Raw genomic sequence first — 144,179 nt, 5'->3', positions numbered from 1 at the left:
AATAGAACCCAAATACTAGAGAGTAAGCGGATCCTACCTAGGAGAAGCACTAGTTTGAGACTATCCCCTTCTAGTATCACAACACTTAGAGTTTGTGTACTTAGGAGAAGGAGGATTAGAATCAGTAATCTAGGCTAAGTAAAGCAGTAAATAAAGAAGAGTTTAGGTGGGTTTGAGAAGAGAATTAGGCTGCCATAAGGGCAGCCCCTAACCGCTAATCACCTAAACAATCTACATTGTGAATATGAACAAGAACACAAGTAGAGAGGGGAAATCGGATTCTCTTCTATTAGATAATATTGTGATATTTTTTTTTTACAAAATGAGAGATTACAATGCTTAATATAGGAGAACAAATGTATATGGCCGTTTGAGATAAATGAGAGGTGAGAGTGACATATAGCCGTTGGTGCACAAGTGGGTGTATGGTGAAAGGGACAGCTCCTTCCCTTGGTTGTCTCATTCTTCACCAACCAAGGTCTCACATGCTTCCTTCCTTCCCTTCTTTTCCCTTTGTGAGACATTTAACTTCTTCTTGGGCCTCTTCTTCTTATAAGGCCTTTACTTCACAATTCTTCTCACATTGCTCTTATGGCCTTGCTGACCACTCTCATTGTTCTCACGGCCCACATGGCCTTATTGGCCACTCTTATTGTGCTCACGGCCTTACTGGCCGCTCCCACACCACTCATGGCCTTATCGGCCACACTTCTTGTACTAGCAGCCTTACCGGCCACTCTCTTCTTCCTTGTGCAGCTCGGCCTCACCGGCCTCACTCTCTCTTCTCCTTCATATATACTAATAGTACGGACGGGCCTGTACGGACGGGCCTGTACGGACGGGCCTGTACGGACGGGCCTGTACGGACGGGCCTGTACGGACGGGCCTGTACGGAGGGCCTTCTCTTCAATGTGTTCACGGCCTAACTGGCCGCTCACCGGACATGGGTCCGTTCACGGACACGGTACATGGTACCGGACACGGTACATGGTCGCTCACGGACACGGACATGGCCTTACCGGCCTTTACATGGCCTTTCCGGCCTTTCTTCTCTTCTTCCAAGGCTCGGCCTTACCGGCCTCTCCTCTCTCCTCCTTGGTACATTCTAATACTCCCCCGCACGCTTGATCGGTGGGACACCATGGGGACCAAAGATCAAGGGTGGACTAGTGTCATCTACCTCATTAAAAACCTCAACAAAGAAAACCTCTTGGGATAAAACTTTGTTAAGGGAAAAAGAGTATAGACTCCACTATCCATGATGTCCCTTGACCTTGGTTTGCAAAGAACTAGCTCCCTTCTCTTCATGATTTGAACCGCTCCTACTCCTTAGCCCACCTTGCCTTTAGCACATTCCTTATGATCTCCATCCTTGCGCCTTTAGAATTTCTTTGAGGCTCTCATAGTCTCCTTTACCCCTTAAACAAGTGATAAAGAAGAAAAGAATAAGTGTTTGCTATGAGGAATATCAAAGAAAATTTCTAAACGTGTGACAATTTAAGAGAACATATTAAAGACTAAAGACTAGTAATGAGGCTAAGGTAATGAATTTATGAATTAAAATAGAGAAGAGTTTAGAGCACAGCCTTTATGGTGTTTTGATGGATAGGAGGGAGAGAGTTGATCACTGTTGCGGTTTGGAATTCCTCCTTGAGACCGCTCCTCTAACCATGGTTTTAAACCCGGTCAGTTTTATTTGTCAGACTGACACATGCCCACTGAATCGGACATAACTTTCGAACGGCTGCTCGGATTGGTATGATTCCACTTCCACTGGCAAGATGACTCTGTGGTCTCGAACTTTAATGAAGAACGCGGAAGCCGAATCGCAGTGGAAGGGTTTCGTCCGAGTCGATCTTTGAGACGCTTCGGCTGAGCTTTAAGTAAAGACTTTTGCTTGTGGCCGAGCAGAATCTGTGAGGTACGGTCTGAAGTCACTTGATCTCCCCCGTAACCTTTACTTGATGATGGGCTGAAACCTCATCACCTCAGTTGAAGCCTTGTGCATCACCGTTCTTGTGCACATCCAATCAACAGTTGAAACCTTGTGCATCACCTTTCCTAAAGACCATTGTGCACATCCGATCAACGACCTGGCACTAACACACATGCTCTTGGACTGATTCATCACCTTCCACCAGCTTAACAAAGACTTGGTGGCCCTTGGTTCTAACTCCAGGCATTGTGCTGCGCTCTTACATGGCTATCTTGTAGCCTTCAACCTCGCCACTTCTTCTCCTTGAGATAGTGAGCGAGCTCCACACAATCTTCAATGCTGAAACTGAAACCAAAAATCAATGGAACAGATTCTAAACAAGAGATTGTTAGAGATTAGAGTATAGAGAATATTACTGAAATTAAATAGAGAATTTAGAGAATTAATAAGAGTATATATGGAGAATAGAAAGTGAGAGTATAAGGGAGAGTATTGGCGGTAGTATAAGATGAATGGAGAGTAGAATAGAGAATCTGCTCAAGAGTTCTTATGGACAGAGTTTAACTCTGTTTTCTTGAGTTGAAAGAAGCTTTGACAGCCAAGAACAACCAAGAAGACAATCTCTTTTGGTGCTTTAATGGCTGAAACACATGGACCTTATGGAAAATTAGTTTCTCCAAAGGTTTAGGACACTTCTCATGGTAGAATCACTTAAACAGGTGTTCTCCAAGAGTCTAATGCCTTCAAGGATCACGAAATAGCATATAGAAGATGCTTTCCATGTTCAAAAATTCAAATAAAAGAAGAAACACCTTTGGAACAACCTTTTGTCCATTGGTTAAAAGAATGCATCTTGGACCAACTTGAATCTATTTGACCAAGCGGGCCATACATGCTAAAAACAAGAACTCTCTCTTCCTCAAACTCGAACCTGGACACACCATATGACCAGAAACAAAGCTTTCTCAACCTTGAGATGAAGAAGAAGTGATTTAGTAATTAAACTTTAAAGGAAATTTAACAAAAGCAAAATTAAACCTTTAAAGGAAAATTAACTAAATCTTAAGAGAACTAAATCCTAGGAATTTCGTGGCTCATACAAGCACACAAAAACGTGAATCCTTACCAAGAACAAAACCGATTTGCTCCTTGGTTCATCACCACCTCATTTAAACCCAAGCTTTCACCAAATCGGTAAGCCTAAAGATGAGGTTTTAAAATCGATTTCTTTCACACACTTGGTCTACAAATTCTAACAAGACAAGAGACCAAGCTTACTCAACAATGAGCTGCTAGAGAATCGATTTAACAACAAAAGCAAAATTAAAGCTTTAAAGAACTAAGCTAAGCGAATTAACACCTAAGCTAGGATTAAAACTTTAACTAAGCTAACTCCTAAGAAAACGACATTGAGAATGAGTTTGAATCACCAAGAACAGAACCTGCTCTGATACCATGTTGGGATTTATGAGACAAAGCTCACAAGAGAGGGTAGACAAACACTTGGTGAATGAATCCCCCTTTACCCACAACAAACTAACCCATTCTCAAGGGGGAGGAGAGAACATCAACTTGTGATGAACTCCCCATAAACTAGCTAAATAGAACCCAAATACTAGAGAGTAAGCGGATCCTACCTAGGAGAAGCACTAGTTTGAGACTATCCCCTTCTAGTATCACAACACTTAGAGTTTGTGTACTTAGGAGAAGGAGGATTAGAATCAGTAATCTAGGCTAAGTAAAGCAGTAAATAAAGAAGAGTTTAGGTGGGTTTGAGAAGAGAATTAGGCTGCCATAAGGGCAGCCCCTAACCGCTAATCACCTAAACAATCTACATTGTGAATATGAACAAGAACACAAGTAGAGAGGGGAAATCGGATTCTCTTCTATTAGATAATATTGTGATATTTTTTTTTTACAAAATGAGAGATTACAATGCTTAATATAGGAGAACAAATGTATATGGCCGTTTGAGATAAATGAGAGGTGAGAGTGACATATAGCCGTTGGTGCACAAGTGGGTGTATGGTGAAAGGGACAGCTCCTTCCCTTGGTTGTCTCATTCTTCACCAACCAAGGTCTCACATGCTTCCTTCCTTCCCTTCTTTTCCCTTTGTGAGACATTTAACTTCTTCTTGGGCCTCTTCTTCTTATAAGGCCTTTACTTCACAATTCTTCTCACATTGCTCTTATGGCCTTGCTGACCACTCTCATTGTTCTCACGGCCCACATGGCCTTATTGGCCACTCTTATTGTGCTCACGGCCTTACTGGCCGCTCCCACACCACTCATGGCCTTATCGGCCACACTTCTTGTACTAGCAGCCTTACCGGCCACTCTCTTCTTCCTTGTGCAGCTCGGCCTCACCGGCCTCACTCTCTCTTCTCCTTCATATATACTAATAGTACGGACGGGCCTGTACGGACGGGCCTGTACGGACGGGCCTGTACGGACGGGCCTGTACGGACGGGCCTGTACGGAGGGCCTTCTCTTCAATGTGTTCACGGCCTAACTGGCCGCTCACCGGACATGGGTCCGTTCACGGACACGGTACATGGTACCGGACACGGTACATGGTCGCTCACGGACACGGACATGGCCTTACCGGCCTTTACATGGCCTTTCCGGCCTTTCTTCTCTTCTTCCAAGGCTCGGCCTTACCGGCCTCTCCTCTCTCCTCCTTGGTACATTCTAATACAAAATGGGTATAAACACTCCAAATTCAACCCGAACTCTTATAATTAGTCAAATGCATTGGATTGCTACATATTTTGACCCTATAAACAGTAACAAATCTGTTTACTGCTTCGAATCAATGTTTTCTCGGTTTTAGCCTGTTTCGGGACAAAATGGGTATAAGTGTTGTCTAAACATTCCAAATTCAACCCGAACTCTTATAATTAGTCAAATGGATTGGATCGTTACATATATTGACCCTATAAACAGTAACAAAACTGTTTACTGCTTCGAATCAATGTTTTCTCGGTTTAAGCATGTTTTTTCGGCTTAAGCTTGTTTTGGGATAAAAGAGGTTAAGTGTTGCCTAAACACTTCAAATTCATCCCAAACTCTTACAGTTATTCAAATGCATTCAATTGTCACACATTCTGACCCTAGAAACAGTAACAAAGCTGTTTACTGCTTCGAATCAATGTTTTCTCTGTTTTAGCCTGTTTCGGGACAAAATGGGTATAATTGTTGTCTAAACACTTCAAATTCATCCCAAACTCTTACAATTAGTCAAATGCATTGGATTGTCACACATTCTAACCATAGAAACAGTAACAAAGCTGTTTACTACTTCAAATCAATGTTTTCTCGGTTATAGCTTGTTTCAGGACATAATGGGTATAATTGTTGTCTAAACACTTCAAATTCAACCCGAACTCTTATAATTAGTCAATTGCATTGGATTATTATACATTCCGACCCTAGAAACAGTAACAAAGCTGTTTACTGCTTTGAATCAATGTTTTCTCAGTTTTAGCCTGTTTTCGGACAAAATGGGTATAAGTGTTGTCTAAACACTCCAAATTCAACCCGAACTCTTATAATTAGTCAAATGCATTGGATTGCTACATATTTTGACCCTATAAACAGTAAAAAATCTGTTTACTGCTTTGAATCAATCTTTTCTCGGTTTTAGCCTGTTTCGGGACAAAATGGGTATAAGTGTTGTCTAAACACTCCAAATTCAACCCGAACTCTTATAATTAGTCAAATGCATTGGATTGGTACATATTTTGACCCTATAAACAGTAACAAATCTGTTTACTGCTTTGAATCAATGTTTTCTCGGTTTTAGCCTATTTCGGGACAAAATGGGTATAAGTGTTGTCTAAACATTCCAAATTCAACCCGAACTCTTATAATTTGTCAAATGGATTGGATCTTTACATATATTGACCCTATAAACAGTAACAAAACTGTTTACTACTTCGAATCAATGTTTTCTCGGTTTTAGCATGTTTTCTCGGCTTAAGCCTTTTTTGGGATAAAAGAGGTTTAAGTGTTGCCTAAACACTTCAAATTCATCCCAAACTCTTACAGTTATTCAAATGCATTCAATTCTCACACATTCTGACCCTAGAAACAGTAACAAATCTGTTTACTGCTTCGAATCAATGTTTTCTCTGTTTTAGCCTGTTTCGGGACAAAATGGGTATAATTGTTGTCTAAACACTTCAAATTCATCCCAAGCTCTTACAATTAGTCAAATGCATTGGATTGTCACACATTCTGACCATAGAAACAGTAACAAAGCTGTTTACTACTTCAAATCAATGTTTTCTCGGTTATAGCTTGTTTCAGGACATAATGGGTATAATTGTTGTCTAAACACTTCAAATTCAACCCGAACTCTTATAATTAGTCAATTGCATTGGATTATTATACATTCCGACCCTAGAAACAGTAACAAAGCTGTTTACTGCTTTGAATCAATGTTTTCTCAGTTTTAGCCTGTTTTGGGACAAAATGGGTATAAGTGTTGTCTAAACACTCCAAATTCAACCCGAACTCTTATAATTAGTCAAATGCATTGGACTGTTACAAATATTGACCCTATAAACAGTAACAAAACTGTTTACTGCTTCGAATCAATGTTTTCTCGGTTTTAGCCTGTTTTCCCGGCTTAAGTTTGTTTTGGGATAAAAGAGGTTTAAGTGTTGTCTAAACACTTAAAATTCATCCCAAACTCTTACAATTATTCAAATGCATTCGATTGTCACACATTCTGATCCTAGAAACAGTAACAAAGCTGTTTACTGCTTCGAATCAATGTTTCTCTGTTTTAGCCTGTTTTCTCGAATTAAGCGTGTTTTGGGATAAAACAGGTTTAAGTGTTGTCTAAACACTCCTAATTCATCCAAAACTCTTACAATTAGTGAAGAGCATTGGATTGTCACACATTCTGACCCTAGAAGCAGTAGCAAAGCTGTTTACTGCTTTGAATCAATGTTTCCTTGGTTTTAGCATGTTTCGGGACAAAATGGGTATAAGTGTTGTCTAAACACTTCAAATTCAACCCGAACTCTTATAATTAGTCAATTGCGTTGGATTATTATACATTCCGACCCTAGAAACAGTAACAAAGCTGTTTACTGCTTTGAATCAATGTTTTCTCAGTTTTAGCCTGTTTTCGGACAAAATGGGTATAAGTGTTGTCTAAACACTCCAAATTCAACCCGAACTCTTATAATTAGTCAAATGCATTGGATTGCTATATATTTTGACCCTATAAACAGTAACAAATCTGTTTACTGCTTTGAATCAATCTTTTCTGGGTTTTAGCCTGTTTCGGGACAAAATGGGTATAAACACTCCAAATTCAACCCGAACTCTTATAATTAGTCAAATGCATTGGATTGCTACATATTTTGACCCTATAAACAGTAACAAATCTGTTTACTGCTTCGAATCAATGTTTTCTCGGTTTTAGCCTGTTTCGGGACAAAATGGGTATAAGTGTTGTCTAAACATTCCAAATTCAACCCGAACTCTTATAATTAGTCAAATGGATTGGATCGTTACATATATTGACCCTATAAACAGTAACAAAACTGTTTACTGCTTCGAATCAATGTTTTCTCGGTTTAAGCATGTTTTTTCGGCTTAAGCTTGTTTTGGGATAAAAGAGGTTAAGTGTTGCCTAAACACTTCAAATTCATCCCAAACTCTTACAGTTATTCAAATGCATTCAATTGTCACACATTCTGACCCTAGAAACAGTAACAAAGCTGTTTACTGCTTCGAATCAATGTTTTCTCTGTTTTAGCCTGTTTCGGGACAAAATGGGTATAATTGTTGTCTAAACACTTCAAATTCATCCCAAACTCTTACAATTAGTCAAATGCATTGGATTGTCACACATTCTAACCATAGAAACAGTAACAAAGCTGTTTACTACTTCAAATCAATGTTTTCTCGGTTATAGCTTGTTTCAGGACATAATGGGTATAATTGTTGTCTAAACACTTCAAATTCAACCCGAACTCTTATAATTAGTCAATTGCATTGGATTATTATACATTCCGACCCTAGAAACAGTAACAAAGCTGTTTACTGCTTTGAATCAATGTTTTCTCAGTTTTAGCCTGTTTTGGGACAAAATGGGTATAAGTGTTGTCTAAACACTCCAAATTCAACCCGAACTCTTATAATTAGTCAAATGCATTGGACTGTTACAAATATTGACCCTATAAACAGTAACAAAACTGTTTACTGCTTCGAATCAATGTTTTCTCGGTTTTAGCCTGTTTTCCCGGCTTAAGTTTGTTTTGGGATAAAAGAGGTTTAAGTGTTGTCTAAACACTTAAAATTCATCCCAAACTCTTACAATTATTCAAATGCATTCGATTGTCACACATTCTGATCCTAGAAACAGTAACAAAGCTGTTTACTGCTTCGAATCAATGTTTCTCTGTTTTAGCCTATTTTCTCGAATTAAGCGTGTTTTGGGATAAAACAGGTTTAAGTGTTGTCTAAACACTCCTAATTCATCCAAAACTCTTACAATTAGTGAAGAGCATTGGATTGTCACACATTCTGACCCTAGAAGCAGTAGCAAAGCTGTTTACTGCTTTGAATCAATGTTTCCTTGGTTTTAGCATGTTTCGGGACAAAATGGGTATAAGTGTTGTCTAAACACTTCAAATTCAACCTGAACTCTTATAATTAGTCAATTGCATTGGATTATTATACATTCCGACCCTAGAAACAGTAACAAAGCTGTTTACTGCTTTGAATCAATGGTTTCTCAGTTTTAGCCTGTTTTGGGACAAAATGGGTATAAGTGTTGTCTAAACACTCCAAATTCAACCCGAACTCTTATAATTAGTCAAATGCATTGGACTGTTACATATATTGACCCTATAAACAGTAACAAAACTGTTTACTGCTTCGAATCAATGTTTTCTCGGTTTTAGCCTGTTTTCCCGGCTTAAGTTTGTTTTGGGATAAAAGAGGTTTAAGTGTTGTCTAAAAACTTAAAATTCATCCCAAACTCTTACAATTATTCAAATGCATTCGATTGTCACACATTCTGACCCTAGAAACAGTAACAAAGCTGTTTACTGCTTCGAATCAATGTTTTCTCTGTTTTAGCCTGTTTTCTCGGTTTAAGCGTGTTTTGGGATAAAACAGGTTTAAGTGTTGTCTAAACACTCCTAATTCATCCAAAACTCTTACAATTAGTGAAGAGCATTGGATTGTCACACATTCTGACCCTAGAAGCAGTAGCAAAGCTGTTTACTGCTTTGAATCAATGTTTCCTTGGTTTTAGCATGTTTCGGGACAAAATGGGTATAAGTGTTGTCTAAACACTTCAAATTCAACCTGAACTCTTATAATTAGTCAATTGCATTGGATTATTATACATTCCGACCCTAGAAACAGTAACAAAGCTGTTTACTGCTTTGAATCAATGTTTTCTCAGTTTTAGCCTGTTTTGGGACAAAATGGGTATAAGTGTTGTCTAAACACTCCAAATTCAACCCGAACTCTTATAATTAGTCAAATGCATTGGATTGCTACATATTTTGACCCTATAAACAGTAAAAAATCTGTTTACTGCTTTGAATCAATCTTTTCTCGGTTTTAGCCTGTTTCGGGACAAAATGGGTATAAGTGTTGTCTAAACACTCCAAATTCAACCCGAACTCTTATAATTAGTCAAATGCATTGGATTGGTACATATTTTGACCCTATAAACAGTAACAAATCTGTTTACTGCTTTGAATCAATGTTTTCTCGGTTTTAGCCTGTTTCGGGACAAAATGGGTATAAGTGTTGTCTAAACATTCCAAATTCAACCCGAACTCTTATAATTAGTCAAATGGATTGGATCTTTACATATATTGACCCTATAAACAGTAACAAAACTGTTTACTGCTTCGAATCAATGTTTTCTCGGTTTTAGCATGTTTTCTCGGCTTAAGCCTTTTTTGGGATAAAAGAGGTTTAAGTGTTGCCTAAACACTTCAAATTCATCCCAAACTCTTACAGTTATTCAAATGCATTCAATTCTCACACATTCTGACCCTAGAAACAGTAACAAAGCTGTTTACTGCTTCGAATCAATGTTTTCTCTGTTTTAGCCTGTTTCGGGACAAAATGGGTATAATTGTTGTCTAAACACTTCAAATTCATCCCAAGCTCTTACAATTAGTCAAATGCATTGGATTGTCACACATTCTGACCATAGAAACAGTAACAAAGCTGTTTACTACTTCAAATCAATGTTTTCTCGGTTATAGCTTGTTTCAGGACATAATGGGTATAATTGTTGTCTAAACACTTCAAATTCAACCCAAACTCTTATAATTAGTCAATTGCATTGGATTATTATACATTCCGACCCTAGAAACAGTAACAAAGCTGTTTACTGCTTTGAATCAATGTTTTCTCAGTTTTAGCCTGTTTCGGGACAAAATGGGTATAAGTGTTGTCTAAACACTCCAAATTCAACCCGAACTCTTATAATTAGTCAAATGCATTGGACTGTTACAAATATTGACCCTATAAACAGTAACAAAACTGTTTACTGCTTCGAATCAATGTTTTCTAGGTTTTAGCCTGTTTTCCCGGCTTAAGTTTGTTTTGGGATAAAAGAGGTTTAAGTGTTGTCTAAACACTTAAAATTCATCCCAAACTCTTACAATTATTCAAATGCATTCGATTGTCACACATTCTGATCCTAGAAACAGTAACAAAGCTGTTTACTGCTTCGAATCAATGTTTCTCTGTTTTAGCCTGTTTTCTCGAATTAAGCGTGTTTTGGGATAAAACAGGTTTAAGTGTTGTCTAAACACTCCTAATTCATCCAAAACTCTTACAATTTGTGAAGAGCATTGGATTGTCACACATTCTGACCCTAGAAGCAGTAGCAAAGCTGTTTACTGCTTTGAATCAATGTTTCCTTGGTTTTAGCATGTTTCGGGACAAAATGGATATAAGTGTTGTCTAAACACTTCAAATTCAACCCGAACTCTTATAATTAGTCAATTGCGTTGGATTATTATACATTCCGACCCTAGAAACAGTAACAAAGCTGTTTACTGCTTTGAATCAATGTTTTCTCAGTTTTAGCCTGTTTTCGGACAAAATGGGTATAAGTGTTGTCTAAACACTCCAAATTCAACCCGAACTCTTATAATTAGTCAAATGCATTGGATTGCTATATATTTTGACCCTATAAACAGTAACAAATCTGTTTACTGCTTTGAATCAATCTTTTCTGGGTTTTAGCCTGTTTCGGGACAAAATGGGTATAAGTGTTGTCTAAACACTCCAAATTCAACCCGAACTCTTATAATTAGTCAAATGCATTGGATTGCTACATATTTTGACCCTATAAACAGTAACAAATCTGTTTACTGCTTCGAATCAATGTTTTCTCGGTTTTAGCCTGTTTCGGGACAAAATGGGTATAAGTGTTGTCTAAACATTCCAAATTCAACCCGAACTCTTATAATTAGTCAAATGGATTGGATCGTTACATATATTGACCCTATAAACAGTAACAAAACTGTTTACTGCTTCGAATCAATGTTTTCTCGGTTTTAGCATGTTTTTTCGGCTTAAGCTTGTTTTGGGATAAAAGAGGTTAAGTGTTGCCTAAACACTTCAAATTCATCCCAAACTCTTACAGTTATTCAAATGCATTCAATTGTCACACATTCCGACCCTAGAAACAGTAACAAAGCTGTTTACTGCTTCGAATCAATGTTTTCTCTGTTTTAGCCTGTTTCGGGACAAAATGGGTATAATTGTTGTCTAAACACTTCAAATTTATCCCAAACTCTTACAATTAGTCAAATGCATTGGATTGTCACACATTCTAACCATAGAAACAGTAACAAAGCTGTTTACTACTTCAAATCAATGTTTTCTCGGTTATAGCTTGTTTCAGGACATAATGGGTATAATTGTTGTCTAAACACTTCAAATTCAACCCGAACTCTTATAATTAGTCAATTGCATTGGATTATTATACATTCCGACCCTAGAAACAGTAACAAAGCTGTTTACTGCTTTGAATCAATGTTTTCTCAGTTTTAGCCTGTTTTGGGACAAAATGGGTATAAGTGTTGTCTAAACACTCCAAATTCAACCCGAACTCTTATAATTAGTCAAATGCATTGGACTGTTACAAATATTGACCCTATAAACAGTAACAAAACTGTATACTGCTTCGAATCAATGTTTTCTCGGTTTTAGCCTGTTTTCCCGGCTTAAGTTTGTTTTGGGATAAAAGAGGTTTAAGTGTTGTCTAAACACTTAAAATTCATCCCAAACTCTTACAATTATTCAAATGCATTCGATTGTCACACATTCTGATCCTAGAAACAGTAACAAAGCTGTTTACTGCTTCGAATCAATGTTTCTCTGTTTTAGCCTGTTTTCTCGAATTAAGCGTGTTTTGGGATAAAACAGGTTTAAGTGTTGTCTAAACACTCCTAATTCATCCAAAACTCTTACAATTAGTGAAGAGCATTGGATTGTCACACATTCTGACCCTAGAAGCAGTAGCAAAGCTGTTTACTGCTTTGAATCAATGTTTCCTTGGTTTTAGCATGTTTCGGGACAAAATGGGTATAAGTGTTGTCTAAACACTTCAAATTCAACCCGAACTCTTATAATTAGTCAATTGCGTTGGATTATTATACATTCCGACCCTAGAAACAGTAACAAAGCTGTTTACTGCTTTGAATCAATGTTTTCTCAGTTTTAGCGTGTTTTCGGACAAAATGGGTATAAGTGTTGTCTAAACACTCCAAATTCAACCCGAACTCTTATAATTAGTCAAATGCATTGGATTGCTATATATTTTGACCCTATAAACAGTAACAAATCTGTTTACTGCTTTGAATCAATCTTTTCTGGGTTTTAGCCTGTTTCGGGACAAAATGGGTATAAGTGTTGTCTAAACACTCCAAATTCAACCCGAACTCTTATAATTAGTCAAATGCATTGGATTGCTACATATTTTGACCCTATAAACAGTAACAAATCTGTTTACTGCTTCGAATCAATGTTTTCTCGGTTTTAGCATGTTTTCTCGGCTTAAGCCTTTTTTGGGATAAAAGAGGTTTAAGTGTTGCCTAAACACTTCAAATTCATCCCAAACTCTTACAGTTATTCAAATGCATTCAATTCTCACACATTCTGACCCTAGAAACAGTAACAAAGCTGTTTACTGCTTCGAATCAATGTTTTCTCTGTTTTAGCCTGTTTCGGGACAAAATGGGTATAATTGTTGTCTAAACACTTCAAATTCATCCCAAGCTCTTACAATTAGTCAAATGCATTGGATTGTCACACATTCTGACCATAGAAACAGTAACAAAGCTGTTTACTACTTCAAATCAATGTTTTCTCGGTTATAGCTTGTTTCAGGACATAATGGGTATAATTGTTGTCTAAACACTTCAAATTCAACCCGAACTCTTATAATTAGTCAATTGCATTGGATTATTATACATTCCGACCCTAGAAACAGTAACAAAGCTGTTTACTGCTTTGAATCAATGTTTTCTCAGTTTTAGCCTGTTTTGGGACAAAATGGGTATAAGTGTTGTCTAAACACTCCAAATTCAACCCGAACTCTTATAATTAGTCAAATGCATTGGACTGTTACAAATATTGACCCTATAAACAGTAACAAAACTGTTTACTGCTTCGAATCAATGTTTTCTCGGTTTTAGCCTGTTTTCCCGGCTTAAGTTTGTTTTGGGATAAAAGAGGTTTAAGTGTTGTCTAAACACTTAAAATTCATCCCAAACTCTTACAATTATTCAAATGCATTCGATTGTCACACATTCTGATCCTAGAAACAGTAACAAAGCTGTTTACTGCTTCGAATCAATGTTTCTCTGTTTTAGCCTATTTTCTCGAATTAAGCGTGTTTTGGGATAAAACAGGTTTAAGTGTTGTCTAAACACTCCTAATTCATCCAAAACTCTTACAATTAGTGAAGAGCATTGGATTGTCACACATTCTGACCCTAGAAGCAGTAGCAAAGCTGTTTACTGCTTTGAATCAATGTTTCCTTGGTTTTAGCATGTTTCGGGACAAAATGGGTATAAGTGTTGTCTAAACACTTCAAATTCAACCTGAACTCTTATAATTAGTCAATTGCATTGGATTATTATACATTCCGACCCTAGAAACAGTAACAAAGCTGTTTACTGCTTTGAATCAATGGTTTCTCAGTTTTAGCCTGTTTTGGGACAAAATGGGTATAAGTGTTGTCTAAACACTCCAAATTCAACCCGAACTCTTATAATTAGTCAAATGCATTGGACTGTTACATATATTGACCCTATAAACAGTAACAAAACTGTTTACTGCTTCGAATCAATGTTTTCTCGGTTTTAGCCTGTTTTCCCGGCTTAAGTTTGTTTTGGGATAAAAGAGGTTTAAGTGTTGTCTAAACACTTAAAATTCATCCCAAACTCTTACAATTATTCAAATGCATTCGATTGTCACACATTCTGACCCTAGAAACAGTAACAAAGCTGTTTACTGCTTCGAATCAATGTTTTCTCTGTTTTAGCCTGTTTTCTCGGTTTAAGCGTGTTTTGGGATAAAACAGGTTTAAGTGTTGTCTAAACACTCCTAATTCATCCAAAACTCTTACAATTAGTGAAGAGCATTGGATTGTCACACATTCTGACCCTAGAAGCAGTAGCAAAGCTGTTTACTGCTTTGAATCAATGTTTCCTTGGTTTTAGCATGTTTCGGGACAAAATGGGTATAAGTGTTGTCTAAACACTTCAAATTCAACCTGAACTCTTATAATTAGTCAATTGCATTGGATTATTATACATTCCGACCCTAGAAACAGTAACAAAGCTGTTTACTGCTTTGAATCAATGTTTTCTCAGTTTTAGCCTGTTTTGGGACAAAATGGGTATAAGTGTTGTCTAAACACTCCAAATTCAACCCGAACTCTTATAATTAGTCAAATGCATTGGATTGCTACATATTTTGACCCTATAAACAGTAAAAAATCTGTTTACTGCTTTGAATCAATCTTTTCTCGGTTTTAGCCTGTTTCGGGACAAAATGGGTATAAGTGTTGTCTAAACACTCCAAATTCAACCCGAACTCTTATAATTAGTCAAATGCATTGGATTGGTACATATTTTGACCCTATAAACAGTAACAAATCTGTTTACTGCTTTGAATCAATGTTTTCTCGGTTTTAGCCTGTTTCGGGACAAAATGGGTATAAGTGTTGTCTAAACATTCCAAATTCAACCCGAACTCTTATAATTAGTCAAATGGATTGGATCTTTACATATATTGACCCTATAAACAGTAACAAAACTGTTTACTGCTTCGAATCAATGTTTTCTCGGTTTTAGCATGTTTTCTCGGCTTAAGCCTTTTTTGGGATAAAAGAGGTTTAAGTGTTGCCTAAACACTTCAAATTCATCCCAAACTCTTACAGTTATTCAAATGCATTCAATTCTCACACATTCTGACCCTAGAAACAGTAACAAAGCTGTTTACTGCTTCGAATCAATGTTTTCTCTGTTTTAGCCTGTTTCGGGACAAAATGGGTATAATTGTTGTCTAAACACTTCAAATTCATCCCAAGCTCTTACAATTAGTCAAATGCATTGGATTGTCACACATTCTGACCATAGAAACAGTAACAACGCTGTTTACTACTTCAAATCAATGTTTTCTCGGTTATAGCTTGTTTCAGGACATAATGGGTATAATTGTTGTCTAAACACTTCAAATTCAACCCAAACTCTTATAATTAGTCAATTGCATTGGATTATTATACATTCCGACCCTAGAAACAGTAACAAAGCTGTTTACTGCTTTGAATCAATGTTTTCTCAGTTTTAGCCTGTTTCGGGACAAAATGGGTATAAGTGTTGTCTAAACACTCCAAATTCAACCCGAACTCTTATAATTAGTCAAATGCATTGGACTGTTACAAATATTGACCCTATAAACAGTAACAAAACTGTTTACTGCTTCGAATCAATGTTTTCTAGGTTTTAGCCTGTTTTCCCGGCTTAAGTTTGTTTTGGGATAAAAGAGGTTTAAGTGTTGTCTAAACACTTAAAATTCATCCCAAACTCTTACAATTATTCAAATGCATTCGATTGTCACACATTCTGATCCTAGAAACAGTAACAAAGCTGTTTACTGCTTCGAATCAATGTTTCTCTGTTTTAGCCTGTTTTCTCGAATTAAGCGTGTTTTGGGATAAAACAGGTTTAAGTGTTGTCTAAACACTCCTAATTCATCCAAAACTCTTACAATTTGTGAAGAGCATTGGATTGTCACACATTCTGACCCTAGAAGCAGTAGCAAAGCTGTTTACTGCTTTGAATCAATGTTTCCTTGGTTTTAGCATGTTTCGGGACAAAATGGATATAAGTGTTGTCTAAACACTTCAAATTCAACCCGAACTCTTATAATTAGTCAATTGCGTTGGATTATTATACATTCCGACCCTAGAAACAGTAACAAAGCTGTTTACTGCTTTGAATCAATGTTTTCTCAGTTTTAGCCTGTTTTCGGACAAAATGGGTATAAGTGTTGTCTAAACACTCCAAATTCAACCCGAACTCTTATAATTAGTCAAATGCATTGGATTGCTATATATTTTGACCCTATAAACAGTAACAAATCTGTTTACTGCTTTGAATCAATCTTTTCTGGGTTTTAGCCTGTTTCGGGACAAAATGGGTATAAGTGTTGTCTAAACACTCCAAATTCAACCCGAACTCTTATAATTAGTCAAATGCATTGGATTGCTACATATTTTGACCCTATAAACAGTAACAAATCTGTTTACTGCTTCGAATCAATGTTTTCTCGGTTTTAGCCTGTTTCGGGACAAAATGGGTATAAGTGTTGTCTAAACATTCCAAATTCAACCCGAACTCTTATAATTAGTCAAATGGATTGGATCGTTACATATATTGACCCTATAAACAGTAACAAAACTGTTTACTGCTTCGAATCAATGTTTTCTCGGTTTTAGCATGTTTTTTCGGCTTAAGCTTGTTTTGGGATAAAAGAGGTTAAGTGTTGCCTAAACACTTCAAATTCATCCCAAACTCTTACAGTTATTCAAATGCATTCAATTGTCACACATTCCGACCCTAGAAACAGTAACAAAGCTGTTTACTGCTTCGAATCAATGTTTTCTCTGTTTTAGCCTGTTTCGGGACAAAATGGGTATAATTGTTGTCTAAACACTTCAAATTTATCCCAAACTCTTACAATTAGTCAAATGCATTGGATTGTCACACATTCTAACCATAGAAACAGTAACAAAGCTGTTTACTACTTCAAATCAATGTTTTCTCGGTTATAGCTTGTTTCAGGACATAATGGGTATAATTGTTGTCTAAACACTTCAAATTCAACCCGAACTCTTATAATTAGTCAATTGCATTGGATTATTATACATTCCGACCCTAGAAACAGTAACAAAGCTGTTTACTGCTTTGAATCAATGTTTTCTCAGTTTTAGCCTGTTTTGGGACAAAATGGGTATAAGTGTTGTCTAAACACTCCAAATTCAACCCGAACTCTTATAATTAGTCAAATGCATTGGACTGTTACAAATATTGACCCTATAAACAGTAACAAAACTGTATACTGCTTCGAATCAATGTTTTCTCGGTTTTAGCCTGTTTTCCCGGCTTAAGTTTGTTTTGGGATAAAAGAGGTTTAAGTGTTGTCTAAACACTTAAAATTCATCCCAAACTCTTACAATTATTCAAATGCATTCGATTGTCACACATTCTGATCCTAGAAACAGTAACAAAGCTGTTTACTGCTTCGAATCAATGTTTCTCTGTTTTAGCCTGTTTTCTCGAATTAAGCGTGTTTTGGGATAAAACAGGTTTAAGTGTTGTCTAAACACTCCTAATTCATCCAAAACTCTTACAATTAGTGAAGAGCATTGGATTGTCACACATTCTGACCCTAGAAGCAGTAGCAAAGCTGTTTACTGCTTTGAATCAATGTTTCCTTGGTTTTAGCATGTTTCGGGACAAAATGGGTATAAGTGTTGTCTAAACACTTCAAATTCAACCCGAACTCTTATAATTAGTCAATTGCGTTGGATTATTATACATTCCGACCCTAGAAACAGTAACAAAGCTGTTTACTGCTTTGAATCAATGTTTTCTCAGTTTTAGCGTGTTTTCGGACAAAATGGGTATAAGTGTTGTCTAAACACTCCAAATTCAACCCGAACTCTTATAATTAGTCAAATGCATTGGATTGCTATATATTTTGACCCTATAAACAGTAACAAATCTGTTTACTGCTTTGAATCAATCTTTTCTGGGTTTTAGCCTGTTTCGGGACAAAATGGGTATAAGTGTTGTCTAAACACTCCAAATTCAACCCGAACTCTTATAATTAGTCAAATGCATTGGATTGCTACATATTTTGACCCTATAAACAGTAACAAATCTGTTTACTGCTTCGAATCAATGTTTTCTCGGTTTTAGCATGTTTTCTCGGCTTAAGCCTTTTTTGGGATAAAAGAGGTTTAAGTGTTGCCTAAACACTTCAAATTCATCCCAAACTCTTACAGTTATTCAAATGCATTCAATTCTCACACATTCTGACCCTAGAAACAGTAACAAAGCTGTTTACTGCTTCGAATCAATGTTTTCTCTGTTTTAGCCTGTTTCGGGACAAAATGGGTATAATTGTTGTCTAAACACTTCAAATTCATCCCAAGCTCTTACAATTAGTCAAATGCATTGGATTGTCACACATTCTGACCATAGAAACAGTAACAAAGCTGTTTACTACTTCAAATCAATGTTTTCTCGGTTATAGCTTGTTTCAGGACATAATGGGTATAATTGTTGTCTAAACACTTCAAATTCAACCCGAACTCTTATAATTAGTCAATTGCATTGGATTATTATACATTCCGACCCTAGAAACAGTAACAAAGCTGTTTACTGCTTTGAATCAATGTTTTCTCAGTTTTAGCCTGTTTCGGGACAAAATGGGTATAAGTGTTGTCTAAACACTCCAAATTCAACCCGAACTCTTATAATTAGTCAAATGCATTGGACTGTTACAAATATTGACCCTATAAACAGTAACAAAACTGTTTACTGCTTCGAATCAATGTTTTCTCGGTTTTAGCCTGTTTTCCCGGCTTAAGTTTGTTTTGGGATAAAAGAGGTTTAAGTGTTGTCTAAACACTTAAAATTCATCCCAAACTCTTACAATTATTCAAATGCATTCGATTGTCACACATTCTGATCCTAGAAACAGTAACAAAGCTGTTTACTGCTTCGAATCAATGTTTCTCTGTTTTAGCCTGTTTTCTCGAATTAAGCGTGTTTTGGGATAAAACAGGTTTAAGTGTTGTCTAAACACTCCTAATTCATCCAAAACTCTTACAATTAGTGAAGAGCATTGGATTGTCACACATTCTGACCCTAGAAGCAGTAGCAAAGCTGTTTACTGCTTTGAATCAATGTTTCCTTGGTTTTAGCATGTTTCGGGACAAAATGGGTATAAGTGTTGTCTAAACACTTCAAATTCAACCCGAACTCTTATAATTAGTCAATTGCGTTGGATTATTATACATTCCGACCCTAGAAACAGTAACAAAGCTGTTTACTGCTTTGAATTGTAAGTTTGAGAGTAGAGTAATCAAGAGATTATGGAAGAGAGTGAAATCGTGTAAAGAGTGAGGAGAGTGAACGATTGAGAGAGAGAGTGTTGGAGAAAGAGAATAAACTCTTTTCTTACTTCTATTAGTATGATACTTACAAACTATTTAAAGACATATACAAATAGGATATTCTCTTAGGATCCTATGCACACTAATATGAGGAGAAAGCGACATCTCCTTATTCTAACATGTGATCTCCTCTTCTCTCTTACAACTTGCTCCAACGGCTACAAAGGAAGGATCGAGATGAATGGCGACCGTTGGAGGATCTCTTTGGTGGATTGGGCTCATGAAGACTTCTATTTGAGGATGGCCCGTTGGTTGGTCGTACGGACGTCCGTACGGTCGTACGGACAAGTGTGTGTGCCGGTTCATACTCCCCCTCAAGCTTGACTTGGGGAACTAGTCAAGCTTGACAACATAGGCACCCACCTCATTAAAAAAACCTTAGTATAGAAAAACCTCTTGGGAAAACTATACTTAAGGGAAAAAGAGTGTAGGCGCCAAAACAAAGCAAGTCATGGCCGAGTGAGGTTTAGGAGGCCAAGCTTAGGATGGATGTATTCACACACTTGGGGGCTCGCAGCTTTAGTCAGGACGTCTGCAAGTTGTTCTTTGCTTTCGGTATGGCAAGGTAAGACAACTCCAAGCTTGATTTGTTCTCGGACCTTATGGCAATCCACTTCAATGTGCTTGGTCCGCTCATGGAACACTGAATTGGTTGCTATATGAATGGCTGCTTCGTTATCACAGTGCATGGTGATCGGCTTTGTTGATTCTATTCCAAGATCCTTGAGTAACATCTTCAGCCACATTAGCTCCGTCGTTAGCTTCCTCATAGCTCTATACTCGGATTCGGCACTTGAGAGTGAGACGACCTTTTGCTTCTTGCTCTTCCATGTGACCAGGTTCCCTCCAAGGAACGTGCAATAGCCTGTGGTTGAGCGTCGGTCCCCACGATCTCCGGCATAGTCAGCGTCGCAGTAGCCTACCAACTCAGTGCTCTTGTTGCGTCCCATCCATATGCCTTGGCCGGGTGAGCCCTTGATGTACTTGAGGATCCGTGTCAGCATGTTCCAATGGTGCACGGTGGGGTTCTTCATATGCTGGCTTACCTGGTTCACGGCAAAGCAAATGTCAGGCCGTGTGATAGTCAAATAAATGAGCTTACCGACTAGCCGCCGGTAGAGGCTAACGTCCTCGAATGGAGCGGTGTCAAGCTCCCCCTGTCCTCCATCCTTGTAATTCTCTTCTAGGGGCGTTGTTACTGCCTTAGCTCCTAGTTTTCCTGTTTCACTCAATAAGTCTAGTGCATACTTTCTTTGAGACAACAATAACCCTTCATTTGATCTATAAACTTCTATCCCAAGAAAGTATTTCAACTCTCCAAGATCTTTAATATCAAAAACTGATTTCAAGAATGTTTTAGAGTCTTGAATACCTACCGAGTCACTTCCAGTGATGATGATATCATCAACATACACTAGAATGACTACTATACCTTTGGCGCTTGGTAAGGTGAACAAGGTGTGGTCAGCTTCGGATTTGCGAAAGCCTTTGTCAAGGAGTGTGGTGCTAAGCTTGTGATACCAAGCCCTTGGTGACTGCTTCAAGCCATAGATAGCTTTGTTGAGTTTCAAGACCTTTCCCGGACCAATAGTATCCTCCAAACCCGGTGGTGGTCGCATATACACTTCATCCTCCAGTTCTCCTTGCAAGAAGGCGTTCTTCACGTCCATTTGCCAAAGCTCCCAGTCGAGGTTGGTGGCGAGAGAGAGTACAACTCGAACCGTGTGAAGCTTAGCCACCGGAGCAAACGTATCAAGATAGTCCTCCCCATACGTTTGCGTGAACCCTCGTGCGACTAGGCGGGCTTTGTGGCGTTCAATCTCCCCATTGCTCTTATATTTGATTGTGAAGATATACCGAGAGGTGACAGCCTTCTTGCCCTTGGGTAAGTCAGCCTCGTCCCATGTATGATTTTGCACCATGGCCGTATTCTCGGCATCCACTGCATCTCTCCATACTTTGTGCTGCTTAGCCTCATCATAGGTCTTGGGGATCCAATCCTCATCAATATGGCCAAGAAACACTTGATGCTCTATCGGAAAATGAGCCAAGGTGCACACGGCCTGAATCGGATGAGCAACGGCCATGTTGTTGTAGTACACACGGGTGTTCTTCCAATGACTAGGAGGATACCTAATACGTTGGCTGCGCCGAAGAGGAACTATAGCCCCAGCTTCGGAGTTGGCTCGTCCTGGAGTAATGATCTCCTCAAGCTGTTCAGCCGTCTCCTCGGTTGTTTCGGCCGTGTTGTCCGCGAGTGACTCGGGTGCTTCCTCATGCTGCTCAGTATGGTCATCGGCATGTGTAGCAGGCTCAGGCTCAGTAAATGGCTCAGGTTGCTCTGGTGATGCTGGTCTGGCTGACTCGGTAGTGATCCGATCGTTTTCAAGACCTAGTCGCTCAAGGATTACTCGGAGGTTGCGCGTCCGATCAGATGGTGAATCAGAGAGGTTACGGAGCTCATCCCAATTCTTCTCATCGTAAAAACCTTGTGTCTCCATGAACTTGACATCACGAGATACTAGAACCCTCCTTGTTGTAGGTTCATAGCACTTATACCCCTTTTGTGTGGTAGAGTAGCCAAGAAACATAGCCTTTGTACTCTTTGCATCAAGCTTGTCTCTTAGCTCACCTGGTCGCAACACATAGCACACACAACCAAACACTCGTAAGTGATCAAATGTAGGTTTGTCATTCGTTAATACCTCAAATGGAGACACATCCTTTAGGATCTTTGTTGGTGTGCGGTTAATAAGATAACAAGCGGCTAGCACAGCATCTCCCCAAAACCTCTTTGGAACCCTTGTGTGAAACATCATAGACCTTGCTACTTCCATGAGATGCCTATTCTTTCTCTCAGCCACTCCATTTTGTTGTGGTGTGTAAGGACAGCTAGTTTGATGAAGAATTCCATGTTTGGCTAGATATTGCTTAAAGGCATGGCTTGTGTACTCTCCACCATTATCTGATCTCAAAATTTTAATCTTGGCATGAAAGTGGTTAGTGACATAATTTTGAAAATTAGTAAAGGCCTCAAGGACTCTATCCTTAGAGGGAAGTAAAGTTATCCAAGTATATTTTGATTTTTCATCAATAAAAGTCACAAAATACTTTTGATTATCTCTAGATAAGCAAGGAGATGTCCAAACATCAGAATGAATTAAATCAAAACATTTTTCATAAATAGTAATAGATTTAGGAAAAACAGCCTTGCAATGTTTACCAAGAATACAAGCCTCACACTCATCATTTTGAAAAGAAACATTAGGAAATATTAAAGATAAAGCTCTTGTGTGAGGGTGTCCTAGCCTAGCATGTAAAATAGAATCACTAGGTTTCATAATAACCGAATTAAAACAAGATGCATTAGAAGATAAGTTCAAGTCCTCAAGCACATAGAGGTCATCCTTGGATCCTCCTTGACCAAGAACCTTACTTGTCTCAATATCCTGAAAATGAACATTGTTAGGACCAAATATAGCATAACAATTTAAATCAGTAGTGGCTCTCTTAACTGATAGCAAGTTAGAAGTAAAGTTTGGCATATAAAATGCCTTAGTCTCCTTATCAAATAGTTTCAAGTTTCCAATGCCTTTAACTGGTACTTTCTCACCATTTGCTATTATCACATTACCATTAGCAGGTTTAATATCACTAATTAGCCTAGAATCACTAATCATGTGATGGGATGCACCAGAATCAACTATGAGGGGTTTAATTTTGTTTGAGGCAAGAAACGCCTTACCGGTGGCCTCTTTGATGGCTTTGATGAGCGCATCAAGGTCGGACCGCCTTACCAGCTCGGACGATGCTGCAGCAAGAGCAGTTCCACTGGTCACTTGTTGAGGTTGCTCAGAGATTGATGACTCCCCCATGGCTACTGCTTGATGAGCTCTCGGTGGTCCTCCGCGGTTTGGTCGTCCACCTCGGATGGTACCCGGCGGTGGTGCTAGATGAGGGTGTAGAATCCAGCAGCGGCTCTTGAAGTGACCAAGCTTCTTACAATGCTCACAAAATGGCGGGTTGTTCTTGTCCTCCGGCTTGTAGTAGCCCTTGTTTGCTGATGCCGTCTCAGCTTTGTTAGCGGTCACAAGTTCTCCCTTGCCGCCAAACAATCCCATGGAGCCATGCTCCTTTTGAATTTGGTTACAGACATCATCAAGGCTAGGGAGCTTGTCCGACCGTAGAATATGCTTGATAAGGTCATTGTAGGAGGGGTTCAAGGTCAAGAGAAGGCCGAACACCTTATCTTGTTCACGCCTCTCATTCAGAATGGCCGGATCTATAGTCGCCGGCCGGAGCATCTCTAGTTCAGCCCAAAGGGACCTAAACTTCCCAAAGTGCTTGGTGAACTCCATGTCTTCTTGGTTGAGGTTGTTGATGGCCCTCTTAATCTCAAAAATTCGGTTTACATTTGTAACATTCCCAAAAACATTCTTGAGAGTGTCCCACAAGTCTTTTGCTGTCTCGCAATAAGAGTAAGCTTCAAGTATAGGTGCATCTAGGGAGTTTTGAATGATAGCTAGGACTCCCTGATCTTCTTGAAACCACTTGTTCTTCTCATCGACAAGATCCTTGCCGTCTTTGGTGGTCTCGCCACTAGGAGCTTCGCTCGTCTCAACATGGGACCAAAGTCCTCGGCCGCATAGGGCTGTCTTTGTGGTTCTAGCCCACAGTAAGTAATTCTCTCCCTTGAGAGTAACTGGAACAATGAGAGTTTTGGTAGTTTCCATGGAAAAAGATGAAGAGACCGTTGGTTAAAGCTATTGTCCAACGGTTAAAGAAAGAAGATTCAAGAACAAGAAATTTCAAGAACAAGAAAGAGAATGCGGAAGGGAGTGATGGAGATTTGAGGCAAGAACAGAATCAAATCTGCTCTGATACCATGTAAGTTTGAGAGTAGAGTAATCAAGAGATTATGGAAGAGAGTGAAATCGTGTAAAGAGTGAGGAGAGTGAACGATTGAGAGAGAGAGTGTTGGAGAAAGAGAATAAACTCTTTTCTTACTTCTATTAGTATGATACTTACAAACTATTTAAAGACATATACAAATAGGATATTCTCTTAGGATCCTATGCACACTAATATGAGGAGAAAGCGACATCTCCTTATTCTAACATGTGATCTCCTCTTCTCTCTTACAACTTGCTCCAACGGCTACAAAGGAAGGATCGAGATGAATGGCGACCGTTGGAGGATCTCTTTGGTGGATTGGGCTCATGAAGACTTCTATTTGAGGATGGCCCGTTGGTTGGTCGTACGGACGTCCGTACGGTCGTACGGACAAGTGTGTGTGCCGGTTCATATGAATCAATGTTTTCTCAGTTTTAGCCTGTTTTGGGACAAAATGGGTATAAGTGTCGTCTAAACACTCCAAATTCAACCCGAACTCTTATAATTAGTCAAATGCATTGGATTGCTACATATTTTGATCCTATAAACAGTAAAAAATCTGTTTACTGCTTTGAATCAATCTTTTCTCGGTTTTAGCCTGTTTCGGGACAAAATGGGTATAAGTGTTGTCTAAACACTCCAAATTCAACCCGAACTCTTATAATTAGTCAAATGCATTGGATTGGTACATATTTTGACCCTATAAACAGTAACAAATCTGTTTACTGCTTTGAATCAATGTTTTCTCGGTTTTAGCCTGTTTCGGGACAAAATAGGTATAAGTGTTGTCTAAACATTCCAAATTCAACCCGAACTCTTATAATTAGTCAAATGGATTGGATCTTTACATATATTGACCCTATAAACAGTAACAAAACTGTTTACTGCTTCGAATCAATGTTTTCTCGGTTTTAGCATGTTTTCTCGGCTTAAGCCTTTTTTGGGATAAAAGAGGTTTAAGTGTTGCCTAAACACTTCAAATTCATCCCAAACTCTTACAGTTATTCAAATGCATTCAATTCTCACACATTCTGACCCTAGAAACAGTAACAAAGCTGTTTACTGCTTCGAATCAATGTTTTCTCTGTTTTAGCCTGTTTCGGGACAAAATGGGTATAATTGTTGTCTAAACACTTCAAATTCATCCCAAGCTCTTACAATTAGTCAAATGCATTGGATTGTCACACATTCTGACCATAGAAACAGTAACAAAGCTGTTTACTACTTCAAATCAATGTTTTCTCGGTTATAGCTTGTTTCAGGACATAATGGGTATAATTGTTGTCTAAACACTTCAAATTCAACCCGAACTCTTATAATTAGTCAATTGCATTGGATTATTATACATTCCGACCCTAGAAACAGTAACAAAGCTGTTTACTGCTTTGAATCAATGTTTTCTCAGTTTTAGCCTGTTTCGGGACAAAATGGGTATAAGTGTTGTCTAAACACTCCAAATTCAACCCGAACTCTTCTAATTAGTCAAATGCATTGGACTGTTACAAATATTGACCCTATAAACAGTAACAAAACTGTTTACTGCTTCGAATCAATGTTTTCTCGGTTTTAGCCTGTTTTCCCGGCTTAAGTTTGTTTTGGGATAAAAGAGGTTTAAGTGTTGTCTAAACACTTAAAATTCATCCCAAACTCTTACAATTATTCAAATGCATTCGATTGTCACACATTCTGATCCTAGAAACAGTAACAAAGCTGTTTACTGCTTCGAATCAATGTTTCTCTGTTTTAGCCTGTTTTCTCGAATTAAGCGTGTTTTGGGATAAAACAGGTTTAAGTGTTGTCTAAACACTCCTAATTCATCCAAAACTCTTACAATTAGTGAAGAGCATTGGATTGTCACACATTCTGACCCTAGAAGCAGTAGCAAACCTGTTTACTGCTTTGAATCAATGTTTCCTTGGTTTTAGCATGTTTCGGGACAAAATGGGTATAAGTGTTGTCTAAACACTTCAAATTCAACCCGAACTCTTATAATTAGTCAATTGCGTTGGATTATTATACATTCCGACCCTAGAAACAGTAACAAAGCTGTTTACTGCTTTGAATCAATGTTTTCTCAGTTTTAGCCTGTTTTCGGACAAAATGGGTATAAGTGTTGTCTAAACACTCCAAATTCAACCCGAACTCTTATAATTAGTCAAATGCATTGGATTGCTATATATTTTGACCCTATAAACAGTAACAAATCTGTTTACTGCTTTGAATCAATCTTTTCTGGGTTTTAGCCTGTTTCGGGACAAAATGGGTATAAGTGTTGTCTAAACACTCCAAATTCAACCCGAACTCTTATAATTAGTCAAATGCATTGGATTGCTACATATTTTGACCCTATAAACAGTAACAAATCTGTTTACTGCTTCGAATCAATGTTTTCTCGGTTTTAGCCTGTTTCGGGACAAAATGGGTATAAGTGTTGTCTAAACATTCCAAATTCAACCCGAACTCTTATAATTAGTCAAATGGATTGGATCGTTACATATATTGACCCTATAAACAGTAACAAATCTGTTTACTGCTTCGAATCAATGTTTTCTCGGTTTTAGCATGTTTTCTCGGCTTAAGCCTTTTTTGGGATAAAAGAGGTTTAAGTGTTGCCTAAACACTTCAAATTCATCCCAAACTCTTACAGTTATTCAAATGCATTCAATTCTCACACATTCTGACCCTAGAAACAGTAACAAAGCTGTTTACTGCTTCGAATCAATGTTTTCTCTGTTTTAGCCTGTTTCGGGACAAAATGGGTATAATTGTTGTCTAAACACTTCAAATTCATCCCAAGCTCTTACAATTAGTCAAATGCATTGGATTGTCACACATTCTGACCATAGAAACAGTAACAAAGCTGTTTACTACTTCAAATCAATGTTTTCTCGGTTATAGCTTGTTTCAGGACATAATGGGTATAATTGTTGTCTAAACACTTCAAATTCAACCCGAACTCTTATAATTAGTCAATTGCATTGGATTATTATACATTCCGACCCTAGAAACAGTAACAAAGCTGTTTACTGCTTTGAATCAATGTTTTCTCAGTTTTAGCCTGTTTCGGGACAAAATGGGTATAAGTGTTGTCTAAACACTCCAAATTCAACCCGAACTCTTATAATTAGTCAAATGCATTGGACTGTTACAAATATTGACCCTATAAACAGTAACAAAACTGTTTACTGCTTCGAATCAATGTTTTCTCGGTTTTAGCCTGTTTTCCCGGCTTAAGTTTGTTTTGGGATAAAAGAGGTTTAAGTGTTGTCTAAACACTTAAAATTCATCCCAAACTCTTACAATTATTCAAATGCATTCGATTGTCACACATTCTGATCCTAGAAACAGTAACAAAGCTGTTTACTGCTTCGAATCAATGTTTCTCTGTTTTAGCCTGTTTTCTCGAATTAAGCGTGTTTTGGGATAAAACAGGTTTAAGTGTTGTCTAAACACTCCTAATTCATCCAAAACTCTTACAATTAGTGAAGAGCATTGGATTGTCACACATTCTGACCCTAGAAGCAGTAGCAAAGCTGTTTACTGCTTTGAATCAATGTTTCCTTGGTTTTAGCATGTTTCGGGACAAAATGGGTATAAGTGTTGTCTAAACACTTCAAATTCAACCCGAACTCTTATAATTAGTCAATTGCGTTGGATTATTATACATTCCGACCCTAGAAACAGTAACAAAGCTGTTTACTGCTTTGAATCAATGTTTTCTCAGTTTTAGCCTGTTTTCGGACAAAATGGGTATAAGTGTTGTCTAAACACTCCAAATTCAACCCGAACTCTTATAATTAGTCAAATGCATTGGATTGCTATATATTTTGACCCTATAAACAGTAACAAATCTGTTTACTGCTTTGAATCAATCTTTTCTGGGTTTTAGCCTGTTTCGGGACAAAATGGGTATAAGTGTTGTCTAAACACTCCAAATTCAACCCGAACTCTTATAATTAGTCAAATGCATTGGATTGCTACATATTTTGACCCTATAAACAGTAACAAATCTGTTTACTGCTTCGAATCAATGTTTTCTCGGTTTTAGCCTGTTTCGGGACAAAATGGGTATAAGTGTTGTCTAAACATTCCAAATTCAACCCGAACTCTTATAATTAGTCAAATGGATTGGATCGTTACATATATTGACCCTATAAACAGTAACAAAACTGTTTACTGCTTCGAATCAATGTTTTCTCGGTTTTAGCATGTTTTTTCGGCTTAAGCTTGTTTTGGGATAAAAGAGGTTAAGTGTTGCCTAAACACTTCAAATTCATCCCAAACTCTTACAGTTATTCAAATGCATTCAACTGTCACACATTCTGACCCTAGAAACAGTAAAAAAGCTGTTTACTGCTTCGAATCAATGTTTTCTCTGTTTTAGCCTGTTTCGGGACAAAATGGGTATAATTGTTGTCTAAACACTTCAAATTCATCCTAAACTCTTACAATTAGTCAAATGCATTGGATTGTCACACATTCTAACCATAGAAACAGTAACAAAGCTGTTTACTACTTCAAATCAATGTTTTCTCGGTTATAGCTTGTTTCAGGACATAATGGGTATAATTGTTGTCTAAAAACACTTCAAATTCAACCTGAACTCTTATAATTAGTCAATTGCATTGGATTATTATACATTCCGACCCTAGAAACAGTAACAAAGCTGTTTACTGCTTTGAATCAATGTTTTCTCAGTTTTAGCCTGTTTTGGGACAAAATGGGTATAAGTGTTGTCTAAACACTCCAAATTCAACCCGAACTCTTATAATTAGTCAAATGCATTGGACTGTTACAAATATTGACCCTATAAACAGTAACAAAACTGTTTACTGCTTCGAATCAATGTTTTCTCGGTTTTAGCCTGTTTCGGGACAAAATGGGTATAAGTGTTGTCTAAACACTCCAAATTCAACCCGAACTCTTATAATTAGTCAAATGCATTAGATTGGTACATATTTTGACCCTATAAACAGTAACAAATCTGTTTACTGCTTTGAATCAATGTTTTCTCGGTTTTAGCCTGTTTCGGGACAAAATGGGTATAAGTGTTGTCTAAACATTCCAAATTCAACCCGAACTCTTATAATTTGTCAAATGGATTGGATCTTTACATATATTGACCCTATAAACAGTAACAAAACTGTTTACTGCTTCGAATCAATGTTTTCTCGGTTTTAGCATGTTTTCTCGGCTTAAGCTTGTTTTGGGATAAAAGAGGTTTAAGTGTTGCCTAAACACTTCAAATTCATCCCAAACTCTTACAGTTATTCAAATGCATTCAATTCTCACACATTCTGACCCTAGAAACAGTAACAAAGCTGTTTACTGCTTCGAATCAATGTTTTCTCTGTTTTAGCCTGTTTCGGGACAAAATGGGTATAATTGTTGTCTAAACACTTCAAATTCATCCCAAGCTCTTACAATTAGTCAAATGCATTGGATTGTCACACATTCTGACCATAGAAACAGTAACAAAGCTGTTTACTACTTCAAATCAATGTTTTCTCGGTTATAGCTTGTTTCAGGACATAATGGGTATAATTGTTGTCTAAACACTTCAAATTCAACCCGAACTCTTATAATTAGTCAATTGCATTGGATTATTATACATTCCGACCCTAGAAACAGTAACAAAGCTGTTTCTGCTTTGAATCAATGTTTTCTCAGTTTTAGCCTGTTTTGGGACAAAATGGGTATAAGTGTTGTCTAAACACTCCAAATTCAACCCGAACTCTTATACTTAGTCAAATGCATTGGACTGTTACAAATATTGACCCTATAAACAGTAACAAAACTGTTTACTGCTTCGAATCAATGTTTTCTCGGTTTTAGCCTGTTTTCCCGGCTTAAGTTTGTTTTGGGATAAAAGAGGTTTAAGTGTTGTCTAAACACTTAAAATTCATCCCAAACTCTTACAATTATTCAAATGCATTCGATTGTCACACATTCTGATCCTAGAAACAGTAACAAAGCTGTTTACTGCTTCGAATCAATGTTTCTCTGTTTTAGCCTGTTTTCTCGAATTAAGCGTGTTTTGGGATAAAACAGGTTTAAGTGTTGTCTAAACACTCCTAATTCATCCAAAACTCTTACAATTAGTGAAGAGCATTGGATTGTCACACATTCTGACCCTAGAAGCAGTAGCAAAGCTGTTTACTGCTTTGAATCAATGTTTCCTTGGTTTTAGCATGTTTCGGGACAAAATGGGTATAAGTGTTGTCTAAACACTTCAAATTCAACCCGAACTCTTATAATTAGTCAATTGCGTTGGATTATTATACATTCCGACCCTAGAAACAGTAACAAAGCTGTTTACTGCTTTGAATCAATGTTTTCTCAGTTTTAGCCTGTTTTCGGACAAAATGGGTATAAGTGTTGTCTAAACACTCCAAATTCAACCCGAACTCTTATAATTAGTCAAATGCATTGGATTGCTACATATTTTGACCCTATAAACAGTAAAAAATCTGTTTACTGCTTTGAATCAATCTTTTCTCGGTTTTAGCCTGTTTCGGGACAAAATGGGTATAAGTGTTGTCTAAACACTCCAAATTCAACCCGAACTCTTATAATTAGTCAAATGCATTGGATTGGTACATATTTTGACCCTATAAACAGTAACAAATCTGTTTACTGCTTTGAATCAATGTTTTCTCGGTTTTAGCCTATTTCGGGACACAATGGGTATAAGTGTTGTCTAAACACTCCAAATTCAACCCGAACTCTTATAATTAGTCAAATGCATTGGATTGCTACATATTTTGACCCTATAAACAGTAACAAATCTGTTTACTGCTTCGAATCAATGTTTTCTCGGTTTTAGCCTGTTTCGGGACAAAATGGGTATAAGTGTTGTCTAAACATTCCAAATTCAACCCGAACTCTTATAATTAGTCAAATGGATTGGATCGTTACATATATTGACCCTATAAACAGTAACAAAACTGTTTACTGCTTCGAATCAATGTTTTCTCGGTTTTAGCATGTTTTTTCGGCTTAAGCTTGTTTTGGGATAAAAGAGGTTAAGTGTTGCCTAAACACTTCAAATTCATCCCAAACTCTTACAGTTATTCAAATGCATTCAATTGTCACACATTCCGACCCAAGAAACAGTAACAAAGCTGTTTACTGCTTCGAATCAATGTTTTCTCTGTTTTAGCCTGTTTCGGGACAAAATGGGTGTAATTGTTGTCTAAACACTTCAAATTTATCCCAAGCTCTTACAATTAGTCAAATGCATTGGATTGTCACACATTCTAACCATAGAAACAGTAACAAAGCTGTTTACTACTTCAAATCAATGTTTTCTCGGTTATAGCTTGTTTCAGGACATAATGGGTATAATTGTTGTCTAAACACTTCAAATTCAACCCGAACTCTTATAATTAGTCAATTGCATTGGATTATTATACATTCCGACCCTAGAAACAGTAACAAAGCTGTTTACTGCTTTGAATCAATGTTTTCTCAGTTTTAGCCTGTTTTGGGACAAAATGGGTATAAGTGTTGTCTAAACACTCCAAATTCAACCCGAACTCTTATAATTAGTCAAATGCATTGGACTGTTACAAATATTGACCCTATAAACAGTAACAAAACTGTATACTGCTTCGAATCAATGTTTTCTCGGTTTTAGCCTGTTTTCCCGGCTTAAGTTTGTTTTGGGATAAAAGAGGTTTAAGTGTTGTCTAAACACTTAAAATTCATCCCAAACTCTTACAATTATTCAAATGCATTCGATTGTCACACATTCTGATCCTAGAAACAGTAACAAAGCTGTTTACTGCTTCGAATCAATGTTTCTCTGTTTTAGCCTGTTTTCTCGAATTAAGCGTGTTTTGGGATAAAACAGGTTTAAGTGTTGTCTAAACACTCCTAATTCATCCAAAACTCTTACAATTAGTGAAGAGCATTGGATTGTCACACATTCTGACCCTAGAAGCAGTAGCAAAGCTGTTTACTGCTTTGAATCAATGTTTCCTTGGTTTTAGCATGTTTCGGGACAAAATGGGTATAAGTGTTGTCTAAACACTTCAAATTCAACCCGAACTCTTATAATTAGTCAATTGCGTTGGATTATTATACATTCCGACCCTAGAAACAGTAACAAAGCTGTTTACTGCTTTGAATCAATGTTTTCTCAGTTTTAGCGTGTTTTCGGACAAAATGGGTATAAGTGTTGTCTAAACACTCCAAATTCAACCCGAACTCTTATAATTAGTCAAATGCATTGGATTGCTATATATTTTGACCCTATAAACAGTAACAAATCTGTTTACTGCTTTGAATCAATCTTTTCTGGGTTTTAGCCTGTTTCGGGACAAAATGGGTATAAGTGTTGTCTAAACACTCCAAATTCAACCCGAACTCTTATAATTAGTCAAATGCATTGGATTGCTACATATTTTGACCCTATAAACAGTAACAAATCTGTTTACTGCTTCGAATCAATGTTTTCTCGGTTTTAGCATGTTTTCTCGGCTTAAGCCTTTTTTGGGATAAAAGAGGTTTAAGTGTTGCCTAAACACTTCAAATTCATCCCAAACTCTTACAGTTATTCAAATGCATTCAATTCTCACACATTCTGACCCTAGAAACAGTAACAAAGCTGTTTACTGCTTCGAATCAATGTTTTCTCTGTTTTAGCCTGTTTCGGGACAAAATGGGTATAATTGTTGTCTAAACACTTCAAATTCATCCCAAGCTCTTACAATTAGTCAAATGCATTGGATTGTCACACATTCTGACCATAGAAACAGTAACAAAGCTGTTTACTACTTCAAATCAATGTTTTCTCGGTTATAGCTTGTTTCAGGACATAATGGGTATAATTGTTGTCTAAACACTTCAAATTCAACCCGAACTCTTATAATTAGTCAATTGCATTGGATTATTATACATTCCGACCCTAGAAACAGTAACAAAGCTGTTTACTGCTTTGAATCAATGTTTTCTCAGTTTTAGCCTGTTTCGGGACAAAATGGGTATAAGTGTTGTCTAAACACTCCAAATTCAACCCGAACTCTTATAATTAGTCAAATGCATTGGACTGTTACAAATATTGACCCTATAAACAGTAACAAAACTGTTTACTGCTTCGAATCAATGTTTTCTCGGTTTTAGCCTGTTTTCCCGGCTTAAGTTTGTTTTGGGATAAAAGAGGTTTAAGTGTTGTCTAAACACTTAAAATTCATCCCAAACTCTTACAATTATTCAAATGCATTCGATTGTCACACATTCTGATCCTAGAAACAGTAACAAAGCTGTTTACTGCTTCGAATCAATGTTTCTCTGTTTTAGCCTGTTTTCTCGAATTAAGCGTGTTTTGGGATAAAACAGGTTTAAGTGTTGTCTAAACACTCCTAATTCATCCAAAACTCTTACAATTAGTGAAGAGCATTGGATTGTCACACATTCTGACCCTAGAAGCAGTAGCAAAGCTGTTTACTGCTTTGAATCAATGTTTCCTTGGTTTTAGCATGTTTCGGGACAAAATGGGTATAAGTGTTGTCTAAACACTTCAAATTCAACCCGAACTCTTATAATTAGTCAATTGCGTTGGATTATTATACATTCCGACCCTAGAAACAGTAACAAAGCTGTTTACTGCTTTGAATCAATGTTTTCTCAGTTTTAGCCTGTTTTGGGACAAAATGGGTATAAGTGTCGTCTAAACACTCCAAATTCAACCCGAACTCTTATAATTAGTCAAATGCATTGGATTGCTACATATTTTGATCCTATAAACAGTAAAAAATCTGTTTACTGCTTTGAATCAATCTTTTCTCGGTTTTAGCCTGTTTCGGGACAAAATGGGTATAAGTGTTGTCTAAACACTCCAAATTCAACCCGAACTCTTATAATTAGTCAAATGCATTGGATTGGTACATATTTTGACCCTATAAACAGTAACAAATCTGTTTACTGCTTTGAATCAATGTTTTCTCGGTTTTAGCCTGTTTCGGGACAAAATAGGTATAAGTGTTGTCTAAACATTCCAAATTCAACCCGAACTCTTATAATTAGTCAAATGGATTGGATCTTTACATATATTGACCCTATAAACAGTAACAAAACTGTTTACTGCTTCGAATCAATGTTTTCTCGGTTTTAGCATGTTTTCTCGGCTTAAGCCTTTTTTGGGATAAAAGAGGTTTAAGTGTTGCCTAAACACTTCAAATTCATCCCAAACTCTTACAGTTATTCAAATGCATTCAATTCTCACACATTCTGACCCTAGAAACAGTAACAAAGCTGTTTACTGCTTCGAATCAATGTTTTCTCTGTTTTAGCCTGTTTCGGGACAAAATGGGTATAATTGTTGTCTAAACACTTCAAATTCATCCCAAGCTCTTACAATTAGTCAAATGCATTGGATTGTCACACATTCTGACCATAGAAACAGTAACAAAGCTGTTTACTACTTCAAATCAATGTTTTCTCGGTTATAGCTTGTTTCAGGACATAATGGGTATAATTGTTGTCTAAACACTTCAAATTCAACCCGAACTCTTATAATTAGTCAATTGCATTGGATTATTATACATTCCGACCCTAGAAACAGTAACAAAGCTGTTTACTGCTTTGAATCAATGTTTTCTCAGTTTTAGCCTGTTTCGGGACAAAATGGGTATAAGTGTTGTCTAAACACTCCAAATTCAACCCGAACTCTTCTAATTAGTCAAATGCATTGGACTGTTACAAATATTGACCCTATAAACAGTAACAAAACTGTTTACTGCTTCGAATCAATGTTTTCTCGGTTTTAGCCTGTTTTCCCGGCTTAAGTTTGTTTTGGGATAAAAGAGGTTTAAGTGTTGTCTAAACACTTAAAATTCATCCCAAACTCTTACAATTATTCAAATGCATTCGATTGTCACACATTCTGATCCTAGAAACAGTAACAAAGCTGTTTACTGCTTCGAATCAATGTTTCTCTGTTTTAGCCTGTTTTCTCGAATTAAGCGTGTTTTGGGATAAAACAGGTTTAAGTGTTGTCTAAACACTCCTAATTCATCCAAAACTCTTACAATTAGTGAAGAGCATTGGATTGTCACACATTCTGACCCTAGAAGCAGTAGCAAAGCTGTTTACTGCTTTGAATCAATGTTTCCTTGGTTTTAGCATGTTTCGGGACAAAATGGGTATAAGTGTTGTCTAAACACTTCAAATTCAACCCGAACTCTTATAATTAGTCAATTGCGTTGGATTATTATACATTCCGACCCTAGAAACAGTAACAAAGCTGTTTACTGCTTTGAATCAATGTTTTCTCAGTTTTAGCCTGTTTTCGGACAAAATGGGTATAAGTGTTGTCTAAACACTCCAAATTCAACCCGAACTCTTATAATTAGTCAAATGCATTGGATTGCTATATATTTTGACCCTATAAACAGTAACAAATCTGTTTACTGCTTTGAATCAATCTTTTCTGGGTTTTAGCCTGTTTCGGGACAAAATGGGTATAAGTGTTGTCTAAACACTCCAAATTCAACCCGAACTCTTATAATTAGTCAAATGCATTGGATTGCTACATATTTTGACCCTATAAACAGTAACAAATCTGTTTACTGCTTCGAATCAATGTTTTCTCGGTTTTAGCCTGTTTCGGGACAAAATGGGTATAAGTGTTGTCTAAACATTCCAAATTCAACCCGAACTCTTATAATTAGTCAAATGGATTGGATCGTTACATATATTGACCCTATAAACAGTAACAAAACTGTTTACTGCTTCGAATCAATGTTTTCTCGGTTTTAGCATGTTTTTTCGGCTTAAGCTTGTTTTGGGATAAAAGAGGTTAAGTGTTGCCTAAACACTTCAAATTCATCCCAAACTCTTACAGTTATTCAAATGCATTCAACTGTCACACATTCTGACCCTAGAAACAGTAAAAAAGCTGTTTACTGCTTCGAATCAATGTTTTCTCTGTTTTAGCCTGTTTCGGGACAAAATGGGTATAATTGTTGTCTAAACACTTCAAATTCATCCTAAACTCTTACAATTAGTCAAATGCATTGGATTGTCACACATTCTAACCATAGAAACAGTAACAAAGCTGTTTACTACTTCAAATCAATGTTTTCTCGGTTATAGCTTGTTTCAGGACATAATGGGTATAATTGTTGTCTAAAAACACTTCAAATTCAACCTGAACTCTTATAATTAGTCAATTGCATTGGATTATTATACATTCCGACCCTAGAAACAGTAACAAAGCTGTTTACTGCTTTGAATCAATGTTTTCTCAGTTTTAGCCTGTTTTGGGACAAAATGGGTATAAGTGTCGTCTAAACACTCCAAATTCAACCCGAACTCTTATAATTAGTCAAATGCATTGGATTGCTACATATTTTGATCCTATAAACAGTAAAAAATCTGTTTACTGCTTTGAATCAATCTTTTCTCGGTTTTAGCCTGTTTCGGGACAAAATGGGTATAAGTGTTGTCTAAACACTCCAAATTCAACCCGAACTCTTATAATTAGTCAAATGCATTGGATTGGTACATATTTTGACCCTATAAACAGTAACAAATCTGTTTACTGCTTTGAATCAATGTTTTCTCGGTTTTAGCCTGTTTCGGGACAAAATAGGTATAAGTGTTGTCTAAACATTCCAAATTCAACCCGAACTCTTATAATTAGTCAAATGGATTGGATCTTTACATATATTGACCCTATAAACAGTAACAAAACTGTTTACTGCTTCGAATCAATGTTTTCTCGGTTTTAGCATGTTTTCTCGGCTTAAGCCTTTTTTGGGATAAAAGAGGTTTAAGTGTTGCCTAAACACTTCAAATTCATCCCAAACTCTTACAGTTATTCAAATGCATTCAATTCTCACACATTCTGACCCTAGAAACAGTAACAAAGCTGTTTACTGCTTCGAATCAATGTTTTCTCTGTTTTAGCCTGTTTCGGGACAAAATGGGTATAATTGTTGTCTAAACACTTCAAATTCATCCCAAGCTCTTACAATTAGTCAAATGCATTGGATTGTCACACATTCTGACCATAGAAACAGTAACAAAGCTGTTTACTACTTCAAATCAATGTTTTCTCGGTTATAGCTTGTTTCAGGACATAATGGGTATAATTGTTGTCTAAACACTTCAAATTCAACCCGAACTCTTATAATTAGTCAATTGCATTGGATTATTATACATTCCGACCCTAGAAACAGTAACAAAGCTGTTTACTGCTTTGAATCAATGTTTTCTCAGTTTTAGCCTGTTTCGGGACAAAATGGGTATAAGTGTTGTCTAAACACTCCAAATTCAACCCGAACTCTTCTAATTAGTCAAATGCATTGGACTGTTACAAATATTGACCCTATAAACAGTAACAAAACTGTTTACTGCTTCGAATCAATGTTTTCTCGGTTTTAGCCTGTTTTCCCGGCTTAAGTTTGTTTTGGGATAAAAGAGGTTTAAGTGTTGTCTAAACACTTAAAATTCATCCCAAACTCTTACAATTATTCAAATGCATTCGATTGTCACACATTCTGATCCTAGAAACAGTAACAAAGCTGTTTACTGCTTCGAATCAATGTTTCTCTGTTTTAGCCTGTTTTCTCGAATTAAGCGTGTTTTGGGATAAAACAGGTTTAAGTGTTGTCTAAACACTCCTAATTCATCCAAAACTCTTACAATTAGTGAAGAGCATTGGATTGTCACACATTCTGACCCTAGAAGCAGTAGCAAAGCTGTTTACTGCTTTGAATCAATGTTTCCTTGGTTTTAGCATGTTTCGGGACAAAATGGGTATAAGTGTTGTCTAAACACTTCAAATTCAACCCGAACTCTTATAATTAGTCAATTGCGTTGGATTATTATACATTCCGACCCTAGAAACAGTAACAAAGCTGTTTACTGCTTTGAATCAATGTTTTCTCAGTTTTAGCCTGTTTTCGGACAAAATGGGTATAAGTGTTGTCTAAACACTCCAAATTCAACCCGAACTCTTATAATTAGTCAAATGCATTGGATTGCTATATATTTTGACCCTATAAACAGTAACAAATCTGTTTACTGCTTTGAATCAATCTTTTCTGGGTTTTAGCCTGTTTCGGGACAAAATGGGTATAAGTGTTGTCTAAACACTCCAAATTCAACCCGAACTCTTATAATTAGTCAAATGCATTGGATTGCTACATATTTTGACCCTATAAACAGTAACAAATCTGTTTACTGCTTCGAATCAATGTTTTCTCGGTTTTAGCATGTTTTTTCGGCTTAAGCTTGTTTTGGGATAAAAGAGGTTAAGTGTTGCCTAAACACTTCAAATTCATCCCAAACTCTTACAGTTATTCAAATGCATTCAACTGTCACACATTCTGACCCTAGAAACAGTAAAAAAGCTGTTTACTGCTTCGAATCAATGTTTTCTCTGTTTTAGCCTGTTTCGGGACAAAATGGGTATAATTGTTGTCTAAACACTTCAAATTCATCCCAAACTCTTACAATTAGTCAAATGCATTGGATTGTCACACATTCTAACCATAGAAACAGTAACAAAGCTGTTTACTACTTCAAATCAATGTTTTCTCGGTTATAGCTTGTTTCAGGACATAATGGGTATAATTGTTGTCTAAAAACACTTCAAATTCAACCCGAACTCTTATAATTAGTCAATTGCATTGGATTATTATACATTCCGACCCTAGAAACAGTAACAAAGCTGTTTACTGCTTTGAATCAATGTTTTCTCAGTTTTAGCCTGTTTTGGGACAAAATGGGTATAAGTGTTGTCTAAACACTCCAAATTCAACCCGAACTCTTATAATTAGTCAAATGCATTGGATTGCTACATATTTTGACCCTATAAACAGTAAAAAATCTGTTTACTGCTTCGAATCAATCTTTTCTCGGTTTTAGCCTGTTTCGGGACAAAATGGGTATAAGTGTTGTCTAAACACTCCAAATTCAACCCGAACTCTTATAATTAGTCAAATGCATTGGATTGGTACATATTTTGACCCTATAAACAGTAACAAATCTGTTTACTGCTTTGAATCAATGTTTTCTCGGTTTTAGCCTGTTTCGGGACAAAATGGGTATAAGTGTTGTCTAAACATTCCAAATTCAACCCGAACTCTTATAATTTGTCAATTGGATTGGATCTTTACATATATTGACCCTATAAACAGTAACAAAACTGTTTACTGCTTCGAATCAATGTTTTCTCGGTTTTAGCATGTTTTCTCGGCTTAAGCCTTTTTTGGGATAAAAGAGGTTTAAGTGTTGCCTAAACACTTCAAATTCATCCCAAACTCTTACAGTTATTCAAATGCATTCAATTCTCACACATTCTGACCCTAGAAACAGTAACAAAGCTGTTTACTGCTTCGAATCAATGTTTTCTCTGTTTTAGCCTGTTTCAGGACAAAATGGGTATAATTGTTGTCTAAACACTTCAAATTCATCCCAAGCTCTTACAATTAGTCAAATGCATTGGATTGTCACACATTCTGACCATAGAAACAGTAACAAAGCTGTTTACTACTTCAAATCAATGTTTTCTCGGTTATAGCTTGTTTCAGGACATAATGGGTATAATTGTTGTCTAAACACTTCAAATTCAACCCGAACTCTTATAATTAGTCAATTGCATTGGATTATTATACATTCCGACCCTAGAAACAGTAACAAAGCTGTTTACTGCTTTGAATCAATGTTTTCTCAGTTTTAGCCTGTTTTGGGACAAAATGGGTATAAGTGTTGTCTAAACACTCCAAATTCAACCCGAACTCTTATAATTAGTCAAATGCATTGGACTGTTACAAATATTGACCCTATAAACAGTAACAAAACTGTTTACTGCTTCGAATCAATGTTTTCTCGGTTTTAGCCTGTTTTCCCGGCTTAAGTTTGTTTTGGGATAAAAGAGGTTTAAGTGTTGTCTAAACACTTAAAATTCATCCCAAACTCTTACAATTATTCAAATGCATTCGATTGTCACACATTCTGATCCTAGAAACAGTAACAAAGCTGTTTACTGCTTCGAATCAATGTTTCTCTGTTTTAGCCTGTTTTCTCGAATTAAGCGTGTTTTGGGATAAAACAGGTTTAAGTGTTGTCTAAACACTCCTAATTCATCCAAAACTCTTACAATTAGTGAAGAGCATTGGATTGTCACACATTCTGACCCTAGAAGCAGTAGCAAAGCTGTTTACTGCTTTGAATCAATGTTTCCTTGGTTTTAGCATGTTTCGGGACAAAATGGGTATAAGTGTTGTCTAAACACTTCAAATTCAACCCGAACTCTTATAATTAGTCAATTGCGTTGGATTATTATACATTCCGACCCTAGAAACAGTAACAAAGCTGTTTACTGCTTTGAATCAATGTTTTCTCAGTTTTAGCCTGTTTTCGGACAAAATGGGTATAAGTGTTGTCTAAACACTCCAAATTCAACCCGAACTCTTATAATTAGTCAAAATGCATTGGATTGCTATATATTTTGACCCTATAAACAGTAACAAATCTGTTTACTGCTTTGAATCAATCTTTTCTGGGTTTTAGCCTGTTTCGGGACAAAATGGGTATAAACACTCCAAATTCAACCCGAACTCTTATAATTAGTCAAATGCATTGGATTGCTACATATTTTGACCCTATAAACAGTAACAAATCTGTTTACTGCTTCGAATCAATGTTTTCTCGGTTTTAGCCTGTTTCGGGACAAAATGGGTATAAGTGTTGTCTAAACATTCCAAATTCAACCCGAACTCTTATAATTAGTCAAATGGATTGGATCGTTACATATATTGACCCTATAAACAGTAACAAAACTGTTTACTGCTTCGAATCAATGTTTTCTCTGTTTTAGCCTATTTTCTCGAATTAAGCGTGTTTTGGGATAAAACAGGTTTAAGTGTTGTCTAAACACTCCTAATTCATCCAAAACTCTTACAATTAGTGAAGAGCATTGGATTGTCACACATTCTGACCCTAGAAGCAGTAGCAAAGGTGTTTACTGCTTTGAATCAATGTTTCCTTGGTTTTAGCATGTTTCGGGACAAAATGGGTATAAGTGTTGTCTAAACACTTCAAATTCAACCCGAACTCTTATAATTAGTCAATTGCGTTGGATTATTATACATTCCGACCCTAGAAACAGTAACAAAGCTGTTTACTGCTTTGAATCAATGTTTTCTCAGTTTTAGCCTGTTTTCGGACAAAATGGGTATAAGTGTTGTCTAAACACTCCAAATTCAACCCGAACTCTTATAATTAGTCAAATGCATTGGATTGCTACATATTTTGACCCTATAAATAGTAAAAAATCTGTTTACTGCTTTGAATCAATCTTTTCTCGGTTTTAGCCTGTTTCGGGACAAAATGGGTATAAGTGTTGTCTAAACACTCCAAATTCAACCCTAACTCTTATAATTAGTCAAATGCATTGGATTGGTACATATTTTGACCCTATAAACAGTAACAAATCTGTTTACTGCTTTGAATCAATGTTTTCTCGGTTTTAGCCTATTTCGGGACAAAATGGGTATAAGTGTTGTCTAAACATTCCAAATTCAACCCGAACTCTTATAATTTGTCAAATGGATTGGATCTTTACATATATTGACCCTATAAACAGTAACAAAACTGTTTACTGCTTCGAATCAATGTTTTCTCGGTTTTAGCATGTTTTCTCGGCTTAAGCCTTTTTTGGGATAAAAGAGGTTGAAGTGTTGCCTAAACACTTCAAATTCATCCCAAACTCTTACAGTTATTCAAATGCATTCAATTCTCACACATTCTGACCCTAGAAACAGTAACAAAGCTGTTTACTGCTTCGAATCAATGTTTTCTCTGTTTTAGCCTGTTTCGGGACAAAATGGGTATAATTGTTGTCTAAACACTTCAAATTCATCCCAAGCTCTTACAATTAGTCAAATGCATTGGATTGTCACACATTCTGACCATAGAAACAGTAACAAAGCTGTTTACTACTTTGAATCAATCTTTTCTGGGTTTTAGCCTGTTTCGGGACAAAATGGGTATAAACACTCCAAATTCAACCCGAACTCTTATAATTAGTCAAATGCATTGGATTGCTACATATTTTGACCCTATAAACAGTAACAAATCTGTTTACTGCTTCGAATCAATGTTTTCTCGGTTTTAGCCTGTTTCGGGACAAAATGGGTATAAGTGTTGTCTAAACACTCCAAATTCAACCCGAACTCTTATAATTAGTCAAATGCATTAGATTGGTACATATTTTGACCCTATAAACAGTAACAAATCTGTTTACTGCTTTGAATCAATGTTTTCTCGGTTTTAGCCTGTTTCGGGACAAAATGGGTATAAGTGTTGTCTAAACATTCCAAATTCAACCCGAACTCTTATAATTTGTCAAATGGATTGGATCTTTACATATATTGACCCTATAAACAGTAACAAAACTGTTTACTGCTTCGAATCAATGTTTTCTCGGTTTTAGCATGTTTTCTCGGCTTAAGCTTGTTTTGGGATAAAAGAGGTTTAAGTGTTGCCTAAACACTTCAAATTCATCCCAAACTCTTACAGTTATTCAAATGCATTCAATTCTCACACATTCTGACCCTAGAAACAGTAACAAAGCTGTTTACTGCTTCGAATCAATGTTTTCTCTGTTTTAGCCTGTTTCGGGACAAAATGGGTATAATTGTTGTCTAAACACTTCAAATTCATCCCAAGCTCTTACAATTAGTCAAATGCATTGGATTGTCACACATTCTGACCATAGAAACAGTAACAAAGCTGTTTACTACTTCAAATCAATGTTTTCTCGGTTATAGCTTGTTTCAGGACATAATGGGTATAATTGTTGTCTAAACACTTCAAATTCAACCCGAACTCTTATAATTAGTCAATTGCATTGGATTATTATACATTCCGACCCTAGAAACAGTAACAAAGCTGTTTCTGCTTTGAATCAATGTTTTCTCAGTTTTAGCCTGTTTTGGGACAAAATGGGTATAAGTGTTGTCTAAACACTCCAAATTCAACCCGAACTCTTATACTTAGTCAAATGCATTGGACTGTTACAAATATTGACCCTATAAACAGTAACAAAACTGTTTACTGCTTCGAATCAATGTTTTCTCGGTTTTAGCCTGTTTTCCCGGCTTAAGTTTGTTTTGGGATAAAAGAGGTTTAAGTGTTGTCTAAACACTTAAAATTCATCCCAAACTCTTACAATTATTCAAATGCATTCGATTGTCACACATTCTGATCCTAGAAACAGTAACAAAGCTGTTTACTGCTTCGAATCAATGTTTCTCTGTTTTAGCCTGTTTTCTCGAATTAAGCGTGTTTTGGGATAAAACAGGTTTAAGTGTTGTCTAAACACTCCTAATTCATCCAAAACTCTTACAATTAGTGAAGAGCATTGGATTGTCACACATTCTGACCCTAGAAGCAGTAGCAAAGCTGTTTACTGCTTTGAATCAATGTTTCCTTGGTTTTAGCATGTTTCGGGACAAAATGGGTATAAGTGTTGTCTAAACACTTCAAATTCAACCCGAACTCTTATAATTAGTCAATTGCGTTGGATTATTATACATTCCGACCCTAGAAACAGTAACAAAGCTGTTTACTGCTTTGAATCAATGTTTTCTCAGTTTTAGCCTGTTTTCGGACAAAATGGGTATAAGTGTTGTCTAAACACTCCAAATTCAACCCGAACTCTTATAATTAGTCAAATGCATTGGATTGCTACATATTTTGACCCTATAAACAGTAAAAAATCTGTTTACTGCTTTGAATCAATCTTTTCTCGGTTTTAGCCTGTTTCGGGACAAAATGGGTATAAGTGTTGTCTAAACACTCCAAATTCAACCCGAACTCTTATAATTAGTCAAATGCATTGGATTGGTACATATTTTGACCCTATAAACAGTAACAAATCTGTTTACTGCTTTGAATCAATGTTTTCTCGGTTTTAGCCTATTTCGGGACACAATGGGTATAAGTGTTGTCTAAACATTCCAAATTCAACCCGAACTCTTATAATTTGTCAAATGGATTGGATCTTTACATATATTGACCCTATAAACAGTAACAAAACTGTTTACTGCTTCGAATCAATGTTTTCTCGGTTTTAGCATGTTTTCTCGGCTTAAGCCTTTTTTGGGATAAAAGAGGTTTAAGTGTTGCCTAAACACTTCAAATTCATCCCAAACTCTTACAGTTATTCAAATGCATTCAATTCTCACACATTCTGACCCTAGAAACAGTAACAAAGCTGTTTACTGCTTCGAATCAATGTTTTCTCTGTTTTAGCCTGTTTCGGGACAAAATGGGTATAATTGTTGTCTAAACACTTCAAATTCATCCCAAGCTCTTCCAATTAGTCAAATGCATTGGATTGTCACACATTCTGACCATAGAAACAGTAACAAAGCTGTTTACTACTTCAAATCAATGTTTTCTCGGTTATAGCTTGTTTCAGGACATAATGGGTATAATTGTTGTCTAAACACTTCAAATTCAACCCGAACTCTTATAATTAGTCAATTGCATTGGATTATTATACATTCCGACCCTAGAAACAGTAACAAAGCTGTTTACTGCTTTGAATCAATGTTTTCTCAGTTTTAGCCTGTTTTGGGACAAAATGGGTATAAGTGTTGTCTAAACACTCCAAATTCAACCCGAACTCTTATAATTAGTCAAATGCATTGGACTGTTACAAATATTGACTCTATAAACAGTAACAAAACTGTTTACTGCTTCGAATCAATGTTTTCTCGGTTTTAGCCTGTTTTCCCGGCTTAAGTTTGTTTTGGGATAAAAGAGGTTTAAGTGTTGTCTAAACACTTAAAATTCATCCCAAACTCTTACAATTATTCAAATGCATTCGATTGTCACACATTCTGATCCTAGAAACAGTAACAAAGCTGTTTACTGCTTCGAATCAATGTTTCTCTGTTTTAGCCTGTTTTCTCGAATTAAGCGTGTTTTGGGATAAAACAGGTTTAAGTGTTGTCTAAACACTCCTAATTCATCCAAAACTCTTACAATTAGTGAAGAGCATTGGATTGTCACACATTCTGACCCTAGAAGCAGTAGCAAAGCTGTTTACTGCTTTGAATCAATGTTTCCTTGGTTTTAGCATGTTTCGGGACAAAATGGGTATAAGTGTTGTCTAAACACTTCAAATTCAACCCGAACTCTTATAATTAGTCAATTGCGTTGGATTATTATACATTCCGACCCTAGAAACAGTAACAAAGCTGTTTACTGCTTTGAATCAATGTTTTCTCAGTTTTAGCCTGTTTTCGGACAAAATGGGTATAAGTGTTGTCTAAACACTCCAAATTCAACCCGAACTCTTATAATTAGTCAAATGCATTGGATTGCTACATATTTTGACCCTATAAACAGTAAAAAATCTGTTTACTGCTTTGAATCAATCTTTTCTCGGTTTTAGCCTGTTTCGGGACAAAATGGGTATAAGTGTTGTCTAAACACTCCAAATTCAACCCGAACTCTTATAATTAGTCAAATGCATTGGATTGGTACATATTTTGACCCTATAAACAGTAACAAATCTGTTTACTGCTTTGAATCAATGTTTTCTCGGTTTTAGCCTATTTCGGGACACAATGGGTATAAGTGTTGTCTAAACATTCCAAATTCAACCCGAACTCTTATAATTTGTCAAATGGATTGGATCTTTACATATATTGACCCTATATGTAAGAATTAATAGGATCGATTATGAGTTTAGTGAGAAGATTTGAATAACAAGAGAGTGAGAATCGTTGAGAGTATAGTAAGAGAGTATAGAGAGAGTATTGTGGAGAAAGAGATATTATCTCTTCTTACCTCATTTAGAACATAATTACAATCTACTTATAGACATATACAAAAGAATATACTAAGATGATCCTAGGCACATTTACATATAAAGATAGCGACATGTCCTTAAGAAGACATGTGATCCTTCCCACTTGCGCACTCTACACTAACGGCTATGAGGAGAAGGATCGAGAAGCTCTTGTGACCGTTGGAGGCTGGTGAGCATGGAATGGACTCGTGATCCTCATGGGTTGAGCTTGGTAGGCCTTTAGCTGTACGGACGGCCCAATGGTGATGGTTGTACGGACGGATGTACGGACAAGGTGTGTGTGCGGTTTCATACTCCCCCTCAAGCTTGATCATGAGCATTGATCAAGCTTGGACTCATGCACACCCACCTCATTAAAAAAACCTTAGTATAGAAAACCACTTGGGAAAAACTATACTTAAGGGAAAAAGAGTGTGGGCATCATGTGAAGACAATCATGGCCGAGTAAGATCTTTGAGGCCAAGTTTGGAGTGAATGTACTCACACACTTGTGGACTGGCCGCCTTGGTGAAAACGTCAGCCAATTGTTCAGAGCTCTCGGTGTGACATGGTAGAACAACTCCAAGTTTAATTTGCTCTCGGACTTTGTGGCAGTCGACTTCAATGTGCTTGGTTCTCTCATGGAACACCGAGTTTGTTGCGATGTGAATAGCTGCCTCATTGTCGCAATGCATAGTAATAGGCTTATGTGACTCGATTCCAAGATCCTTGATGAGTGCCTTGAGCCACATCAACTCGGTTGTTAACTTTCTCATGGCTCTATACTCCGATTCAGCACTTGATAGGGATACCACCTTTTGTTTCTTGCTCTTCCATGTGATCAAGTTGCCTCCTAGGAACGTGCAATAGCCTGTAGTGGAGCGACGGTCTCCACGGTCTCCGGCGTAATCCGCATCACAATACCCTACTAGCTCCGTGCTTTCATTTCGACCCATCCATATGCCTTGCCCCGGCGAGCCCTTGAGATATTTGAGGATGCGGTTCACCATACCCCAATGATGCACGGTAGGACTTTGCATGTGTTGGCTCACCTGATTAACAGCAAAGCAAATATCAGGTCTAGTGATAGTAAGGTATATAAGCTTACCTACTAGCCGCCGGTATCGCTTGACGTCTTGAAATGGAGCTGCATCAAACTCCCCCTTTCCTCCGGCCTTATAGTTTTCATCAAGGGGTGTAGATACAGCTTTTGAACCTAGCTTCCCTGCTTCACTCAATAAATCAAGAGCATATTTTCTTTGTGATAAAAACAATCCTTCATTAGTCCTATATACTTCTATACCAAGAAAATATTTAAGTTCTCCTAGGTCTTTGATATCAAAAACTGACTTAAGGTAAGCCTTAGTCTCTTGAATGCCTACCTTGTCACTTCCAGTTATGATGATATCATCAACATAAACTAGAATGACTATAATACCTTTTTCACTTGGTAAGGTGAATAGAGTGTGGTCAGCCTCTGATTTGCGGAAGCCTTTCTCAAGGAGTGTGGTGCTTAACTTGTGATACCAAGCCCTAGGGGACTGTTTGAGTCCATAAATCGCCTTGTTCAGTTTTAATACTTTCCCGGGACCAATGATGTCTTCTAAACCCGGAGGTGGCCTCATATAAACTTCATCCTCGAGCTCTCCTTGTAAGAAGGCGTTCTTAACATCCATTTGCCATAAGTCCCAGTCAAGGTTGGTTGCAAGAGAGAGAACAACTCGAACCGTGTGAAGTTTGGCCACCGGTGCAAACGTATCTTGGTAGTCCTCCCCATACGTTTGAGTGAACCCCCTTGCAACGAGTCTGGCTTTGTAGCGTTCGATCTCCCCATCACTCTTATATTTAATGGTAAAGATCCACCTGGATGTCACAGCCTTCTTGCCTTTGGGTAAGTCAGCCTCGTCCCATGTATGATTGGCCTCCATTGCATTCTTCTCGGCATTGACAGCATCACACCATTCCTTATGATTCTTGGCTTCTTCATAGTCTTTGGGAATCCAATGAGCATCAATCTTGCCAAGAAACACTTGATGGTGTGGAGGAAAATGAGCCAAGGTGCATACCGCTTGAATCGGATGAGCTACAGCAACGTTGTTGTAGTAGACCCGAGTGTTTCGCCAATTGGAGGGGGGAAACTTGAGGCGTTCACTGCGGCGAAGTGGGATAACTTCCTGTGGTGTGGCCTCATCGTCATTGTCTTCCTCGGTGGGCACATAATCCTCATCACCGGAAGCATTGTCCACCGGAACTGAATTTAAACCATTTTCATCATCGGATTGTTCATCAAGTGCAGCCGAGTGTTCATCAAGTGCAGCCGAGGGATCATAGTCTAGAGACTCCGGCGGTGAAGTGGCCGGTGTATTGACTGGGGGTGCCGGTGTTGACGCGGGGGCATTGTCAACACCGAGTCTCTCGAGGAGGATGCGAAGGTTGTTAGCTCGGTCAGATGGTGAGGTGGACAAGTCTCGAAGGCTCTCCCAGTTCTTTTCCTCATAGAAGCCTTTAGACTCCACGAACTTAACATCACGAGAGACAAAAACGCGCTTCATGTTCGGCTCGTAGCACTTGTAGCCTTTTTGAGTCGTCGAGTACCCAAGGAACATGCTCTTAACACTCTTAGCATCAAGCTTGTCGCGCAGTTCTCCTGGCTTCAACACATAACACACGCAGCCAAATACTCTTAAATGATCAAATGAGGGTTTTACCTTGTTTATTACCTCAAACGGTGAACTGTCTTGAAGAACTTTGGTTGGTGTCCGGTTAATGAGGTAGCAAGCCGCAAGAACAGCATCTCCCCAAAACTTCTTTGGAACATTGGTGTGAAACATCATGGATCTTGCCACTTCCATGAGGTGCCTATTCTTCCTTTCAGCAACACCATTTTGTTGGGGTGTATATGGACAGCTTGTTTGATGAATAATCCCATGGTTTGCTAGGTATTGTTTGAAGGCATGGCTTGTATACTCTCCTCCATTATCTGATCTCAAAATTTTAATCTTTGCATTATAATGGTTAGTCACATATTTTTGAAAATTAGTGAAGGCTTCAAGAACTCTATCTTTAGAAGGAAGCAAGGTCAGCCAAGTATATTTTGATTTTTCATCAATAAAAGTCACAAAATATTTTTGATTTTCTCTAGACAAGCAAGGGGAAGTCCAAACATCTGAATGGATTAAATCAAAACAATTTTCATAAATAGTCATAGATTTAGGAAAAACAGCCTTGCAATGTTTACCAAGAATACATGCCTCACACTCATCATTTTTAAAAGAAATATTAGGAAACATTAATGATAAAGCTCTAGTATGAGGATGTCCTAGCCTAGCATGTAAAATAGAATCACTAGGTTTAATAATAACCGAATTAAAACAAGATGCAGTAGAAGAAGATAGATTCAAGTCCTCAAGCACATATAGATCATCCTTGGAACCTCCTTGACCAAGAACTTTACTTGTCTCAATATCCTGAAAATGAACCTTGTTAGGACCAAATATTGCATAACAATTTAAATCAGTGGTGGCCCTCTTAACTGATAGCAAATTAGATGTGAAATTTGGCATATAGAAAGCTTTAGTTTCTTTGTTAAATAACTTTAAATTCCCTATGCCTTTAATTGGAACTTTCTCACCATTAGCTATCACAACATTACCATTAGCAGGCTTAATATCACTCATTAACCTAGAATCACTAATCATGTGATGAGATGCACCAGAATCAACAATAAGAGACTTAGTTTTGTTTGAAGTAAGAAACGCCTTACCGGTGGCCTCCTTGAGGGCTTTGATGAGCGCATCAAGGTCGGACCGCCTTACCAGCTCGGACGATGCTGCAGCAAGAGCAGTTCCACCGGTCACTTGTTGAGGCTGCTCAGAGATCAATGGCTCCCCCACGGCAGTTGCTTGGTGAGCTCTCGGTTGTCCTCCGCGGTTTGGTCGTCCACCTCGGATTGTTCCCGGTGGTGGTGCTAGATGCGGATGTAGGATCCAGCAGCGGCTCTTCTCAACGTGAGACCAAAGGCCTCGGCCACAAAGGGCAGTTTTCGTGGTCCTCGCCCACAGCAGATAGTTCTCTCCCTTGAGAGTCACCGGAACAACCATGGTTTTGACACTTTCCATGATGAAGAGACCGTTAGGTAAAGCTATTATCCAACGGTTAAAGAAAATGACTTTCAAGTCAAAAACAGAAAATGAGAGAGAAGGAGAAGCGGAAGTAAGTGATGATCAAAAACTTTAGAATGACGAGCAACCAGGCTCTGATACCATGTAAGAATTAATAGGATCGATTATGAGTTTAGTGAGAAGATTTGAATAACAAGAGAGTGAGAATCGTTGAGAGTATAGTAAGAGAGTATAGAGAGAGTATTGTGGAGAAAGAGATATTATCTCTTCTTACCTCATTTAGAACATAATTACAATCTACTTATAGACATATACAAAAGAATATACTAAGATGATCCTAGGCACATTTACATATAAAGATAGCGACATGTCCTTAAGAAGACATGTGATCCTTCCCACTTGCGCACTCTACACTAACGGCTATGAGGAGAAGGATCGAGAAGCTCTTGTGACCGTTGGAGGCTGGTGAGCATGGAATGGACTCGTGATCCTCATGGGTTGAGCTTGGTAGGCCTTTAGCTGTACGGACGGCCCAATGGTGATGGTTGTACGGACGGATGTACGGACAAGGTGTGTGTGCGGTTTCATACTATAAACAGTAACAAAACTGTTTACTGCTTCGAATCAATGTTTTCTCGGTTTTAGCAAGTTTTCTCGGCTTAAGCCTTTTTTGGGATAAAAGAGGTTTAAGTGTTGCCTAAACACTTCAAATTCATCCCAAACTCTTACAGTTATTCAAATGCATTCAATTCTCACACATTCTGACCCTAGAAACAGTAACAAAGCTGTTTACTGCTTCGAATCAATGTTTTCTCTGTTTTAGCCTGTTTCGGGACAAAATGGGTATAATTGTTGTCTAAACACTTCAAATTCATCTCAAGCTCTTACAATTAGTCAAATGCATTGGATTGTCACACATTCTGACCATAGAAACAGTAACAAAGCTGTTTACTACTTCAAATCAATGTTTTCTCGGTTATAGCTTGTTTCAGGACATAATGGGTATAATTGTTGTCTAAACACTTCAAATTCAACCCGAACTCTTATAATTAGTCAATTGCATTGGATTATTATACATTCCGACCCTAGAAACAGTAACAAAGCTGTTTACTGCTTTGAATCAATGTTTTCTCAGTTTTAGCCTGTTTTGGGACAAAATGGGTATAAGTGTTGTCTAAACACTCCAAATTCAACCCGAACTCTTATAATTAGTCAAATGCATTGGACTGTTACAAATATTGACCCTATAAACAGTAACAAAACTGTTTACTGCTTCGAATCAATGTTTTCTCGGTTTTAGCCTGTTTTCCCGGCTTAAGTTTGTTTTGGGATAAAAGAGGTTTAAGTGTTGTCTAAACACTTAAAATTCATCCCAAACTCTTACAATTATTCAAATGCATTCGATTGTCACACATTCTGATCCTAGAAACAGTAACAAAGCTGTTTACTGCTTCGAATCAATGTTTCTCTGTTTTAGCCTGTTTTCTCGAATTAAGCGTGTTTTGGGATAAAACAGGTTTAAGTGTTGTCTAAACACTCCTAATTCATCCAAAACTCTTACAATTAGTGAAGAGCATTGGATTGTCACACATTCTGACCCTAGAAGCAGTAGCAAAGCTGTTTACTGCTTTGAATCAATGTTTCCTTGGTTTTAGCATGTTTCGGGACAAAATGGGTATAAGTGTTGTCTAAACACTTCAAATTCAACCCGAACTCTTATAATTAGTCAATTGCGTTGGATTATTATACATTCCGACCCTAGAAACAGTAACAAAGCTGTTTACTGCTTTGAATCAATGTTTTCTCAGTTTTAGCCTGTTTTCGGACAAAATGGGTATAAGTGTTGTCTAAACACTCCAAATTCAACCCAAACTCTTATAATTAGTCAAATGCATTGGATTGCTATATATTTTGACCCTATAAACAGTAACAAATCTGTTTACTGCTTTGAATCAATCTTTTCTGGGTTTTAGCCTGTTTCGGGACAAAATGGGTATAAACACTCCAAATTCAACCCGAACTCTTATAATTAGTCAAATGCATTGGATTGCTACATATTTTGACCCTATAAACAGTAACAAATCTGTTTACTGCTTCGAATCAATGTTTTCTCGGTTTTAGCCTGTTTCGGGACAAAATGGGTATAAGTGTTGTCTAAACATTCCAAATTCAACCCGAACTCTTATAATTAGTCAAATGGATTGGATCGTTACATATATTGACCCTATAAACAGTAAAAAAACTGTTTACTGCTTCGAATCAATGTTTTCTCTGTTTTAGCCTATTTTCTCGAATTAAGCGTGTTTTGGGATAAAACAGGTTTAAGTGTTGTCTAAACACTCCTAATTCATCCAAAACTCTTACAATTAGTGAAGAGCATTGGATTGTCACACATTCTGACCCTAGAAGCAGTAGCAAAGGTGTTTACTGCTTTGAATCAATGTTTCCTTGGTTTTAGCATGTTTCGGGACAAAATGGGTATAAGTGTTGTCTAAACACTTCAAATTCAACCCGAACTCTTATAATTAGTCAATTGCGTTGGATTATTATACATTCCGACCCTAGAAACAGTAACAAAGCTGTTTACTGCTTTGAATCAATGTTTTCTCAGTTTTAGCCTGTTTTGGGACAAAATGGGTATAAGTGTTGTCTAAACACTCCAAATTCAACCCGAACTCTTATAATTAGTCAAATGCATTGGATTGCTACATATTTTGACCCTATAAATAGTAAAAAATCTGTTTACTGCTTTGAATCAATCTTTTCTCGGTTTTAGCCTGTTTCGGGACAAAATGGGTATAAGTGTTGTCTAAACACTCCAAATTCAACCCGAACTCTTATAATTAGTCAAATGCATTGGATTGGTACATATTTTGACCCTATAAACAGTAACAAATCTGTTTACTGCTTTGAATCAATGTTTTCTCGGTTTTAGCCTATTTCGGGACAAAATGGGTATAAGTGTTGTCTAAACATTCCAAATTCAACCCGAACTCTTATAATTTGTCAAATGGATTGGATCTTTACATATATTGACCCTATAAACAGTAACAAAACTGTTTACTGCTTCGAATCAATGTTTTCTCAGTTTTAGCATGTTTTCTCGGCTTAAGCCTTTTTTGGGATAAAAGAGGTTGAAGTGTTGCCTAAACACTTCAAATTCATCCCAAACTCTTACAGTTATTCAAATGCATTCAATTCTCACACATTCTGACCCTAGAAACAGTAACAAAGCTGTTTACTGCTTCGAATCAATGTTTTCTCTGTTTTAGCCTGTTTCGGGACAAAATGGGTATAATTGTTGTCTAAACACTTCAAATTCATCCCAAGCTCTTACAATTAGTCAAATGCATTGGATTGTCACACATTCTGACCATAGAAACAGTAACAAAGCTGTTTACTACTTTGAATCAATCTTTTCTGGGTTTTAGCCTGTTTCGGGACAAAATGGGTATAAACACTCCAAATTCAACCCGAACTCTTATAATTAGTCAAATGCATTGGATTGCTACATATTTTGACCCTATAAACAGTAACAAATCTGTTTACTGCTTCGAATCAATGTTTTCTCGGTTTTAGCCTGTTTCGGGACAAAATGGGTATAAGTGTTGTCTAAACATTCCAAATTCAACCCGAACTCTTATAATTAGTCAAATGGATTGGATCGTTACATATATTGACCCTATAAACAGTAACAAAACTGTTTACTGCTTCGAATCAATGTTTTCTCGGTTTAAGCATGTTTTTTCGGCTTAAGCTTGTTTTGGGATAAAAGAGGTTAAGTGTTGCCTAAACACTTCAAATTCATCCCAAACTCTTACAGTTATTCAAATGCATTCAATTGTCACACATTCTGACCCTAGAAACAGTAACAAAGCTGTTTACTGCTTCGAATCAATGTTTTCTCTGTTTTAGCCTGTTTCGGGACAAAATGGGTATAATTGTTGTCTAAACACTTCAAATTCATCCCAAACTCTTACAATTAGTCAAATGCATTGGATTGTCACACATTCTAACCATAGAAACAGTAACAAAGCTGTTTACTACTTCAAATCAATGTTTTCTCGGTTATAGCTTGTTTCAGGACATAATGGGTATAATTGTTGTCTAAACACTTCAAATTCAACCCGAACTCTTATAATTAGTCAATTGCATTGGATTATTATACATTCCGACCCTAGAAACAGTAACAAAGCTGTTTACTGCTTTGAATCAATGTTTTCTCAGTTTTAGCCTGTTTTGGGACAAAATGGGTATAAGTGTTGTCTAAACACTCCAAATTCAACCCGAACTCTTATAATTAGTCAAATGCATTGGACTGTTACAAATATTGACCCTATAAACAGTAACAAAACTGTTTACTGCTTCGAATCAATGTTTTCTCGGTTTTAGCCTGTTTTCCCGGCTTAAGTTTGTTTTGGGATAAAAGAGGTTTAAGTGTTGTCTAAACACTTAAAATTCATCCCAAACTCTTACAATTATTCAAATGCATTCGATTGTCACACATTCTGATCCTAGAAACAGTAACAAAGCTGTTTACTGCTTCGAATCAATGTTTCTCTGTTTTAGCCTATTTTCTCGAATTAAGCGTGTTTTGGGATAAAACAGGTTTAAGTGTTGTCTAAACACTCCTAATTCATCCAAAACTCTTACAATTAGTGAAGAGCATTGGATTGTCACACATTCTGACCCTAGAAGCAGTAGCAAAGCTGTTTACTGCTTTGAATCAATGTTTCCTTGGTTTTAGCATGTTTCGGGACAAAATGGGTATAAGTGTTGTCTAAACACTTCAAATTCAACCTGAACTCTTATAATTAGTCAATTGCATTGGATTATTATACATTCCGACCCTAGAAACAGTAACAAAGCTGTTTACTGCTTTGAATCAATGGTTTCTCAGTTTTAGCCTGTTTTGGGACAAAATGGGTATAAGTGTTGTCTAAACACTCCAAATTCAACCCGAACTCTTATAATTAGTCAAATGCATTGGACTGTTACATATATTGACCCTATAAACAGTAACAAAACTGTTTACTGCTTCGAATCAATGTTTTCTCGGTTTTAGCCTGTTTTCCCGGCTTAAGTTTGTTTTGGGATAAAAGAGGTTTAAGTGTTGTCTAAACACTTAAAATTCATCCCAAACTCTTACAATTATTCAAATGCATTCGATTGTCACACATTCTGACCCTAGAAACAGTAACAAAGCTGTTTACTGCTTCGAATCAATGTTTTCTCTGTTTTAGCCTGTTTTCTCGGTTTAAGCGTGTTTTGGGATAAAACAGGTTTAAGTGTTGTCTAAACACTCCTAATTCATCCAAAACTCTTACAATTAGTGAAGAGCATTGGATTGTCACACATTCTGACCCTAGAAGCAGTAGCAAAGCTGTTTACTGCTTTGAATCAATGTTTCCTTGGTTTTAGCATGTTTCGGGACAAAATGGGTATAAGTGTTGTCTAAACACTTCAAATTCAACCTGAACTCTTATAATTAGTCAATTGCATTGGATTATTATACATTCCGACCCTAGAAACAGTAACAAAGCTGTTTACTGCTTTGAATCAATGTTTTCTCAGTTTTAGCCTGTTTTGGGACAAAATGGGTATAAGTGTTGTCTAAACACTCCAAATTCAACCCGAACTCTTATAATTAGTCAAATGCATTGGATTGCTACATATTTTGACCCTATAAACAGTAAAAAATCTGTTTACTGCTTTGAATCAATCTTTTCTCGGTTTTAGCCTGTTTCGGGACAAAATGGGTATAAGTGTTGTCTAAACACTCCAAATTCAACCCGAACTCTTATAATTAGTCAAATGCATTGGATTGGTACATATTTTGACCCTATAAACAGTAACAAATCGGTTTACTGCTTTGAATCAATGTTTTCTCGGTTTTAGCCTGTTTCGGGACAAAATGGGTATAAGTGTTGTCTAAACATTCCAAATTCAACCCGAACTCTTATAATTAGTCAAATGGATTGGATCTTTACATATATTGACCCTATAAACATTAACAAAACTGTTTACTGCTTCGAATCAATGTTTTCTCGGTTTTAGCATGTTTTCTCGGCTTAAGCCTTTTTTGGGATAAAAGAGGTTTAAGTGTTGCCTAAACACTTCAAATTCATCCCAAACTCTTACAGTTATTCAAATGCATTCAATTGTCACACATTCTGACCCTAGAAACAGTAACAAAGCTGTTTACTGCTTCGAATCAATGTTTTCTCTGTTTTAGCCTGTTTCGGGACAAAATGGGTATAAGTGTTGTCTAAACACTTCAAATTCAACCCGAACTCTTATAATTAGTCAATTGCATTGGATTATTATACATTCCGACCCTATAAACAGTAACAAATCTGTTTACTGCTTCGAATCAATGTTTTCTCGGTTTTAGCCTGTTTCGGGACAAAATGGGTATAAGTGTTGTCTAAACATTCCAAATTCAACCCGAACTCTTATAATTAGTCAAATGGATTGGATCGTTACATATATTGACCCTATAAACAGTAACAAAACTGTTTACTGCTTCGAATCAATGTTTTCTCGGTTTTAGCATGTTTTTTCGGCTTAAGCTTGTTTTGGGATAAAAGAGGTTAAGTGTTGCCTAAACACTTCAAATTCATCCCAAACTCTTACAGTTATTCAAATGCATTCAATTGTCACACATTCCGACCCTAGAAACAGTAACAAAGCTGTTTACTGCTTCGAATCAATGTTTTCTCTGTTTTAGCCTGTTTCGGGACAAAATGGGTATAATTGTTGTCTAAACACTTCAAATTCATCCCAAACTCTTACAATTAGTCAAATGCATTGGATTGTCACACATTCTAACCATAGAAACAGTAACAAAGCTGTTTACTACTTCAAATCAATGTTTTCTCGGTTATAGCTTGTTTCAGGACATAATGGGTATAATTGTTGTCTAAACACTTCAAATTCAACCCGAACTCTTATAATTAGTCAATTGCATTGGATTATTATACATTCCGACCCTAGAAACAGTAACAAAGCTGTTTACTGCTTTGAATCAATGTTTTCTCAGTTTTAGCCTGTTTTGGGACAAAATGGGTATAAGTGTTGTCTAAACACTCCAAATTCAACCCGAACTCTTATAATTAGTCAAATGCATTGGACTGTTACAAATATTGACCCTATAAACAGTAACAAAACTGTATACTGCTTCGAATCAATGTTTTCTCGGTTTTAGCCTGTTTTCCCGGCTTAAGTTTGTTTTGGGATAAAAGAGGTTTAAGTGTTGTCTAAACACTTAAAATTCATCCCAAACTCTTACAATTATTCAAATGCATTCGATTGTCACACATTCTGATCCTAGAAACAGTAACAAAGCTGTTTACTGCTTCGAATCAATGTTTCTCTGTTTTAGCCTGTTTTCTCGAATTAAGCGTGTTTTGGGATAAAACAGGTTTAAGTGTTGTCTAAACACTCCTAATTCATCCAAAACTCTTACAATTAGTGAAGAGCATTGGATTGTCACACATTCTGACCCTAGAAGCAGTAGCAAAGCTGTTTACTGCTTTGAATCAATGTTTCCTTGGTTTTAGCATGTTTCGGGACAAAATGGGTATAAGTGTTGTCTAAACACTTCAAATTCAACCCGAACTCTTATAATTAGTCAATTGCGTTGGATTATTATACATTCCGACCCTAGAAACAGTAACAAAGCTGTTTACTGCTTTGAATCAATGTTTTCTCAGTTTTAGCCTGTTTTCGGACAAAATGGGTATAAGTGTTGTCTAAACACTCCAAATTCAACCCGAACTCTTATAATTAGTCAAATGCATTGGATTGCTACATATTTTGACCCTATAAACAGTAAAAAATCTGTTTACTGCTTTGAATCAATCTTTTCTCGGTTTTAGCCTGTTTCGGGACAAAATGGGTATAAGTGTTGTCTAAACACTCCAAATTCAACCCGAACTCTTATAATTAGTCAAATGCATTGGATTGGTACATATTTTGACCCTATAAACAGTAACAAATCTGTTTACTGCTTTAAATCAATGTTTTCTCGGTTTTAGCCTATTTCGGGACACAATGGGTATAAGTGTTGTCTAAACATTCCAAATTCAACCCGAACTCTTATAATTTGTCAAATGGATTGGATCTTTACATATATTGACCCTATAAACAGTAACAAAACTGTTTACTGCTTCGAATCAATGTTTTCTCGGTTTTAGCATGTTTTCTCGGCTTAAGCCTTTTTTGGGATAAAAGAGGTTTAAGTGTTGCCTAAACACTTCAAATTCATCCCAAACTCTTACAGTTATTCAAATGCATTCAATTCTCACACATTCTGACCCTAGAAACAGTAACAAAGCTGTTTACTGCTTCGAATCAATGTTTTCTCTGTTTTAGCCTGTTTCGGGACAAAATGGGTATAATTGTTGTCTAAACACTTCAAATTCATCCCAAGCTCTTACAATTAGTCAAATGCATTGGATTGTCACACATTCTGACCATAGAAACAGTAACAAAGCTGTTTACTACTTCAAATCAATGTTTTCTCGGTTATAGCTTGTTTGAGGACATAATGGGTATAATTGTTGTCTAAACACTTCAAATTCAACCCGAACTCTTATAATTAGTCAATTGCATTGGATTATTATACATTCCGACCCTAGAAACAGTAACAAAGCTGTTTACTGCTTTGAATCAATGTTTTCTCAGTTTTAGCCTGTTTTGGGACAAAATGGGTATAAGTGTTGTCTAAACACTCCAAATTCAACCCGAACTCTTATAATTAGTCAAATGCATTGGACTGTTACAAATATTGACCCTATAAACAGTAACAAAACTGTTTACTGCTTCGAATCAATGTTTTCTCGGTTTCAGCCTGTTTTCCCGGCTTAAGTTTGTTTTGGGATAAAAGAGGTTTAAGTGTTGTCTAAACACTTAAAATTCATCCCAAACTCTTACAATTATTCAAATGCATTCGATTGTCACACATTCTGATCCTAGAAACAGTAACAAAGCTGTTTACTGCTTCGAATCAATTTTTCTCTGTTTTAGCCTGTTTTCTCGAATTAAGCGTGTTTTGGGATAAAACAGGTTTAAGTGTTGTCTAAACACTCCTAATTCATCCAAAACTCTTACAATTAGTGAAGAGCATTGGATTGTCACACATTCTGACCCTAGAAGCAGTAGCAAAGCTGTTTACTGCTTTGAATCAATGTTTCCTTGGTTTTAGCATGTTTCGGGACAAAATGGGTATAAGTGTTGTCTAAACACTTCAAATTCAACCCGAACTCTTATAATTAGTCAATTGCGTTGGATTATTATACATTCCGACCCTAGAAACAGTAACAAAGCTGTTTACTGCTTTGAATCAATGTTTTCTCAGTTTTAGCCTGTTTTCGGACAAAATGGGTATAAGTGTTGTCTAAACACTCCAAATTCAACCCGAACTCTTATAATTAGTCAAATGCATTGGATTGCTATATATTTTGACCCTATAAACAGTAACAAATCTGTTTACTGCTTTGAATCAATCTTTTCTGGGTTTTAGCCTGTTTCGGGACAAAATGGGTATAAACACTCCAAATTCAACCCGAACTCTTATAATTAGTCAAATGCATTGGATTGCTACATATTTTGACCCTATAAACAGTAACAAATCTGTTTACTGCTTCGAATCAATGTTTTCTCGGTTTTAGCCTGTTTCGGGACAAAATGGGTATAAGTGTTGTCTAAACATTCCAAATTCAACCCGAACTCTTATAATTAGTCAAATGGATTGGATCGTTACATATATTGACCCTATAAACAGTAACAAAACTGTTTACTGCTTCGAATCAATGTTTTCTCTGTTTTAGCCTATTTTCTCGAATTAAGCGTGTTTTGGGATAAAACAGGTTTAAGTGTTGTCTAAACACTCCTAATTCATCCAAAACTCTTACAATTAGTGAAGAGCATTGGATTGTCACACATTCTGACCCTAGAAGCAGTAGCAAAGGTGTTTACTGCTTTGAATCAATGTTTCCTTGGTTTTAGCATGTTTCGGGACAAAATGGGTATAAGTGTTGTCTAAACACTTCAAATTCAACCCGAACTCTTATAATTAGTCAATTGCGTTGGATTATTATACATTCCGACCCTAGAAACAGTAACAAAGCTGTTTACTGCTTTGAATCAATGTTTTCTCAGTTTTAGCCTGTTTTCGGACAAAATGGGTATAAGTGTTGTCTAAACACTCCAAATTCAACCCGAACTCTTATAATTAGTCAAATGCATTGGATTGCTACATATTTTGACCCTATAAATAGTAAAAAATCTGTTTACTGCTTTGAATCAATCTTTTCTCGGTTTTAGCCTGTTTCGGGACAAAATGGGTATAAGTGTTGTCTAAACACTCCAAATTCAACCCGAACTCTTATAATTAGTCAAATGCATTGGATTGGTACATATTTTGACCCTATAAACAGTAACAAATCTGTTTACTGCTTTGAATCAATGTTTTCTCGGTTTTAGCCTATTTCGGGACAAAATGGGTATAAGTGTTGTCTAAACATTCCAAATTCAACCCGAACTCTTATAATTTGTCAAATGGATTGGATCTTTACATATATTGACCCTATAAACAGTAACAAAACTGTTTACTGCTTCGAATCAATGTTTTCTCGGTTTTAGCATGTTTTCTCGGCTTAAGCCTTTTTTGGGATAAAAGAGGTTGAAGTGTTGCCTAAACACTTCAAATTCATCCCAAACTCTTACAGTTATTCAAATGCATTCAATTCTCACACATTCTGACCCTAGAAACAGTAACAAAGCTGTTTACTGCTTCGAATCAATGTTTTCTCTGTTTTAGCCTGTTTCAGGACAAAATGGGTATAATTGTTGTCTAAACACTTCAAATTCAACCCAAGCTCTTACAATTAGTCAAATGCATTGGATTGTCACACATTCTGACCATAGAAACAGTAACAAAGCTGTTTACTACTTTGAATCAATCTTTTCTGGGTTTTAGCCTGTTTCGGGACAAAATGGGTATAAACACTCCAAATTCAACCCGAACTCTTATAATTAGTCAAATGCATTGGATTGCTACATATTTTGACCCTATAAACAGTAACAAATCTGTTTACTGCTTCGAATCAATGTTTTCTCGGTTTTAGCCTGTTTCGGGACAAAATGGGTATAAGTGTTGTCTAAACATTCCAAATTCAACCCGAACTCTTATAATTAGTCAAATGGATTGGATCGTTACATATATTGACCCTATAAACAGTAACAAAACTGTTTACTGCTTCGAATCAATGTTTTCTCGGTTTAAGCATGTTTTTTCGGCTTAAGCTTGTTTTGGGATAAAAGAGGTTAAGTGTTGCCTAAACACTTCAAATTCATCCCAAACTCTTACAGTTATTCAAATGCCTTCAATTGTCACACATTCTGACCCTAGAAACAGTAACAAAGCTGTTTACTGCTTCGAATCAATGTTTTCTCTGTTTTAGCCTGTTTCGGGACAAAATGGGTATAATTGTTGTCTAAACACTTCAAATTCATCCCAAACTCTTACAATTAGTCAAATGCATTGGATTGTCACACATTCTAACCATAGAAACAGTAACAAAGCTGTTTACTACTTCAAATCAATGTTTTCTCGGTTATAGCTTGTTTCAGGACATAATGGGTATAATTGTTGTCTAAACACTTCAAATTCAACCCGAACTCTTATAATTAGTCAATTGCATTGGATTATTATACATTCCGACCCTAGAAACAGTAACAAAGCTGTTTACTGCTTTGAATCAATGTTTTCTCAGTTTTAGCCTGTTTTGGGACAAAATGGGTATAAGTGTTGTCTAAACACTCCAAATTCAACCCGAACTCTTATAATTAGTCAAATGCATTGGACTGTTACAAATATTGACCCTATAAACAGTAACAAAACTGTTTACTGCTTCGAATCAATGTTTTCTCGGTTTTAGCCTGTTTTCCCGGCTTAAGTTTGTTTTGGGATAAAAGAGGTTTAAGTGTTGTCTAAACACTTAAAATTCATCCCAAACTCTTACAATTATTCAAATGCATTCGATTGTCACACATTCTGATCCTAGAAACAGTAACAAAGCTGTTTACTGCTTCGAATCAATGTTTCTCTGTTTTAGCCTATTTTCTCGAATTAAGCGTGTTTTGGGATAAAACAGGTTTAAGTGTTGTCTAAACACTCCTAATTCATCCAAAACTCTTACAATTAGTGAAGAGCATTGGATTGTCACACATTCTGACCCTAGAAGCAGTAGCAAAGCTGTTTACTGCTTTGAATCAATGTTTCCTTGGTTTTAGCATGTTTCGGGACAAAATGGGTATAAGTGTTGTCTAAACACTTCAAATTCAACCTGAACTCTTATAATTAGTCAATTGCATTGGATTATTATACATTCCGACCCTAGAAACAGTAACAAAGCTGTTTACTGCTTTGAATCAATGGTTTCTCAGTTTTAGCCTGTATTGGGACAAAATGGGTATAAGTGTTGTCTAAACACTCCAAATTCAACCCGAACTCTTATAATTAGTCAAATGCATTGGACTGTTACATATATTGACCCTATAAACAGTAACAAAACTGTTTACTGCTTCGAATCAATGTTTTCTCGGTTTTAGCCTGTTTTCCCGGCTTAAGTTTGTTTTGGGATAAAAGAGGTTTAAGTGTTGTCTAAACACTTAAAATTCATCCCAAACTCTTACAATTATTCAAATGCATTCGATTGTCACACATTCTGACCCTAGAAACAGTAACAAAGCTGTTTACTGCTTCGAATCAATGTTTTCTCTGTTTTAGCCTGTTTTCTCGGTTTAAGCGTGTTTTGGGATAAAACAGGTTTAAGTGTTGTCTAAACACTCCTAATTCATCCAAAACTCTTACAATTAGTGAAGAGCATTGGATTGTCACACATTCTGACCCTAGAAGCAGTAGCAAAGCTGTTTACTGCTTTGAATCAATGTTTCCTTGGTTTTAGCATGTTTCGGGACAAAATGGGTATAAGTGTTGTCTAAACACTTCAAATTCAACCTGAACTCTTATAATTAGTCAATTGCATTGGATTATTATACATTCCGACCCTAGAAACAGTAACAAAGCTGTTTACTGCTTTGAATCAATGTTTTCTCAGTTTTAGCCTGTTTTGGGACAAAATGGGTATAAGTGTTGTCTAAACACTCCAAATTCAACCCGAACTCTTATAATTAGTCAAATGCATTGGATTGCTACATATTTTGACCCTATAAACAGTAAAAAATCTGTTTACTGCTTTGAATCAATCTTTTCTCGGTTTTAGCCTGTTTCGGGACAAAATGGGTATAAGTGTTGTCTAAACACTCCAAATTCAACCCGAACTCTTATAATTAGTCAAATGCATTGGATTGGTACATATTTTGACCCTATAAACAGTAACAAATCGGTTTACTGCTTTGAATCAATGTTTTCTCGGTTTTAGCCTGTTTCGGGACAAAATGGGTATAAGTGTTGTCTAAACATTCCAAATTCAACCCGAACTCTTATAATTAGTCAAATGGATTGGATCTTTACATATATTGACCCTATAAACAGTAACAAAACTGTTTACTGCTTCGAATCAATGTTTTCTCGGTTTTAGCATGTTTTCTCGGCTTAAGCCTTTTTTGGGATAAAAGAGGTTTAAGTGTTGCCTAAACACTTCAAATTCATCCCAAACTCTTACAGTTATTCAAATGCATTCAATTGTCACACATTCTGACCCTAGAAACAGTAACAAAGCTGTTTACTGCTTCGAATCAATGTTTTCTCTGTTTTAGCCTGTTTCGGGACAAAATGGGTATAAGTGTTGTCTAAACACTTCAAATTCAACCCGAACTCTTATAATTAGTCAATTGCATTGGATTATTATACATTCCGACCCTATAAACAGTAACAAATCTGTTTACTGCTTCGAATCAATGTTTTCTCGGTTTTAGCCTGTTTCGGGACAAAATGGGTATAAGTGTTGTCTAAACATTCCAAATTCAACCCGAACTCTTATAATTAGTCAAATGGATTGGATCGTTACATATATTGACCCTATAAACAGTAACAAAACTGTTTACTGCTTCGAATCAATGTTTTCTCGGTTTTAGCATGTTTTTTCGGCTTAAGCTTGTTTTGGGATAAAAGAGGTTAAGTGTTGCCTAAACACTTCAAATTCATCCCAAACTCTTACAGTTATTCAAATGCATTCAATTGTCACACATTCCGACCCTAGAAACAGTAACAAAGCTGTTTACTGCTTCGAATCAATGTTTTCTCTGTTTTAGCCTGTTTCGGGACAAAATGGGTATAATTGTTGTCTAAACACTTCAAATTCATCCCAAACTCTTACAATTAGTCAAATGCATTGGATTGTCACACATTCTAACCATAGAAACAGTAACAAAGCTGTTTACTACTTCAAATCAATGTTTTCTCGGTTATAGCTTGTTTCAGGACATAATGGGTATAATTGTTGTCTAAACACTTCAAATTCAACCCGAACTCTTATAATTAGTCAATTGCATTGGATTATTATACATTCCGACCCTAGAAACAGTAACAAAGCTGTTTACTGCTTTGAATCAATGTTTTCTCAGTTTTAGCCTGTTTTGGGACAAAATGGGTATAAGTGTTGTCTAAACACTCCAAATTCAACCCGAACTCTTATAATTAGTCAAATGCATTGGACTGTTACAAATATTGACCCTATAAACAGTAACAAAACTGTATACTGCTTCGAATCAATGTTTTCTCGGTTTTAGCCTGTTTTCCCGGCTTAAGTTTGTTTTGGGATAAAAGAGGTTTAAGTGTTGTCTAAACACTTAAAATTCATCCCAAACTCTTACAATTATTCAAATGCATTCGATTGTCACACATTCTGATCCTAGAAACAGTAACAAAGCTGTTTACTGCTTCGAATCAATGTTTCTCTGTTTTAGCCTGTTTTCTCGAATTAAGCGTGTTTTGGGATAAAACAGGTTTAAGTGTTGTCTAAACACTCCTAATTCATCCAAAACTCTTACAATTAGTGAAGAGCATTGGATTGTCACACATTCTGACCCTAGAAGCAGTAGCAAAGCTGTTTACTGCTTTGAATCAATGTTTCCTTGGTTTTAGCATGTTTCGGGACAAAATGGGTATAAGTGTTGTCTAAACACTTCAAATTCAACCCGAACTCTTATAATTAGTCAATTGCGTTGGATTATTATACATTCCGACCCTAGAAACAGTAACAAAGCTGTTTACTGCTTTGAATCAATGTTTTCTCAGTTTTAGCCTGTTTTCGGACAAAATGGGTATAAGTGTTGTCTAAACACTCCAAATTCAACCCGAACTCTTATAATTAGTCAAATGCATTGGATTGCTACATATTTTGACCCTATAAACAGTAAAAAACCTGTTTACTGCTTTGAATCAATCTTTTCTCGGTTTTAGCCTGTTTCGGGACAAAATGGGTATAAGTGTTGTCTAAACACTCCAAATTCAACCCGAACTCTTATAATTAGTCAAATGCATTGGATTGGTACATATTTTGACCCTATAAACAGTAACAAATCTGTTTACTGCTTTGAATCAATGTTTTCTCGGTTTTAGCCTATTTCGGGACACAATGGGTATAAGTGTTGTCTAAACATTCCAAATTCAACCCGAACTCTTATAATTTGTCAAATGGATTGGATCTTTACATATATTGACCCTATAAACAGTAACAAAACTGTTTACTGCTTCGAATCAATGTTTTCTCGGTTTTAGCATGTTTTCTCGGCTTAAGCCTTTTTTGGGATAAAAGAGGTTTAAGTGTTGCCTAAACACTTCAAATTCATCCCAAACTCTTACAGTTATTCAAATGCATTCAATTCTCACACATTCTGACCCTAGAAACAGTAACAAAGCTGTTTACTGCTTCGAATCAATGTTTTCTCTGTTTTAGCCTGTTTCGGGACAAAATGGGTATAATTGTTGTCTAAACACTTCAAATTCATCCCAAGCTCTTACAATTAGTCAAATGCATTGGATTGTCACACATTCTGACCCTAGAAGCAGTAGCAAAGCTGTTTACTGCTTTGAATCAATGTTTCCTTGGTTTTAGCATGTTTCGGGACAAAATGGGTATAAGTGTTGTCTAAACACTTCAAATTCAACCTGAACTCTTATAATTAGTCAATTGCATTGGATTATTATACATTCCGACCCTAGAAACAGTAACAAAGCTGTTTACTGCTTTGAATCAATGGTTTCTCAGTTTTAGCCTGTTTTGGGACAAAATGGGTATAAGTGTTGTCTAAACACTCCAAATTCAACCCGAACTCTTATAATTAGTCAAATGCATTGGACTGTTACATATATTGACCCTATATGTTGGGATTTATGAGACAAAGCTCATAAGAGAGGGTAGACAAACACTTGGTGAATGAATCCCCCTTTACCCACAACAAACTAACTCATTATCAAGGGGGAGGAGAGGACATCAACTTGTGATGAACTCCCCATAATCTAGGCTTAGTAAAGAGTAAATAAGAAGAGTTTAGGTGGGATTTGATAAGAGAATAGGCTGCCTTAAGGGCAGCCTCTAACCGCTAATCCTACACCACTCTACATTGTTGATAAGAACAAGAACAAGAGGTGTAGAGAGGGAATCGGTTTCTCTTATTGAATAATGTTGTGTTGTGTTACATATATGAGAAATTACACATCTTAATATAGGAGAACAAAGGCATAGAGCCGTTAGGCACACAAGGGATTCAAAGGAGAGATGAAAGGGACAGCTCCTTGTCTTTGGTTGACTCGCTATGCTTCCCAACCAAAGCTACACGTGATCTCCTTCCCTTCCATGCCTTGTGACCGTTAGATCTCCTTCCCTTGTGGCCATTGGATCCTTCTTCCCTTCCTTGTGGGATTTCCTTTCTTCTTCTTTATGGGCCTCTCCCTTGTAAGGCCTCGTTTTCCTCCTCTCAAACTCGGCCTCTCTATCTACTGGACCGAGCGCAGGCCTAAGGGCCGAGACCGTACGGACGGGCCTTCTCTTCATCGTACGGACGGGCCTTCTCTTCATCGTACGGACGGGCCTGTACGGACGGGCCTGTACGGACGGGCCTGTACGGACGGGCCTGTACGGACGGGCCTTCTCTTCATCGTGTTCACGGCCTAACTGGCCGCTCACCGGACATGGGTCCGTTCACGGACACGGTACATGGTACCGGACACGGTACATGGTCGCTCACGGACACGGACATGGCCTTACCGGCCTTTACATGGCCTTTCCGGCCTTTCTTCTCTTCTTCCAAGGCTCGGCCTTACCGGCCTCTCCTCTCTCTTCCTCCTTACTCTCTAATACTCCCCCGCACGCTTGATCTGCAGGGCACCATGGGGACCAAAGATCAAGGGTGGACTAGTGTCATCTACCTCATTAAAAACCTCAACAAAGAAAACCTCTTGGGATAAAACTTTGTTAAGGGAAAAAGAGTATAGACTCCACTATCCATGATGTCCCTTGACCTTGGTTTGCAAAGAACTAGCTCCCTTCTCTTCATGATTTGAACCGCTCCTACTCCTTAGCCCACCTTGCCTTTAGCACATTCCTTATGATCTCCATCCTTGCGCCTTTAGAGTTTCTTTGAGGCTCTCATAGTCTCCTTTACCCCTTAAACAAGTGATAAAGAAGAAAAGAATAAGTGTTTGCTATGAGGAATATCAAAGAAAATTTCTAAAAGTGTGACAATTTAAGAGAACATATTAAAGAGTAAAGACTAGTAATGAAGCTAAGGTAATGAATTTAAGAAATTTAAATAGAGTAGAGTTTAGAGCACAGCCTTTATGGTGTTTTGATGGATAGGAAGGAGAGAGTTGATCACTGATGCGGTTTGGAATTCCTCCTTGAGACCGCTTCTCTAACCATGGTTTTTAAACCCGGCCAGTTTTATCTGTCAGACTGATACATGCCCACTGAATCGGACATAACTTTCGAACGGCTGCTCGGATTGGTATGATTCCACTTCCACTGGCAAGATGACTCTGTGGTCTCGAACTTTAATGAAGAACGCGGAAGCCGAATCGCAGTGGAAGGGTTTCGTCCGAGTCGATCTTTGAGACGCTTCGGCTGAGCTTTAAGTAAAGACTTTTGCTTGTGGCCGAGCAGAATCTGTGAGGTACGGTCTGAAGTCACTTGATCTCCCCCGTAACCTTTACTTGATGATGGGCTGAAACCTCATCACCTCAGTTGAAGCCTTGTGCATCACCGTTCTTGTGCACATCCAATCAACAGTTGAAACCTTGTGCATCACCTTTCCTAAAGACCATTGTGCACATCCGATCAACAACTTGGCACTAACACACATGCTCTTGGACTGATTCATCACCTTCCACCAGCTTAACAAAGACTTGGTGGCCCTTGGTTCTAACTCCAGGCATTGTGCTGCGCTCTCCTCATGGCTATCTTGTAGCCTTCAACCTCGCCACTTCTTCTTCTTGAGATAGTAGGCGAGCTCCACACAATCTTCAAGGCTGAAGCTGAAACCAAATTCAATGGAACAGATTCTAAACAAGAGATTGTTAGAGATTAGAGAATAGAGAATATAGAATATTACTGAAAATAAAATAGAATTTAGAGAATAAGTAACCAGAGAATTAGTAACCAAGAGTATAGAGTATAGTAGAGTATATGGGCGGAAGTATAAGGTGAGTGGAGAGTAGAATAGAGAATTTGCTCAAGAGTTCTTATGGACAGAGTTATACTCTGTTTTCTTGAGTTTGCAGAAGCTTTGACAGCCAAGAGCATCCAACATTCAACAAGACTTTGGTGCTTTAATGGCTGAAACACATGGACCGTTTGGAAAATTAATTTCTCCAACGGTTTGGACCTAACTCATGGTAGAATCACTTAAACAAAGTGTTCTCCAAGATCTTAAGGCTTTAGATCCACGAAAATAACATATAGAAGATGTTTTTCGTGGTCCCAAGCAAAGAAGAAACAACAAAAGCCTTTGGAACAACCTATTGTCCAACGGTTAAAAGAATGCATCTTTGAACAGCTTTAGTCTAGTTGACCAAGCGGACATGAGATGCGAAAATTAAGATCTCTCTCTTCTTCAAGCTTGAATCTGGACACACCATAGGGCCAGAAACAAAGCTTTCTCAACATTGAGAAGAAGAAGTAGCGATTTAGTAATTAAGCCTTTAAAGGAAATTTAACAAAAGCAAAATTAAACCTTTAGAGGAAAATTAACTAAATCCTAAGAGAGCTAAATCCTAAGAATTTCGTGGCTCATACAAGCACACAAGAACCGTGAATCCTCACCATGAACAACACAATTTGCTCAATGGTTCATCACTTCCCACACATCCCAAAATAAACAAAGCTATTACCAAATCGGTAAAGCTTAAGGATGGGGCTTGTAAAATCGATTTCTTTCCACTCACTTGGTCTACAAATTCTAACAAGACAAGAGACCAAGCTTACTCAACAATGAGCTGCTAGAGAATCGATTTAATCAACAAAAGCAAAATTAAAGCTTTAAAGAAACTAAGCTAAGCGATTTAACACCTAAGCAAAGTCTAAAACTTTAACTAAGCTAACTCCTAAGAAAACGACTTTGAGAATGAGTTTAAATCACCAAGAACAGAACCTGCTCTGATACCATGTTGGGATTTATGAGACAAAGCTCATAAGAGAGGGTAGACAAACACTTGGTGAATGAATCCCCCTTTACCCACAACAAACTAACTCATTATCAAGGGGGAGGAGAGGACATCAACTTGTGATGAACTCCCCATAATCTAGGCTTAGTAAAGAGTAAATAAGAAGAGTTTAGGTGGGATTTGATAAGAGAATAGGCTGCCTTAAGGGCAGCCTCTAACCGCTAATCCTACACCACTCTACATTGTTGATAAGAACAAGAACAAGAGGTGTAGAGAGGGAATCGGTTTCTCTTATTGAATAATGTTGTGTTGTGTTACATATATGAGAAATTACACATCTTAATATAGGAGAACAAAGGCATAGAGCCGTTAGGCACACAAGGGATTCAAAGGAGAGATGAAAGGGACAGCTCCTTGTCTTTGGTTGACTCGCTATGCTTCCCAACCAAAGCTACACGTGATCTCCTTCCCTTCCATGCCTTGTGACCGTTAGATCTCCTTCCCTTGTGGCCATTGGATCCTTCTTCCCTTCCTTGTGGGATTTCCTTTCTTCTTCTTTATGGGCCTCTCCCTTGTAAGGCCTCGTTTTCCTCCTCTCAAACTCGGCCTCTCTATCTACTGGACCGAGCGCAGGCCTAAGGGCCGAGACCGTACGGACGGGCCTTCTCTTCATCGTACGGACGGGCCTTCTCTTCATCGTACGGACGGGCCTGTACGGACGGGCCTGTACGGACGGGCCTGTACGGACGGGCCTTCTCTTCATCGTGTTCACGGCCTAACTGGCCGCTCACCGGACATGGGTCCGTTCACGGACACGGTACATGGTACCGGACACGGTACATGGTCGCTCACGGACACGGACATGGCCTTACCGGCCTTTACATGGCCTTTCCGGCCTTTCTTCTCTTCTTCCAAGGCTCGGCCTTACCGGCCTCTCCTCTCTCTTCCTCCTTACTCTCTAATACTATAAACAGTAACAAAACTGTTTACTGCTTCGAATCAATGTTTTCTCGGTTTTAGCCTGTTTTCCCGGCTTAAGTTTGTTTTGGGATAAAAGAGGTTTAAGTGTTGTCTAAACACTTAAAATTCATCCCAAACTCTTACAATTATTCAAATGCATTCGATTGTCACACATTCTGACCCTAGAAACAGTAACAAAGCTGTTTACTGCTTCGAATCAATGTTTTCTCTGTTTTAGCCTGTTTTCTCGGTTTAAGCGTGTTTTGGGATAAAACAGGTTTAAGTGTTGTCTAAACACTCCTAATTCATCCAAAACTCTTACAATTAGTGAAGAGCATTGGATTGTCACACATTCTGACCCTAGAAGCAGTAGCAAAGCTGTTTACTGCTTTGAATCAATGTTTCCTTGGTTTTAGCATGTTTCGGGACAAAATGGGTATAAGTGTTGTCTAAACACTTCAAATTCAACCTGAACTCTTATAATTAGTCAATTGCATTGGATTATTATACATTCCGACCCTAGAAACAGTAACAAAGCTGTTTACTGCTTTGAATCAATGTTTTCTCAGTTTTAGCCTGTTTTGGGACAAAATGGGTATAAGTGTTGTCTAAACACTCCAAATTCAACCCGAACTCTTATAATTAGTCAAATGCATTGGATTGCTACATATTTTGACCCTATAAACAGTAAAAAATCTGTTTACTGCTTTGAATCAATCTTTTCTCGGTTTTAGCCTGTTTCGGGACAAAATGGGTATAAGTGTTGTCTAAACACTCCAAATTCAACCCGAACTCTTATAATTAGTCAAATGCATTGGATTGGTACATATTTTGACCCTATAAACAGTAACAAATCGGTTTACTGCTTTGAATCAATGTTTTCTCGGTTTTAGCCTGTTTCGGGACAAAATGGGTATAAGTGTTGTCTAAACATTCCAAATTCAACCCGAACTCTTATAATTAGTCAAATGGATTGGATCTTTACATATATTGACCCTATAAACAGTAACAAAACTGTTTACTGCTTCGAATCAATGTTTTCTCGGTTTTAGCATGTTTTCTCGGCTTAAGCCTTTTTTGGGATAAAAGAGGTTTAAGTGTTGCCTAAACACTTCAAATTCATCCCAAACTCTTACAGTTATTCAAATGCATTCAATTGTCACACATTCTGACCCTAGAAACAGTAACAAAGCTGTTTACTGCTTCGAATCAATGTTTTCTCTGTTTTAGCCTGTTTCGGGACAAAATGGGTATAAGTGTTGTCTAAACACTTCAAATTCAACCCGAACTCTTATAATTAGTCAATTGCATTGGATTATTATACATTCCGACCCTATAAACAGTAACAAATCTGTTTACTGCTTCGAATCAATGTTTTCTCGGTTTTAGCCTGTTTCGGGACAAAATGGGTATAAGTGTTGTCTAAACATTCCAAATTCAACCCGAACTCTTATAATTAGTCAAATGGATTGGATCGTTACATATATTGACCCTATAAACAGTAACAAAACTGTTTACTGCTTCGAATCAATGTTTTCTCGGTTTTAGCATGTTTTTTCGGCTTAAGCTTGTTTTGGGATAAAAGAGGTTAAGTGTTGCCTAAACACTTCAAATTCATCCCAAACTCTTACAGTTATTCAAATGCATTCAATTGTCACACATTCCGACCCTAGAAACAGTAACAAAGCTGTTTACTGCTTCGAATCAATGTTTTCTCTGTTTTAGCCTGTTTCGGGACAAAATGGGTATAATTGTTGTCTAAACACTTCAAATTCATCCCAAACTCTTACAATTAGTCAAATGCATTGGATTGTCACACATTCTAACCATAGAAACAGTAACAAAGCTGTTTACTACTTCAAATCAATGTTTTCTCGGTTATAGCTTGTTTCAGGACATAATGGGTATAATTGTTGTCTAAACACTTCAAATTCAACCCGAACTCTTATAATTAGTCAATTGCATTGGATTATTATACATTCCGACCCTAGAAACAGTAACAAAGCTGTTTACTGCTTTGAATCAATGTTTTCTCAGTTTTAGCCTGTTTTGGGACAAAATGGGTATAAGTGTTGTCTAAACACTCCAAATTCAACCCGAACTCTTATAATTAGTCAAATGCATTGGACTGTTACAAATATTGACCCTATAAACAGTAACAAAACTGTATACTGCTTCGAATCAATGTTTTCTCGGTTTTAGCCTGTTTTCCCGGCTTAAGTTTGTTTTGGGATAAAAGAGGTTTAAGTGTTGTCTAAACACTTAAAATTCATCCCAAACTCTTACAATTATTCAAATGCATTCGATTGTCACACATTCTAATCCTAGAAACAGTAACAAAGCTGTTTACTGCTTCGAATCAATGTTTCTCTGTTTTAGCCTGTTTTCTCGAATTAAGCGTGTTTTGGGATAAAACAGGTTTAAGTGTTGTCTAAACACTCCTAATTCATCCAAAACTCTTACAATTAGTGAAGAGCATTGGATTGTCACACATTCTGACCTTAGAAGCAGTAGCAAAGCTGTTTACTGCTTTGAATCAATGTTTCCTTGGTTTTAGCATGTTTCGGGACAAAATGGGTATAAGTGTTGTCTAAACACTTCAAATTCAACCCGAACTCTTATAATTAGTCAATTGCGTTGGATTATTATACATTCCGACCCTAGAAACAGTAACAAAGCTGTTTACTGCTTTGAATCAATGTTTTCTCAGTTTTAGCCTGTTTTCGGACAAAATGGGTATAAGTGTTGTCTAAACACTCCAAATTCAACCCGAACTCTTATAATTAGTCAAATGCATTGGATTGCTACATATTTTGACCCTATAAACAGTAAAAAATCTGTTTACTGCTTTGAATCAATCTTTTCTCGGTTTTAGCCTGTTTCGGGACAAAATGGGTATAAGTGTTGTCTAAACACTCCAAATTCAACCCGAACTCTTATAATTAGTCAAATGCATTGGATTGGTACATATTTTGACCCTATAAACAGTAACAAATCTGTTTACTGCTTTGAATCAATGTTTTCTCGGTTTTAGCATGTTTTCTCGGCACAATGGGTATAAGTGTTGTCTAAACATTCCAAATTCAACCCGAACTCTTATAATTTGTCAAATGGATTGGATCTTTACATATATTGACCCTATAAACAGTAACAAAACTGTTTACTGCTTCGAATCAATGTTTTCTCGGTTTTAGCATGTTTTCTCGGCTTAAGCCTTTTTTGGGATAAAAGAGGTTTAAGTGTTGCCTAAACACTTCAAATTCATCCCAAACTCTTACAGTTATTCAAATGCATTCAATTCTCACACATTCTGACCCTAGAAACAGTAACAAAGCTGTTTACTGCTTCGAATCAATGTTTTCTCTGTTTTAGCCTGTTTCGGGACAAAATGGGTATAATTGTTGTCTAAACACTTCAAATTCATCCCAAGCTCTTACAATTAGTCAAATGCATTGGATTGTCACACATTCTGACCATAGAAACAGTAACAAAGCTGTTTACTATTAGTATATAAGAAGGAGAAGAGAGAGGGAGGCCGGTGAGGCCGAGCTGCACAAGGAAGAAGAGAGTAGCCGGTAAGGCTGCTAGTACAAGAAGTGTGGCCGGTAAGGCCATGAGTGGTGTGGGAGCGGCCAGTAAGGCCGTGAGCACAATAAGAGTGGCCAGTAAGGCCATATGGGCCGTGAGAACAATGAGAGTGGTCAGCAAGGCCATAAGAGCAATGTGAGAAGAATTGTGAAGTAAAGGCCTTATAAGAAGAAGAGGCCCAAGAAGAAGTTAAATGTCTCACAAAGGGAAAAGAAGGGAAGGAAGGAAGCATGTGAGACCTTGGTTGGTGAAGAATGAGACAACCAAGGGAAGGAGCTGTCCCTTTCACCATACACCCACTTGTGCACCAACGGCCATATGTCCCTTTCATCTCTCATTTGTGTCTAACGGTCATGTGCATTTTGTATTCTCTATATTAAGGTGTAATTTATCTCATATGTATCAACACACAACATTATCTAATAGAAGAGATCCGATTTCCCCTCTTTTACCTTGTGTTCTTGTTCTTAGCTTCAATGTAGATAGTTTAGGGAATCGGTTAGGGGCTGCCCTTAAGGCAGCCTATTCTCTTCTCAAATCCCACCTAAACTCTTCTTATTTACTCTTTACTAAGCCTAGATTATGAGGAGTTCATCACAAGTTGATGTCCTCTCCTCCCCCTTGAGAATGAGTTAGTTTGTTGTGGGTAAAGGGGGATTCATTCACCAAGTGTTTGTCTACCCTCTCTTATGAGCTTTGTCTCATAAATCCCAACATGGTATCAGAGCAGGTTCTGTTCTTGGTGATTTAAACTCATTCTCAAAGTCGTTTTCTTAGGAGTTAGCTTAGTTAAAGTTTTAGACTTTGCTTAGGTGTTAAATCGCTTAGCTTAGTTTCTTTAAAGCTTTAATTTTGCTTTTGTTGATTAAATCGATTCTCTAGCAGCTCATTGTTGAGTAAGCTTGGTCTCTTGTCTTGTTAGAATTTGTAGACCAAGTGTGTGGAAAGAAATCGATTTTACAAGCCCCATCCTTAAGCTTTACCGATTTGGTAATAGCTTTGTTTTTTTTTGGATGTGTGGGAAGTGATGAACCATTGAGCAAATTGTGTTGTTCATGGTGAGGATTCACGGTTCTTGTGTGCTTGAATGAGCCACGAAATTCTTAGGATTTAGTTCTCTTAGGATTTAGTTAATTTTCCTCTAAAGGTTTAATTTTGCTTTTGTTAAATTTCCTTTAAAGGCTTAATTACTAAATCGCTTCTTCTTCTTCTCAAGGTTGAGAAAGCTTTGTTTCTGGCCATATGGTGTGTCCAGATTCGAGTTTGGGGAAGAGAGAGTTCTTGTTTTTAGCATGTATGGCCCGCTTGGTCAAATAGATTCAAGTTGGTCCAAGATGCATTCTTTTAACCAATGGACAAAAGGTTGTTCCAAAGGTGTTTCTTCTTTTATTTGAATTTTGAACATGGAAAGCATCTTCTATATGCTATTTCGTGATCCTTGAAGGCATTAGACTCTTGGAAAACACCTGTTTAAGTGATTCTACCATGAGAAGTGTCCTAAACCTTTGGAGAAACTAATTTTCCATAAGGTCCATGTGTTTCAGCCATTAAAGCACCAAAAGAGATTGTCTTCTTGGTTGTTCTTGGCTGTCAAAGCTTCTGCAAACTCAAGAAAACAGAGTCTAACTCTGTCCATAGGAACTCTTGAGCTCTATTCTACTCTCCATTCACCTTATACTATCGCCCATATTCTCTCTTATACTCTCTTATACTTTATTCTCTTGGTTACTTATACTTGGTTACTTATTCTCTAAATTCTATTTTATTTTCAGTAATATTCTATATTCTCTATTCTCTAATCTCTAACAATCTCTTGTTTAGAATCTGTTCCATTGAATTTGGTTTCAGCTTCAGCCTTGAAGATTGTGTGGAGCTCGCCTACTATCTCAAGAAGAAGAAGTGGCGAGGTTGAAGGCTACAAGATAGCCATGAGGAGAGCGCAGCACAATGCCTGGAGTTAGAACCAAGGGCCACCAAGTCTTTGTTAAGCTGGTGGAAGGTGATGAATCAGTCCAAGAGCATGTGTGTTAGTGCCAAGTTGTTGATCGGATGTGCACAATGGTCTTTAGGAAAGGTGATGCACAAGGTTTCAACTGTTGATTGGATGTGCACAAGAACGGTGATGCACAAGGCTTCAACTGAGGTGATGAGGTTTCAACCCATCATCAAGTAAAGGTTACGGGGGAGATCAAGTGACTTCAGACCGTACCTCACAGATTCTGCTCGGCCACAAGCAAAAGTCTTTACTTAAAGCTCAGCCGAAGCGTCTCAAAGATCGACTCGGACGAAACCCTTCCACTGCGATTCGGCTTCCGCGTTATTCATTAAAGTTCGAGACCACAGAGTCATCTTGCCAGTGGAAGTGGAATCATACCAATCCGAGCAGCCGTTCGAAAGTTATGTCCGATTCAGTGGGCATGTGTCAGTCTGACAAATAAAACTGACCGGGTTTAAAACCATGGTTAGAGGAGCGGTCTCAAGGAGGAATTCCAAACCGCAACAGTGATCAACTCTCTCCCTCCTATCCATCAAAACACCATAAAGGCTGTGCTCTAAACTCTTCTCTATTTTAATTCATAAATTCATTACCTTAGCTTCATTACTAGTCTTTAGTCTTTAATATGATTCTTCTTAAATTGTCACACTTTTAGAAATTTTCTTTGATATTCCTCATAGCAAACACTTATTCTTTTCTTCTTTATCACTTGTTTAAGGGTAAAGGAGACTATGAGAGCCTCAAAGGAATTCTAAAGGAACAAGGATGGAGATCATAAGGAATGTGCTAAAGGCAAGGAGGGCTAAGGAAGTGTAGCGGTTCAAAGGCTTAAAGAGAAAGAGAGCTGGTTCTTGACAAACCAAGATCAATGCGACATCAAGGACCGTGGAGACTACACTCTTTTTACTTAACAAAGTTTTCTCCCAAGTGGTTTTCTTTGTTAAGGTTTTTAATGAGGTAGTCCTCACGTGTCCACGCTTGATCTTTGGTCCCCATGGTGCCCTGCAGATCAAACGTGCGGGGGAGTATTAGTATATAAGAAGGAGAAGAGAGAGGGAGGCCGGTGAGGCCGAGCTGCACAAGGAAGAAGAGAGTAGCCGGTAAGGCTGCTAGTACAAGAAGTGTGGCCGGTAAGGCCATGAGTGGTGTGGGAGCGGCCAGTAAGGCCGTGAGCACAATAAGAGTGGCCAGTAAGGCCATATGGGCCGTGAGAACAATGAGAGTGGTCAGCAAGGCCATAAGAGCAATGTGAGAAGAATTGTGAAGTAAAGGCCTTATAAGAAGAAGAGGCCCAAGAAGAAGTTAAATGTCTCACAAAGGGAAAAGAAGGGAAGGAAGGAAGCATGTGAGACCTTGGTTGGTGAAGAATGAGACAACCAAGGGAAGGAGCTGTCCCTTTCACCATACACCCACTTGTGCACCAACGGCCATATGTCCCTTTCATCTCTCATTTGTGTCTAACGGTCATGTGCATTTTGTATTCTCTATATTAAGGTGTAATTTATCTCATATGTATCAACACACAACATTATCTAATAGAAGAGATCCGATTTCCCCTCTTTTACCTTGTGTTCTTGTTCTTAGCTTCAATGTAGATAGTTTAGGGAATCGGTTAGGGGCTGCCCTTAAGGCAGCCTATTCTCTTCTCAAATCCCACCTAAACTCTTCTTATTTACTCTTTACTAAGCCTAGATTATGAGGAGTTCATCACAAGTTGATGTCCTCTCCTCCCCCTTGAGAATGAGTTAGTTTGTTGTGGGTAAAGGGGGATTCATTCACCAAGTGTTTGTCTACCCTCTCTTATGAGCTTTGTCTCATAAATCCCAACATTTACTACTTCAAATCAATGTTTTCTCGGTTATAGCTTGTTTCAGGACATAATGGGTATAATTGTTGTCTAAACACTTCAAATTCAACCCGAACTCTTATAATTAGTCAATTGCATTGGATTATTATACATTCCGACCCTAGAAACAGTAACAAAGCTGTTTACTGCTTTGAATCAATGTTTTCTCAGTTTTAGCCTGTTTTGGGACAAAATGGGTATAAGTGTTGTCTAAACACTCCAAATTCAACCCGAACTCTTATAATTAGTCAAATGCATTGGACTGTTACAAATATTGACCCTATAAACAGTAACAAAACTGTTTACTGCTTCGAATCAATGTTTTCTCGGTTTTAGCCTGTTTTCCCGGCTTAAGTTTGTTTTGGGATAAAAGAGGTTTAAGTGTTGTCTAAACACTTAAAATTCATCCCAAACTCTTACAATTATTCAAATGCATTCGATTGTCACACATTCTGATCCTAGAAACAGTAACAAAGCTGTTTACTGCTTCGAATCAATTTTTCTCTGTTTTAGCCTGTTTTCTCGAATTAAGCGTGTTTTGGGATAAAACAGGTTTAAGTGTTGTCTAAACACTCCTAATTCATCCAAAACTCTTACAATTAGTGAAGAGCATTGGATTGTCACACATTCTGACCCTAGAAGCAGTAGCAAAGCTGTTTACTGCTTTGAATCAATGTTTCCTTGGTTTTAGCATGTTTCGGGACAAAATGGGTATAAGTGTTGTCTAAACACTTCAAATTCAACCCGAACTCTTATAATTAGTCAATTGCGTTGGATTATTATACATTCCGACCCTAGAAACAGTAACAAAGCTGTTTACTGCTTTGAATCAATGTTTTCTCAGTTTTAGCCTGTTTTCGGACAAAATGGGTATAAGTGTTGTCTAAACACTCCAAATTCAACCCGAACTCTTATAATTAGTCAAATGCATTGGATTGCTATATATTTTGACCCTATAAACAGTAACAAATCTGTTTACTGCTTTGAATCAATCTTTTCTGGGTTTTAGCCTGTTTCAGGACAAAATGGGTATAAACACTCCAAATTCAACCCGAACTCTTATAATTAGTCAAATGCATTGGATTGCTACATATTTTGACCCTATAAACAGTAACAAATCTGTTTACTGCTTCGAATCAATGTTTTCTCGGTTTTAGCCTGTTTCGGGACAAAATGGTTATAAGTGTTGTCTAAACATTCCAAATTCAACCCGAACTCTTATAATTAGTCAAATGGATTGGATCGTTACATATATTGACCCTATAAACAGTAACAAAACTGTTTACTGCTTCGAATCAATGTTTTCTCTGTTTTAGCCTATTTTCTCGAATTAAGCGTGTTTTGGGATAAAACAGGTTTAAGTGTTGTCTAAACACTCCTAATTCATCCAAAACTCTTACAATTAGTGAAGAGCATTGGATTGTCACACATTCTGACCCTAGAAGCAGTAGCAAAGGTGTTTACTGCTTTGAATCAATGTTTCCTTGGTTTTAGCATGTTTCGGGACAAAATGGGTATAAGTGTTGTCTAAACACTTCAAATTCAACCCGAACTCTTATAATTAGTCAATTGCGTTGGATTATTATACATTCCGACCCTAGAAACAGTAACAAAGCTGTTTACTGCTTTGAATCAATGTTTTCTCAGTTTTAGCCTGTTTTCGGACAAAATGGGTATAAGTGTTGTCTAAACACTCCAAATTCAACCCGAACTCTTATAATTAGTCAAAGGCATTGGATTGCTACATATTTTGACCCTATAAATAGTAAAAAATCTGTTTACTGCTTTGAATCAATCTTTTCTCGGTTTTAGCCTGTTTCGGGACAAAATGGGTATAAGTGTTGTCTAAACACTCCAAATTCAACCCGAACTCTTATAATTAGTCAAATGCATTGGATTGGTACATATTTTGACCCTATAAACAGTAACAAATCTGTTTACTGCTTTGAATCAATGTTTTCTCGGTTTTAGCCTATTTCGGGACAAAATGGGTATAAGTGTTGTCTAAACATTCCAAATTCAACCCGAACTCTTATAATTTGTCAAATGGATTGGATCTTTACATATATTGACCCTATAAACAGTAACAAAACTGTTTACTGCTTCGAATCAATGTTTTCTCGGTTTTAGCATGTTTTCTCGGCTTAAGCCTTTTTTGGGATAAAAGAGGTTGAAGTGTTGCCTAAACACTTCAAATTCATCCCAAACTCTTACAGTTATTCAAATACATTCAATTCTCACACATTCTGACCCTAGAAACAGTAACAAAGCTGTTTACTGCTTCGAATCAATGTTTTCTCTGTTTTAGCCTGTTTCAGGACAAAATGGGTATAATTGTTGTCTAAACACTTCAAATTCATCCCAAGCTCTTACAATTAGTCAAATGCATTGGATTGTCACACATTCTGACCATAGAAACAGTAACAAAGCTGTTTACTACTTTGAATCAATCTTTTCTGGGTTTTAGCCTGTTTCGGGACAAAATGGGTATAAACACTCCAAATTCAACCCGAACTCTTATAATTAGTCAAATGCATTGGATTGCTACATATTTTGACCCTATAAACAGTAACAAATCTGTTTACTGCTTCGAATCAATGTTTTCTCGGTTTTAGCCTGTTTCGGGACAAAATGGGTATAAGTGTTGTCTAAACATTCCAAATTCAACCCGAACTCTTATAATTAGTCAAATGGATTGGATCGTTACATATATTGACCCTATAAACAGTAACAAAACTGTTTACTGCTTCGAATCAATGTTTTCTCGGTTTAAGCATGTTTTTTCGGCTTAAGCTTGTTTTGGGATAAAAGAGGTTAAGTGTTGCCTAAACACTTCAAATTCATCCCAAACTCTTACAGTTATTCAAATGCCTTCAATTGTCACACATTCTGACCCTAGAAACAGTAACAAAGCTGTTTACTGCTTCGAATCAATGTTTTCTCTGTTTTAGCCTGTTTCGGGACAAAATGGGTATAATTGTTGTCTAAACACTTCAAATTCATCCCAAACTCTTACAATTAGTCAAATGCATTGGATTGTCACACATTCTAACCATAGAAACAGTAACAAAGCTGTTTACTACTTCAAATCAATGTTTTCTCGGTTATAGCTTGTTTCAGGACATAATGGGTATAATTGTTGTCTAAACACTTCAAATTCAACCCGAACTCTTATAATTAGTCAATTGCATTGGATTATTATACATTCCGACCCTAGAAACAGTAACAAAGCTGTTTACTGCTTTGAATCAATGTTTTCTCAGTTTTAGCCTGTTTTGGGACAAAATGGGTATAAGTGTTGTCTAAACACTCCAAATTCAACCCGAACTCTTATAATTAGTCAAATGCATTGGACTGTTACAAATATTGACCCTATAAACAGTAACAAAACTGTTTACTGCTTCGAATCAATGTTTTCTCGGTTTTAGCCTGTTTTCCCGGCTTAAGTTTGTTTTGGGATAAAAGAGGTTTAAGTGTTGTCTAAACACTTAAAATTCATCCCAAACTCTTACAATTATTCAAATGCATTCGATTGTCACACATTCTGATCCTAGAAACAGTAACAAAGCTGTTTACTGCTTCGAATCAATGTTTCTCTGTTTTAGCCTATTTTCTCGAATTAAGCGTGTTTTGGGATAAAACAGGTTTAAGTGTTGTCTAAACACTCCTAATTCATCCAAAACTCTTACAATTAGTGAAGAGCATTGGATTGTCACACATTCTGACCCTAGAAGCAGTAGCAAAGCTGTTTACTGCTTTGAATCAATGTTTCCTTGGTTTTAGCATGTTTCGGGACAAAATGGGTATAAGTGTTGTCTAAACACTTCAAATTCAACCTGAACTCTTATAATTAGTCAATTGCATTGGATTATTATACATTCCGACCCTAGAAACAGTAACAAAGCTGTTTACTGCTTTGAATCAATGGTTTCTCAGTTTTAGCCTGTTTTGGGACAAAATGGGTATAAGTGTTGTCTAAACACTCCAAATTCAACCCGAACTCTTATAATTAGTCAAATGCATTGGACTGTTACATATATTGACCCTATAAACAGTAACAAAACTGTTTACTGCTTCGAATCAATGTTTTCTCGGTTTTAGCCTGTTTTCCCGGCTTAAGTTTGTTTTGGGATAAAAGAGGTTTAAGTGTTGTCTAAACACTTAAAATTCATCCCAAACTCTTACAATTATTCAAATGCATTCGATTGTCACACATTCTGACCCTAGAAACAGTAACAAAGCTGTTTACTGCTTCGAATCAATGTTTTCTCTGTTTTAGCCTGTTTTCTCGGTTTAAGCGTGTTTTGGGATAAAACAGGTTTAAGTGTTGTCTAAACACTCCTAATTCATCCAAAACTCTTACAATTAGTGAAGAGCATTGGATTGTGACACATTCTGACCCTAGAAGCAGTAGCAAAGCTGTTTACTGCTTTGAATCAATGTTTCCTTGGTTTTAGCATGTTTCGGGACAAAATGGGTATAAGTGTTGTCTAAACACTTCAAATTCAACCTGAACTCTTATAATTAGTCAATTGCATTGGATTATTATACATTCCGACCCTAGAAACAGTAACAAAGCTGTTTACTGTTGGGATTTATGAGACAAAGCTCATAAGAGAGGGTAGACAAACACTTGGTGAATGAATCCCCCTTTACCCACAACAAACTAACTCATTATCAAGGGGGAGGAGAGGACATCAACTTGTGATGAACTCCCCATAATCTAGGCTTAGTAAAGAGTAAATAAGAAGAGTTTAGGTGGGATTTGATAAGAGAATAGGCTGCCTTAAGGGCAGCCTCTAACCGCTAATCCTACACCACTCTACATTGTTGATAAGAACAAGAACAAGAGGTGTAGAGAGGGAATCGGTTTCTCTTATTGAATAATGTTGTGTTGTGTTACATATGAGGTGAAATACAAAGCTTAATATAGGAGAATACAAGGTCATATGACCGTTAGAGAGAAGAAGAAGGTGATAGAGACTTGTAGCCGTTTGTCTCGAGTAAAGGATGGTGAAAGCGACTCCTTCTTTCTTTCTCCTACCAAAGGCACGAGATTCTCCTTCCCTTCCATTCCTTGTGACCGTTAGATCCTCCCTTCTTTCCTTTCTTTGTGGCCATTAGATCCTTCTTCCTTTTCCTTGTGAGATATTTAACTTCCTCTTGGGCCTCTTCTTCTTATAAGGCCTTTACTTCACAATTCTTCTCACATTGCACCTATGGCCTTGCTAACCACTCTCATTGTGCTCACGGCCCACATGGCCTTATTGGCCACTCTTATTGTGCTCACGGCCTTACTGGCCGCTCCCACACCACTCATGGCCTTACCGGCCACACTTCTTGTACTAGCAGCCTTACCGGCCACTCTCTTCTTCCTTGTGCAGCTCGGCCTCACCGGCCTCACTCTCTCTTCTCCTTCATATATACTAATACTCCCCCGCACGTTTGATCTGCAGGGCACCATGGGGACCAAAGATCAAGCGTGGACACGTGAGGACTACCTCATTAAAAACCTTAACAAAGAAAACCACTTGGGAGAAAACTTTGTTAAGTAAAAAGAGTGTAGTCTCCACGTTCCTTGATGTCGCAATGATCTTGGTTTGTCAAGAACCAGCTCTCTTCTCTTTAAGCCTTTGAACCGCTACACTTCCTTAGCCCTCCTTGCCTTTAGCACATTCCTTATGATCTCCATCCTTGTTCCTTTAGAATTACTTTGAGGCTCTCATAGTCTCCTTTACCCTTAAACAAGTGATAAAGAAGAAAAGAATAAGTGTTTGCTATGAGGAATATCAAAGAAAAATTCTAAAAGTGTGACAATTTAAGAAGAATCATATTAAAGACTAAAGACTAGTAATGAAGCTAAGGTAATGAATTTATGAATTAAAATAGAGAAGGGTTTAGAGCACAGCCTTTATGGTGTTTTGATGGATAGGAAGGAGAGAGTTGATCACAGTTGCGGTTTGGAATTCCTCCTTGAGACCGCTCCTCTAACCATGGTTTTAAACCCGGTCAGTTTTATTTGTCAGACTGACACATGCCCACTGAATCGGACATAACTTTCGAACGGCTGCTCGGATTGGTATGATTCCACTTCCACTGGCAAGATGACTCTGTGGTCTCGAACTTTAATGAAGAACGCGGAAGCCGAATCGCAGTGGAAGGGTTTCGTCCGAGTCGATCTTTGAGACGCTTCGGCTGAGCTTTAAGTAAAGACTTTTGCTTGTGGCCGAGCAGAATCTGTGAGGTACGGTCTGAAGTCACTTGATCTCCCCCGTAACCTTTACTTGATGATGGGCTGAAACCTCATCACCTCAGTTGAAGCCTTGTGCATCACCGTTCTTGTGCACATCCAATCAACAGTTGAAACCTTGTGCATCACCTTTCCTAAAGACCATTGTGCACATCCGATCAACAACTTGGCACTAACACACATGCTCTTGGACTGATTCATCACCTTCCACCAGCTTAACAAAGACTTGGTGGCCCTTGGTTCTAACTCCAGGCATTGTGCTGCGCTCTTACATGGCTATCTTGTAGCCTTCAACCTCGCCACTTCTTCTCCTTGAGATAGTGAGCGAGCTCCACACAATCTTCAATGCTGAAACTGAAACCAAAAATCAATGGAACAGATTCTAAACAAGGGATTGTTAGAGATTAGAGTATAGAGAATAATACTGAAATTAAATAGAGAATTTAGAGAATTAATAAGAGTATATATGGAGAATAGAAAGTGAGAGTATAAGGGAGAGTATTGGCGGTAGTATAAGATGAATGGAGAGTAGAATAGAGAATCTGCTCAAGAATTCTTATGGACAGAGTTTAACTCTGTTTTCTTGAGTTGAAAGAAGCTTTGACAGCCAAGAACATCCAAGAAGACAATCTCTTTTGGTGCTTTAATGGCTGAAACACAATGGACCTTATGGAAAATTAGTTTCTCCAAAGGTTTAACAACAAAACTCCTTGTAGAATCACTTAAACAAGTGTTCTTCAAGAGATTAAGGCTTTAGATCCACGAAGATAACATATAGAAGATGTTTTTCGTGGTCCCAAGCAAAGAAGAAACAACAAAAGCCTTTGGAACAGCCTATTGTCCAACGGTTAAAAGAATGCATCTTGGACCAACTTGAATCTATTTGACCAAGCGGGCTCTACATGCTAAAATAAAGTCTCTCTCTTCCTCAAACTCGAACCTGGACACACCATATGACCAGAAACAAAGCTTTCTCAACCTTGAGAAGAAGAAGAAGCGATTTAGTAATTAAGCCTTTAAAGGAAATTTAACAAAAGCAAAATTAAACATTTAAAGGAAAATTAACTAAATCTTAAGAGAATCCTAGGAAAAATCCTAAGGATTTCGTGGCTCTATACAAGCCTAAAAACACGTGAATCCTTACCAAGAACAAGAACAATTTGCTCCTTGGTTCATCACCACCTCAATTTAAACCCAAGCTTTTACCCAATCGGTGAAGCCTAAGGATGAGGTTTTAAAATCGATTTCTTTCACACACTTGGTCTATGAACTCTACAAAGACCCAAGACCAAGCTTACTCAACATTGAGCTGCTAGAGAATCGATTTAACAACAAAAGCAAAATTAAAGTTTTAAAGAAACTAAGCTAAGCGATTTAACACCTAGGCTAGGATTAAAACTTTAATTAAGCTAACTCCTAAGAGAACCAACTTGAGAACGAGTTTGAGTCACCAAGAACAGAGCCTGCTCTGATACCATGTTTGGGATTTATGAGACAAAGCTCATAAGAGAGGGTAGACAAACACTTGGTGAATGAATCCCCCTTTACCCACAACAAACTAACTCATTATCAAGGGGGAGGAGAGGACATCAACTTGTGATGAACTCCCCATAATCTAGGCTTAGTAAAGAGTAAATAAGAAGAGTTTAGGTGGGATTTGATAAGAGAATAGGCTGCCTTAAGGGCAGCCTCTAACCGCTAATCCTACACCACTCTACATTGTTGATAAGAACAAGAACAAGAGGTGTAGAGAGGGAATCGGTTTCTCTTATTGAATAATGTTGTGTTGTGTTACATATGAGGTGAAATACAAAGCTTAATATAGGAGAATACAAGGTCATATGACCGTTAGAGAGAAGAAGAAGGTGATAGAGACTTGTAGCCGTTTGTCTCGAGTAAAGGATGGTGAAAGCGACTCCTTCTTTCTTTCTCCTACCAAAGGCACGAGATTCTCCTTCCCTTCCATTCCTTGTGACCGTTAGATCCTCCCTTCTTTCCTTTCTTTGTGGCCATTAGATCCTTCTTCCTTTTCCTTGTGAGATATTTAACTTCCTCTTGGGCCTCTTCTTCTTATAAGGCCTTTACTTCACAATTCTTCTCACATTGCACCTATGGCCTTGCTAACCACTCTCATTGTGCTCACGGCCCACATGGCCTTATTGGCCACTCTTATTGTGCTCACGGCCTTACTGGCCGCTCCCACACCACTCATGGCCTTACCGGCCACACTTCTTGTACTAGCAGCCTTACCGGCCACTCTCTTCTTCCTTGTGCAGCTCGGCCTCACCGGCCTCACTCTCTCTTCTCCTTCATATATACTAATATTTACTGCTTTGAATCAATGTTTTCTCAGTTTTAGCCTGTTTTGGGACAAAATGGGTATAAGTGTTGTCTAAACACTCCAAATTCAACCCGAACTCTTATAATTAGTCAAATGCATTGGATTGCTACATATTTTGACCCTATAAACAGTAAAAAATCTGTTTACTGCTTTGAATCAATCTTTTCTCGGTTTTAGCCTGTTTCGGGACAAAATGGGTATAAGTGTTGTCTAAACACTCCAAATTCAACCCGAACTCTTATAATTAGTCAAATGCATTGGATTGGTACATATTTTGACCCTATAAACAGTAACAATTCGGTTTACTGCTTTGAATCAATGTTTTCTCGGTTTTAGCCTGTTTCGGGACAAAATGGGTATAAGTGTTGTCTAAACATTCCAAATTCAACCCGAACTCTTATAATTAGTCAAATGGATTGGATCTTTACATATATTGACCCTATAAACAGTAACAAAACTGTTTACTGCTTCGAATCAATGTTTTCTCGGTTTTAGCATGTTTTCTCGGCTTAAGCCTTTTTTGGGATAAAAGAGGTTTAAGTGTTGCCTAAACACTTCAAATTCATCCCAAACTCTTACAGTTATTCAAATGCATTCAATTGTCACACATTCTGACCCTAGAAACAGTAACAAAGCTGTTTACTGCTTCGAATCAATGTTTTCTCTGTTTTAGCCTGTTTCGGGACAAAATGGGTATAAGTGTTGTCTAAACACTTCAAATTCAACCCGAACTCTTATAATTAGTCAATTGCATTGGATTATTATACATTCCGACCCTATAAACAGTAACAAATCTGTTTACTGCTTCGAAACAATGTTTTCTCGGTTTTAGCCTGTTTCGGGACAAAATGGGTATAAGTGTTGTCTAAACATTCCAAATTCAACCCGAACTCTTATAATTAGTCAAATGGATTGGATCGTTACATATATTGACCCTATAAACAGTAACAAAACTGTTTACTGCTTCGAATCAATGTTTTCTCGGTTTTAGCATGTTTTTTCGGCTTAAGCTTGTTTTGGGATAAAAGAGGTTAAGTGTTGCCTAAACACTTCAAATTCATCCCAAACTCTTACAGTTATTCAAATGCATTCAATTGTCACACATTCCGACCCTAGAAACAGTAACAAAGCTGTTTACTGCTTCGAATCAATGTTTTCTCTGTTTTAGCCTGTTTCGGGACAAAATGGGTATAATTGTTGTCTAAACACTTCAAATTCATCCCAAACTCTTACAATTAGTCAAATGCATTGGATTGTCACACATTCTAACCATAGAAACAGTAACAAAGCTGTTTACTACTTCAAATCAATGTTTTCTCGGTTATAGCTTGTTTCAGGACATAATGGGTATAATTGTTGTCTAAACACTTCAAATTCAACCCGAACTCTTATAATTAGTCAATTGCATTGGATTATTATACATTCCGACCCTAGAAACAGTAACAAAGCTGTTTACTGCTTTGAATCAATGTTTTCTCAGTTTTAGCCTGTTTTGGGACAAAATGGGTATAAGTGTTGTCTAAACACTCCAAATTCAACCCGAACTCTTATAATTAGTCAAATGCATTGGACTGTTACAAATATTGACCCTATAAACAGTAACAAAACTGTATACTGCTTCGAATCAATGTTTTCTCGGTTTTAGCCTGTTTTCCCGGCTTAAGTTTGTTTTGGGATAAAAGAGGTTTAAGTGTTGTCTAAACACTTAAAATTCATCCCAAACTCTTACAATTATTCAAATGCATTCGATTGTCACACATTCTGATCCTAGAAACAGTAACAAAGCTGTTTACTGCTTCGAATCAATGTTTCTCTGTTTTAGCCTGTTTTCTCGAATTAAGCGTGTTTTGGGATAAAACAGGTTTAAGTGTTGTCTAAACACTCCTAATTCATCCAAAACTCTTACAATTAGTGAAGAGCATTGGATTGTCACACATTCTGACCCTAGAAGCAGTAGCAAAGCTGTTTACTGCTTTGAATCAATGTTTCCTTGGTTTTAGCATGTTTCGGGACAAAATGGGTATAAGTGTTGTCTAAACACTTCAAATTCAACCCGAACTCTTATAATTAGTCAATTGCGTTGGATTATTATACATTCCGACCCTAGAAACAGTAACAAAGCTGTTTACTGCTTTGAATCAATGTTTTCTCAGTTTTAGCCTGTTTTCGGACAAAATGGGTATAAGTGTTGTCTAAACACTCCAAATTCAACCCGAACTCTTATAATTAGTCAAATGCATTGGATTGCTATATATTTTGACCCTATAAACAGTAACAAATCTGTTTACTGCTTTGAATCAATCTTTTCTGGGTTTTAGCCTGTTTCGGGACAAAATGGGTATAAGTGTTGTCTAAACACTCCAAATTCAACCCGAACTCTTATAATTAGTCAAATGCATTGGATTGCTACATATTTTGACCCTATAAACAGTAACAAATCTGTTTACTGCTTCGAATCAATGTTTTCTCGGTTTTAGCATGTTTTCTCGGCTTAAGCCTTTTTTGGGATAAAAGAGGTTTAAGTGTTGCCTAAACACTTCAAATTCATCCCAAACTCTTACAGTTATTCAAATGCATTCAATTCTCACACATTCTGACCCTAGAAACAGTAACAAAGCTGTTTACTGCTTCGAATCAATGTTTTCTCTGTTTTAGCCTGTTTCGGGACAAAATGGGTATAATTGTTGTCTAAACACTTCAAATTCATCCCAAACTCTTACAGTTAGTCAAATGCATTGGATTGTCACACATTCTAACCATAGAAACAGTAACAAAGCTGTTTACTACTTCAAATCAATGTTTTCTCGGTTATAGCTTGTTTCAGGACATAATGGGTATAATTGTTGTCTAAACACTTCAAATTCAACCCGAACTCTTATAATTAGTCAATTGCATTGGATTATTATACATTCCGACCCTAGAAACAGTAACAAAGCTGTTTACTGCTTTGAATCAATGTTTTCTCAGTTTTAGCCTGTTTTGGGACAAAATGGGTATAAGTGTTGTCTAAACACTCCAAATTCAACCCGAACTCTTATAATTAGTCAAATGCATTGGACTGTTACAAATATTGACCCTATAAACAGTAACAAAACTGTATACTGCTTCGAATCAATGTTTTCTCGGTTTTAGCCTGTTTTCCCGGCTTAAGTTTGTTTTGGGATAAAAGAGGTTTAAGTGTTGTCTAAACACTTAAAATTCATCCCAAACTCTTACAATTATTCAAATGCATTCGATTGTCACACATTCTGATCCTAGAAACAGTAACAAAGCTGTTTACTGCTTCGAATCAATGTTTCTCTGTTTTAGCCTGTTTTCTCGAATTAAGCGTGTTTTGGGATAAAACAGGTTTAAGTGTTGTCTAAACACTCCTAATTCATCCAAAACTCTTACAATTAGTGAAGAGCATTGGATTGTCACACATTCTGACCCTAGAAGCAGTAGCAAAGCTGTTTACTGCTTTGAATCAATGTTTCCTTGGTTTTAGCATGTTTCGGGACAAAATGGGTATAAGTGTTGTCTAAACACTTCAAATTCAACCCGAACTCTTATAATTAGTCAATTGCGTTGGATTATTATACATTCCGACCCTAGAAACAGTAACAAAGCTGTTTACTGCTTTGAATCAATGTTTTCTCGGTTTTAGCCTGTTTCGGGACAAAATGGGTATAAGTGTTGTCTAAACACTCCAAATTCAACCCGAACTCTTATAATTAGTCAAATGCATTGGATTGCTATATATTTTGACCCTATAAACAGTAACAAATCTGTTTACTGCTTTGAATCAATGTTTTCTGGGTTTTAGCCTGTTTCGGGACAAAATGGGTATAAGTGTTGTCTAAACATTCCAAATTCAACCCGAACTCTTATAATTAGTCAAATGGATTGGATCGTTACATATATTGACCCTATAAACAGTAACAAAACTGTTTACTGCTTCGAATCAATGTTTTCTCGGTTTTAGCATGTTTTCTCGGCTTAAGCTTGTTTTGGGATAAAAGAGGTTTAAGTGTTGCCTAAACACTTCAAATTCATCCCAAACTCTTACAGTTATTCAAATGCATTCAATTCTCACACATTCTGACCCTAGAAACAGTAACAAAGCTGTTTACTGCTTCGAATCAATGTTTTCTCTGTTTTAGCCTGTTTCGGGACAAAATGGGTATAATTGTTGTCTAAACACTTCAAATTCATCCCAAGCTCTTACAATTAGTCAAATGCATTGGATTGTCACACATTCTGACCATAGAAACAGTAACAAAGCTGTTTACTACTTCAAATCAATGTTTTCTCGGTTATAGCTTGTTTCAGGACATAATGGGTATAACTGTTGTCTAAACACTTCAAATTCAACCCGAACTCTTATAATTAGTCAATTGCATTGGATTATTATACATTCCGACCCTAGAAACAGTAACAAAGCTGTTTACTGCTTTGAATCAATGTTTTCTCAGTTTTAGCCTGTTTCGGGACAAAATGGGTATAAGTGTTGTCTAAACACTCCAAATTCAACCCGAACTCTTATAATTAGTCAAATGCATTGGACTGTTACATATATTGACCCTATAAACAGTAACAAATCTGTTTACTGCTTCGAATCAATGTTTTCTCGGTTTTAGCCTGTTTTCCCGGCTTAAGTTTGTTTTGGGATAAAAGAGGTTTAAGGGTTGTCTAAACACTTAAAATTCATCCCAAACTCTTACAATTATTCAAATGCATTCGATTGTCACACATTCTGACCCTAGAAACAGTAACAAAGCTGTTTACTGCTTCGAATCAATGTTTTCTCTGTTTTAGCCTGTTTTCTCGGTTTAAGCGTGTTTTGCGATAAAACAGGTTTAAGTGTTGTCTAAACACTCCTAATTCATCCAAAACTCTTACAATTAGTGAAGAGCATTGGATTGTCACACATTCTGACCCTAGAAGCAGTAGCAAAGCTGTTTACTGCTTTGAATCAATGTTTCCTTGGTTTTAGCATGTTTCGGGACAAAATGGGTATAAGTGTTGTCTAAACACTTCAAATTCAACCTGAACTCTTATAATTAGTCAATTGCATTGGATTATTATACATTCCGACCCTAGAAACAGTAACAAAGCTGTTTACTGCTTTGAATCAATGTTTTCTCAGTTTTAGCCTGTTTTCGGACAAAATGGGTATAAGTGTTGTCTAAACACTCCAAATTCAACCCGAACTCTTATAATTAGTCAAATGCATTGGATTGCTACATATTTTGACCCTATAAACAGTAACAAATCTGTTTACTGCTTTGAATCAATCTTTTCTCGGTTTTAGCCTGTTTCGGGACAAAATGGGTATAAGTGTTGTCTAAACACTCCAAATTCAACCCGAACTCTTATAATTAGTCAAATGCATTGGATTGGTACATATTTTGACCCTATAAACAGTAACAAATCTGTTTACTGCTTTGAATCAATGTTTTCTCGGTTTTAGCATGTTTTCTCGGCTTAAGCTTGTTTTGGGATAAAAGAGGTTTAAGTGTTGCCTAAACACTTCAAATTCATCCCAAACTCTTACAGTTATTCAAATGCATTCAATTCTCACACATTCTGACCCTAGAAACAGTAACAAAGCTATTTACTGCTTCGAATCAATGTTTTCTCTGTTTTAGCCTCTTTCGGGACAAAATGGGTATAATTGTTGTCTAAACACTTCAAATTCATCCCAAGCTCTTACAATTAGTCAAATGCATTGGATTGTCACACATTCTGACCATAGAAACAGTAACAAAGCTGTTTACTACTTCAAATCAATGTTTTCTCGGTTATAGCTTGTTTCAGGACATAATGGGTATAACTGTTGTCTAAACACTTCAAATTCAACCCGAGCTCTTATAATTAGTCAATTGCATTGGATTATTATACATTCCGACCCTAGAAACAGTAACAAAGCTGTTTACTGCTTTGAATCAATGTTTTCTCAGTTTTAGCCTGTTTTCGGACAAAATGGGTATAAGTGTTGTCTAAACACTCCAAATTCAACCCGAACTCTTATAATTAGTCAAATGCATTGGATTGCTATATATTTTGACCCTATAAACAGTAACAAATCTGTTTACTGCTTTGAATCAATGTTTTCTGGGTTTTAGCCTGTTTCGGGACAAAATGGGTATAAGTGTTGTCTAAACATTCCAAATTCAACCCGAACTCTTATAATTAGTCAAATGGATTGGATCGTTACATATATATTTACCCTATAAACAGTAACAAAACTGTTTACTGCTTCGAATCAATGTTTTCTCGGTTTTAGCATGTTTTCTCGGCTTAAGCTTGTTTTGGGATAAAAGAGGTTTAAGTGTTGCCTAAACACTTCAAATTCATCCCAAACTCTTACAGTTATTCAAATGCATTCAATTCTCACACATTCTGACCCTAGAAACAGTAACAAAGCTGTTTACTGCTTCGAATCAATGTTTTCTCTGTTTTAGCCTGTTTCGGGACAAAATGGGTATAATTGTTGTCTAAACACTTCAAATTCATCCCAAGCTCTTACAATTAGTCAAATGCATTGGATTGTCACACATTCTGACCATAGAAACAGTAACAAAGCTGTTTACTACTTCAAATCAATGTTTTCTCGGTTATAGCTTGTTTCAGGACATAATGGGTATAACTGTTGTCTAAACACTTCAAATTCAACCCGAACTCTTATAATTAGTCAATTGCATTGGATTATTATACATTCCGACCCTAGAAACAGTAACAAAGCTGTTTACTGCTTTGAATCAATGTTTTCTCAGTTTTAGCCTGTTTCGGGACAAAATGGGTATAAGTGTTGTCTAAACACTCCAAATTCAACCCGAACTCTTATAATTAGTCAAATGCATTGGACTGTTACATATATTGACCTTATAAACAGTAACAAATCTGTTTACTGCTTCGAATCAATGTTTTCTCGGTTTTAGCCTGTTTTCCTGGCTTAAGTTTGTTTTGGGATAAAAGAGGTTTAAGTGTTGTCTAAACACTTAAAATTCATCCCAAACTCTTACAATTATTCAAATGCATTCGATTGTCACACATTCTGACCCTAGAAACAGTAACAAAGCTGTTTACTGCTTCGAATCAATGTTTTCTCTGTTTTAGCCTGTTTTCTCGGTTTAAGCGTGTTTTGCGATAAAACAGGTTTAAGTGTTGTCTAAACACTCCTAATTCATCCAAAACTCTTACAATTAGTGAAGAGCATTGGATTGTCACACATTCTGACCCTAGAAGCAGTAGCAAAGCTGTTTACTGCTTTGAATCAATGTTTCCTTGGTTTTAGCATGTTTCGGGACAAAATGGGTATAAGTGTTGTCTAAACACTTCAAATTCAACCCGAACTCTTATAATTAGTCAATTGCATTGGATTATTATACATTCCGACCCTAGAAACAGTAACAAAGCTGTTTACTGCTTTGAATCAATGTTTTCTCAGTTTTAGCCTGTTTTCGGACAAAATGGGTATAAGTGTTGTCTAAACACTCCAAATTCAACCCGAACTCTTATAATTAGTCAAATGCATTGGATTGCTACATATTTTGACCCTATAAACAGTAACAAATCTGTTTACTGCTTTGAATCAATCTTTTCTCGGTTTTAGCCTGTTTCGGGACAAAATGGGTATAAGTGTTGTCTAAACACTCCAAATTCAACCCGAACTCTTATAATTAGTCAAATGCATTGGATTGGTACATATTTTGACCCTATAAACAGTAACAAATCTGTTTACTGCTTTGAATCAATGTTTTCTCGGTTTTAGCATGTTTTCTCGGCTTAAGCTTGTTTTGGGATAAAAGAGGTTTAAGTGTTGCCTAAACACTTCAAATTCATCCCAAACTCTTACAGTTATTCAAATGCATTCAATTCTCACACATTCTGACCCTAGAAACAGTAACAAAGCTATTTACTGCTTCGAATCAATGTTTTCTCTGTTTTAGCCTCTTTCGGGACAAAATGGGTATAATTGTTGTCTAAACACTTCAAATTCATCCCAAGCTCTTACAATTAGTCAAATGCATTGGATTGTCACACATTCTGACCATAGAAACAGTAACAAAGCTGTTTACTACTTCAAATCAATGTTTTCTCGGTTATAGCTTGTTTCAGGACATAATGGGTATAACTGTTGTCTAAACACTTCAAATTCAACCCGAGCTCTTATAATTAGTCAATTGCATTGGATTATTATACATTCCGACCCTAGAAACAGTAACAAAGCTGTTTACTGCTTTGAATCAATGTTTTCTCAGTTTTAGCCTGTTTCGGGACAAAATGGGTATAAGTGTTGTCTAAACACTCCAAATTCAACCCGAACTCTTATAATTAGTCAAATGCATTGGACTGTTACAAATATTGACCCTATAAACAGTAACAAAACTTTTTACTGCTTCGAATCAATGTTTTCTCGGTTTTAGCCTGTTTTCCCGGCTTAAGTTTGTTTTGGGATAAAAGAGGTTTAAGTGTTGTCTAAACACTTAAAATTCATCCCAAACTCTTACAATTATTCAAATGCATTCGATTGTCACACATTCTGATCCTAGAAACAGTAACAAAGCTGTTTACTGCTTCGAATCAATGTTTCTCTGTTTTAGCCTGTTTTCTCGAATTAAGCGTGTTTTGGGATAAAACAGGTTTAAGTGTTGTCTAAACACTCCTAATTCATCCAAAACTCTTACAATTAGTGAAGAGCATTGGATTGTCACACATTCTGACCCTAGAAGCAGTAGCAAAGCTGTTTACTGCTTTGAATCAATGTTTCCTTGGTTTTAGCATGTTTCGGGACAAAATGGATATAAGTGTTGTCTAAACACTTCAAATTCAACCCGAACTCTTATAATTAGTCAATTGCGTTGGATTATTATACATTCCGACCCTAGAAACAGTAACAAAGCTGTTTACTGCTTTGAATCAATGTTTTCTCAGTTTTAGCCTGTTTTCGGACAAAATGGGTATAAGTGTTGTCTAAACACTCCAAATTCAACCCGAACTCTTATAATTAGTCAAATGCATTGGATTGCTATATATTTTGACCCTATAAACAGTAACAAATCTGTTTACTGCTTTGAATCAATCTTTTCTGGGTTTTAGCCTGTTTCGGGACAAAATGGGTATAAGTGTTGTCTAAACACTCCAAATTCAACCCGAACTCTTATAATTAGTCAAATGCATTGGATTGCTACATATTTTGACCCTATAAACAGTAACAAATCTGTTTAATACTTCGAATCAATGTTTTCTCGGTTTTAGCCTGTTTCGGGACAAAATGGGTATAAGTGTTGTCTAAACATTCCAAATTCAACCCGAACTCTTATAATTAGTCAAATGGATTGGATCGTTACATATATTGACCCTATAAACAGTAACAAAACTGTTTACTGCTTCGAATCAATGTTTTCTCGGTTTTAGCATGTTTTTTCGGCTTAAGCTTGTTTTGGGATAAAAAAGGTTAAGTGTTGCCTAAACACTTCAAATTCATCCCAAACTCTTACAGTTATTCAAATGCATTCAATTGTCACACATTCCGACCCTAGAAACAGTAACAAAGCTGTTTACTGCTTCGAATCAATGTTTTCTCTGTTTTAGCCTGTTTCGGGACAAAATGGGTATAATTGTTGTCTAAACACTTCAAATTCATCCCAAACTCTTACAGTTAGTCAAATGCATTGGATTGTCACACATTCTAACCATAGAAACAGTAACAAAGCTGTTTACTACTTCAAATCAATGTTTTCTCGGTTATAGCTTGTTTCAGGACATAATGGATATAATTGTTGTCTAAACACTTCAAATTCAACCCGAACTCTTATAATTAGTCAATTGCATTGGATTTTTATACATTCCGACCCTAGAAACAGTAACAAAGCTGTTTACTGCTTTGAATCAATGTTTTCTCAGTTTTAGCCTGTTTTGGGACAAAATGGGTATAAGTGTTGTCTAAACACTCCAAATTCAACCCGAACTCTTATAATTAGTCAAATGCATTGGACTGTTACAAATATTGACCCTATAAACAGTAACAAAACTGTATACTGCTTCGAATCAATGTTTTCTCGGTTTTAGCCTGTTTTCCCGGCTTAAGTTTGTTTTGGGATAAAAGAGGTTTAAGTGTTGTCTAAACACTTAAAATTCATCCCAAACTCTTACAATTATTCAAATGCATTCGATTGTCACACATTCTGATCCTAGAAACAGTAACAAAGCTGTTTACTGCTTCGAATCAATGTTTCTCTGTTTTAGCCTATTTTCTCGAATTAAGCGTGTTTTGGGATAAAACATGTTTAAGTGTTGTCTAAACACTCCTAATTCATCCAAAACTCTTACAATTAGTGAAGAGCATTGGATTGTCACACATTCTGACCCTAGAAGCAGTAGCAAAGCTGTTTACTGCTTTGAATCAATGTTTCCTTGGTTTTAGCATGTTTCGGGACAAAATGGGTATAAGTGTTGTCTAAACACTTCAAATTCAACCTGAACTCTTATAATTAGTCAATTGCATTGGATTATTATACATTCCGACCCTAGAAACAGTACCAAAGCTGTTTACTGCTTTGAATCAATGTTTTCTCAGTTTTAGCCTGTTTTGGGACAAAATGGGTATAAGTGTTGTCTAAACACTCCAAATTCAACCCGAACTCTTATAATTAGTCAAATGCATTGGATTGCTATATATTTTGACCCTATAAACAGTAACAAATCTGTTTACTGCTTTGAATCAATCTTTTCTGGGTTTTAGCCTGTTTCGGGACAAACTGGGTATAAGTGTTGTCTAAACACTCCAAATTCAACCCGAACTCTTATAATTAGTCAAATGCATTGGATTGCTACATATTTTAACCCTATAAACAGTAACAAATCTGTTTACTGCTTCGAATCAATGTTTTCTCGGTTTTAGCCTGTTTCGGGACAAAATGGGTATAAGTGTTGTCTAAACATTCCAAATTCAACCCGAACTCTTATAATTAGTCAAATGGATTGGATCGTTACATATATTGACCCTATAAACAGTAACAAAACTGTTTACTGCTTCGAATCAATGTTTTCTCGGTTTTAGCATGTTTTCTCGGCTTAAGCTTGTCTTGGGATAAAAGAGGTTAAGTGTTGCCTAAACACTTCAAATTCATCCCAAACTCTTACAGTTATTCAAATGCATTCAATTGTCACACATTCTGACCCTAGAAACAGTAACAAAGCTGTTTACTGCTTGGAATCAATGTTTTCTCTGTTTTAGCCTGTTTCGGGACAAAATGGGTATAATTGTTGTCTAAACACTTCAAATTCATCCCAAGCTCTTACAATTAGTCAAATGCATTGGATTGTCACACATTCTGACCACAGAAACAGTAACAAAGCTGTTTACTACTTCAAATCAATGTTTTCTCGGTTATAGCTTGTTTCAGGACATAATGGGTATAATTGTTGTCTAAACACTTCAAATTCAACCCGAACTCTTATAATTAGTCAATTGCGTTGGATTATTATACATTCCGACCCTAGAAACAGTAACAAAGCTGTTTACTGCTTTGAATCAATGTTTTCTCAGTTTTAGCCTGTTTTGGGACAAAATGGGTATAAGTGTTGTCTAAACACTCCAAATTCAACCCGAACTCTTATAATTAGTCAAATGCATTGGATTGCTACATATTTTGATCCTATAAACAGTAAAAAATCTGTTTACTGCTTTGAATCAATCTTTTCTCGGTTTTAGCCTGTTTCGGGACAAAATGGGTATAAGTGTTGTCTAAACACTCCAAATTCAACCCGAACTCTTATAATTAGTCAAATGCATTGGATTGGTACATATTTTGACCCTATAAACAGTAACAAATCTGTTTACTGCTTTGAATCAATGTTTTCTCGGTTTTAGCCTGTTTCGGGACAAAATGGGTATAAGTGTTGTCTAAACATTCCAAATTCAACCCGAACTCTTATAATTAGTCAAATGGATTGGATCTTTACATATATTGACCCTATAAACAGTAACAAAACTGTTTACTGCTTCGAATCAATGTTTTCTCGGTTTTAGCATGTTTTCTCGGCTTAAGCCTTTTTTGGGATAAAAGAGGTTTAAGTGTTGCCTAAACACTTCAAATTCATCCCAAACTCTTACAGTTATTCAAATGCATTCAATTCTCACACATTCTGACCCTAGAAACAGTAACAAAGCTGTTTACTGCTTCGAATCAATGTTTTCTCTGTTTTAGCCTGTTTCGGGACAAAATGGGTATAATTGTTGTCTAAACACTTCAAATTCATCCCAAGCTCTTACAATTAGTCAAATGCATTGGATTGTCACACATTCTGACCATAGAAACAGTAACAAAGCTGTTTACTACTTCAAATCAATGTTTTCTCGGTTATAGCTTGTTTCAGGACATAATGGGTATAATTGTTGTCTAAACACTTCAAATTCAACCCGAACTCTTATAATTAGTCAATTGCATTGGATTATTATACATTTCGACCCTAGAAACAGTAACAAAGCTGTTTACTGCTTTGAATCAATGTTTTCTCAGTTTTAGCCTGTTTTGGGACAAAATGGGTATAAGTGTTGTCTAAACACTCCAAATTCAACCCGAACTCTTATAATTAGTCAAATGCATTGGACTGTTACAAATATTGACCCTATAAACAGTAACCAAACTGTTTACTGCTTCGAATCAATGTTTTCTCGGTTTTAGCCTGTTTTCCCGGCTTAAGTTTGTTTTGGGATAAAAGAGGTTTAAGTGTTGTCTAAACACTTAAAATTCATCCCAAACTCTTACAATTATTCAAATGCATTCGATTGTCACACATTCTGATCCTAGAAACAGTAACAAAGCTGTTTACTGCTTCGAATCAATGTTTCTCTGTTTTAGCCTATTTTCTCGAATTAAGCGTGTTTTGGGATAAAACATGTTTAAGTGTTGTCTAAACACTCCTAATTCATCCAAAACTCTTACAATTAGTGAAGAGCATTGGATTGTCACACATTCTGACCCTAGAAGCAGTAGCAAAGCTGTTTACTGCTTTGAATCAATGTTTCCTTGGTTTTAGCATGTTTCGGGACAAAATGGGTATAAGTGTTGTCTAAACACTTCAAATTCAACCTGAACTCTTATAATTAGTCAATTGCATTGGATTATTATACATTCCGACCCTAGAAACAGTACCAAAGCTGTTTACTGCTTTGAATCAATGTTTTCTCAGTTTTAGCCTGTTTTGGGACAAAATGGGTATAAGTGTTGTCTAAACACTCCAAATTCAACCCGAACTCTTATAATTAGTCAAATGCATTGGACTGTTACATATATTGACCCTATAAACAGTAACAAAACTGTTTACTGCTTCGAATCAATGTTTTCTCGGTTTTAGCCTGTTTTCCCGGCTTAAGTTTGTTTTGGGATAAAAGAGGTTTAAGTGTTGTCTAAACACTTAAAATTCATCCCAAACTCTTACAATTATTCAAATGCATTCGATTGTCACACATTCTGACCCTAGAAACAGTAACAAAGCTGTTTACTGTTTCGAATCAATGTTTTCTCTGTTTTAGCCTGTTTTCTCGGTTTAAGCGTGTTTTGGGATAAAACAGGTTTAAGTGTTGTCTAAACACTCCTAATTCATCCAAAACTCTTACAATTAGTGAAGAGCATTGGATTGTCACACATTCTGACCCTAGAAGCAGTAGCAAAGCTGTTTACTGCTTTGAATCAATGTTTCCTTGGTTTTAGCATGTTTCGGGACAAAATGGGTATAAGTGTTGTCTAAACACTTCAAATTCAACCTGAACTCTTATAATTAGTCAATTGCATTGGATTATTATACATTCCGACCCTAGAAACAGTAACAAAGCTGTTTACTGCTTTGAATCAATGTTTTCTCAGTTTTAGCCTGTTTTGGGACAAAATGGGTATAAGTGTTGTCTAAACACTCCAAATTCAACCCGAACTCTTATAATTAGTCAAATGCATTGGATTGCTATATATTTTGACCCTATAAACAGTAACAAATCTGTTTACTGCTTTGAATCAATCTTTTCTGGGTTTTAGCCTATTTCGGGACAAAATGGGTATAAGTGTTGTCTAAACACTCCAAATTCAACCCGAACTCTTATAATTAGTCAAATGCATTGGATTGCTACATATTTTAACCCTATAAACAGTAACAAATCTGTTTACTGCTTCGAATCAATGTTTTCTCGGTTTTAGCCTGTTTCGGGACAAAATGGGTATAAGTGTTGTCTAAACATTCCAAATTCAACCCGAACTCTTATAATTAGTCAAATGGATTGGATCGTTACATATATTGACCCTATAAACAGTAACAAAACTGTTTACTGCTTCGAATCAATGTTTTCTCGGTTTTAGCATGTTTTCTCGGCTTAAACTTGTTTTGGGATAAAAGAGGTTAAGTGTTGCCTAAACACTTCAAATTCATCCCAAACTCTTACAGTTATTCAAATGCATTCAATTGTCACACATTCTGACCCTAGAAACAGTAACAAAGCTGTTTACTGCTTGGAATCAATGTTTTCTCTGTTTTAGCCTGTTTCGGGACAAAATGGGTATAATTGTTGTCTAAACACTTCAAATTCATCCCAAGCTCTTACAATTAGTCAAATGCATTGGATTGTCACACATTCTGACCACAGAAACAGTAACAAAGCTGTTTACTACTTCAAATCAATGTTTTCTCGGTTATAGCTTGTTTCAGGACATAATGGGTATAATTGTTGTCTAAACACTTCAAATTCAACCCGAACTCTTATAATTAGTCAATTGCGTTGGATTATTATACATTCCGACCCTAGAAACAGTAACAAAGCTGTTTACTGCTTTGAATCAATGTTTTCTCAGTTTTAGCCTGTTTTGGGACAAAATGGGTATAAGTGTTGTCTAAACACTCCAAATTCAACCCGAACTCTTATAATTAGTCAAATGCATTGGATTGCTACATATTTTGATCCTATAAACAGTAAAAAATCTGTTTACTGCTTTGAATCAATCTTTTCTCGGTTTTAGCCTGTTTCGGGACAAAATGGGTATAAGTGTTGTCTAAACACTCCAAATTCAACCCGAACTCTTATAATTAGTCAAATGCATTGGATTGGTACATATTTTGACCCTATAAACAGTAACAAATCTGTTTACTGCTTTGAATCAATGTTTTCTCGGTTTTAGCCTGTTTCGGGACAAAATGGGTATAAGTGTTGTCTAAACATTCCAAATTCAACCCGAACTCTTATAATTAGTCAAATGGATTGGATCTTTACATATATTGACCCTATAAACAGTAACAAAACTCTTTACTGCTTCGAATCAATGTTTTCTCGGTTTTAGCATGTTTTCTCGGCTTAAGCCTTTTTTGGGATAAAAGAGGTTTAAGTGTTGCCTAAACACTTCAAATTCATCCCAAACTCTTACAGTTATTCAAATGCATTCAATTCTCACACATTCTGACACTAGAAACAGTAACAAAGCTGTTTACTGCTTCGAATCAATATTTTCTCTGTTTTAGCCTGTTTCGGGACAAAATGGGTATAATTGTTGTCTAAACACTTCAAATTCAACCCGAACTCTTATAATTAGTCAATTGCATTGGATTATTATACATTCCGACCCTAGAAACAGTAACAAAGCTGTTTACTGCTTTGAATCAATGTTTTCTCAGTTTTAGCCTGTTTCGGGACAAAATGGGTATAAGTGTTGTCTAAACACTTCAAATTCATCCCAAACTCTTACAATTATTCAAATGCATTCGATTGTCACACATTCTGATCCTAGAAACAGTAACAAAGCTGTTTACTGCTTCGAATCAATGTTTCTCTGTTTTAGCCTGTTTTCTCGAATTAAGCGTGTTTTGGGATAAAACAGGTTTAAGTGTTGTCTAAACACTCCTAATTCATCCAAAACTCTTACAATTAGTGAAGAGCATTGGATTGTCACACATTCTGACCCTAGAAGCAGTAGCAAAGCTGTTTACTGCTTTGAATCAATGTTTCCTTGGTTTTAGCATGTTTCGGGACAAAATGGGTATAAGTGTTGTCTAAACACTTCAAATTCAACCCGAACTCTTATAATTAGTCAATTGCGTTGGATTATTATACATTCCGACCCTAGAAACAGTAACAAAGCTGTTTACTGCTTTGAAACAATGTTTTCTCAGTTTTAGCCTGTTTTCGGACAAAATGGGTATAAGTGTTGTCTAAACACTCCAAATTCAACCCGAACTCTTATAATTAGTCAAATGCATTGGATTGCTATATATTTTGACCCTATAAACAGTAACAAATCTGTTTACTGCTTTGAATCAATCTTTTCTGGGTTTTAGCCTGTTTCGGGACAAAATGGGTATAAGTGTTGTCTAAACACTCCAAATTCAACCCGAACTCTTATAATTAGTCAAATGCATTGGATTGCTACATATTTTGACCCTATAAACAGTAACAAATCTGTTTACTGCTTCGAATCAATGTTTTCTCGGTTTTAGCCTGTTTCGGGACAAAATGGGTATAAGTGTTGTCTAAACATTCCAAATTCAACCCGAACTCTTATAATTAGTCAAATGGATTGGATCGTTACATATATTGACCCTATAAACAGTAACAAAACTGTTTACTGCTTCGAATCAATGTTTTCTCGGTTTTAGCATGTTTTTTCGGCTTAAGCTTGTTTTGGGATAAAAGAGGTTTAAGTGTTGTCTAAACACTTAAAATTCATCCCAAACTCTTACAATTATTCAAATGCATTCGATTGTCACACATTCTGATCCTAGAAACAGTAACAAAGCTGTTTACTGCTTCGAATCAATGTTTCTCTGTTTTAGCCTGTTTTCTCGAATTAAGCGTGTTTTGGGATAAAACAGGTTTAAGTGTTGTCTAAACACTCCTAATTCATCCAAAACTCTTACAATTAGTGAAGAGCATTGGATTGTCACACATTCTGACCCTAGAAGCAGTAGCAAAGCTGTTTACTGCTTTGAATCAATGTTTCCTTGGTTTTAGCATGTTTCGGGACAAAATGGGTATAAGTGTTGTCTAAACACTTCAAATTCAACCCGAACTCTTATAATTAGTCAATTGCGTTGGATTATTATACATTCCGACCCTAGAAACAGTAACAAAGCTGTTTACTGCTTTGAATCAATGTTTTCTCAGTTTTAGCCTGTTTTCGGACAAAATGGGTATAAGTGTTGTCTAAACACTCCAAATTCAACCCGAACTCTTATAATTAGTCAAATGCATTGGATTGCTATATATTTTGACCCTATAAACAGTAACAAATCTGTTTACTGCTTTGAATCAATCTTTTCTGGGTTTTAGCCTATTTCGGGACAAAATGGGTATAAGTGTTGTCTAAACACTCCAAATTCAACCCGAACTCTTATAATTAGTCAAATGCATTGGATTGCTACATATTTTAACCCTATAAACAGTAACAAATCTGTTTACTGCTTCGAATCAATGTTTTCTCGGTTTTAGCCTGTTTCGGGACAAAATGGGTATAAGTGTTGTCTAAACATTCCAAATTCAACCCGAACTCTTATAATTAGTCAAATGGATTGGATCGTTACATATATTGACCCTATAAACAGTAACAAAACTGTTTACTGCTTCGAATCAATGTTTTCTCGGTTTTAGCATGTTTTCTCGGCTTAAGCTTGTTTTGGGATAAAAGAGGTTAAGTGTTGCCTAAACACTTCAAATTCATCCCAAACTCTTACAGTTATTCAAATGCATTCAATTGTCACACATTCTGACCCTAGAAACAGTAACAAAGCTGTTTACTGCTTGGAATCAATGTTTTCTCTGTTTTAGCCTGTTTCGGGACAAAATGGGTATAATTGTTGTCTAAACACTTCAAATTCATCCCAAGCTCTTACAATTAGTCAAATGCATTGGATTGTCACACATTCTGACCACAGAAACAGTAACAAAGCTGTTTACTACTTCAAATCAATGTTTTCTCGGTTATAGCTTGTTTCAGGACATAATGGGTATAATTGTTGTCTAAACACTTCAAATTCAACCCGAACTCTTATAATTAGTAAATTGCGTTGGATTATTATACATTCCGACCCTAGAAACAGTAACAAAGCTGTTTACTGCTTTGAATCAATGTTTTCTCAGTTTTAGCCTGTTTTGGGACAAAATGGGTATAAGTGTTGTCTAAACACTCCAAATTCAACCCGAACTCTTATAATTAGTCAAATGCATTGGATTGCTACATATTTTGATCCTATAAACAGTAAAAAATCTGTTTACTGCTTTGAATCAATCTTTTCTCGGTTTTAGCCTGTTTCGGGACAAAATGGGTATAAGTGTTGTCTAAACACTCCAAATTCAACCCGAACTCTTATAATTAGTCAAATGCATTGGATTGGTACATATTTTGACCCTATAAACAGTAACAAATCTGTTTACTGCTTTGAATCAATGTTTTCTCGGTTTTAGCCTGTTTCGGGACAAAATGGGTATAAGTGTTGTCTAAACATTCCAAATTCAACCCGAACTCTTATAATTAGTCAAATGGATTGGATCTTTACATATATTGACCCTATAAACAGTAACAAAACTCTTTACTGCTTCGAATCAATGTTTTCTCGGTTTTAGCATGTTTTCTCGGCTTAAGCCTTTTTTGGGATAAAAGAGGTTTAAGTGTTGCCTAAACACTTCAAATTCATCCCAAACTCTTACAGTTATTCAAATGCATTCAATTCTCACACATTCTGACCCTAGAAACAGTAACAAAGCTGTTTACTGCTTCGAATCAATATTTTCTCTGTTTTAGCCTGTTTCGGGACAAAATGGGTATAATTGTTGTCTAAACACTTCAAATTCATCCCAAGCTCTTACAATTAGTCAAATGCATTGGATTGTCACACATTCTGACCACAGAAACAGTAACAAAGCTGTTTACTACTTCAAATCAATGTTTTCTCGGTTATAGCTTGTTTCAGGACATAATGGGTATAATTGTTGTCTAAACACTTCAAATTCAACCCGAACTCTTATAATTAGTCAATTGCGTTGGATTATTATACATTCCGACCCTAGAAACAGTAACAAAGCTGTTTACTGCTTTGAATCAATGTTTTCTCAGTTTTAGCCTGTTTTGGGACAAAATGGGTATAAGTGTTGTCTAAACACTCCAAATTCAACCCGAACTCTTATAATTAGTCAAATGCATTGGATTGCTACATATTTTGATCCTATAAACAGTAAAAAATCTGTTTACTGCTTTGAATCAATCTTTTCTCGGTTTTAGCCTGTTTCGGGACAAAATGGGTATAAGTGTTGTCTAAACACTCCAAATTCAACCCGAACTCTTATAATTAGTCAAATGCATTGGATTGGTACATATTTTGACCCTATAAACAGTAACAAATCTGTTTACTGCTTTGAATCAATGTTTTCTCGGTTTTAGCCTGTTTCGGGACAAAATGGGTATAAGTGTTGTCTAAACATTCCAAATTCAACCCGAACTCTTATAATTAGTCAAATGGATTGGATCTTTACATATATTGACCCTATAAACAGTAACAAAACTCTTTACTGCTTCGAATCAATGTTTTCTCGGTTTTAGCATGTTTTCTCGGCTTAAGCCTTTTTTGGGATAAAAGAGGTTTAAGTGTTGCCTAAACACTTCAAATTCATCCCAAACTCTTACAGTTATTCAAATGCATTCAATTCTCACACATTCTGACCCTAGAAACAGTAACAAAGCTGTTTACTGCTTCGAATCAATGTTTTCTCTGTTTTAGCCTGTTTCGGGACAAAATGGGTATAATTGTTGTCTAAACACTTCAAATTCATCCCAAGCTCTTACAATTAGTCAAATGCATTGGATTGTCACACATTCTGACCATAGAAACAGTAACAAAGCTGTTTACTACTTCAAATCAATGTTTTCTCGGTTATAGCTTGTTTCAGGACATAATGGGTATAATTGTTGTCTAAACACTTCAAATTCAACCCGAACTCTTATAATTAGTCAATTGCATTGGATTATTATACATTTCGACCCTAGAAACAGTAACAAAGCTGTTTACTGCTTTGAATCAATGTTTTCTCAGTTTTAGCCTGTTTTGGGACAAAATGGGTATAAGTGTTGTCTAAACACTCCAAATTCAACCCGAACTCTTATAATTAGTCAAATGCATTGGACTGTTACAAATATTGACCCTATAAACAGTAACCAAACTGTTTACTGCTTCGAATCAATGTTTTCTCGGTTTTAGCCTGTTTTCCCGGCTTAAGTTTGTTTTGGGATAAAAGAGGTTTAAGTGTTGTCTAAACACTTAAAATTCATCCCAAACTCTTACAATTATTCAAATGCATTCGATTGTCACACATTCTGATCCTAGAAACAGTAACAAAGCTGTTTACTGCTTCGAATCAATGTTTCTCTGTTTTAGCCTATTTTCTCGAATTAAGCGTGTTTTGGGATAAAACATGTTTAAGTGTTGTCTAAACACTCCTAATTCATCCAAAACTCTTACAATTAGTGAAGAGCATTGGATTGTCACACATTCTGACCCTAGAAGCAGTAGCAAAGCTGTTTACTGCTTTGAATCAATGTTTCCTTGGTTTTAGCATGTTTCGGGACAAAATGGGTATAAGTGTTGTCTAAACACTTCAAATTCAACCCGAACTCTTATAATTAGTCAATTGCGTTGGATTATTATACATTCCGACCCTAGAAACAGTAACAAAGCTGTTTACTGCTTTGAATCAATGTTTTCTCAGTTTTAGCCTGTTTTGGGACAAAATGGGTATAAGTGTTGTCTAAACACTCCAAATTCAACCCGAACTCTTATAATTAGTCAAATGCATTGGATTGCTATATATTTTGACCCTATAAACAGTAACAAAACTGTTTACTGCTTCGAATCAATGTTTTCTGGGTTTTAGCCTGTTTCGGGACAAAATGGGTATAAGTGTTGTCTAAACACTCCAAATTCAACCCGAACTCTTATAATTAGTCAAATGCATTGGATTGCTACATATTTTGACCCTATAAACAGTAACAAATCTGTTTACTGCTTCGAATCAATGTTTTCTCGGTTTTAGCCTGTTTCGGGACAAAATGGGTATAAGTGTTGTCTAAACATTCCAAATTCAACCCGAACTCTTATAATTAGTCAAATGGATTGGATCGTTACATATATTGACCCTATAAACAGTAACAAAACTGTTTACTGCTTCGAATCAATGTTTTCTCGGTTTTAGCATGTTTTCTCGGCTTAAGCTTGTTTTGGGATAAAAGAGGTTAAGTGTTGCCTAAACACTTCAAATTCATCCCAAACTCTTACAGTTATTCAAATGCATTCAATTGTCACACATTCTGACCCTAGAAACAGTAACAAAGCTGTTTACTGCTTGGAATCAATGTTTTCTCTGTTTTAGCCTGTTTCGGGACAAAATGGGTATAATTGTTGTCTAAACACTTCAAATTCATCCCAAGCTCTTACAATTAGTCAAATGCATTGGATTGTCACACATTCTGACCACAGAAACAGTAACAAAGCTGTTTACTACTTCAAATCAATGTTTTCTCGGTTATAGCTTGTTTCAGGACATAATGGGTATAATTGTTGTCTAAACACTTCAAATTCAACCCGAACTCTTATAATTAGTCAATTGCGTTGGATTATTATACATTCCGACCCTAGAAACAGTAACAAAGCTGTTTACTGCTTTGAATCAATGTTTTCTCAGTTTTAGCCTGTTTTGGGACAAAATGGGTATAAGTGTTGTCTAAACACTCCAAATTCAACCCGAACTCTTATAATTAGTCAAATGCATTGGATTGCTACATATTTTGATCCTATAAACAGTAAAAAATCTGTTTACTGCTTTGAATCAATCTTTTCTCGGTTTTAGCCTGTTTCGGGACAAAATGGGTATAAGTGTTGTCTAAACACTCCAAATTCAACCCGAACTCTTATAATTAGTCAAATGCATTGGATTGGTACATATTTTGACCCTATAAACAGTAACAAATCTGTTTACTGCTTTGAATCAATGTTTTCTCGGTTTTAGCCTGTTTCGGGACAAAATGGGTATAAGTGTTGTCTAAACATTCCAAATTCAACCCGAACTCTTATAATTAGTCAAATGGATTGGATCTTTACATATATTGACCCTATAAACAGTAACAAAACTCTTTACTGCTTCGAATCAATGTTTTCTCGGTTTTAGCATGTTTTCTCGGCTTAAGCCTTTTTTGGGATAAAAGAGGTTTAAGTGTTGCCTAAACACTTCAAATTCATCCCAAACTCTTACAGTTATTCAAATGCATTCAATTCTCACACATTCTGACACTAGAAACAGTAACAAAGCTGTTTACTGCTTCGAATCAATATTTTCTCTGTTTTAGCCTGTTTCGGGACAAAATGGGTATAATTGTTGTCTAAACACTTCAAATTCAACCCGAACTCTTATAATTAGTCAATTGCATTGGATTATTATACATTCCGACCCTAGAAACAGTAACAAAGCTGTTTACTGCTTTGAATCAATGTTTTCTCAGTTTTAGCCTGTTTCGGGACAAAATGGGTATAAGTGTTGTCTAAACACTTCAAATTCATCCCAAACTCTTACAATTATTCAAATGCATTCGATTGTCACACATTCTGATCCTAGAAACAGTAACAAAGCTGTTTACTGCTTCGAATCAATGTTTCTCTGTTTTAGCCTGTTTTCTCGAATTAAGCGTGTTTTGGGATAAAACAGGTTTAAGTGTTGTCTAAACACTCCTAATTCATCCAAAACTCTTACAATTAGTGAAGAGCATTGGATTGTCACACATTCTGACCCTAGAAGCAGTAGCAAAGCTGTTTACTGCTTTGAATCAATGTTTCCTTGGTTTTAGCATGTTTCGGGACAAAATGGGTATAAGTGTTGTCTAAACACTTCAAATTCAACCCGAACTCTTATAATTAGTCAATTGCGTTGGATTATTATACATTCCGACCCTAGAAACAGTAACAAAGCTGTTTACTGCTTTGAAACAATGTTTTCTCAGTTTTAGCCTGTTTTCGGACAAAATGGGTATAAGTGTTGTCTAAACACTCCAAATTCAACCCGAACTCTTATAATTAGTCAAATGCATTGGATTGCTATATATTTTGACCCTATAAACAGTAACAAATCTGTTTACTGCTTTGAATCAATCTTTTCTGGGTTTTAGCCTGTTTCGGGACAAAATGGGTATAAGTGTTGTCTAAACACTCCAAATTCAACCCGAACTCTTATAATTAGTCAAATGCATTGGATTGCTACATATTTTGACCCTATAAACAGTAACAAATCTGTTTACTGCTTCGAATCAATGTTTTCTCGGTTTTAGCCTGTTTCGGGACAAAATGGGTATAAGTGTTGTCTAAACATTCCAAATTCAACCCGAACTCTTATAATTAGTCAAATGGATTGGATCGTTACATATATTGACCCTATAAACAGTAACAAAACTGTTTACTGCTTCGAATCAATGTTTTCTCGGTTTTAGCATGTTTTTTCGGCTTAAGCTTGTTTTGGGATAAAAGAGGTTTAAGTGTTGTCTAAACACTTAAAATTCATCCCAAACTCTTACAATTATTCAAATGCATTCGATTGTCACACATTCTGATCCTAGAAACAGTAACAAAGCTGTTTACTGCTTCGAATCAATGTTTCTCTGTTTTAGCCTGTTTTCTCGAATTAAGCGTGTTTTGGGATAAAACAGGTTTAAGTGTTGTCTAAACACTCCTAATTCATCCAAAACTCTTACAATTAGTGAAGAGCATTGGATTGTCACACATTCTGACCCTAGAAGCAGTAGCAAAGCTGTTTACTGCTTTGAATCAATGTTTCCTTGGTTTTAGCATGTTTCGGGACAAAATGGGTATAAGTGTTGTCTAAACACTTCAAATTCAACCCGAACTCTTATAATTAGTCAATTGCGTTGGATTATTATACATTCCGACCCTAGAAACAGTAACAAAGCTGTTTACTGCTTTGAATCAATGTTTTCTCAGTTTTAGCCTGTTTTCGGACAAAATGGGTATAAGTGTTGTCTAAACACTCCAAATTCAACCCGAACTCTTATAATTAGTCAAATGCATTGGATTGCTATATATTTTGACCCTATAAACAGTAACAAATCTGTTTACTGCTTTGAATCAATCTTTTCTGGGTTTTAGCCTATTTCGGGACAAAATGGGTATAAGTGTTGTCTAAACACTCCAAATTCAACCCGAACTCTTATAATTAGTCAAATGCATTGGATTGCTACATATTTTAACCCTATGAACAGTAACAAATCTGTTTACTGCTTCGAATCAATGTTTTCTCGGTTTTAGCCTGTTTCGGGACAAAATGGGTATAAGTGTTGTCTAAACATTCCAAATTCAACCCGAACTCTTATAATTAGTCAAATGGATTGGATCGTTACATATATTGACCCTATAAACAGTAACAAAACTGTTTACTGCTTCGAATCAATGTTTTCTCGGTTTTAGCATGTTTTCTCGGCTTAAGCTTGTTTTGGGATAAAAGAGGTTAAGTGTTGCCTAAACACTTCAAATTCATCCCAAACTCTTACAGTTATTCAAATGCATTCAATTGTCACACATTCTGACCCTAGAAACAGTAACAAAGCTGTTTACTGCTTGGAATCAATGTTTTCTCTGTTTTAGCCTGTTTCGGGACAAAATGGGTATAATTGTTGTCTAAACACTTCAAATTCATCCCAAGCTCTTACAATTAGTCAAATGCATTGGATTGTCACACATTCTGACCACAGAAACAGTAACAAAGCTGTTTACTACTTCAAATCAATGTTTTCTCGGTTATAGCTTGTTTCAGGACATAATGGGTATAATTGTTGTCTAAACACTTCAAATTCAACCCGAACTCTTATAATTAGTCAATTGCGTTGGATTATTATACATTCCGACCCTAGAAACAGTAACAAAGCTGTTTACTGCTTTGAATCAATGTTTTCTCAGTTTTAGCCTGTTTTGGGACAAAATGGGTATAAGTGTTGTCTAAACACTCCAAATTCAACCCGAACTCTTATAATTAGTCAAATGCATTGGATTGCTACATATTTTGATCCTATAAACAGTAAAAAATCTGTTTACTGCTTTGAATCAATCTTTTCTCGGTTTTAGCCTGTTTCGGGACAAAATGGGTATAAGTGTTGTCTAAACACTCCAAATTCAACCCGAACTCTTATAATTAGTCAAATGCATTGGATTGGTACATATTTTGACCCTATAAACAGTAACAAATCTGTTTACTGCTTTGAATCAATGTTTTCTCGGTTTTAGCCTGTTTCGGGACAAAATGGGTATAAGTGTTGTCTAAACATTCCAAATTCAACCCGAACTCTTATAATTAGTCAAATGGATTGGATCTTTACATATATTGACCCTATAAACAGTAACAAAACTCTTTACTGCTTCGAATCAATGTTTTCTCGGTTTTAGCATGTTTTCTCGGCTTAAGCCTTTTTTGGGATAAAAGAGGTTTAAGTGTTGCCTAAACACTTCAAATTCATCCCAAACTCTTACAGTTATTCAAATGCATTCAATTCTCACACATTCTGACCCTAGAAACAGTAACAAAGCTGTTTACTGCTTCGAATCAATATTTTCTCTGTTTTAGCCTGTTTCGGGACAAAATGGGTATAATTGTTGTCTAAACACTTCAAATTCATCCCAAGCTCTTACAATTAGTCAAATGCATTGGATTGTCACACATTCTGACCATAGAAACAGTAACAAAGCTGTTTACTACTTCAAATCAATGTTTTCTCGGTTATAGCTTGTTTCAGGACATAATGGGTATAATTGTTGTCTAAACACTTCAAATTCAACCCGAACTCTTATAATTAGTCAATTGCATTGGATTATTATACATTCCGACCCTAGAAACAGTAACAAAGCTGTTTACTGCTTTGAATCAATGTTTTCTCAGTTTTAGCCTGTTTCGGGACAAAATGGGTATAAGTGTTGTCTAAACACTCCAAATTCAACCCGAACTCTTATAATTAGTCAAATGCATTGGACTGTTACAAATATTGACCCTATAAACAGTAACAAAACTGTTTACTGCTTCGAATCAATGTTTTCTCGGTTTTAGCCTGTTTTCCCGGCTTAAGTTTGTTTTGGGATAAAAGAGGTTTAAGTGTTGTCTAAACACTTAAAATTCATCCCAAACTCTTACAATTATTCAAATGCATTCGATTGTCACACATTCTGATCCTAGAAACAGTAACAAAGCTGTTTACTGCTTCGAATCAATGTTTCTCTGTTTTAGCCTGTTTTCTCGAATTAAGCGTGTTTTGGGATAAAACAGGTTTAAGTGTTGTCTAAACACTCCTAATTCATCCAAAACTCTTACAATTAGTGAAGAGCATTGGATTGTCACACATTCTGACCCTAGAAGCAGTAGCAAAGCTGTTTACTGCTTTGAATCAATGTTTCCTTGGTTTTAGCATGTTTCGGGACAAAATGGGTATAAGTGTTGTCTAAACACTTCAAATTCAACCCGAACTCTTATAATTAGTCAATTGCGTTGGATTATTATACATTCCGACCCTAGAAACAGTAACAAAGCTGTTTACTGCTTTGAATCAATGTTTTCTCAGTTTTAGCCTGTTTTCGGACAAAATGGGTATAAGTGTTGTCTAAACACTCCAAATTCAACCCGAACTCTTATAATTAGTCAAATGCATTGGATTGCTATATATTTTGACCCTATAAACAGTAACAAATCTGTTTACTGCTTTGAATCAATCTTTTCTGGGTTTTAGCCTGTTTCGGGACAAAATGGGTATAAGTGTTGTCTAAACACTCCAAATTCAACCCGAACTCTTATAATTAGTCAAATGCATTGGATTGCTACATATTTTGACCCTATAAACAGTAACAAATCTGTTTACTGCTTCGAATCAATGTTTTCTCGGTTTTAGCCTGTTTCGGGACAAAATGGGTATAAGTGTTGTCTAAACATTCCAAATTCAACCCGAACTCTTATAATTAGTCAAATGGATTGGATCGTTACATATATTGACCCTATAAACAGTAACAAAACTGTTTACTGCTTCGAATCAATGTTTTCTCGGTTTTAGCATGTTTTTTCGGCTTAAGCTTGTTTTGGGATAAAAGAGGTTAAGTGTTGCCTAAACACTTCAAATTCATCCCAAACTCTTACAGTTATTCAAATGCATTCAATTGTCACACATTCTGACCCTAGAAACAGTAACAAAGCTGTTTACTGCTTGGAATCAATGTTTTCTCTGTTTTAGCCTGTTTCGGGACAAAATGGGTATAATTGTTGTCTAAACACTTCCAATTCATCCCAAACTCTTACAATTAGTCAAATGCATTGGATTGTCACACATTCTAACCATAGAAACAGTAACAAAGCTGTTTACTACTTCAAATCAATGTTTTCTCGGTTATAGCTTGTTTCAGGACATAATGGGTATAATTGTTGTCTAAACACTTCAAATTCAACCCGAACTCTTATAATTAGTCAATTGCATTGGATTATTATACATTCCGACCCTAGAAACAGTAACAAAGCTGTTTACTGCTTTGAATCAATGTTTTCTCAGTTTTAGCCTGTTTTGGGACAAAATGGGTATAAGTGTTGTCTAAACACTCCAAATTCAACCCGAACTCTTATAATTAGTCAAATGCATTGGACTGTTACAAATATTGACCCTATAAACAGTAACCAAACTGTTTACTGCTTCGAATCAATGTTTTCTCGGTTTTAGCCTGTTTTCCCGGCTTAAGTTTGTTTTGGGATAAAAGAGGTTTAAGTGTTGTCTAAACACTTAAAATTCATCCCAAACTCTTACAATTATTCAAATGCATTCGATTGTCACACATTCTGATCCTAGAAACAGTAACAAAGCTGTTTACTGCTTCGAATCAATGTTTCTCTGTTTTAGCCTATTTTCTCGAACTAAGCGTGTTTTGGGATAAAACAGGTTTAAGTGTTGTCTAAACACTCCTAATTCCTCCAAAACTCTTACAATTAGTGAAGAGCATTGGATTGTCACACATTCTGACCCTAGAAGCAGTAGCAAAGCTGTTTACTGCTTTGAATCAATGTTTCCTTGGTTTTAGCATGTTTCGGGCCAAAATGGGTATAAGTGTTGTCTAAACACTTCAAATTCAACCCGAACTCTTATAATTAGTCAATTGCATTGGATTATTATACATTCCGACCCTAGAAACAGTACCAAAGCTGTTTACTGCTTTGAATCAATGTTTTCTCAGTTTTAGCCTGTTTTGGGACAAAATGGGTATAAGTGTTGTCTAAACACTCCAAATTCAACCCGAACTCTTATAATTAGTCAAATGCATTGGACTGTTACATATATTGACCCTATAAACAGTAACAAAACTGTTTACTGCTTCGAATCAATGTTTTCTCGGTTTTAGCCTGTTTTCCCGGCTTAAGTTTGTTTTGGGATAAAAGAGGTTTAAGTGTTGTCTAAACACTTAAAATTCATCCCAAACTCTTACAATTATTCAAATGCATTCGATTGTCACACATTCTGACCCTAGAAACAGTAACAAAGCTGTTTACTGCTTCGAATCAATGTTTTCTCTGTTTTAGCCTGTTTTCTCGGTTTAAGCGTGTTTTGGGATAAAACAGGTTTAAGTGTTGTCTAAACACTCCTAATTCATCCAAAACTCTTACAATTAGTGAAGAGCATTGGATTGTCACACATTCTGACCCTAGAAGCAGTAGCAAAGCTGTTTACTGCTTTGAATCAATGTTTCCTTGGTTTTAGCATGTTTCGGGACAAAATGGGTATAAGTGTTGTCTAAACACTTCAAATTCAACCTGAACTCTTATAATTAGTCAATTGCATTGGATTATTATACATTCCGACCCTAGAAACAGTAACAAAGCTGTTTACTGCTTTGAATCAATGTTTTCTCAGTTTTAGCCTGTTTTGGGACAAAATGGGTATAAGTGTTGTCTAAACACTCCAAATTCAACCCGAACTCTTATAATTAGTCAAATGCATTGGATTGCTATATATTTTGACCCTATAAACAGTAACAAATCTGTTTACTGCTTTGAATCAATCTTTTCTGGGTTTTAGCCTGTTTCGGGACAAAATGGGTATAAGTGTTGTCTAAACACTCCAAATTCAACCCGAACTCTTATAATTAGTCAAATGCATTGGATTGCTACATATTTTAACCCTATAAACAGTAACAAATCTGTTTACTGCTTCGAATCAATGTTTTCTCGGTTTTAGCCTGTTTCGGGACAAAATGGGTATAAGTGTTGTCTAAACATTCCAAATTCAACCCGAACTCTTATAATTAGTCAAATGGATTGGATCGTTACATATATTGACCCTATAAACAGTAACAAAACTGTTTACTGCTTCGAATCAATGTTTTCTCGGTTTTAGCATGTTTTCTCGGCTTAAGCTTGTTTTGGGATAAAAGAGGTTAAGTGTTGCCTAAACACTTCAAATTCATCCCAAACTCTTACAGTTATTCAAATGCATTCAATTGTCACACATTCTGACCCTAGAAACAGTAACAAAGCTGTTTACTGCTTGGAATCAATGTTTTCTCTGTTTTAGCCTGTTTCGGGACAAAATGGGTATAATTGTTGTCTAAACACTTCAAATTCATCCCAAGCTCTTACAATTAGTCAAATGCATTGGATTGTCACACATTCTGACCACAGAAACAGTAACAAAGCTGTTTACTACTTCAAATCAATGTTTTCTCGGTTATAGCTTGTTTCAGGACATAATGGGTATAATTGTTGTCTAAACACTTCAAATTCAACCTGAACTCTTATAATTAGTCAATTGCATTGGATTATTATACATTCCGACCCTAGAAACAGTACCAAAGCTGTTTACTGCTTTGAATCAATGTTTTCTCAGTTTTAGCCTGTTTTGGGACAAAATGGGTATAAGTGTTGTCTAAACACTCCAAATTCAACCCGAACTCTTATAATTAGTCAAATGCATTGGACTGTTACATATATTGACCCTATAAACAGTAACAAAACTGTTTACTGCTTCGAATCAATGTTTTCTCGGTTTTAGCCTGTTTTCCCGGCTTAAGTTTGTTTTGGGATAAAAGAGGTTTAAGTGTTGTCTAAACACTTAAAATTCATCCCAAACTCTTACAATTATTCAAATGCATTCGATTGTCACACATTCTGACCCTAGAAACAGTAACAAAGCTGTTTACTGCTTCGAATCAATGTTTTCTCTGTTTTAGCCTGTTTTCTCGGTTTAAGCGTGTTTTGGGATAAAACAGGTTTAAGTGTTGTCTAAACACTCCTAATTCATCCAAAACTCTTACAATTAGTGAAGAGCATTGGATTGTCACACATTCTGACCCTAGAAGCAGTAGCAAAGCTGTTTACTGCTTTGAATCAATGTTTCCTTGGTTTTAGCATGTTTCGGGACAAAATGGGTATAAGTGTTGTCTAAACACTTCAAATTCAACCTGAACTCTTATAATTAGTCAATTGCATTGGATTATTATACATTCCGACCCTAGAAACAGTAACAAAGCTGTTTACTGCTTTGAATCAATGTTTTCTCAGTTTTAGCCTGTTTTGGGACAAAATGGGTATAAGTGTTGTCTAAACACTCCAAATTCAACCCGAACTCTTATAATTAGTCAAATGCATTGGATTGCTATATATTTTGACCCTATAAACAGTAACAAATCTGTTTACTGCTTTGAATCAATCTTTTCTGGGTTTTAGCCTGTTTCGGGACAAAATGGGTATAAGTGTTGTCTAAACACTCCAAATTCAACCCGAACTCTTATAATTAGTCAAATGCATTGGATTGCTACATATTTTAACCCTATAAACAGTAACAAATCTGTTTACTGCTTCGAATCAATGTTTTCTCGGTTTTAGCCTGTTTCGGGACAAAATGGGTATAAGTGTTGTCTAAACATTCCAAATTCAACCCGAACTCTTATAATTAGTCAAATGGATTGGATCGTTACATATATTGACCCTATAAACAGTAACAAAACTGTTTACTGCTTCGAATCAATGTTTTCTCGGTTTTAGCATGTTTTCTCGGCTTAAGCTTGTTTTGGGATAAAAGAGGTTAAGTGTTGCCTAAACACTTCAAATTCATCCCAAACTCTTACAGTTATTCAAATGCATTCAATTGTCACACATTCTGACCCTAGAAACAGTAACAAAGCTGTTTACTGCTTGGAATCAATGTTTTCTCTGTTTTAGCCTGTTTCGGGACAAAATGGGTATAATTGTTGTCTAAACACTTCAAATTCATCCCAAGCTCTTACAATTAGTCAAATGCATTGGATTGTCACACATTCTGACCACAGAAACAGTAACAAAGCTGTTTACTACTTCAAATCAATGTTTTCTCGGTTATAGCTTGTTTCAGGACATAATGGGTATAATTGTTGTCTAAACACTTCAAATTCAACCCGAACTCTTATAATTAGTCAATTGCATTGGATTATTATAAATTCCAACCCTAGAAACAGTAACAAAGCTGTTTACTGCTTTGAATCAATGTTTTCTCAGTTTTAGCCTGTTTCGGGACAAAATGGGTATAAGTGTTGTCTATATTAGAATGTACCAAGGAGGAGAGAGGAGAGGCCGGTAAGGCCGAGCCTTGGAAGAAGAGAAGAAAGGCCGGAAAGGCCATGTAAAGGCCGGTAAGGCCATGTCCGTGTCCGTGAGCGACCATGTACCGTGTCCGGTACCATGTACCGTGTCCGTGAACGGACCCATGTCCGGTGAGCGGCCAGCTAGGCCGTGAACACGATGAAGAGAAGGCCCGTCCGTACAGGCCCGTCCGTACAGGCCCGTCCGTACAGGCCCGTCCGTACGATGAAGAGAAGGCCCGTCCGTACGATGAAGAGAAGGCCCGTCCGTACGGTCTCGGCCCTTAGGCCTGCGCTCGGTCCAGTAGATAGAGAGGCCGAGTTTGAGAGGAGGAAAACGAGGCCTTACAAGGGAGAGGCCCATAAAGAAGAAGAAAGGAAATTCCACAAGGAAGGGAAGAAGGATCCAATGGCCACAAGGGAAGGAGATCTAACGGTCACAAGGCATGGAAGGGAAGGAGATCACGTGTAGCTTTGGTTGGGAAGCATAGCGAGTCAACCAAAGACAAGGAGCTGTCCCTTTCATCTCTCCTTTGAATCCCTTGTGTGCCTAACGGCTCTATGCCTTTGTTCTCCTATATTAAGATGTGTAATTTCTCATATATGTAACATATCACAACATTATTCAATAAGAGAATCCGATTTCCCCTCTTTTACCTTGTGTTCTTGTTCTAGCTTCAATGTAGATAGTTTAGGGAATCGGTTAGAGGCTGCCCTTAAGGCAGCCTATTCTCTTCCCAAATCTCACCTAAAGTCTTCTTATTTACTCTTTCATAAAGCCTAGATTACTGATTCTTAATCCTCCTCTCCTAAGTACACAAACTCTTAGTGTTGTGTTACTAGAACAAGGATAAGTCTCAAACTAGTGCTTCTCCTTGATAGGATCCGCTTACTCTCTAGTATTTGGGTTCTATCTAGCCTAGTTTATGAGGAGTTCATCACAAGTTGATGTTCTCTTCTTTCCCTTGAGAATGAGTTAGTTTGTTGTGGGTAAAGGGGGATTCATTCACCAAGTGTTTGTCTACCCTCTCTTGTGAGCTTTGTCTCATAAATCCCAACATGGTATCAGAGCAAGGTTCTGTTCTTGGTGATTCAAACTCATTCTCAATGTCGTTTTCTTAGGAGTTAGCTTAGTTAAAGTTTTAATCCTAGCTTAGGTGTTAATTCGCTTAGCTTAGTTCTTTAAAGCTTTAATTTTGCTTTTGTTGTTAAATCGATTCTCTAGCAGCTCATTGTTGAGTAAGCTTGGTCTCCTGTCTTGTTAGAATTTGTAGACCAAGTGTGTGAAAGAAATCGATTTTAAAACCTCATCTTTAGGCTTACCGATTTGGTGAAAGCTTGGGTTTAAATGAGGTGGTGATGAACCAAGGAGCAAATCGGTTTTGTTCTTGGTTGAGAAAGCTTTGTTTCTGGCCATATGGTGTGTCCAGATTCGAGTTTGGGGAAGAGAGAGTTCTTGTTTTTAGCATGTATGGCCCGCTTGGTCAAATAGATTCAAGTTGGTCCAAGATGCATTCTTTTAACCAATGGACAAAAGGTTGTTCCAAAGGTGTTTCTTCTTTTATTTGAATTTTGAACATGGAAAGCATCTTCTATATGCTCTTTCGTGATCCTTGAAGGCATTAGATCTTGGAGAACACTTTGTTTAAGTGATTCTACCATGAAATTTGTCTAAACCGTTGGAGAAATTAATTTTCCAAACGATCCATGTGTTTCAGCCATTAAAACACCAAAAGAGATTGTCTTGTTGGTTGTTCTTGGCTGTCAAAGATGTCTCAAACTCAAGAAAACAGAGTATAACTCTGTCCATTGGAACTCTTGAGCCCAATTCTACTCTACACTCATCTTATACTACCCCCCCCATACTCTCTTATACTCTTGGTTACTTATTCTCTATTCTCCATTTACACTCTACACTCTACACTCTATACTCTAATCTCTAACAATCTCTTGTTTAGAATCTGTTCCATTGAATTTGGTTTCAGTTTCAACCTTGAAGATTGTGTGGAACTCACTTGCTATCTCAAGAAGAAATGGCGAGGTTGAAGGCTACAAAGAAGCCATGAGGAGAGCGCAGCACAATGCCTGGAGTTAGAACCAAGGGCCACCAAGTCTTTGTTAAGCTGGTGGAAGGTGATGAATCAGTCCAAGAGCATGTGTGTTAGTGCCAAGTTGTTGATCGGATGTGCACAATGGTCTTTAGGAAAGGTGATGCACAAGGTTTCAACTGTTGATTGGATGTGCACAAGAACGGTGATGCACAAGGCTTCAACTGAGGTGATGAGGTTTCAGCCCATCATCAAGTAAAGGTTACGGGGGAGATCAAGTGACTTCAGACCGTACCTCACAGATTCTGCTCGGCCACAAGCAAAAGTTTTTACTTAAAGCTCAGCCGAGACGTCTCAAAGATCGACTCGGACGAAACCCTTCCACTGCGATTCAGCTTCCGCGTTCTTCACCAAAGTTCTAGACCACAGAGTTATCTTGCCAGTGGAAGTGAACTCATACCATTCCGAGTAGCCGATCAAAAGTTATGCCCGATTCAGTGGGCATATATCAGTCAGTAGCGGTCTCAAGAAGAGAGGTCAAAACCGCAACAATGATCAACACTCTCTCCCTCCTATTCATAAAAACACCAAAAGGCTGTGCTCTAAACCCTACTCTCTTTAAATTCCTAATTATTTTTAGTTCCATTGCTAGTCTTTACACTTCCATATGATTTTTCTTAAATTGTCACACTTATAGAAATTGTCTTTGATATTCCTCATAGCATACACTTACACTTTTCTTCTTTATCACTTGTTTAAAGGGTAAAGGAGACTATGAGAGCCTCAAAGAAATTCTAAAGGTGCAAGGATGGAGATCATAAGGAAGGTGCCAAAGGCAAGGTGGGCTAAGGAGAAGTAGCGGTTCAAATAATGAAGAGAAGAGAGCTGGTTCTTTTTAAACCAAGGTCAAGGGACATCATGGATAGTGGAGGCTATACTCTTTTTCCCTTTAACAAAGTTTTATCCCAAGAGGTTTTCTTTGTTGAGGTTTTTAATGAGGTAGACTACACTACTCCACCCTTGATCTTTGGTCCCCATGGTGTCCCACCGATCAAGCGTGCGGGGGAGTATTAGAATGTACCAAGGAGGAGAGAGGAGAGGCCGGTAAGGCCGAGCCTTGGAAGAAGAGAAGAAAGGCCGGAAAGGCCATGTAAAGGCCGGTAAGGCCATGTCCGTGTCCGTGAGCGACCATGTACCGTGTCCGGTACCATGTACCGTGTCCGTGAACGGACCCATGTCCGGTGAGCGGCCAGCTAGGCCGTGAACACGATGAAGAGAAGGCCCGTCCGTACAGGCCCGTCCGTACAGGCCCGTCCGTACAGGCCCGTCCGTACGATGAAGAGAAGGCCCGTCCGTACGATGAAGAGAAGGCCCGTCCGTACGGTCTCGGCCCTTAGGCCTGCGCTCGGTCCAGTAGATAGAGAGGCCGAGTTTGAGAGGAGGAAAACGAGGCCTTACAAGGGAGAGGCCCATAAAGAAGAAGAAAGGAAATTCCACAAGGAAGGGAAGAAGGATCCAATGGCCACAAGGGAAGGAGATCTAACGGTCACAAGGCATGGAAGGGAAGGAGATCACGTGTAGCTTTGGTTGGGAAGCATAGCGAGTCAACCAAAGACAAGGAGCTGTCCCTTTCATCTCTCCTTTGAATCCCTTGTGTGCCTAACGGCTCTATGCCTTTGTTCTCCTATATTAAGATGTGTAATTTCTCATATATGTAACATATCACAACATTATTCAATAAGAGAATCCGATTTCCCCTCTTTTACCTTGTGTTCTTGTTCTAGCTTCAATGTAGATAGTTTAGGGAATCGGTTAGAGGCTGCCCTTAAGGCAGCCTATTCTCTTCCCAAATCTCACCTAAAGTCTTCTTATTTACTCTTTCATAAAGCCTAGATTACTGATTCTTAATCCTCCTCTCCTAAGTACACAAACTCTTAGTGTTGTGTTACTAGAACAAGGATAAGTCTCAAACTAGTGCTTCTCCTTGATAGGATCCGCTTACTCTCTAGTATTTGGGTTCTATCTAGCCTAGTTTATGAGGAGTTCATCACAAGTTGATGTTCTCTTCTTTCCCTTGAGAATGAGTTAGTTTGTTGTGGGTAAAGGGGGATTCATTCACCAAGTGTTTGTCTACCCTCTCTTGTGAGCTTTGTCTCATAAATCCCAACAGTCTAAAAACTCCAAATTCAACCCGAACTCTTATAATTAGTCAAATGCATTTGATTGCTACATATTTTGACCCTATAAACAGTAACAAATCTGTTTACTGCGTCGAATCAATGTTTTCTCAGTTTTAGCCTGTTTCGGGACAAAATGGGTGTAAGTGTTGTCTAAACATTCCAAATTCAACCCGAACTCTTATAATTAGTCAAATGGATTGGATCGTTACATATATTGACCCTATAAACAGTAACAAAACTGTTTACTGCTTCGAATTAATGTTTTCTCGGTTTTAGCCTGTTTTCTCGGCTTAAGCTTGTTTTGGGATAAAAGAGATTTAAGTGTTGCCTAAACACTTCAAATTCATCCCAAACTCTTACAGTTATTCAAATGCATTCAATTGTCACACATTCTGAACCTAGAAACAGTAACAAAGCTGTTTACTGCTTCGAATCAATGTTTTCTCTGTTTTAGCCTGTTTCGGGACAAAATGGGTATAATTGTTGTCTAAACACTTCAAATTCATCCCAAGCTCTTACAATTAGTCAAATGCATTGGATTGTCACACATTCTGACCATAGAAACAGTAACAAAGCTGTTTACTACTTCAAATCAATGTTTTCTCGGTTATAGCTTGTTTCAGGACATAATGGGTATAATTGTTGTCTAAACACTTCAAATTCAACCCGAACTCTTATAATTAGTCAATTGCATTGGATTATTATACATTCCGACCCTAGAAACAGTAACAAAGCTGTTTACTGCTTTGAATCAATGTTTTCTCAGCTTTAGCCTCTTTCGGGACAAAATGGGTATAAGTGTTGTCTAAACACTCCAAATTCAACCCGAACTCTTATAATTAGTCAAATGCATTGGACTGTTACAAATATTGACCCTATAAACAGTAACAAAACTGTTTACTGCTTCGAATCAATGTTTTCTCGGTTTTAGCCTGTTTTCCCGGCTTAAGTTTGTTTTGGGATAAAAGAGGTTTAAGTGTTGTCTAAACACTTAAAATTCATCCCAAACTTTACAATTATTCAAATGCATTCGATTGTCACACATTCTGACCCTAGAAACAGTAACAAAGCTGTTTACTGCTTCGAATCAATGTTTTCTCTGTTTTAGCCTGTTTTCTCGGTTTAAGCGTGTTTTGGGATAAAACAGGTTTAAGTGTTGTCTAAACACTCCTAATTCATCCAAAACTCTTACAATTAGTGAAGAGCATTGGATTGTCACACATTCTGACCCTAGAAGCAGTAGCAAAGCTGTTTACTGCTTTGAATCAATGTTTCCTTGGTTTTAGCATGTTTCAGGACAAAATGGGTATAAGTGTTGTCTAAACACTTCAAATTCATCCCAAACTCTTACAATTAGTCAAATGCATTGGATTGTCACACATTCTAACCATAGAAACAGTAACAAAGCTGTTTACTACTTCAAATCAATGTTTTCTCGGTTATAGCTTGTTTCAGGACATAATAGGTATAATTGTTGTCTAAACACTTCAAATTCAACCCGAACTCATATATTTAGTCAGTTGCATTGGATTATTATACATTCCGACCCTAGAAACAGTAACAAAGCTGTTTACTGCTTTGAATCAATGTTTTCTCAGTTTTAGCCTGTTTTGGGACAAAATGGGTATAAGTGTTGTCTAAACACTCCAAATTCAACCCGAACTCTTATAATTAGTCAAATGCATTGGACTGTTACATATATTGACCCTATAAACAGTAACAAAACTGTTTACTGCTTCGAATCAATGTTTTCTCGGTTTTATCCTGTTTTCCCGGCTTAAGTTTGTTTTGGGATAAAAGAGGTTTAAGTGTTGTCTAAACACTTAAAATTCATCCCAAACTCTTACAATTATTCAAATGCATTCGATTGTCACACATTCTGACCCTAGAAACAGTAACAAAGCTGTTTACTGCTTCGAATCAATGTTTTCTCTGTTTTAGCCTGTTTTCTCGGTTTAAGCGTGTTGTGGGATAAAACAGGTTTAAGTGTTGTCTAAACACTCCTAATTCATCCAAAACTCTTACAATTAGTGAAGAGCATTGGATTGTCACACATTCTGACCCTAGAAGCAGTAGCAAAGCTGTTTACTGCTTTGAATCAATGTTTCCTTGGTTTTAGCATGTTTCGGGACAAAATGGGTATAAGTGTTGTCTAAACACTTCAAATTCAACCTGAACTCTTATAATTAGTCAATTGCATTGGATTATTATACATTCCGACCCTAGAAACAGTAACAAAGCTGTTTACTGCTTTGAATCAATGTTTTCTCAGTTTTAGCCTGTTTTGGGACAAAATGGGTATAAGTGTTGTCTAAACACTCCAAATTCAACCCGAACTCTTATAATTAGTCAAATGCATTGGATTGCTATATATTTTGACCCTATAAACAGTAACAAATCTGTTTACTGCTTTGAATCAATCTTTTCTGGGTTTTAGCCTGTTTCGGGACAAAATGGGTATAAGTTTTGTCTAAACACTCCAAATTCAACCCGAACTCTTATAATTAGTCAAATGCATTGGATTGCTACATATTTTGACCCTATAAACAGTAACAAATCTGTTTACTGCTTCGAATCAATGGTTTCTCGGTTTTAGCCTGTTTCGGGACAAAATGGGTATAAGTGTTGTCTAAACATTCCAAATTCAACCCGAACTCTTATAATTATTCAAATGGATTGGATCGTTACATATATTGACCCTATAAACAGTAACAAAACTGTTTACTGCTTCGAATCAATGTTTTCTCGGTTTTAGCATGTTTTCTCGGCTTAAGCTTGTTTTGGGATAAAAGAGGTTTAAGTGTTGCCTAAACACTTCAAATTCATCCCAAACTCTTACAGTTATTCAAATGCATTCAATTGTCACACATTCTGACCCTAGAAACAGTAACAAAGCTGCTTACTGCTTCGAATCAATGTTTTCTCTGTTTTAGCCAGTTTCGGGACAAAATGGGTATAATTGTTGTCTAAACACTTCAAATTCATCCCAAACTCTTACAATTAGTCAAATGCATTGGATTGTCACACATTCTAACCATAGAAACAGTAACAAAGCTGTTTACTACTTCAAATCAATGTTTTCTCGGTTATAGCTTGTTTCAGGACATAATGGGTATAATTGTTGTCTAAACACTTCAAATTCAACCCGAACTCTTATAATTAGTCAATTGCATTGGATTATTATACATTCCGACCCTAGAAACATTAACAAAGCTGTTTACTGCTTTGAATCAATGTTTTCTCAGTTTTAGCCTGTTTTAGGACAAAATGGGTATAAGTGTTGTCTAAACACTCCAAATTCAAAACGAACTCTTATAATTAGTCAAATGCTTTGGACTGTTACATATATTGGCCCTATAAACAGTAACCAAACTGTTTACTGCTTCGAATCAATGTTTTCTCGGTTTTAGCCTGTTTTCCCGGCTTAAGTTTGTTTTGGGATAAAAGAGGTTTAAGTGTTGTCTAAACACTTAAAATTCATCCCAAACTCTTACAATTATTCAAATGCATTCGATTGTCACACATTCTGACCCTAGAAACAGTAACAAAGCTGTTTACTGCTTCGAATCAATGTTTTCTCTGTTTTAGCCTGTTTTCTCGGTTTAAGCGTGTTGTGGGATAAAACAGGTTTAAGTGTTGTCTAAACACTCCTAATTCATCCAAAACTCTTACAATTAGTGAAGAGCATTGGATTGTCACACATTCTGACCCTAGAAGCAGTAGCAAAGCTGTTTACTGCTTTGAATCAATGTTTCCTTGGTTTTAGCATGTTTCGGGACAAAATGGGTATAAGTGTTGTCTAAACACTTCAAATTCAACCCGAACTCTTATAATTAGTCAATTGCATTGGATTATTATACATTCCGACCCTAGAAACAGTAACAAAGCTGTTTACTGCTTTGAATCAATGTTTTCTCAGTTTTAGCCTGTTTTGGGACAAAATGGGTATAAGTGTGTTGTCTAAACACTCCAAATTCAACCCGAACTCTTATAATTAGTCAAATGCATTGGATTGCTACATATTATGACCCTATAAACAGTAACAAATCTGTTTACTGCTTTGAATCAATCTTTTCTCGGTTTTAGCCTGTTTCGGGACAAAATGGGTATAAGTGTTGTCTAAACACTCCAAATTGAACCCGAACTCTTATAATTAGTCAAATGCATTGGATTGCTACATATTTTGACCCTATAAATAGTAACAAATATGTTTACTGCTTTGAATCAATCTTTTCTCGGTTTTAGCCTGTTTCGGGACAAAATGGGTATAAGTGTTGTCTAAACACTCCAAATTCAACCCGAACTCTTATAATTAGTCAAATGCATTGGATTGCTACATATTTTGACCCTATAAACAGTAACAAATCTGTTTACTGCTTCGAATCAATGGTTTCTCGGTTTTAGCCTGTTTCGGGACAAAATGGGTATAAGTGTTGTCTAAACATTCCAAATTCAACCCGAACTCTTATAATTATTCAAATGGATTGGATCGTTACATATATTGACCCTATAAACAGTAACAAAACTGTTTACTGCTTCGAATCAATGTTTTCTCGGTTTTAGCATGTTTTCTCGGCTTAAGCTTGTTTTGGGATAAAAGAGGTTTAAGTGTTGCCTAAACACTTCAAATTCATCCCAAACTCTTACAGTTATTCAAATGCATTCAATTGTCACACATTCTGACCCTAGAAACAGTAACAAAGCTGCTTACTGCTTCGAATCAATGTTTTCTCTGTTTTAGCCAGTTTCGGGACAAAATGGGTATAATTGTTGTCTAAACACTTCAAATTCATCCCAAACTCTTACAATTAGTCAAATGCATTGGATTGTCACACATTCTAACCATAGAAACAGTAACAAAGCTGTTTACTACTTCAAATCAATGTTTTCTCGGTTATAGCTTGTTTCAGGACATAATGGGTATAATTGTTGTCTAAACACTTCAAATTCAACCCGAACTCTTATAATTAGTCAATTGCATTGGATTATTATACATTCCGACCCTAGAAACATTAACAAAGCTGTTTACTGCTTTGAATCAATGTTTTCTCAGTTTTAGCCTGTTTTAGGACAAAATGGGTATAAGTGTTGTCTAAACACTCCAAATTCAAAACGAACTCTTATAATTAGTCAAATGCTTTGGACTGTTACATATATTGGCCCTATAAACAGTAACAAAACTGTTTACTGCTTCGAATCAATGTTTTCTCGGTTTTAGCCTGTTTTCTCGGCTTAAGCTTGTTTTGGGATAAAAGAGATTTAAGTGTTGCCTAAACACTTCAAATTCATCCCAAACTCTTACAGTTATTCAAATGCATTCAATTGTCACACATTCTGAACCTAGAAACAGTAACAAAGCTGTTTACTGCTTCGAATCAATGTTTTCTCTGTTTTAGCCTGTTTCGGGACAAAATGGGTATAATTGTTGTCTAAACACTTCAAATTCATCCCAAACTCTTACAATTAGTCAAATGCATTGGATTGTCACACATTCTAACCATAGAAACAGTAACAAAGCTGTTTACTACTTCAAATCAATGTTTCCTCGGTTATAGCTTGTTTCAGGACATAATAGGTATAATTGTTGTCAAAACACTTCAAATTCAACCCGAACTCATATATTTAGTCAGTTGCATTGGATTATTATACATTCCGACCCTAGAAACAGTAACAAAGCTGTTTACTGCTTTGAATCAATGTTTTCTCAGTTTTAGCCTGTTTTGGGACAAAATGGGTATAAGTGTTGTCTAAACACTCCAAATTCAACCCGAACTCTTATAATTAGTCAAATGCATTGGACTGTTACATATATTGACCCTATAAACAGTAACAAAACTGTTTACTGCTTCGAATCAATGTTTTCTCGGTTTTATCCTGTTTTCCCGGCTTAAGTTTGTTTTGGGATAAAAGAGGTTTAAGTGTTGTCTAAACACTTAAAATTCATCCCAAACTCTTACAATTATTCAAATGCATTCGATTGTCACACATTCTGACCCTAGAAACAGTAACAAAGCTGTTTACTGCTTCGAATCAATGTTTTCTCTGTTTTAGCCTGTTTTCTCGGTTTAAGCGTGTTGTGGGATAAAACAGGTTTAAGTGTTGTCTAAACACTCCTAATTCATCCAAAACTCTTACAATTAGTGAAGAGCATTGGATTGTCACACATTCTGACCCTAGAAGCAGTAGCAAAGCTGTTTACTGCTTTGAATCAATGTTTCCTTGGTTTTAGCATGTTTCGGGACAAAATGGGTATAAGTGTTGTCTAAACACTTCAAATTCAACCCGAACTCTTATAATTAGTCAATTGCATTGGATTATTATACATTCCGACCCTAGAAACAGTAACAAAGCTGTTTACTGCTTTGAATCAATGTTTTCTCAGTTTTAGCCTGTTTTGGGACAAAATGGGTATAAGTGTGTTGTCTAAACACTCCAAATTCAACCCGAACTCTTATAATTAGTCAAATGCATTGGATTGCTACATATTATGACCCTATAAACAGTAACAAATCTGTTTACTGCTTTGAATCAATCTTTTCTCGGTTTTAGCCTGTTTCGGGACAAAATGGGTATAAGTGTTGTCTAAACACTCCAAATTGAACCCGAACTCTTATAATTAGTCAAATGCATTGGATTGCTACATATTTTGACCCTATAAATAGTAACAAATATGTTTACTGCTTTGAATCAATCTTTTCTCGGTTTTAGCCTGTTTCGGGACAAAATGGGTATAAGTGTTGTCTAAACACTCCAAATTCAACCCGAACTCTTATAATTAGTCAAATGCATTGGATTGCTACATATTTTGACCCTATAAACAGTAACAAATCTGTTTACTGCTTCGAATCAATGGTTTCTCGGTTTTAGCCTGTTTCGGGACAAAATGGGTATAAGTGTTGTCTAAACATTCCAAATTCAACCCGAACTCTTATAATTATTCAAATGGATTGGATCGTTACATATATTGACCCTATAAACAGTAACAAAACTGTTTACTGCTTCGAATCAATGTTTTCTCGGTTTTAGCATGTTTTCTCGGCTTAAGCTTGTTTTGGGATAAAAGAGGTTTAAGTTATTAGAATGTACCAAGGAGGAGAGAGGAGAGGCCGGTAAGGCCGAGCCTTGGAAGAAGAGAAGAAAGGCCGGAAAGGCCATGTAAAGGCCGGTAAGGCCATGTCCGTGTCCGTGAGCGGCCATGTCCGTGTCCGTGAGCGACCATGTACCGTGTCCGGTACCATGTACCGTGTCCGTGAACGGACCCATGTCCGGTGAGCGGCCAGTTAGGCCGTGGACACATTGAAGAGAAGGCCCGTCCGTACAGGCCCGTCCGTACAGGCCCGTCCGTACAGGCCCGTCCGTACGATGAAGAGAAGGCCCGCCCGTACAATGAAGAGAAGGCCCGTCCGTACAATGAAGAGAAGGCCCGTCCGTACAATGAAGAGAAGGCCCGTCCGTACGGTCGTGCTCTTAGGGCTGCTCTCGGTCCATGTGATGGAAAGGCCGAAGTTTGAGTGGCTTAGGAGAAGGAAAACGAGGCCTTACAAGAGAGAGAGGCCCATCTCACAAGGAAAAGGAAGGAAGAAGGAAAAGGAAGGAAGGGAGATTCACGTGTGCTTTTGGTTAGGTGAAGGAAGAGAGAAGTCGCTCTCTTCTTCCTCTACTCGAGACAAACGGCTACAAGTCACTTTCATACCTTCCCCTTCTCTCTTTGTGTCTAACGGTCATATGACCTTGTTTTTCCTATATTAAGATGTAATCTCTCATATGTAACAAAAAAAAAAAAAAAAAATATCACAATATTATTCAATAAGAGAATCCGATTTCCCCTCTTTTACCTTGTGTTCTTGTTCTAGCTTCAATGTAGATAGTTTAGGGAATCGGTTAGAGGCTGCCCTTAAGGCAGCCTATTCTCTTCTCAAATCCACCTAAACTCTTCTTATTTACTGCTTTACTTAGCCTAGATTACTGATTCTTAATCCTCCTTCTCCTAAGTACACAAACTCTAAGTGTTGTGATACTAGAAGAGGATAAGTCTCAAACTAGTGCTTCTCCTAGTTAGGATCCGCTTACTCTCTAGTATTTGGGTTCTATCTAGCTTGTTTATGGGGAGTTCATCACAAGTTGATGTTCTCTCCTCCCCCTTGAGAATGAGTTAGTTTGTTGTGGGTAAAGGGGGATTCATTCACCAAGTGTTTGTCTACCCTCTCTTGTGAGCTTTGTCTCATAAATCCCAACATGGTATCAGAGCAGGTTCTGTTCTTGGTGATTCAAACTCATTCTCAATGTCGTTTTCTTAGGAGTTAGCTTAGTTAAAGTTTTAATCCTAGCTTAGGTGTTAATTCGCTTAGCTTAGTTCTTTAAAGCTTTAATTTTGCTTTTGTTGTTAAATCGATTCTCTAGCAGCTCATTGTTGAGTAAGCTTGGTCTCTTGTCTTGTTAGAATTTGTAGACCAAGTGTGTGAAAGAAATCGATTTTAAAACCTCATCTTTAGGCTTACCGATTTGGTGAAAGCTTGGGTTTAAATGAGGTGGTGATGAACCAAGGAGCAAATCGGTTTTGTTCTTGGTAAGGATTCACGTTTTTGTGTGCTTGTATGAGCCACGAAATTCCTAGGATTTAGTTCTCTTAAGATTTAGTTAATTTTCCTTTAAAGGTTTAATTTTGCTTTTGTTAAATTTCCTTTAAAGTTTAATTACTAAATCACTTCTTCTTCATCTCAAGGTTGAGAAAGCTTTGTTTCTGGTCATATGGTGTGTCCAGGTTCGAGTTTGAGGAAGAGAGAGTTCTTGTTTTTAGCATGTATGGCCCGCTTGGTCAAATAGATTCAAGTTGGTCCAAGATGCATTCTTTTAACCAATGGACAAAAGGTTGTTCCAAAGGTGTTTCTTCTTTTATTTGAATTTTTGAACATGGAAAGCATCTTCTATATGCTATTTCGTGATCCTTGAAGGCATTAGACTCTTGGAGAACACCTGTTTAAGTGATTCTACCATGAGAAGTGTCCTAAACCTTTGGAGAAACTAATTTTCCATAAGGTCCATGTGTTTCAGCCATTAAAGCACCAAAAGAGATTGTCTTCTTGGTTGTTCTTGGCTGTCAAAGCTTCTTTCAACTCAAGAAAACAGAGTTAAACTCTGTCCATAAGAACTCTTGAGCAGATTCTCTATTCTACTCTCCATTCATCTTATACTACCGCCAATACTCTCCCTTATACTCTCACTTTCTATTCTCCATATATACTCTTATTAATTCTCTAAATTCTCTATTTAATTTCAGTAATATTCTCTATACTCTAATCTCTAACAATCTCTTGTTTAGAATCTGTTCCATTGATTTTTGGTTTCAGTTTCAGCATTGAAGATTGTGTGGAGCTCGCTCACTATCTCAAGGAGAAGAAGTGGCGAGGTTGAAGGCTACAAGATAGCCATGTAAGAGCGCAGCACAATGCCTGGAGTTAGAACCAAGGGCCACCAAGTCTTTGTTAAGCTGGTGGAAGGTGATGAATCAGTCCAAGAGCATGTGTGTTAGTGCCAGGTCGTTGATCGGATGTGCACAATGGTCTTTAGGAAAGGTGATGCACAAGGTTTCAACTGTTGATTGGATGTGCACAAGAACGGTGATGCACAAGGCTTCAACTGAGGTGATGAGGTTTCAGCCCATCATCAAGTAAAGGTTACGGGGGAGATCAAGTGACTTCAGACCGTACCTCACAGATTCTGCTCGGCCACAAGCAAAAGTCTTTACTTAAAGCTCAGCCGAAGCGTCTCAAAGATCGACTCGGACGAAACCCTTCCACTGCGATTCGGCTTCCGCGTTCTTCATTAAAGTTCGAGACCACAGAGTCATCTTGCCAGTGGAAGTGGAATCATACCAATCCGAGCAGCCGTTCGAAAGTTATGTCCGATTCAGTGGGCATGTGTCAGTCTGACAAATAAAACTGACCGGGTTTAAAACCATGGTTAGAGGAGCGGTCTCAAGGAGGAATTCCAAACCGCAACAGTGATCAACTCTCTCCCTCCTATCCATCAAAACACCATAAAGGCTGTGCTCTAAACTCTTCTCTATTTTAATTCATAAATTCATTACCTTAGCTTCATTACTAGTCTTTAGTCTTTAATATGTTCTCTTAAATTGTCACACTTTTAGAAATTTTCTTTGATATTCCTCATAGCAAACACTTATTCTTTTCTTCTTTATCACTTGTTTAAGGGGTAAAGGAGACTATGAGAGCCTCAAAGAAATTCTAAAGGCGCAAGGATGGAGATCATAAGGAATGTGCTAAAGGCAAGGTGGGCTAAGGAGTAGGAGCGGTTCAAATCATGAAGAGAAGGGAGCTAGTTCTTTGCAAACCAAGGTCAAGGGACATCATGGATAGTGGAGTCTATACTCTTTTTCCCTTAACAAAGTTTTATCCCAAGAGGTTTTCTTTGTTGAGTTTTTTAATGAGGTAGATGACACTAGTCCACCCTTGATCTTTGGTCCCCATGGTGTCCCACCGATCAAGCGTGCGGGGGAGTATTAGAATGTACCAAGGAGGAGAGAGGAGAGGCCGGTAAGGCCGAGCCTTGGAAGAAGAGAAGAAAGGCCGGAAAGGCCATGTAAAGGCCGGTAAGGCCATGTCCGTGTCCGTGAGCGGCCATGTCCGTGTCCGTGAGCGACCATGTACCGTGTCCGGTACCATGTACCGTGTCCGTGAACGGACCCATGTCCGGTGAGCGGCCAGTTAGGCCGTGGACACATTGAAGAGAAGGCCCGTCCGTACAGGCCCGTCCGTACAGGCCCGTCCGTACAGGCCCGTCCGTACGATGAAGAGAAGGCCCGCCCGTACAATGAAGAGAAGGCCCGTCCGTACAATGAAGAGAAGGCCCGTCCGTACAATGAAGAGAAGGCCCGTCCGTACGGTCGTGCTCTTAGGGCTGCTCTCGGTCCATGTGATGGAAAGGCCGAAGTTTGAGTGGCTTAGGAGAAGGAAAACGAGGCCTTACAAGAGAGAGAGGCCCATCTCACAAGGAAAAGGAAGGAAGAAGGAAAAGGAAGGAAGGGAGATTCACGTGTGCTTTTGGTTAGGTGAAGGAAGAGAGAAGTCGCTCTCTTCTTCCTCTACTCGAGACAAACGGCTACAAGTCACTTTCATACCTTCCCCTTCTCTCTTTGTGTCTAACGGTCATATGACCTTGTTTTTCCTATATTAAGATGTAATCTCTCATATGTAACAAAAAAAAAAAAAAAAAATATCACAATATTATTCAATAAGAGAATCCGATTTCCCCTCTTTTACCTTGTGTTCTTGTTCTAGCTTCAATGTAGATAGTTTAGGGAATCGGTTAGAGGCTGCCCTTAAGGCAGCCTATTCTCTTCTCAAATCCACCTAAACTCTTCTTATTTACTGCTTTACTTAGCCTAGATTACTGATTCTTAATCCTCCTTCTCCTAAGTACACAAACTCTAAGTGTTGTGATACTAGAAGAGGATAAGTCTCAAACTAGTGCTTCTCCTAGTTAGGATCCGCTTACTCTCTAGTATTTGGGTTCTATCTAGCTTGTTTATGGGGAGTTCATCACAAGTTGATGTTCTCTCCTCCCCCTTGAGAATGAGTTAGTTTGTTGTGGGTAAAGGGGGATTCATTCACCAAGTGTTTGTCTACCCTCTCTTGTGAGCTTTGTCTCATAAATCCCAACATAAGTGTTGCCTAAACACTTCAAATTCATCCCAAACTCTTACAGTTATTCAAATGCATTCAATTGTCACACATTCTGACCCTAGAAACAGTAACAAAGCTGCTTACTGCTTCGAATCAATGTTTTCTCTGTTTTAGCCAGTTTCGGGACAAAATGGGTATAATTGTTGTCTAAACACTTCAAATTCATCCCAAACTCTTACAATTAGTCAAATGCATTGGATTGTCACACATTCTAACCATAGAAACAGTAACAAAGCTGTTTACTACTTCAAATCAATGTTTTCTCGGTTATAGCTTGTTTCAGGACATAATGGGTATAATTGTTGTCTAAACACTTCAAATTCAACCCGAACTCTTATAATTAGTCAATTGCATTGGATTATTATACATTCCGACCCTAGAAACATTAACAAAGCTGTTTACTGCTTTGAATCAATGTTTTCTCAGTTTTAGCCTGTTTTAGGACAAAATGGGTATAAGTGTTGTCTAAACACTCCAAATTCAAAACGAACTCTTATAATTAGTCAAATGCTTTGGACTGTTACATATATTGGCCCTATAAACAGTAACCAAACTGTTTACTGCTTCGAATCAATGTTTTCTCGGTTTTAGCCTGTTTTCCCGGCTTAAGTTTGTTTTGGGATAAAAGAGGTTTAAGTGTTGTCTAAACACTTAAAATTCATCCCAAACTCTTACAATTATTCAAATGCATTCGATTGTCACACATTCTGACCCTAGAAACAGTAACAAAGCTGTTTACTGCTTCGAATCAATGTTTTCTCTGTTTTAGCCTGTTTTCTCGGTTTAAGCGTGTTTTGGGATAAAACAGGTTTAAGTGTTGTCTAAACACTCCTAATTCATTCAAAACTCTTACAATTAGTGAAGAGCATTGGATTGTCACACATTCTGACCCTAGAAGCAGTAGCAAAGCTGTTTACTGCTTTGAATCAATGTTTCCTTGGTTTTAGCATGTTTCGGGACAAAATGGGTATAAGTGTTGTCTAAACACTTCAAATTCAACCCGAACTCTTATAATTAGTCAATTGCATTGGATTATTATACATTCCGACCCTAGAAACAGTAACAATGCTGTTTACTGCTTTGAATCAATGTTTTCTCAGTTTTAGCCTGTTTTGGGACAAAATGGGTATAAGTGTTGTCTAAACACTCCAAATTCAACCCGAACTCTTATAATTAGTCAAATGCATTGGATTGCTACATATTTTGACCCTATAAACAGTAACAAATCTGTTTACTGCTTTGAATCAATCTTTTCTCGGTTTTAGCCTGTTTCGGGACAAAATGGGTATAAGTGTTGTCTAAACACTCCAAATTGAACCCGAACTCTTATAATTAGTCAAATGCATTGGATTGCTACATATTTTGACCCTATAAATAGTAACAAATCTGTATACTGCTTTGAATCAATCTTTTCTCGGTTTTAGCCTGTTTCGGGACAAAATGGGTATAAGTGTTGTCTAAACACTCCAAATTCAACTCGAACTCTTATAATTAGTCAAATGCATTGGATTGCTACATATTTTGACCCTATAAACAGTAACAAATCTGTTTACTGCTTCGAATCAATGTTTTCTCGGTTTTAGCCTGTTTCGGGACAAAATGGGTATAAGTGTTGTCTAAACATTCCAAATTCAACCCGAACTCTTATAATTAGTCAAATGGATTGGATCGTTACATATATTGACCCTATAAACAGTAACAAAACTGTTTACTGCTTCGAATCAATGTTTTCTCGGTTTTAGCATGTTTTCTCGGCTTAAGCTTGTTTTGGGATAAAAGAGGTTTAAGTGTTGCCTAAACACTTCAAATTCATCCCAAACTCTTACAGTTATTCAAATGCATTCAATTGTCACACATTCTGACCCTAGAAACAGTAACAAAGCTGCTTACTGCTTCGAATCAATGTTTTCTCTGTTATAGCCTGTTTCGGGACAAAATGGGTATAATTGTTGTCTAAACACTTCAAATTCATCCCAAACTCTTACAATTAGTCAAATGCATTGGATTGTCACACATTCTAACCATAGAAACAGTAACAAAGCTGTTTACTACTTCAAATCAATGTTTTCTCGGTTATAGCTTGTTTCAGGACATAATGGGTATAATTGTTGTCTAAACACTTCAAATTCAACCCGAACTCTTATAATTAGTCAATTGCATTGGATTATTATACATTCCAACCCTAGAAACATTAACAAAGCTGTTTACTGCTTTGAATCAATGTTTTCTCAGTTTTAGCCTGTTTTAGGACAAAATGGGTATAAGTGTTGTCTAAACACTCCAAATTCAAAACGAACTCTTATAATTAGTCAAATGCTTTGGACTGTTACATATATTGGCCCTATAAACAGTAACCAAACTGTTTACTGCTTCGAATCAATGTTTTCTCGGTTTTAGCCTGTTTTCCCGGCTTAAGTTTGTTTTGGGATAAAAGAGGTTTAAGTGTTGTCTAAACACTTAAAATTCATCCCAAACTCTTACAATTATTCAAATGCATTCGATTGTCACACATTCTGACCCTAGAAACAGTAACAAAGCTGTTTACTGCTTCGAATCAATGTTTTCTCTGTTTTAGCCTGTTTTCTCGGTTTAAGCGTGTTTTGGGATAAAACAGGTTTAAGTGTTGTCTAAACACTCCTAATTCATTCAAAACTCTTACAATTAGTGAAGAGCATTGGATTGTCACACATTCTGACCCTAGAAGCAGTAGCAAAGCTGTTTACTGCTTTGAATCAATGTTTCCTTGGTTTTAGCATGTTTCGGGACAAAATGGGTATAAGTGTTGTCTAAACACTTCAAATTCAACCCGAACTCTTATAATTAGTCAATTGCATTGGATTATTATACATTCCGACCCTAGAAACAGTAACAATGCTGTTTACTGCTTTGAATCAATGTTTTCTCAGTTTTAGCCTGTTTTGGGACAAAATGGGTATAAGTGTTGTCTAAACACTCCAAATTCAACCCGAACTCTTATAATTAGTCAAATGCATTGGATTGCTACATATTTTGACCCTATAAACAGTAACAAATCTGTTTACTGCTTTGAATCAATCTTTTCTCGGTTTTAGCCTGTTTCGGGACAAAATGGGTATAAGTGTTGTCTAAACACTCCAAATTGAACCCGAACTCTTATAATTAGTCAAATGCATTGGATTGCTACATATTTTGACCCTATAAATAGTAACAAATCTGTTTACTGCTTTGAATCAATCTTTTCTCGGTTTTAGCCTGTTTCGGGACAAAATGGGTATAAGTGTTGTCTAAACACTCCAAATTCAACCCGAACTCTTATAATTAGTCAAATGCATTGGATTGCTACATATTTTGACCCTATAAACAGTAACAAATCTGTTTACTGCTTCGAATCAATGTTTTCTCGGTTTTAGCCTGTTTCGGGACAAAATGGGTATAAGTGTTGTCTAAACATTCCAAATTCAACCCGAACTCTTATAATTAGTCAAATGGATTGGATCGTTACATATATTGACCCTATAAACAGTAACAAAACTGTTTACTGCTTCGAATCAATGTTTTCTCGGTTTTAGCATGTTTTCTCGGCTTAAGCTTGTTTTGGGATAAAAGAGGTTTAAGTGTTGCCTAAACACTTCAAATTCATCCCAAACTCTTACAGTTATTCAAATGCATTCAATTGTCACACATTCTGACCCTAGAAACAGTAACAAAGCTGCTTACTGCTTCGAATCAATGTTTTCTCTGTTATAGCCTGTTTCGGGACAAAATGGGTATAATTGTTGTCTAAACACTTCAAATTCATCCCAAACTCTTACAATTAGTCAAATGCATTGGATTGTCACACATTCTAACCATAGAAACAGTAACAAAGCTGTTTACTACTTCAAATCAATGTTTTCTCGGTTATAGCTTGTTTCAGGACATAATGGGTATAATTGTTGTCTAAACACTTCAAATTCAACCCGAACTCTTATAATTAGTCAATTGCATTGGATTATTATACATTCCAACCCTAGAAACATTAACAAAGCTGTTTACTGCTTTGAATCAATGTTTTCTCAGTTTTAGCCTGTTTTAGGACAAAATGGGTATAAGTGTTGTCTAAACACTCCAAATTCAAAACGAACTCTTATAATTAGTCAAATGCTTTGGACTGTTACATATATTGGCCCTATAAACAGTAACCAAACTGTTTACTGCTTCGAATCAATGTTTTCTCGGTTTTAGCCTGTTTTCCCGGCTTAAGTTTGTTTTGGGATAAAAGAGGTTTAAGTGTTGTCTAAACACTTAAAATTCATCCCAAACTCTTACAATTATTCAAATGCATTCGATTGTCACACATTCTGACCCTAGAAACAGTAACAAAGCTGTTTACTGCTTCGAATCAATGTTTTCTCTGTTTTAGCCTGTTTTCTCGGTTTAAGCGTGTTTTGGGATAAAACAGGTTTAAGTGTTGTCTAAACACTCCTAATTCATTCAAAACTCTTACAATTAGTGAAGAGCATTGGATTGTCACACATTCTGACCCTAGAAGCAGTAGCAAAGCTGTTTACTGCTTTGAATCAATGTTTCCTTGGTTTTAGCATGTTTCGGGACAAAATGGGTATAAGTGTTGTCTAAACACTTCAAATTCAACCCGAACTCTTATAATTAGTCAATTGCATTGGATTATTATACATTCCGACCCTAGAAACAGTAACAATGCTGTTTACTGCTTTGAATCAATGTTTTCTCAGTTTTAGCCTGTTTTGGGACAAAATGGGTATAAGTGTTGTCTAAACACTCCAAATTCAACCCGAACTCTTATAATTAGTCAAATGCATTGGATTGCTACATATTTTGACCCTATAAACAGTAACAAATCTGTTTACTGCTTTGAATCAATCTTTTCTCGGTTTTAGCCTGTTTCGGGACAAAATGGGTATAAGTGTTGTCTAAACACTCCAAATTGAACCCGAACTCTTATAATTAGTCAAATGCATTGGATTGCTACATATTTTGACCCTATAAATAGTAACAAATCTGTTTACTGCTTTGAATCAATCTTTTCTCGGTTTTAGCCTGTTTCGGGACAAAATGGGTATAAGTGTTGTCTAAACACTCCAAATTCAACCCGAACTCTTATAATTAGTCAAATGCATTGGATTGCTACATATTTTGACCCTATAAACAGTAACAAATCTGTTTACTGCTTCGAATCAATGTTTTCTCGGTTTTAGCCTGTTTCGGGACAAAATGGGTATAAGTGTTGTCTAAACATTCCAAATTCAACCCGAACTCTTATAATTAGTCAAATGGATTGGATCGTTACATATATTGACCCTATAAACAGTAACAAAACTGTTTACTGCTTCGAATCAATGTTTTCTCGGTTTTAGCATGTTTTCTCGGCTTAAGCTTGTTTTGGGATAAAAGAGGTTTAAGTGTTGCCTAAACACTTCAAATTCATCCCAAACTCTTACAGTTATTCAAATGCATTCAATTGTCACACATTCTGACCCTAGAAACAGTAACAAAGCTGCTTACTGCTTCGAATCAATGTTTTCTCTGTTATAGCCTGTTTCGGGACAAAATGGGTATAATTGTTGTCTAAACACTTCAAATTCATCCCAAACTCTTACAATTAGTCAAATGCATTGGATTGTCACACATTCTAACCATAGAAACAGTAACAAAGCTGTTTACTACTTCAAATCAATGTTTTCTCGGTTATAGCTTGTTTCAGGACATAATGGGTATAATTGTTGTCTAAACACTTCAAATTCAACCCGAACTCTTATAATTAGTCAATTGCATTGGATTATTATACATTCCGACCCTAGAAACAGTAACAAAGCTGTTTACTGCTTTGAATCAATGTTTTCTCAGTTTTAGCCTGTTTTGGGACAAAATGGGTATAAGTGTTGTCTAAACACTCCAAATTCAACCCGAACTCTTATAATTAGTCAAATGCATTGGACTGTTACATATATTGACCCTATAAACAGTAACAAAACTGTTTGCTGCTTCGAATCAATGTTTTCTCGGTTTTAGCCTGTTTTCCCGGCTTAAGTTTGTTTTGGGATAAAAGAGGTTTAAGTGTTGTCTAAACACTTAAAATTCATCCCAAACTCTTACAATTATTCAAATGCATTCGATTGTCACACATTCTGACCCTAGAAACAGTAACAAAGCTGTTTACTGCTTCGAATCAATGTTTTTTCTGTTTTAGTCTGTTTTCTCTGTTTAAGCGTGTTTTGGGATAAAACAGGTTTAAGTGTTGTCTAAACACTCCTAATTCATCCAAAACTATTACAATTAGTGAAGAGCATTGGATTGTCACACATTCTGACCCTAGAAGCAGTAGCAAAGCTGTTTACTGCTTTGAATCAATGTTTCCTTGGTTTTAGCATGTTTCGGGACAAAATGGGTATAAGTGTTGTCTAAACACTTCAAATTCAACCCGAACTCTTATAATTAGTCAATTGCATTGGATTATTATACATTCCGACCCTAGAAACAGTAACAAAGCTGTTTACTGCTTTGAATCAATGTTTTCTCAGTTTTAGCCTGTTTTGACACAAAATGGGTATAAGTGTTGTCTAAACACTCCAAATTCAACCCGAACTCTTATAATTAGTCAAATGCATTGGATTGCTACATATTTTGACCCTATAAACAGTAACAAATCTGTTTACTGCTTCGAATCAATGTTTTCTCGGTTTTAGCCTGTTTCGGGACAAAATGGGTATAAGTGTTGTCTAAACATTCCAAATTCAACCCGAACTCTTACAATTAGTCAATTGGATTGGATCGTTACATATATTGACCCTATAAACAGTAACAAAACTGTTTACTGCTTCGAATCAATGTTTTCTCGGTTTTAGCATGTTTTCTCGGCTTAAGCTTGTTTTGGGATAAAAGAGGTTTAAGTGTTGCCTAAACACTTCAAATTCATCCCAAACTCTTCCAGTTATTCAAATGCATTCAATTGTCACACATTCTGACCCTAGAAACAGTAACAAAGCTGTTTACTGCTTCGAATCAATGTTTTCTCTGTTTTAGCCTGTTTTCTCGGTTTAAGCGTGTTTTGGGATAAAACAGGTTTAAGTGTTGTCTAAACACTCCTAATTCATCCAAAACTATTACAATTAGTGAAGAGCATTGGATTGTCACACATTCTGACCCTAGAAGCAGTAGCAAAGCTGTTTACTGCTTTGAATCAATGTTTCCTTGGTTTTAGCATGTTTCGGGACAAAATGGGTATAAGTGTTGTCTAAACACTTCAAATTCAACCCGAACTCTTATAATTAGTCAATTGCATTGGATTATTATACATTCCGACCCTAGAAACAGTAACAAAGCTGTTTACTGCTTTGAATCAATGTTTTCTCAGTTTTAGCCTGTTTTGGGACAAAATGGGTATAAGTGTTGTCTAAACACTCCAAATTCAACCCGAACTCTTATAATTAGTCAAATGCATTGGATTGCTACATATTTTGACCCTATAAACAGTAACAAATCTGTTTACTGCTTTGAATCAATCTTTTCTTGGTTTTAGCCTGTTTCGGGACAAAATGGGTATAAGTGTTGTCTAAACACTCCAAATTCAACCCGAACTCTTATAATTAGTCAAATGCATTGGATTGCTACATATTTTGACCCTATAAATAGTAACAAATCTGTTTACTGCTTTGAATCAATCTTTTCTCCGTTTTAGCCTGTTTCGGGACAAAATGGGTATAAGTGTTGTCTAAACACTCCAAATTCAACCCGAACTCTTATAATTAGTCAAATGCATTGGATTGCTACATATTTTGACCCTATAAATAGTAACAAATCTGTTTACTGCTTCGAATCAATGTTTTCTCGGTTTTAGCCTGTTTCGGGACAAAATGGGTATAAGTGTTGTCTAAACATTCCAAATTCAACCCGAACTCTTATAATTATTCAAATGGATTGGATCGTTACATATATTGACCCTATAAACAGTAACAAAACTGTTTACTGCTTCGAATCAATGTTTTCTAGGTTTTAGCATGTTTTCTCGGCTTAAGCTTGTTTTGGGATAAAAGAGGTTTAAGTGTTGCCTAAACACTTCAAATTCATCCCAAACTCTTACAGTTATTCAAATGCATTCAATTGTCACACATTCTGACCCTAGAAACAGTAACAAAGCTGCTTACTGCTTCGAATCAATGTTTTCTCTGTTTTAGCCAGTTTCGGGACAAAATGGGTATAATTGTTGTCTAAACACTTCAAATTCATCCCAAACTCTTACAATTGGTCAAATGCATTGGATTGTCACACATTCTAACCATAGAAACAGTAACAAAGCTGTTTACTACTTCAAATCAATGTTTTCTCGGTTATAGCTTGTTTCAGGACATAATGGGTATAATTGTTGTCTAAACACTTCAAATTCAACCCGAACTCTTATAATTAGTCAATTGCATTGGATTATTATACATTCCGACCCTAGAAACATTAACAAAGCTGTTTACTGCTTTGAATCAATGTTTTCTCAGTTTTAGCCTGTTTTGGGACAAAATGGGTATAAGTGTTGTCTAAACACTCCAAATTCAAAACGAACTCTTATAATTAGTCAAATGCTTTGGACTGTTACATATATTGGCCCTATAAACAGTAACCAAACTGTTTACTGCTTCGAATCAATGTTTTCTCGGTTTTAGCCTGTTTTCCCGGCTTAAGTTTGTTTTGGGATAAAAGAGGTTTAAGTGTTGTCTAAACACTTAAAATTCATCCCAAACTCTTACAATTATTCAAATGCATTCGATTGTCACACATTCTGACCCTAGAAACAGTAACAAAGCTGTTTACTGCTTCGAATCAATGTTTTCTCTGTTTTAGCCTGTTTTCTTGGTTTAAGCGTGTTTTGGGATAAAACAGGTTTAAGTGTTGTCTAAACACTCCTAATTCATTCAAAACTCTTACAATTAGTGAAGAGCATTGGATTGTCACACATTCTGACCCTAGAAGCAGTAGCAAAGCTGTTTACTGCTTTGAATCAATGTTTCCTTGGTTTTAGCATGTTTCGGGACAAAATGGGTATAAGTGTTGTCTAAACACTTCAAATTCAACCCGAACTCTTATAATTAGTCAATTGCATTGGATTATTATACATTCCGACCCTAGAAACAGTAACAATGCTGTTTACTGCTTTGAATCAATGTTTTCTCAGTTTTAGCCTGTTTTGGGACAAAATGGGTATAAGTGTTGTCTAAACACTCCAAATTCAACCCGAACTCTTATAATTAGTCAAATGCATTGGATTGCTACATATTTTGACCCTATAAACAGTAACAAATCTGTTTACTGCTTTGAATCATTCTTTTCTCGGTTTTAGCCTGTTTCGGGACAAAATGGGTATAAGTGTTGTCTAAACACTCCAAATTGAACCCGAACTCTTATAATTAGTCAAATGCATTGGATTGCTACATATTTTGACCCTATAAATAGTAACAAATCTGTTTACTGCTTTGAATCAATCTTT

Source organism: Camelina sativa, chromosome 8 (assembly GCF_030686135.1).
Source record: "Camelina sativa cultivar CO46 ecotype springtype chromosome 8, ASM3068613v1".
Taxonomy (NCBI): domain Eukaryota; kingdom Viridiplantae; phylum Streptophyta; class Magnoliopsida; order Brassicales; family Brassicaceae; genus Camelina; species Camelina sativa.
The sequence above is the reverse complement of the archived record's forward strand: the minus strand, read 5'-3'. Positions refer to the sequence as shown.